The 143661-nt window shown below is 50.0% G+C and overlaps 2 protein-coding genes across 4 annotated transcripts in view; both read right to left on the reverse strand.

The window, feature by feature from the left end:
- Positions 1 to 5174: 5174 nt before the first annotated feature.
- JADE2 (jade family PHD finger 2) lies at positions 5175 to 85096 on the reverse strand. Of its 3 annotated transcripts, XM_086470758.1 has the most exons (14): positions 85018 to 85096; positions 81998 to 82127; positions 77970 to 78027; positions 74950 to 75035; positions 62480 to 62637; positions 41809 to 41978; positions 30347 to 30558; positions 26217 to 26384; positions 25561 to 25677; positions 19006 to 19467; positions 13638 to 13755; positions 9116 to 9244; positions 7794 to 7796; positions 5175 to 6641 (listed from the first exon to the last, which is right to left on the reverse strand). In XM_086470758.1, the coding sequence occupies exons 3-14, from the start codon at positions 78025 to 78027 to the stop codon at positions 5767 to 5769; spliced, it is 2556 nt and encodes an 851-aa protein (XP_086326884.1). In that variant the 5' UTR covers positions 81998 to 82127; positions 85018 to 85096; the 3' UTR covers positions 5175 to 5766. The 3 variants fall into 3 exon arrangements, with proteins under 3 accessions (XP_086326884.1, XP_086326882.1, XP_086326883.1); XM_086470756.1 differs by lacking the exon at positions 7794 to 7796; XM_086470757.1 differs by lacking the exons at positions 7794 to 7796; positions 81998 to 82127.
- Positions 85097 to 136767: 51671 nt separating this feature from the next.
- The window catches only part of UBE2B (ubiquitin conjugating enzyme E2 B), an 8270-nt gene continuing 1376 nt past the window's right edge, over positions 136768 to 143661 (reverse strand). The window contains exons 2-6 of the mRNA XM_086470893.1: positions 141315 to 141395; positions 140591 to 140616; positions 139444 to 139533; positions 137992 to 138080; positions 136768 to 137219 (exon numbers count right to left, since the gene is read on the reverse strand). Of these exons, the coding sequence (XP_086327019.1) occupies positions 137091 to 137219; positions 137992 to 138080; positions 139444 to 139533; positions 140591 to 140616; positions 141315 to 141395 (415 nt within the window). The 3' untranslated portion in view covers positions 136768 to 137090. The remainder of the gene's footprint in view (positions 137220 to 137991; positions 138081 to 139443; positions 139534 to 140590; positions 140617 to 141314; positions 141396 to 143661) is intronic.

Consider the following 143661-nt stretch of genomic DNA (forward strand, 5'->3'; position numbering starts at 1 on the left):
AGAGACTCTCATGGCTGGTGGCTCAGCAACTGGTGCTGGTGGCTCTCCCCTGGTGATAGTGATGGGCAGCAGGGGCGATGCCTGGGTGTGGGTACCCAGGGTTTGGGTTCTGTCCGTGTGGAGCTCCCTGCAGCACTTTGCTCCTGCAAGAGCCAGCTGGCGGTTTAGAAGGTGTTTGCTGAAACAGAAGGATGCCAGAAATAAGGAGCTTGGTGGGTTGGTTTCGTTGTCATCTCAGTTACTGTCTCTCCTGTGAAATGGGCTCTCTGTGAAAGGAGGGGACATACAGAGGTGACGTAGTCCTTTTAGCTGCCCAACATTTTCTTCTCGCTTCCTTTACTTCCCGGCATTTGGGTTCCATTTCCCTTGCCCATTCCCACGATACATCTAGCCAGACCACCCCAGCCACCTCTGGTCTAAGACAGGTGCCAGAGGCAGGGGTGCATCTTCCCAGCAATTTGGCTACCTCTCTCTTCCAGGAGGCTCAGATACTTTGGAGACAAAATCATTCCCGGTTTGTAAGGACATACAACCCCATGTTCCCCAGCATCTCACCGCCAAGGCCTGGCTGGGCTGTGCATCACCCTGCCTTGGACATTTTGGGAGTATCCCAGGGCCAGCGGCATCGTCAGGGCTTGAGGGGTAAATCAGGGGAGTCAAACCAGAAGGGGTCTTCTCAAACCAGGAGCACAGCGGGCTGGCCTCGCCCCCTGCTTTATGAAATCAAACTCTTTCATTTAAAATCTCCATGCCTAGAACAGGTGAAAAACTTGTAACAGAAGACAACTCTTGAACCAGCTTTGGACAGACGGGTTCATGCATGACGCTGCGGGCATCATGCCTGCACTGTGGGACTCTGTGGAGTGGCCAGGAGATCGAGTTCATCACTGGGGTGCCCTGAGAGCTGCGAGCAGTAACACAGCCCACTAATAAAAGCCTTAGTTCTCAATAAACTGATCCTTTGCCTTTTCATTTAAGAGTGAAATAGAAGGCCATGGTAGTTTAAAGGTGGATTTCGTTCTCTTCTTCCCCCTGCTCCATGAAGACCCATCTCAGATTGATGTTTTAGTGCTGTCTTCACCAAGCACTTTGATTTCCCCGATTAATCACTTTGGTAATAAATCGAACAAAATATGTCTATTAAATATCTCCTTTTCCTTCAGCAGCTTGGGCACTTGGTCAATTTTACAGCAAAAAAAAAAAAGTAGCGTGCCAGGAAATGCCAGAAAGATGTGAGGAAAGACCTGCTGGCCAGCCATCCCGTGATGACTGCCCGGATGAAGTGGCCACATGCTGAGTCCTTGACTTGCAGGGGGGTTCCTGGCACCCAGCCCCAGTGCCCAGCTTGAGTATTTGCTGCACCAAGATAACACCTTTGGCTGTGGTCTCCAAGCCATCACACGCACAGGGAGACGCAGATCCCATTCAAGCAAGTTTTTCAAGCTGTCTGGATGAGCCTTGCCTCTCCCACCACGCTCAGCAGGTGGAGATGCGATGGAGGGTCAGCCCCGCCAGCCACCACCCACATGGGCAGGGTAACGTGCAGCATCTTACAAACAGCAACACATTGCCGTAGTAGTAGTTTGGATTTCACAGTTTGCTTTTGCTCCTGTGAACAGCAAATACAACAGCGTGCTTCCCCGCCTGCTACGTCGGCTCCCTGTGCAAAAGGCTGCTCCTCCAAACCTCCCGTCTCACAGCGGGGCTTCTCCTCCGTGTTTTGCTCCAAGTCTGCAAAACAAGACGTCAATCTCCACGAGAAAGGTTACCTTGAAAGTTAATTCAAGGTAACCACAAGTATCTTGAAGAAACTTCCAGGCAAACTTGTGAGCACCCTCTTGCTTGGACTTCCTCCCCTCCAGCCGTGACAAAAGTCTCCAGCCAAGGGCTCGCTCAGCTCTGGCGAAGGAAATGCAACTGGAAACGCAATGGAAATGTGGAAATTCACAGCCAGTGGTTGCATCAGCAGGGCTGTACCAGCTCCGCATCCCCACGCACAGCTGCAGCCCCTGGGATGCTCCCAACGGGCTTGCTGGTCCCCAGGTAAATTCGCTCTGTGTGACCCTGCTCACTACGCCGACACGGAGGTACACAGAAAACACTGCTTTATTGACTGCATTTGCCAACACATTGAGGAATGCAAAGGGATTTTTTTTCATAAGCAATGGGCCATGGTCCCAATGTGTATTAAAGCATACACTGAATCTAAACAGGATGAAAATAATGGCAGACAGAGCTATTCCAAGGCAACACAAATAGCATGCATAATACAGTCTCACACAGAACGAGTTTGATAACATTATATTGCTTTAAGGATTAACTAACATGGAAAATGTACAAAAAGGAGAAATAGGTTTTTGCATTAATGAAAAATACATTTTTTCTCTACAAAGGAATTTCTAATACAAGAAAATAAATATTGCAACATAAGCCAAAAATAATTTAAAATTGCTCTTTTCAATATATTTTCAATATTTCTCTTTTATATTAACAAATGGCACATCACGTTCTTTGAAACAAAGAAAACAGAAGGGTTTCTCCTCCTGCGACATTCATATCGTTTCCTGTAACTGATGTGAAGTGGGTCTGTTTTGGATGTGGAATGGCGCAAACTGCGGGGGGAACGGCCTTAAAGAACAACCAAACCTCACGCCCTGCCCTGCAGCAGCATCGTCCCGCTGCCAGCTCTCGCCTCATGGCTCCGTTCTGCACCCGGCTTTGGGACGAGCGCCGTGGGACAGCAGGCATCCAAACCACATCAAATAGGTGCAAGCCAAAAAAAATTTTAAAAAGAAAAATAAAATTAAAATATGGATGTGGGGAAACTGGAATCGGAGCCGTCATCATGAAAGTCCCGCAGCCATCGGGGCGGGGGCTGGTGTTGGGGCTGTGCTCCACGATCAGGGCATGATACTGTTTGCATCCTCAACTTCAACGGCTGCTGCTTCTCCAAGGAAACGGGTGCTCTTACAGTGCAAATGTCGATTCCTGCAGTTTATACATCTTAAAAGACATTTCTCTACTAAAATAAACCCTTTTATTATTTTCTTTCTATTAATTTCAAAATACATTTACAGTAACATCAAAAATATTTCCCTTGTGCACTCTCTCTCCTGAACGCCGGCTTCCCCTGCCCCAAGGATGCACCAGAGCTGCGGTCCAGCCCTCGCTCAGCCCCGTGGCTCGCAAGAGCCCCATTTCTCTTCTCTATTCCCCCAACTCCACTCTTCTCCCCTGGTTTCACGTGCCCCACCAGCGCCCCTTTAACTTTCCCCACCTAAACGCCATCTCCCGATGACAAAAGACTGATTTTCTGGGAGTGTTTCAAACTCTTTTATTGCCTGGTGCTGGTGGCGCCGGGTTGGTTGTTCTTTAAAGTCTCCCCCTTTTTGCTTTCCTGTACTGAGAAGACAAGTAGTGCAGAAGCTGATGAATGGAGCTGTGTACAGTGAAATTTGTGGATTGCTTTTTTTAACCATAATTGAGTGAAGCACACGGAAGCAAGATTCATTAAAAGGCAGCATATTGATTATTGTTATGACTCTTATACTAGGATACTGTAGCTAAAGCTAGCAAGCCTGATAAGATAAACTAAGTCCTATTTACTGTATTTAACATTATCTGAACATACTGAGCCTTAATTAATGAGCAGTTTTTCATTTCCAACCTCAATGGATTATGCTAATTTATAACAAAGGTGGTTCCCATTTTGCTGATTTTCTGTTTTTGTGGTTTTGTTTGTTGTTTTTTTTTTTTTTTCCCTGCTAATAACTTGTGTAACATTTTTCCCATCTGAGGAAGATTCCTCCCCAGGCATGGTCAGTCTCAGCCGGGTTAGTGTTGGGCTTAGCCAGGGCTGGGTGCAGGCACTCGGCATCCGACCCAAAGCCCCCGCCGCTCGCCATGCCTGGGATGAGTTAGGCTGTCATTGCTCATCTTTGCTGCAATTTTATCAATAATAAGGACTTTGGAAAGCTGATAAAGATGATCTACTCTAAAACATCAATTGAAGGAGTCTCAGAGTTTCAAAAGAAAGCTCACAGTGAAATGAGCAAAAAGCATCGGAAATCAAAACGGCAGGATGCGGTCTCGGAGCAGCAGCATCCCTCGGAGCAAGCTTGGAACCTAACGCCGCAGCAGTGTGTTATGAGTGTGTCTTTAGTCCTTTGTTGCTAAATAACTTCCAATTTTTTCGTAATGACAAGTTTCCGGTTTCTGGCTGTGCTGCTTGACTGTTCAAAATATTCTTTGGCATCCACAAAATCATTTGACTGATTGGTTTGACAATTGCAAGGTTTTTTTGTTTAGTGATGGGTTTAACCGGTTGCAGAAGTGTCCCAGGTTTGGTTTTTTTTTTTTCAGTTTTTTTTTTTTAAACATTTTTTATTTTTAAAAAACAACAACAACAAAAGTTTCAGTGAATTCCTTTTTTTTTTTGTTCCCTGAGCTCACACTGGGGTCACTCCAATAAAACACGTAGCACGACTTAACTGTGACCTTTGAAGCCAAAACCGAAGTAATGGTGCAATTAAGTGCAAACATGGAAATTCGCCTGACTTGTAGGTAACATGGGCTTTTAAATAACATTTAAGGCTTATTGGGGACATTTTATGCATTAAATTATTGTAATATTTATAATGTCAGCTTCTGTGAATCACCCTCCCACAACGAGTCAACAGCTTGTAACCAGGATTTAAGGAATAAAAAAAACCCAAAACCCAAAGGATGGGGAGGAATAAATTCACCATTTCTACTGTAGCGTTTAGTAGGAGAACAAAACGGTGAAGGCAAGCGTTTCCATTTCCCCTCGGTGACGGCACGATTGGCCTCGGGGCCGAGCATTTTGTTGTGCAAAGGGGATTTAAAACGTGCCGCCCCGGCACGGTGGGACCACAGCAGCCATCGGGGAGAAGCACGGGCAGAAAAACTTCGCTCAACCTCCCGGGTTAACCCAACTCCGAATCCCCATGGTGTTTTTAAAGGATACTTTTCTCCCCCATCCTGCCCCACATTTCCATTTCCCCGCTTGCCAACAGCTGATCCATTCACCTGAGTAAATCACTTCAGTTTTTCAAACGACCTCAATGGGGTTGACTCACGGGACAGGGACAGGGAGAAATTTTGCATCCTGGCCCCTGGACGGACCCCGGCCAGATGGGAAGGTGAAGGGAAAAATAATGACCGAGGTTTTTTTTTTTTTTCCCTAAAAATAGAAATGTAACATTGCTCTCTTCCACCCCAAGCGCTTTCCTCCAACAAGCTTTTTGTGCTTTAGTCATCGTTTATTTTAGTATCACTTATTTTGCTTCCTTATATATGTGCGCACCGGCAGGTATTGCCCCTCCCGCAGCTGGCTGCTACCGTACCCTCCGCTCGCTCCCTGCTCTGGGGGCAACCGTCCTGGGCAGAAACCTGCCCCTCGTTAAATAATGCCCATTAATTAAACTTTCATCCCTGCAGAAAGTACGGGTACCGGCACCCTCCACCCCTTGGCACCCTCGGCATCGGTCCCGCCGGGCGCTGGCTCGCGTTCCTGGGAAGTGGGGTCTGGCAGGGAGCCGGGGAGGGACCACTACTGTCACGGTCATCGATGTCAGTGAAGCTGAAGCTGTATCTCAGGCGTATAGAGAAGAGAAAGACAACAGTGCCAAATTTCCAACTATATACACATATTAAAAATCCCCCTTGCTATGATACCAGGCAGAAATTGGACATGGCAGTTGGAACTGGGTTGAGGCCTCGTTGAGCCGGCGTGGTGGGGAGGAGTTAGGATGCTAGGATGCTCATCCTGACGATGTCCTCGCCGGCCGCCTCCAGCTGGCCCCGCTGCGCCCTGCCGCCGCGGGACTCCCCGTCCGAGTCGCTCATCTCTGCGTCGGAGAAGTAGCCGTCCGTCTCGGCATCGAAACGACGCAAGGGAGCTCCGCCGGCGCCGTCGGGTTTGGGGGGCTGCGACCTCCGAGTCCCTCGGCTCTCCTTTGGTAATTTGAACCGCACGACGGTTTTGGGGCTACCTATGGAGTCAGGCACTTTGGCCGCGGGGCTGGGCTCTGGCTGAGCACAGCGCGGCGTCTCCTCCTCCTCCTCCTCCTCCTCCTCCTCCTCCTTGCTGACGCAGCCCCTCGCCCCGGCTGGGGGGTGAGGCTCGCCGGCTTTCGGGAGAGAGCCCTTCTTAGCCGCCTTTTTCGCCTCGCCTGGCCCTTTGCGGTCGGTGGGAAGCTTCGCCGTCCCTTTCTCCGACTTGCTCGGTCTGGAATCGGGAGCGAAGGGCTTTGTGGCATCATCTGACAAGTCGCTGGCGTTGTTAGTCCAGGGCTCCGAGTTCTCTGGGTGGCTCCCACCCACGGCGGGGGGGCTGCTCCTGGGCAGCTTTTTCTTAGTGTTCGTTCTCGTTTTGCTTTTCACTTTCTTAGTGGCCTCGCTCTGCTTGAATGGGGACCGGAGGGAATGGTCCATCATGAAGCTCAGCAAGGTCTCCTCGTCCTGGAGGAGCTCCTCGGAGAGGCCGGGGGTGCTGTCCTCGTGGTGGGCGTTGTTGAGGGACCACTCGCTCATCGCCATGTTCTCAGCGGTGATGTGGACCGACTGTGCCAACCAGCTGTTGAAGAAGGTCCCGTCGATGGGGAAGGAGGTTGACAAGCCTGGAAAAAAACAGAAGTGGGAGATTGCCTTAGAAGCCAGGAACAGCCACGCTGCCCTTTGACACCGCCACCAACTTCACCGAAACTCCCCAGCACTGGAGAAACACTCAAAAGGTCAACCATAACGCACCACATCAGGACACAGAAGAGGGTTTACACCAGCACTAATGCTGAATTGGGGGTTCCAACCTGAGTGGTCCCCCACATCCACCGCTCCACGAACCTCCCCGAATCCAAACGGAGCATCGTTCTGCAGTGAAGATGCCAAGCCCCAGCCCACCCCAGCATGGGTGGAAAATACATTCCCATGCAAAAGTGGCAGACAAATAATTCGGGTGTAAGCCTAAAAATTTGATGATTGGTGTCCAGGTGAGGGGTGACAGGTTCCCCAGGGAGCAGCTGCCGCTGGGCCACCACGTGCTGCCAAAACCCCAGACACCACCCGAGCCAGGTGGTCGCTGGGGTGATGGGACCGGTGCTACACCTGCCTGCAAAGGCAGGGAGGGTGGGAGGAAGATCTGAGAACATCTCCGAATACCTGAGATGTGTGAAAACTGAAGAAGAGGAGCAGAGACGAGAGGCTGGAATGGAAAAAGCTGAAAAACTTCCTCATAATTATCTCTGAGAGCAAGAGCGAGCATTGCGGGCTGGGGTGGATCTAACCAGCAGCGGGAAAGGCGCACACCTGCACAAGCACACGCAGTTTTAATTCCCGTAACAGAAACTCACGGGTTCAACATCAAAGCTGGTTTAGTGGATGGAGGGAAAATTAGGTTTGATTTCAGGTAAGAGCTTTGCTTTTAAAGCAGACAGTCTAGCCACAGACAAGGGAAAGAGCAGTGGCACGGGTAGGGTGACTCTCATCTGCAATGTTTGCTGGTCCCGATGACAGCTTCACATCACCCTCGCCTGCGAGCAGCGACCCGGGATGTGACCCCGCACCTCCACGCTGCCTGGAGGAGTGCCCACCGCAGCAGGGGGCAAACCAAACACCCTGGGCAATGCCAGGGCTGCTCAAGGGTGGCACTGGGAGCGGCCGGTCAGGTCAGATCCCCCCCCTCCTCGGAGGCGACACTGTCAAGGTGACAGCCCTGCACATCCCAGCAGGTCAGCACGGTTCTTCTGGAGAAGACAGCCCCCCCACCTTGGCACCAGCTCAATGCAGGAGAGGGGAAGCAGGAGCAGGGATGACCTTAGGGCACCATGTGGTACCCAGGCGCCGAACAGCCCAAGGTGTTGCCTGCAAAGGCACTGCCAAGCTCACCTTCCCCCAACCCTTCCCTGACGAGCACAGCCCCAGGTGATGCTTCAAGCCCATAACACAATCCAGGAGGTTACAAGACCCTGGTGAAGCTCTGGGTTGGCCACCTGGTTTCCCAGGCTCGCAGCAGTGCAGTTTTTCTCAGGAGATGCCTCAGCCTTCCATCATGTGATGGAATTTGCCCCAGAAAACCCAGTTTCTTTAACACAGAACAGCGCAGAGACAGGATGAGCCCAAAGGGGCTCCTGCCTAAATCCCAACAGCTTTCAGACGAACAGAAAGCAGCAGAGCCAGGGTGAGCGATGGGCAAAGCAAAGCAAGCCAGGGTGGTCCAGACCCCCAGACCGCCCACAGAAACTCCCTGTACCCTCAGGAGGGTTTTACAGCAGCCCCAGACTTTCCAAGAGCCCCATGGGACCAGTGAACCCCCTGAGCTGAGCACGTATGACCTCATCACCTCCTCTGCATGCTGACGGAGGTGATGGCACTGGAGGAAGTCGAACAAAAACCCAATTCCGTGTAAAAACCATATGCAGTCGTCAAAGGTCTTGCCAAGAAAGACCATGTTTGTCTTTTTACTCCCCCCCCCCCCCCCCCATGCTGCTGAGCGGTGGGGGGGTTGTAGCCGATGGGGAAGAGCTGGAGGTGGTGAAGCACTCGCAGAACCAGCCTCCATCTCCTCGCCCCCCCCCAAGCAAATTCAAGAGACCTGCCTGCCTCCTGGATGCTCTAGGACTGCCGGCACAACCAGCGCGACCGTGCAGTCCTGGACAGTATAGACCATGAAAATGCACAGCCCGTGTGCTGTCCTCACCGCCGGTGCACAGCACAGAGATACGGGGGATTAGCCCTACTGTGGGGTGGGTAAGTCTGATTTTATCACCAAAAAGCGGAATCACGCTTCAGCAGCACATCGCAGGTTTTGTAACACACTCTTCCCAATCCAGGCACAAGCCCTGGGGCTGTGTGTGGGGGGAGGATTTTACACCCCTGCCCCACCAGGGACCACGTCTCTGACGTGGTCTCTCCCGTAGGACCTCACTAAGTCAGGCTGATGCCCACAGTGGAGATGGAAGAAGCTCCCACGGCCTCGGGTATAACTCCACTGTGTATGTGCAGGAGGGATCAGGGGCTAGGACTCTTAACCCTGCTCCCCAAAACAGGGAGCCTCCAGCAGCACGGGTCAACTCTGCGCCCATAAAATCAGACTTACCCAGTTGTCCCAATACAGTTTCGTTGACTGATTTCCTTTTCTCTTTCTTCTCGGGACTATTTTTTCTACCATCTCTTCCTTTCCTTCTTGGGTCACTTTTCTTACCCTTTGTCTTCTTCCCAGTTTGTTCTGGCATTTTTTAGAAAAAAAGGAAAACTCCGTGTGAGACGAGGCATCAGGGATGCTGCGATGAGCAAGTTCCCCCAGGGCACACCCCTGTAGCAGAAACCTGGACCAGACCTACAAACAACTCCAAGCCAGAGCGAGAACAGCGGCCACTTTTTGGCCAACTCTAGGCTGAGAAAAGCCAAATCTCATAGGTTATATAAAAAAGAGGTTTGGGCCTTGGGACATGAACTTAGTGTGGCCACAGGAGCAGTCCCACTGAAGGCAGGGGACTCGCTGGAGACTCTGCAGCCAAAGTGCCCTCCTGGACCAGGGCTTTGGGGTGAGCAGCAGAAGGGAGCAACCCCAAACCCTGTGCAGATGCCCTTCAGGAGACATGGGGACCTCCAAACCCGGCCAGTGTGTCACAAGACAAGAGCATCTCCTGGAGGGATTCATCTGCAAAGCTGGTTTGACAGCAATGGTACTGTCAGCATTTTAAAGCAGACCTTGATCTGATTTGACCTTTCAGTGATAGTAACTGCTTGCACTCACGCTGTGCAGGGGTGAAAAAACCCCAAACCTCTAAGACTTAAGCAGTGTATTGAGCATAAGTAAACAGAGTAGGGAAGATGACCAGCATTGCCTATGGAAAGCCAGGGATACAACTCTTAGCTATGTAGACATTCAGCTAAAAATCAGTATTTCCTAAATGGCTTTGAATTACTGCATTTATTTACTATTTACTTGGATAAACAGGACAAATACCCTATAAAAGTATGACTTGTAGTGCCAAGCAAAACACTTCCAACAGTTTTTACTTACTCTGTTAAGTCATTCTCCCACAGAAGCCCGTGATAAAACTTCTACTAAGAAACAAACTTGTTTATAGTGTTGGCCAGCAGCAGACCTGCAAACAGCCTCAGCAGAGAGGCCACGGACTGGATGGGTCAGAGGGAATAACGTCTGCTCTCCCCTTGCTGCGGCAGTGGAAATGTACCGGGTGAGCAGGGAAGGGAATTTGCATCACACCTGCCCGAGTCTGGATTAGCAGAGGATTTACAGCCCCAGGGTTGCCAAGCCAGGAACCCTCCTGACCAGAGGACTCAAAGAAAGAAAGAAAAGCAAAAGCAAAATTGGTATTTGCTACATTCCTGCCAAATAACTGGAGAAAGGCAGACACATTTTTCACTTCGCTTACAAACCAAAAATCTAACTTTGTTTAGACAGCACAATGGGGCTAAAGAGAAACCCGAGCAGTACTTTTTGAAGAGGAACCTGTCAAAATAGCAGCCGTGCTTCAAAGCCAGACAAGTGTTTACTTTCCACTCCATGCAAGAAAAATACAGGGGAGAGAGGTGGGTTCATTTTACAGGGGCAGTTCTCGCTAACTTCATTAAAAATCTCCTGCTTAAATGATCATCTGTCAGCGGGAAAAATAATCCCCTCCAGTTCTGAGTTTTATGTGGGAGCCATTCAAAAAAAAAACATTGTGCCAAAACCATCTTTGGAATAACCTCAACAGATTTGGGTCAACGACTACCGTAACAGCAGTTAAAAACTGGCCTCATCTCCAGGCAAAGTAATGGGGATGCTACAGGAACCATCTCCCCCCGCTTTCAAACCAGTCAGCACTTCGTAATGATGGAAAATGCACCAGTTACCCACAGCTTTGGTCCCACTGGGTGCTGAGTACCTTTAGCTCCAAGTATTGTCAACTGGCATGGAGGAGGCGTAGCACATGGGTGTTGGGAGCACTGGTAGGACTGGGGTCTATAATGGTGCATGTTTGGGATGGGACTGGGATGGGACAGTTAGGAGCCGAAGCAGAAACTAAGCACAAAACTGCTTCTGCAGCTCTGCCATGCGATGCCACGCACGAGCACGGCTGGGCAGCTGCCGCGGGAAGGGCAGCGGGAGGCTCAGCCCCCCTGTGATCTCCTTCCCACTGACCACCCCTCCCCATCGGCCACATTGGGCAGGACCTGGAGATCAGCGCGGGTTATATCCTGCCCCGGCGAGGAGGTACGTACTGACGCTGTGCTCTTGCCTGCCCTATGACTGTCACAGCTAACTGGGCCATCCTCTTTTCCCACATTTGGGATCACAATGTATGGCCTGATGCTACGTCCTGGCAAGGGAGATCCTCCCAAGCTTGGGAGAACCTACACACCGATGCTGAAAGGCGCTTGGGTCCCTAACGTCCCCCTGACATGAGAAGGACCCAGGTGCCCAAACGACCCGGAGATCCCAGGACCAAACTCCTGTACCTGGGCCCTTTTCCCAGCAGCAGCAGTGACTTGCGGGAGCCAGGTCCTGGAGGCAGCATGGAGGCAGCAGCTCCTGCCCAGGCTCAACCAACAAGCCCATCCCAGGAGAGATGAGCAGCTCAGCTCTCAGTCCAGAGCAGAAAACGAACTGGCGAACGTCAACCATGTGGGGCAGGAGAGCAGAACCCTCGCACCAAAACATGACGCAATCCCACAGCCTGCACACCCATCGCCGCCTGAGTCACCCTCTCACCATGGGTTCATCTCTGATCACTCATCTTTAGGCAGAACAAACATCACAGCCGTGCTTTCCTCCCTCCCCGAGTACACTCGTAACACGTTCAGGAAGGGCAACTGCACAGCGCCAGCACTCAGCGCCACTGACAGCCCCGAACCGTGAGCAGCAGAGCCCCAACACAGCTCCCCCTCGCTGGTTGGCATCCACACCCCGCTGGAGAGGGTCCCAGCTCACCCACCCCAGCCCTCCTCAGGAGGAGCTGCCACCTCCCACCCCATCGCTGTATCAGAGAGAGGGTTGGGCATGCACCAGAGGTCAGACTCCCCAAGGCATTTCGGGGAATGCAGGTCCCCGAGGGCACTTCCAGCTGTTTAACACCCCATTTGCAAGGGAAGTGAGCTCAAAAAGCCTCCCTGGCAGACTACCCTATGCCTGTCTCCTTCTGAGAGCTGCAAAACCTAAACTGGGTCTGCCCAGCTGAACTGAAGAGCATCACGAGGTTCCCTGTGATCCCCTCAAAACCCCCAGAGCCTGGCAGCAACAGCGCATGGCATCTGCCTTCAGGATCTGAGTTTGTTGCTCGCCTGTTATCCACCTGTTATTCCTGAGCTGGGCCTCCCACCTTGCCGCCCCAGCCAGCAGCATCACTGCTGGGAGTACCACCCGGCACAAATTTCCTGGGAATGGCTCTTGGGATGCGCAACGTGGGGTCTCCAGTTGGTGGGAACAGCCAGGAACACCACTTTGTGTGTGCCCAGGCTGGTGATCCCTAGCGCTGGTTCAGCGAGGACATATGGAGCAACACACTGATCTGTGTGTCACAGTGTCACTGATCCGTGTCACAGGGACTGAGATTTACAGGACACCCATCTCCCTGTAGCACACCCTGGGGTCCTGGCCACCCCTGCCCTGCATTGCCGCCTGGTTCTGGCCATCAAGAGGAATTTGCACAGGCTCTGAGTCACAAACATCTCAGCATACACATTTCTCAGCCTCCAAAACTTTAGTCAAAGGAAACTTTTGTCAAGGAAAGCTCAGCCCAGACGGTTCCTGAAGAAACCCCAACCATGTGATGGCTTCAAAAGCAACTCCAAAGCCACAAACACAACAACGGTCGGAAAAGCCTGCCAAAGTGCCAGATGCTGCTGCTGGAAAAACTGTTCTGCAGCCATGGGGTTTGGTCTGCCCTGCCACCAAAAGGAAAGGAGGAGGGAGCAGGAGCTGTGGGCTCTGTCACCGCTTGTGCAAAAGAAAAAAAAAATAGGGCAAAAGGAAACCAACTTTATTTCAGCTTCTTAATAAAAGCTGCCAGAGGCTTTGCATGCAGTAGCGTGACGCTCTCCACTAACAGGTATGTGGAGCAGAGACCTGCAGCTGACCAGAGCTAAAGGAGCTGGTCTCTAGAAGCAACAGACACCCCACCAGTAGCTTACCCTTCGATTCCTCACAGAGCCAAAGGCATCTGCAAGGAGCCCAAAGCGAGGGCTGCTGACCCCTGCCAGGAGCCAGCTGCCATGGATCAGCCCCAATGTCAGCAGCCCCGTGCCCAGGATTTGCCATCTCCTCCCAAACAGCTTCATCTCCACGAAAGTCACCAAAACACTCCCTTAGCACCACCACCTAACCGAACGCTTGGTCTTTCTGACTGATTCCCGTCAAGAGGAGGATGGAGAGGGATCTGTGAAAACAAGGAGCTCCGACACAAGGGTATGGCTTTATTGTGTGTTTCTGAACAAAACTGGAGATGGGCAAAAAGTCAACACGTGAACCGTGCTTAAATAACACTGCAGGGGAGGGGGCAGCTCTGGTTTTGTTGGGGTTGGGGGCTGAGGCTTGGGCACGAGTCTTTGGCTTCAGAGGATGGCAGGGACAGCATCTGTGAGAACAAGCTCTGGTAAGCGGTACTGACCTGGGTAAAGATCTTTCTCAATAAGCTTCATCTGGAGGTGGAAGATCTGCTCCTGGAGTTTACAAATGGTGTGTTTCATTTTCTCCCGTTTCGTCACCATGTAACAGAGATTTCTAACCTACAGAAACACAAGAAACAATGTCCGTTTTAGGCAGGGTCGAAGGGGGTCCCCTTAAGCTGTGTCGCTGCTTCTGCCACCCAGGGCAATCCCCGCTCCCCGGGATTCGGTCCTCTTCATCTCACCATCATCTGTACTGCACCAAAACTCCTACCAGGGCTCTTTGGATGCACCAGGACTAGAGGTGAGGGCTCTTGATCCAACCTGTGCAACATATACATGGGAAAAACCATGTAGTATATGATTTGAAGCCTAAATGTCTCTGTTTTGGTTCCGACAGCCAGGACAACCGTGAGGGGCAAGGAGGGCTGGCTGGCTCCTCCAGCACATGCACTGGGCATACAAAAGCTGTCAGGAAGCACGGTATCTCCAGAGATATGGCTTTGCTATTCCAGCAGCACATCTCTCCTGCAGCACGACGTCTCCCTGCAAAGCCCTGCAGACACCTGCCAGCGTGCCAAACCAGAGCTGCCACCTCAGAAACCCCAACCACGGCTCCACCAGCCTCCATCCCGGCACAAGGGACCGCTCGGCCACCACCGCTCCCAGCGTTTCGGGCAGCAGCAAGCTGGGACCATCCTGCCCGGGGCGCTGAGGCACCCCCATATCCAAAGCCCTCCCCACACAGGGGGCCATATAGGATGCTGCATGTAGGGGACTCTCTCTCTCCTGTCTTCTTCTGAACATAAACAATAAGCAAGTTAATCTTTATCTTTTCCCATCAAAGGCCTGAACACACAGGCAGGGTTTGCCCTTTGGCATCAGTGCTTCTGAGGGCACAAATTTAGCCTGAACAACACAGCACAAAGGGAGTCAAACGGGGCCGAGCACGCTGCTAATCTGCTCCGATTAGTCAGGATTAACTTTCAGTACTTGTTGCAGCACATCCTTGAATTCCGCTGTTGACACACGTCAGCGCACAAAGTGACCACGATGCACAAAATGGGAACAGAGCCAGGAGAAACAGGTAAATTATTTTGTGATCTTACCCAGGTGCGGCAATGGTGCGGCCACACGGGCTGTTTTAATCTCCTGTTAACTGTTCATAGGCCTAATGGAGAAGTTAATGTTTCTAAAGGACTTGGAAGGTCTCAGAAGGGAAGCTGCTGTAGAAGGAGCATTGTAATACAGTTACGCAAAGACCCAGAGGACACTCGGAGCCCCAAGCATCTGAGCATCACGCTGAGCCCCCAGCCCAGCAGCTGCACCAAGCACATGCCCTGGTCACACTTGACACAGAAACCTGCGCCACAAAATGCCAAATGCTCAGAAATACCTTGGTGCCCGGGTCGATATGCCAGTTCTCATCCACAAACTGGCAGGAAGGGAGAGACCCTCTTCCTGCAGCCAGTGCAGGGAAGGGGCACAGTGGGGATGAAGCTGCAGGTATGAGGCTACTGATCTGCTGGAACGTCAGAGCCTTACAAAACCTCCTGTTGCCTTAAAGCAAATGCCAGGACAGAGCATAGAAAAGACCACAAAATATCCAGGTGATGCTGACCCAGATCAGCGGCCGGTGCGGCTCCCCTGCCCCAAATCTGCCCCCTCTGCGCGGTTACTTCCGCTTGCTCCACATCTACTGGTGCCTTTTATCCCAGTTCAAGAAATTTTATGAACCAAGCAGGAAGCCCTAAATGCAAACAGCAAAGCACAAGACATAAATGCTCGCATGAGCTAGCGCAGCCATGGTTAAACCCTGCTCCTCACACGGGGTTGCTGATAAAACACCCCCAGCAGCCTGAAACGACCGAGCTACCGTGTGATACCCGCTGGCATCTGCCTGCTGATGAATTTCTGTGCCATGCTTTTTGCCAGCCCTGTGTAAAGGTGGCTGGAGAGCTGGGCTCTGTCACCATGGCTGCGGCGGGCATCACGGCTTGCGGAGCAAACGGAGGGTTTCGGCTGCGAAGCAGAAAATGCTAATGGCAGCTAACAGGATTTGACAGCGTTTACTCAGCCTCCTGATGCTGCAGAAGAGCAAAACGGCCTGTTGTAAGCTAAGGAGGAGGTGGTCTGAACAGAGGCAGTAACGTGCATGGGTATGTCCACGCTCACATGTGACCCTGACGTCTCAAATTCCTCCCCCTCTTTGGCCTCAAACGCCTCTCTGCAGAGGAAGGCTGGTGTATCTCCAGGCTTGGGGGGCTGTCCCTACGGGGTCAGGAGTTGTTGTGCCTCTCACAGTGACAGAGCAAGCTGGGGTGTCATCCCACGCTTACCTAACGTCTGCCACCAAAGGCTGTGAAGGCAGCAGGGTGACCGTGGCCATCCCCCAATGGCATCTGTCTTAGCTAAGGACAATCTGGAAACACCTAGGAATACAGGAGAAAAAGCTGCTCTTTTTTTTTTTCTTAATTCCCTAGCTGTAAATATAAAGCAGCGAGCTATATGCTGTATATTTTACCACGCTCTCTTTTTTTTTTGTTCTGGATTGGAGAAAACATCAAACTAAAATTTCTTTATGAGGAAAACAACTGCCTCTGGCAACCTGCATCTCAAAGTGTTTGGCGGTATCTCTTCTCTGTGATTTGATATTCCTGGAAGAAAACATTACTCGTGCTCTGCTTAGAGACTGCTGGTATTTACACACACTTGCACAGCTAAACACTACCCAGTGCTGCTTCCTCAAGCCAAGCTTAGATGGTGGTACGAAAGCCTGGGAACTATAGCTTTTTGTTAAAGCTAATTTAAACAACCAGTCCTTGGAAAAATGTTAAAAAAAAAAATAGGCAAAGAGGGTTTAAAAAGGCCTAAAATAAAATGGGGAGACTGTAGTAGGATTCCCAGTCAATAGTTTGAATTTGCTGACACTGTGAAGTGCAGAAATGACAGTGGTTAGGAGCTGGCAGAGGGAAACGCCATTACCCTGGCTGTCCCCACATCATCTGCCCTGCTGCTTCTGCCTCCCCAACTCTTGGACCCAGACACCATTATCAGGCCCCAAATCACCACCATTCCTGCCCGATTAACTGCTGAAAACGCTAAAATAGCAACACAATGCCCCGGGGACACCCTCTGAAAGCCAACCCTGCAGGCTGCTCTTCTCTGACCCCTATTTGATGTGGTGCTTCACTAGTTCCAAGTGAAATGGGGTGGCTGTGAGCAGAGCTGACAGACAGGATCAGATACCTGGGGTGTGCTGGCAGCAATGGGATTTAAACCCCTATCACCCATCTGAGCACTGGACTTTGATCCAGCCGGTGTTTATTGTTCCCCCTCTTTGGAAGAAGAGCAAACAAACAGCTTGTCCAGGGCCAGGCAGAGAAAGCTGGCAGGGAGTTGCTAAGCAGAGGCTGAACGCCGATGGGGAATGACCCCACGAAGCTTGGAGGCAACTCTGGAAAATGAGAAATCTGGTAAAATGTATAGTTTTGACACAAAGAAATCAAAGAGAACTGCCCTGCCATGTCTCTGAATTAGGCAGCTCCTGAAGCACAGCATGGTACCCAGAGATGCACAGTGGTTCAGGGCAGCTGGGGAAGTCAAGCTGGGAGCAAGTGGAAGCAGAGGGAGGTGGAGCAGCCTGGTTTAGATTTACAATATAGAGAGGCAGATGAGGAGAAGAAAGTGAGTTGAACTTATCACCCTTGGATCTGGCAGCTGCAGCCTGTTGCCTACAGCTTGGTGCTGGAGATCCTGAATGGTGGCACCAGCCCAGCCCAACACAGAGATGGAAACAACGGCAGGAGCACAAGAGGGACAGACTGGCAGAGTGATGGCAATGATGTACGCAGGGACGAAGGCCGATAGGGCCACAGGAAAGACACCAATAACTTGAAATCCAGTTGCTTTTACACAGAAGGCTCTCAGGCTCCCAAGACCCACATGGGGTAGTGCAGTGAGGGACCAGGGCGGGCTAGTCCAGAGCTGAAACCCCACCTGGACACGAACCCAGTGCTCACCCACATCACCTTTCTCCCCATGGGTTAAATTACGCCGCAGACCCACAGCAGCTTAGAGAGAGGGTCCAGGGATACGCAGGGGCAGCATCACCACCACCTTGGCCTCCCAGGGAGCAGCATGTCCCCTGCAGCACCCTCTGCCCCCCTGCTCAGGGCACCACCTCGAGTGGGTGAAAGCAACGCTGTTCTCCTGCTTTCTTCCTTCTTTGCCTGCCCCCAGAGATGCACTGAGCCCTTTCGTGGCTTTGCACCCCGGGTGGGCTGTCAGGAGGGGACCCAAGCAGGAGCCATGGACCATGGATTCACCCCTCTGGCAGGAGCAGGAGAGGGGGGACCAGGCAGGACTTGAGTTTTAAGCAGAGAAGGAAAAGGTGCTTGGCCCCTGTGTGCCAGACTGGCTCCCATTGCTGCCCCATGCTGTGCCCATCCCCAGCAGTGGCACTACTGCACCCGTTCCCCTCCCTCGACCGCTCTCTGCCACCTCACTCTGGGTGCCGTGCTTCTTCCCCTGTGCTTCTTCCCCTCGCTGCTTCTCACCTTCCCCGCTCCTCCTCCTCTCCAGCCTGCCTCTGCCCCATCCCTGCTCCTTCCCTCCGTGCAGCCGTGACAGCCAAACCCGCAGGCAGGCAGTGTGCTGCGGCACTGAGCACAGCCCGGCTGAGCTCTGGCACCGCTTTGGCACTGCTGCTCCACCGATGCTTGCTCTCCCCCCCCCAGAAAGCTGCCGTGGAGGCGGCTGCTCCCTCCCCTGTGCATGGATGCCCTGCGCCACGGGGAGCTGCGGGCGCCTGCATCCTCCAGCTGCAGCCTCCGGCACGGCTCTGTCTCCACCGGCGGCTCCCGAAGGAGCCGACCCACTTTCGGCAGCTGCGGCAGGGCAGGGAATGCCCAGTCCCCCCGGCCCTGCTGCTGCCTCCTGCCATTCACCCGTCTTTGATGTTGAATGGAAGCTAATAACGAAGTGCTCCTGTGCCTGGCTGCTGGAGAGCGTCTGAGCGGCAGCACAGGATCATTTTGTGGTTTGAGACTATTAAGACAGAGTGGATATAAGATGCAGCATCATCTGCCTCCCATCCACCCGGCCCCACCGAGACACCTCTTCCCACAGACATTTGCTCTTTTGAACCCTGGCTGAGACTGCCACTAACTTATTTCATCAGTGCCAGTGCTTTGACAGTGATGACACACGTCTTCTCAATAACACTTTAGACAAAGGGACACAACTATTAGGGGAGGTGAACTTAGTCAAGGGGGAACAGGGCTTGTGCTGTCTATAGGCGCCAGCACACATTAAAGCAGCCCTGATGGAACATATGGGCACACCACTGAAGGAAAAACTGTTACTCACCCTCTCCAGGTCTTGCCTGAGGTGCATGAAGAGCTTTAAGCGTCGGTAGAGAACGTCCTGTTCTTGCTGGGCCAAGTTGTCGACTTCATCTGTTTTTGGTGTCAGCAGTGGTTTGTTGGAATTTGCTTTCCTCTTCAGCTTCCAGTACTGGTAGACAAAATCCACCAGCGATTCGCTTAAGTCAAGGTTCTCTGCCACCTCTGAAGGCTTCACGAGTTCATAGAAGTCCTCCTCCAGCTGCTGGAGCTTCTGCTTCCGCAGCGTGACCTTCTCCAAGTCCAGCTGGGCTTGGTCAGGCTCTGTCCGTGCCTCCTCAGGCAACTTGGTGGCACCGGTGCTGTGCTCAAGGCAGAAGGACTTGAACTTCACTTCGTCGTTGTCTGCCAGAATAGTCCGCATGTCAAGGTTGTGGTCGAAGGCGCAGGTGACATGGAACGCGGTGACGCAGGCGGGCATGGAACACTGCAGGGAGAAGGACAGAGCTTACGGCCAGGGCAAAGCACCATCGGTGGGGGGAACGCTTCTCAACACAATGGGACCACAAGTGCTTACCACAAACCCAGTGACACCCATCTGAGTGTCAACACCTTCCATGAAGTGATGGAGGCTCCACTACAGGTACCCCTTATGGAGCAACACCTGTATGGCCCAAGTCTTACAAGTCCGTGAGCCAGACACCATAGACCCACGTGGAAGAAACTCAGGGTTCGCTAGATATCTGAGAGCACCTCCCCACCTTATCTGCTTTATTCCTTCTCTGTGATGGGCCCTGCTCATCCTTCACCTTACCACAAACAGGGGCTTCCAGTGGTCCTTCCAACAAGACATGTCAACAGCCATAGACAACAGCACGGGCCAACGGGATGCTCAAAGACTGTCAATGGATTTCTCCTGATGGAGAAATTTTCATCTGTATTTCACCCTTAAACCACTCCGCTCTGTTACCACATCTGAAGCTAACACGCCATTTTTACTGAAAACATACAGAAGACACCAAGGTTTATGAGTGAACGCGCTACTGCAGAAGCAGCCAATGCTCCCTGAGCATGATGCCTTTCTCCTCTGGAAATCACGCAGCCTCTAATTGGCCCCATTAAAAAAGAAAAAAAAAAAAAGGCAACTCAGCATATACAGAGCAAAACATCACGAAACGAACTTTTTAGAACTAGTCCAAGCGGCTAGACTGTTGTCAGACTTTTATCAGACTAATTTTTTAACAATTTCCCTAACTTACCTCACGTTTCAACTGCCTTGGACCCCCCAGGCAACAAACCTCAGCCTGGTTTCCTACAGAGGAACCTCCCCCAGCCAGAGCTGTGCCCGTGTCCATGTCAGCACCTTCTCCCTCCTACTCATTAACTGGTTTTTAATGGCTCCGTGTCAGGTAATTATTTCAACCATAACCCATAAGAAATCAGTCTATTCCAGCTGCTAATGACCAGTTAAACTGCAATAATGAGACATTTTAAGTGGGCTATTACTGCAGGCACAGTATTTCAGCGTTTATAGAAGAATTGTTCTTGCAGGGGATGAAGATGCAGTTGTGGCCTGAAGGACCAGGTGGAGGCATGTGAAATTTCCTGGAGGTTGATGATAAATGATTCGGGATGTTGTACAGTTCTACTGGGGCTCGGCTGCACTTTCATTCTCAATAAGGAAAAAAAAAAAAAAATTCTGGTAGTAGCTGAGGAACAGAAATTTTACACCTTTTATCTTCATACCATCAGCCCTGAACTCCTGCCCAGTCACCCAGCGTGTGAACTTTTGACATTGCTGCTTTTAGATATTTTCCCTTGACTTTGTTGATGAATCTGCTGGTGCTCATGAAAGTGAGAGACTCAGGCAGCTGCCAGGGCCAAGAAAAGCGTAGGCAAGCGGTGTCCAAGTCCTCCACTTCCAGGGCTCTCCAGGCCCTGCTCCAAAGCCTCTGAAATCAGCGGGAATCGCTGGATGCAGCCCTGCCATGGCCAAGCCCCGGCTGCAGGCAGCAATGCTGGGCACTAACTCCTGCAGGCACCAAACGCAAGCGGATTATGAACTCCTACCCCCCGCTTACCCTGTTTAAATATGGCCATTTGGTCCCAATTTCAGCCTGAAATTGCTCGTGAAAAATAGATGATAGCTTGCAAAAATCAGCTCCCTCTGCTACGCAGCCAGTGCTTGCATGGAGCCTGGCATTGTGTGGGACCCGTTGGTGCTCCCCGCACCAGTCCAGTGCACCCACTGCAGTGGTGGGCAGCGGGTGCCTGCCCTGCTCATCCCGTGGGACAAGCCCAGTTGCAGCTTCCCATGTGCTGAAGCACCGGCTCCGCTCTTGGGTATTTATTTTTGGTAAGGAAGGAGGGACAGAGGGAGCCCAGCCTGACTTGTAGCGTCCAGATTTATCTGGAGCGGTCAGTATATCACACACTGGCTTTTAAAGCGCTGGTGCTCACTCCTGCAGCCACGGAGCGAGCACTGACACAAGGAGATGCAAGGCTGTTTGACCGAGTCACCCTTCGTCACTTTAATGGCACTTTCAGGTATGAGGCTTTTGCCAGCTGGAAGTTCCCACGATTGAGCTTTCTTCTCTGGTAGCCAAGATGGCAATGGCACTGCATGGAGCTACAGAGCTCCTCATGTCCTCCTGATGTACCAATGTACTCCTGATATACTCCATCCTCGCTGTTTTGGCGTAACAGCTGGGAGTGCTTCAAACTGCAGCATCCTTTTGTGCTGTTATGCACATAATATCTACAGTAGAGACAGTGGACACTGAGAACTCCCCACCATCAGTGAACTATGGGAGCTAAGGAAAGCCACGCAGCCATGTCCCCTCCCTCCTGTTTCTGCCACCAGTGCTAGTAAAGGCATTAGCAATACGGCCGTGGCTTCTGCCAGGACAACGTCCTGCTAGCGGGAACGACCATTGCTCCACCTTAGGAATAAAGCAAAGCGAATGACACCCGTCCTGGATCCCTCCTCTGACAGATGGCAAGCAGCACTTGTCAGAAACTGCGCCCAAAATGCAAATAGAAAATAATTAGGCAGCTTGGCTGACAGGGCAACAAAGCAAGGTACCTGGTTGGCCATGGCTACCCAAGGACCTTGCATAAACTGACAATAAAAACATATTGATCCATCGCAGAATAGCGCTGGAACGAAGTCACTCTTCACAGGAGGGAGGGATCTGCCACGCAGAATCAACCAGGCTTAAAAGACTGGCGCAGTCCCCAAGTCTGCTTCGTTATCGATCGTGCTTTGTTATCTTACAGCACCTCTCATTCACGGATCTCAGCATACTTTGCTTATCCAGGCAAATCCAGTCCCAAACACAATTCTGAGAGACAGGGTGAAAACCACACCAGAGATTAACATGGACCGTTAATTAGTCCTCAAACCACTCTTACTGGGAAGCAAGAGAGGGATGATTTTATTTGCCAAGGAAACTCAAACAGAAGTTTACCAGCTTACAATGGTGCTCTGCCGCAGTTTAGGGCTGGAGGGGAAGGAAGCGGCTCCTCCAACAGACCTGCAAGGGGAACTCAGGAAGGAAAAATTAATTACCGGTGCTGAACTCCAGCCAAGCCATCAGCCACAACAATTCTGCATCCTTACAAAAACTACCATGTGATTTTTAGGGACCACAGATGGTCTGGATCCTGGTAGCGCTCCTCAGCCGAAATAGGCAATTTCAGCATCGCAGACATCCTTGGAGGACGCGGGGCTGAGGCAGAGGATGGCGTGGGGGCTGCACGGTGCACACACCCTGCCCTTCCTCTGATGTCAAGCTGTATGTTTTCAGGGCTACAGGCACAACTGGAAGACAGTTCTGGGAACCACCACACCAGTTATCCCAATGGATGGGGACCAGTGGCACAAGCAGCTCAAGGGGAGCGGGCAGCGGCGGGCAGAGGAGCTGTAATGAACGAGTGAGTGGTGGAGATACTTCCCAGGGCTTTTTCTCCAAAACAAAAAGAAAGCTGGAAGATGATGACAGCAAAAGATCGTGCCCTTTGGAGAAGCCCTCCAGCAACTAACAGAGATCTAGCATTTTGTGCTGTGTTGAAAGGCCTTGGTGAGCAATTTCAGTGGCTCTGACAAGCGAAGAGGGAGTTGGGTCCCAGGCAAGTGTGGTCAGGACTTGGGCTCTGCCACAGCCTGGCTCCTGGCGTTCTCTTTTCCATCTCAGAGATGCAAACGAGAAAATTCCTGCTGGATACTGAGCTCTCCTTGGCATCTCTTGATGTCTGACCACAAGAACCACAACGAAGTCATGACTTCCCCTTAACAGGAGCCGGGGAAAGGGTGCCTCCAAGGCTGCATCCCCGCCCAGCGTCCGGGAGCTCTGGCTCGACTGTGGCCACACTGAGTTACACTGAGTTCACAGCTCTGTACCAGAAAGCAAGGGAAGTAATTACGTGCAAGCAGCAAGGTCAGAGGCATGGAGAGCAGTGGGGAGCCCCTCCTCAGGCTCTTTTTGGTGGTCAAGTTTGGATGAGGAAAAATACCTCAACGCAGAGGTGCCTATAAAAAATTATCTCACGTCAGTCTCCATCAATGTGGGGGAGGCAGGTGTTTTCTTAAGCTGCCGTGCTGCCTCCGAGCATCCCCATGTTCCTCTGGGATGAGAGTCTTCCACTCCTCCAGCTTGCTGTCCGGATTTCGTGTCTGGTTTTGGCAAAGCCCAGTTCCAAGGGGCCACTTGGAAAAGCCCCTCCTGGAAGCAACACCCTTCCTTTCCCAGACCTGCCCTACCTGGAGCACCCGATCCCCACTGCCAAGGATAAAAGCTCAGTGCTTTAACAGAAAACAACCTCCTCCTTTCAGAGCTGGGTCATAAACCCGAAACGCTGACAAAGGTAGTTAGATTACACCTGTATAAACAGGCACTAATCAAAAATATGCTCCATAAACATCAACTTTCAAAACAGAGCTCTGTACCGCTGATGAGTACAGAGTGTGTTTATTTATCTGTGGGTGAACTTGTTGATTTACCCCATAAATCCTTAAATAAAGACACTGCCTGCTTTTTTTTTTTCCCTTCTCTCCCTTTTCCTTGAAGCAAAACCATCCCGAGGAGCGTGCTGGGGTGGCCTCAGCAAATGCTCCGCTGACAATCTTGTGAAGACTTAAAAACTGCGAGCTGCTGGCACATGAGACAATAAAGCTCCTGTTCCATCTCAGGTGACCTTTAATGCAAATCCATTCAGTCCCCAGGATCTCACAGCCCCCATGCCATGCCGGCACTAAGAGGATGATGCCTCAGAGAAGCTGAATTCTTTTTGATGCTGCCAAGCCTGTTTGCCTCCTTCCCTGCCCTTCCGTTCTTTGAAAGCAGTTGCTGTTATGACACAGTATCTCCATCTGGCAGGGTGAATAAGCAGATCCACCCAGAGCCATCAAAAAAAGAAGTGAGTCAACGCTTGAGATTTAAAGAAGTATTGTGAGATTTCATTTCAAGCTAAGGGGATTGCTTTTAAATAACTCCCTTTAAGGTATTAAACCCAAGGCGGCAGCACAAACACAGCGGAGCCTGCAGACCTCCTATTCCTATCGCCCTCCCACAACCAGCCAACTACTCTGGTCCCCCACAGCCACTGCTGCATACACCGGCCTCCCAGGTGCAGCTCCCGTTGCCATACAGGAGCTGATCTGTCAGGATGGGTACACATCCCAAACTTTTTCCCAATTTTTCAAAGCTATTCCATCCCGTCCTGCACACCAAGACTGCTTCCAAGCCTGGTCTGCCCAGGAAAGCAACAGGCACTGGCACTGTAGAGCAGCAGATCCCGCAGCCCGTCCCCAGGGACCACCGGGACATTGCACTGGCCGAGCTGGGGGAATCACTGGATGCAGCAAGGCTCCCCAAATGCTCTCACACCAAATATGCTGCATTTTGGATGGGAGCTTCTGCTCTTTGTTCCCCAGAAAGAGAAATCGTGGCCCGGGAAGCTTTGTCCCACTTCTGGAATAGGAAAGCCCGGAGTGTCCTGCTTTCAGTCTGAAATGAGCATGTCTCGCCCCCTCTTTAGCACGCTGCTGCTGCGGGGAGAGCAGGCAATCAGATGTCTGCAACGGTTTGCTTAGGTGTGGAGAAAATGTGGGAATGTAATACACAATAAATACCCTGTTTCCCAGCCAGCAGGCTAGTGAGGACTACCTAATCCCGGAGTTCCCTGTTATCCTTCCCAGCCAACCCCCGCTGGTTTGTGAAATACTTGGGCTATGTATCTCCTGAGTAGCTCCCTTTTCTGGCAGCTACGCCAAGCCTTTCTGCTGGAGGTTCCCAATTTCAACCAAGGTCATTTGCAGCCCTGGTAATTACTGTCACTACAGCAACATCGCTGTGTTATGCAAAGAAAGTTAATCTAGATTCCTAGCACTCAACACATTAAATGATTGCAAACAACATCTGATGATGTCTGATGGGTGCTCGTGCTCCCTGTTGTTAGGTTTACTCAGAGCAGGAATAAGCCTCGGGCAGATCACGTCCTCCAACATCTCAAGAACCTCCAGTGGCTGTTACAGACACAACCCCAGAGCTCTGAGATTCTTCGGTGACAAGTTACATACCTGAATACATGTCCCAGTGCACTCCTTGCAGAGGCTGCAGGACAATGCCCATCTGCTTGCTGGGATATGTGAGATCTTTGTAATGGGTTCCATTTTTTCAGGACATCCAATGCTAACCTGGCCACGAAACAGAAGACAAGTTATAAATACTGGCTACCATGCCAAATTTCCTACAGGGGGATGTCTGCGGCAGTCTGAATGAGGGATGGATTTTTTATTTGTTATTTTTAAGGGTCACTTGTAATTTGGAAAAAAAAAAAAACAAAACAAATCCCCAAAACCAGAAACTAATCTGGATGAAATGGAAGGGAAAATTTATGTCGATGTTTCCTCTGAACTAATGCCTCATCTGGATATTGCTGTGCATCTCAGACAGGCACATGAAATTAGCTGTAGCCTGCCCAGAGGTCTTGTGAATGCCTCCCACCCCTGTGCCCTTGCACCCCACCTCTGCGTCCTCCCTTAACAGGGCGCCCCTCGGCTGCTAATTAAACACACAGCCCGACGACCAACCGGCACCGCGACGCTGACCTTGGCACAGCCTGATGCACCAAACCGGACTTGCTATTTAAAGCATTAATGAACATCCTGGGCTGAGACTTGAAACAAGGCCCACAGCCACCCATGTGACAAGAGGAGGCTGGAAAACACCTTACTTCAGGTATCCATAAGGCACAGCTAACGTGGACCCATTTCGTCCCGCTCCGGGTGGGCTTCAGCGCTCCCCCTCTCTTCGGGCACAGTAGACACTTTGGCTGAACCCCGAGGGCACAGGTCCGGCACAGCCAGCTCCCGATGGGGACCTTCAGGATGCCGTAGCACGCCTGCGCAGACACGACGGAGGTTTGTTAGCCCCAGCAGCCCAGGAAGAGCAGACCTCCTCCTCCACTCCCACCTGTTCCACTACCAGTGGCTTATCACCATCACATCTGGGCATCCTAATAAACGGCAGACATAGAACAGCTCCGCAGTCACAGACGGTGGGGTTAAGTTCCTCCTTCCTTGCTACCTTCCCTGTTTTCACATGGCTACGCATGCCAAATCAGTATGACCTGGGTTTTAATTAAAAGCTAGGTATAAAAATGTGCTGCGTATCACGCCAAGCATCCGCCTGGCTCCAGGTCAAGGATGGACAACCAGGCTGCTCCATCAGAGCCCCCACCACGAGCACCATTGCGGTGCAGACACCTGCTCGCTCATCTCCTGCCCGTTCCTGAACAGCTCCCAGACCCACGAGGACTCAAGAGAAGTAAGAAACGCCACGCGGAGAAAACGGAGGTAGCTGAGGGCTGGAAAGCTGCAACCCCATGATTGAGAAAGACGGCCACACTGGTTACACACCCAACACGGCCTAAAGGGGAAGCGAAAAATAACTATGGAAAGTTCAAAAGGGGAAACTGATAGTCATGAATATAAATCAGAAGGGAGGAACCATACAGGACAATAAATCTAAAGGAGGCAAGGACAAGTCCACGGCCAAGAGTGTGAGAACTAAAGGACTCAGGTCACCCATGGAGCTCCCCGACCTGCTGCGCTATTCCCTGACCTGCTGCGATAGTGCAGGACACAGAGAAGCCAGAGCCCTTCATAAACATTTCTCTTCCATACTTGGGGAAGAGCCAAATGATAAGCTGTATCACATAATGATGATGATAAAATACTTTCCACTTCAGCCGTAACTTACGACTGTATTAAACAGCTACTACTAAAACTAGACAGTTTTTAACAGCAGGTCCCGCTAACTTGCACTTACAGGGATTTCAGAGACTGGCAGACAACTGCCTTGGGCGCTAACGCGGGGCTGTGTCACTATTTTAAGCGAGGCAATGTAATTAATTCTGGATCTGGCTGCTCTGACATCCCTCCAGAAGGCAAGTGGGCAGCGCTGATAAGGACCCCCAGCGCTGTTGGCTGTAAATTGAGCCCAGACATTTGTCAACTCCACTTCTTGAAGCTTACCCCAAAAAAGAACAGCTTGTCATCCTGCCGTTGCAGGTCACTGTCACTGGCGGTGACAGTGCTGCAGGTGGGGACAGGGGCAGAGGGGGCACGCAGAGATCTGCAAGCGTGGGAAAAGCGTATCCTCAATCTTTACTGGCCAAGAACAGACTGTAACACGGCTTTAGGTTGCTCTAAAGCACAAATTGCCTTCGATAGTGATTTCCAAGGGGACAAAGCCACTTCACGAATAGATTATTTGGATAATAAGGAATTAAGGGAGGTAATATTATTGCTGCGAGTCTACATGGTTCAGAGAGACTTAACTGTGTGTTTCACAGTGCCTCCAAATCTGACAGATAAATCATTTCTGTAACAGAAATAATAAAATTTATAAAACATGTGATTTAGTATCAGACAAAAATCAGCCTGGTATATACTACCAGGAGAATAAACTGGCAGACTGATCTCAAAATCCTGGGGAAAACAGGAATTATGACCAGGTGCCCGTCTCTAGCAGAATTTTGGCTCTCGGTTATTTATTCCTAGAGGTTTCAGAGCAGCTGAAGGTGCAATTCTGCTCCTAGCAGCAAGTATGACAGGGCCTCTGTCCCAGACAAGAAGCAGCTCTGGAAATGCAATGGGTTATCAGCTAAACACGCTCTCCCAGTCCAGCACCAGGCAGAAGGTGCTCCAAGAACACAGAGCCAGAGTAATGCTGAGTAGGAGCAGAGCAGCTATTTTTATCGCTCTGCCTGTCACGGGCTCAACGTCACCGAGAAGGGGACGCTGAAAAAATGGGGAGGATGCTGAACCACAGAAAGGCTTGGTGTGGTCTGTGTAACAGAGGGAGGGCTCGGCTGTGCCCTCACACCAGGGAACGGGAATTTGGTAACGACAGGATCAGTGTGGTGGCTGGAAGCTGGAGGTGGATCATTCCCGTGCTAACCAGACGTGTGACACTGCCATCGTGAGAGCGATGAACCACAATGACGTAGCAGTGGGATTCGGCGGGGGGGGGGGGGGAGATCCCTCCTTGCTGAAAATTTTAAAGTGAGGATTGCATGTGCTTTCTAAAAGCTACGCTTCATAGGAATTAATTAATAGCAAACCTCATGGCTTGTGTTATGCAGATGGAATGATTACAACGATCCCTCCCGGCACCATAACCCACCAACACTGTGCCTGAGCACAATGCTGCCCGCTGGGCTGCAGGAGGACGAGGCATGGCTCCGGCCTTGTCCTGCGGGACCCCCGTTACCCTCTGCCGCTGCCCCAATATGCCAAGCCTGTGACATCGGCACCTGGATGCCGGCAGGGAAGCATCGTCCCCAGCGGGCTTTGGATGTGGAGCTGGCAGAGGCACAGGGCAGGCTGGATCAGAAACAGGACGCCCCGTAACACCCCGCGCTGTGGCTCTGGCTTAGGGTGTAAATCAGGGCAGAAATTAAATCGCAGGCGGCTCACGGGCTGGACTCTGCTCCCTGAAAACAACAGAAAATCTCCCTTTTTCTTTCAACAGCCTTGAAATCCAGCCTGCTGTGTCCTCTTCTGCAGCACCGTTCTGCTCCCAGCACTGGGGCCGCTGCCGAAAGCGGAGCCCACGGGGTGCCACGGGCCGTGGTGGGCACAGCCGGGCTCTGCACGTCCCCACGGCAGCCCTGCGCACGCTGGCCGCCTTCGCCCGAGCCCCTGCCTGCTGGTGCGTCAGCTCATGGCCTGACGTTGCCACTTGGGCTTGCTGAAAAAAAACCCAAAAACCCAGAAAAAACCCTCCAAACCCAACCCTAAATCATCCTGATATTTTGTGGAATCTGATTCACTGATGGAAACCATTCAAAACACCCACCTCCCACAACTATAGATATCTCCAATGCTCTCCCACCTCCAGGAAGCACTGATGGAAAAGCTGCCCAAAAGATGAGCAAATGGCTCTCTTCAGAGGGAAAAACACAAAACCCTTCACAGAGAGGGTGAAGCGCAGGAGCTGCCGCTGCCATCCCAGCAACGCACGGCGCTTCCCTTCAAAGCACGACCAGCAAAACCTCCCTGGGCCCACCCGGACCCAGGACACCCTCAAACAGCTGCCTTCTCCTTGTCAAGGTTTCCCCAAATGCAGGAGCCCACAGACCCCTCCCCCAGCCAGGGCCTGAAGCATTTGCATTCAATTCTAAAAATAAAATTATTTTCCTCCAGGCAGCAAAATAAAATTAAATCCTACTCTCACACAGCAGGGAAGCTGGGACAGAAACCCTGTGAAACCCACGCTAGTGGAGCTGGAAGGTCCTACCATCCCCATATACCGCTGTGGAGGACCCTGGAGGTCCGTGCAAGCCCAACCCTCCAGCAAGTGCAGGGGGAGCGCAGTGGTGCAGAGCTGCATCCCTCCCAGCCCATCAGTCAGTCCCGCACACAGCACTGGTCACCTCTGGGTGCTCAAGAGCCCGCTGCAGTTTAATAAAGAAAAATGGGGTAAAGAAAGAATAAGCACATTAATGGAAGAGGAAGCATAAAATAAAACGTCACAGAGACCAGAGAATAAGGAGGAGGGGGCAACGCAGGCTTGCAAGATGCAGTTCCCAACCGCTGGTTCTGTATTTCTGTGGGCACTTCTGGAGGGTTGGGGCTAAGAAAGTGAGAAAAGCGCATTTGCCGTTCGCCAGCTAAGCCAAGACCCCATCTGTTACCTTTGTTCCACTGGAGACGCACTGGGAATCCATCAGAAAAGCTCAACAGGGGTCCAGAGCAGCTCAGGGCAAGGGGGATGGCAGGAATGGGAGGAACACAGAGGAGAATATAGGAGCCCACAGCCAAAACCCGCCGCTCCCCCTGTATGGCGGGGGCTCACCTGGTGCACGCAGACGTTGCACTTGTCGCAGAACACCATCTCGTTGCCGTCCTCCCCCTCCGGCGAGCGGCAGACGTCGCACACCACGTCCTCGTCGTACTCGATGCCCAAGCCCTCCTCCGTTTCGATGGCGATGTTCATGTTCTCGTAGCACATGGTTTCCAACTCCTCCAGCACTCGCTCCAGGGTGATCTCGTCCAGCTCGGGCTTCTCTGCAAGGCAGAAGGCAGAGGAGGACACTGATGCAGCTCCGGCGTGGGAGCCCACCTGCCTTTGGGGAGCGTTTTGCAACGGGCTGAGCATTTTAGATCGCAACTCGAGAGGCAAATCCACGGCAGTGGTAAGAGCGGTGGTTCAGAAAACGGCTGCTTCTAACTCGGGATGCAGTTTATGTTTCATAGACAGTAACAAAATATTGCTGCTGGCTGAGAGGAAAGAAACCCATTCAGTTGAAGCAATGCGGATAATTAGGTCTGACAGTTTAAATGTTCAAGGAGACAAGTTTTGCAAAGATGCTTTCTGCAGCGAGGGCTCAGACAAGCTTTGGCAACACGAAGTCAATGCTTTAATTGTTAAGACTGAAAATTGACCCTTTTAAGGCCAATTAAATGGAACTGTAAAACTGAAGCTGAAGGCTGAAATTGAGGACAAATGAGAGTTTTTTTTTTCCTGGTTGGGTTTAGAGGAACCAGAAGGTCAGACCTGGGCAGGGGTGGGCTCAGATCCGCTGCGTTGTCTTTTATTCCCTCTGTACCAGGATCTTTAGTGGAAAGAAGTGGCAAAGGTGCTTTATCAGAGGTTTCTCCAAAGTCACAATGAGGAATACAAAGGCAATAACTAGCAGAACTATTTCATACAACTACTTCATCACCAGGGAAGGCACAGAGACAGCGATGGATACCAACAGGATGCAATAAAAAACATTTAAACTTTGCATTTCATTTGCATATATTATCCATGACGATGGCCAGGATGCCTCAGAAAGCACCAGACAGCGCAGGACCCTGACCCATGCTGCTGTCCACCTTTCTTGTTGCAAGGCAACACAAGAAAACACCTCATTTATGAGCAGAGAAGGGGAAAAAAAGGCTTGAGGAAGTACTAATATGAAGCAGTTATTAATTAAATGCTCAGAAAGAAATTTGCCATCCTGGGCATCTCTTGAGCCATGGTGTGATGTCCCTGTCCCAGGTTGAGCTCTGGGGCCCCGAGAGGCCCCCGGGGCTGGGGAGGGACAGAACCACAGGGGTCCTGGGCAGTGCTCTCAGCACCTCCAGCAGGATGGGGCTGGCAGGGGCTGCGCCTTCCCCCGACGGCCACGGACCGGCTGAAAAAACTCTGTCAAGGGGGAAACCAACCCGTAGGCGAACTCAGCAAGCAAACACACCATTGTCTGCCTTTTTAAGCTCTTCCCCAACGTTTCGCATTGGCACGGTTTCCCTTGGCTTGACAAGTCTCTGCAAACATCTAGCCTGGCATTTTACATGTCTATGTCGAGTCTGAGATACCATCTAAGCCAGACAACACTGTTCCCTATCACAGCCCTTTCAAGTGCTCGGGCTGCGGTGCCGCAACACGCCGAGGGACCTGCCGATACCTGTTTTATGACGGAGCAGCCTCGGCGATGGGTGCGGGATCTCTGCTGAGCCCCAGGCTGGCATGGGCTGCCCGGGGGCTGCTGGGCTCAGCGATGTGAAGCATCCTGCGCTGGCACGGTGGCCCGAGCCAGAGCCGCTGGCTTGCTCTTGGCATCGTGCCGGTCGGATGCCACAAGGCAGGGAGTGGGTTACAGGCAAAGCCACAGCATTATTTTTGCCTGAACGGTGTCCCTTTGTAAACACACCACCCGAGTTGCACTTTGGAGAGCCACAAGCCGTGACTTTATGTGAGCGTAAAGTCCTCCTCCTCCCCTAGAGGAGAGCCACAAAAATGATCAGAGGACTGGAGCGCCTCTCCTACGGGGACAGGCTGAGAGAGTCGGGGATGTTCAGCCTGGAGAAGAGAAGGCTCCGGGGAGACCTTCCAGTACTTAAAGGGGACCTACAGGAAAGGTGGGAGCAATCTTTTTAGCACAGCCTGTTGCAATAGGGCAAGGAGTAATGGTTTTAAACTAAAAGAGGGTAGATTTAGACTAGACAGACATTTTTTACAATGAGCACAGGCTGCCCAGAGAGGTGGCAGAAGCCCCATTCCCGGGAACATTTGAGGTCAGGTTGGACGGGGCTCTGAGCAATCTGATCCAGATAAAGATGTCCCTGCTCACTGCAGGGGGATTGGACTGGATGGCCTTTAAAAGTCCTTTCCAACCCAAACTATTCTATAATTCTAAACAAGCCCAGCAAAGAATATACTCCTCTTGGTCAGTGTTTCAAGCCCACATCTGTGACTACAATCCCAGATACTAGAGTGTCAGCCTGGAGTTACTCCCTTTCTCCCAACGTTTCAGGCTCTGCTCTCCCTGCTTTTCTGGAAAGCAAAATGATCATTACAAGTGTTCCTGATGCTTTTCCCCATGCACCTTCTAGAGCCACCCTGTGCTCAGGGGAGAGGGCAGGGAGAGAGCAGGCAGCTGCAGGCAGTGCCAGGAAGGAAAGGGAGGGGGGTTTCCACAGGAATCACGACCCTGACCTGCCCGCAGGGTCGGGATCACACTGGCATCACCACCGTTCCCGTTTCACCTCGAGTGGAAAGAACCATCTCCAATCCCATCCCATCTCCTGCATTTTCCATCCACGGCGATGCCCTGGCATCACCAGCTTCACCCTGGGAGGAAAGTCCCCACCAACCCCAAAACTCTCGCGTCGGAGCGAGACCAGCTACGTGCAATGTAGTTGTCCCGTTACACCAAAAAATATAGACCTCTCCCTCCCGCACGCGCACGAGCGTGCGCTCTCACATTCCATTTAGATGTAATTACATTAGGAATTCGTTTGCCAAGCGCCATTCAGAATACCTCGGAGCTTATTGAATTGACAATTGCACTTGATGGGGATGAAGCGATTAATCGTTTATGAAACACTAAACAATGGGGCCTGGGGGTGAAGTGCTTTTTCCATTTGTGCTCCATTTATCTCCTTCTGCATCATATAAAGTTTGTGCTATTAAACTCCATTCATAAAATTGTCATCTTTCTGGCTGCAAAAATGCTATCTGTATTGACTGTGGCCGGCTAAATAGCAAAATCAAAAAAAATACTCCACCGAAACACTTCCTGTGTACATATGCAAGTGACACCACTATTGTCCCTGGGGAAGGAAAAGCAAAGACCCAGATACTGATCTTGGCTACAATGAACAATCCAGTGATGTCCAGGGGGTAAGTCACGTTTGAGACCATCACCAGCGCCATGGACTCTACCTGCTGACCAAAAGAAAGGTATTTTTGCTTGGTTAAGGTACGTCAGTCTTGTATAAAAGGTGGGGGAGAAAACAAAGATTTTCTGAGCCTCTGCAGAGAAGGGCAGTGTAGCTGCAAACTCCTTCATAGTTTTTGTCTGCAGGGACATAGGTAGAAGTGAGAATTCAATCTCACGCCCATATAATCACCGGCAATTTGGAGCCATGGTCAAAACACAAACACAGGAGTAAAAGGCTCCATGTCCCATCACCCTTTCCAGGAGGCCACCCGTACCCTCTCCCCCATTAACACCAAGTGTGTTAACGATGACCGGTTTTGATGGGACACCCCAGACATCACCCCGTGGTGGGAAGGACTGTCACCACCGCATCCCAGCCGGAGAAAAACTATCCTCTCTAGGCCCAGAGCACGACGCTGGTTGGCAGCATGCACCCAGCCACAGGAAGCATCACCCAAAGGAGAAGCGGGACTTTGCTTTGGAAATGGAGGAGGAGAAGAGACACCAGACGATGATGCACCACAGGAGGTCTCCAGATCTGATCCAGGAAGGGAAAATGTGTAGGAACCTGACCTTTCGTTTGAACTTGGCTCCCGGCAGAAAACTCTTCCCTGTATCTCTGCCGTCTGGGTCTGCTACGATCCCTGCAGCTGCCCAGCATCCCTGTTATCCCTGAGGGGCTCCCGAGGGGCCCAGCCAAGGCCCCATGTACCCCAGCTCCCCCAGACATCGGAGCACCTGCCCGTATGGCACCTGAAACACAGCACTTAAATATTTTATCCCAAGGGAGCTGGGATCACTGGGCTGGCATCAAAGCCGAAGAGTCGGGTCTGGGAGAACCACCAGGCACATTCCTTTACACAACGCCGCTCTCCGTTACAATTATTTCTGTAATATCGTGATTTATGTGGCATGAAGGAGCAATATTCTTCTGCTAAACGAATTGTCAGCTATTCCTTGTTGCGGTGTGAACAACTCACTGCACGGGGAGAAAAAAAGTAGCTGGAGAGCCACCTTTCACAAAACGGAGACCTATTTCTGACTAAACTGTGCTCCACTAAAATCAATTTACTGAAACAATAAATCCTTTTACCCTGTGGAAGATACCTGGAGATAAAACAGCTCATGAGCAGTCATCAGGACTGCAGGCTGTGCCATCAGCTAATTCACAAGCTATAAACCTTGGAGTCTGCTCTTCAGTAAAGATATACATAAACAAGCAAAATTATTTGGCTTCTTTTTCTAAGGAAAAAAAAAAAAAAGGAAAGCACTTGCAAGATGACTTGTCTTGCAAGTCTTGTCTCTTAGTATCTTTGAAAAAGAGAGCGAAGGGACGCCAGCTCTCTGATGGTACAGGGGTGTTCACCTATGGCACAGGGACCAGGGGCTCCTGAGATCGTTCCAGCTCACTGTCCCACCAGCTTGCTCTGGTGAGTCACTTCAAACCTGCCTGCTTCAGCTTCTGTCTCTGCAAGCTGAGCTGAGGACCCTTCCCCCCCCGGAGGATGGGAGAATGAAAGGAATCCAAAGATAAAAAGCACTGGCTAGATGCTAAAACTGAGTTTAGGCACCACGGTGCAGAAGGACATTGTGGGAGAAGCACACTTTGCCCAGAGCAGCTGTGGCTGCCCCCTCCCTGGCAGTGCTCAAGGCCAGGCTGGATGGGGCTGGGAGCAACCTGGTCTGGTGGAAAGTGTTCCTGCCCATGGCAGGGGGTTGGAACTGGATGATCTTTTAAGGTCCCTTCCAACCCAAACCAGTCTGTGATTTGCCTCTGAATTAGGCTGGGAGCTGAGCACCCATGGGCTCAAGGCACTTGTGGGGACACCAGCAACCCCTGCCCCAGGCTGGGGCATCCCGTGTCCTGTCCCAAACATCCTTTGCAAAGGTCATGGGGATAAGGGACAACCACCCAAACACCTCACCAGACTACCTGGGACTCTAACTGACCACTTGCAGGCACGCAACGCTGGGGAGATGCAGCAATTGTACATTAACCTTTGATCAATGTTTTTTATAAACAGACCCTTAACGTGAAGCGTGAGCGACAAAACCAACAGCGACATGCAACCTGCGCGAGCTGAGCATCCTCAGTGAAACTTCTAGACATTTTGTTACAAACACAGCCTGCTAATGCACTTAAAAGATTTACAGGAACCAATTATCACCCTTTCTGCCACCCACTGACATCAATTATTGCTCAAATTTAAGACGATGACAAAATGTTTTAGAAGCCGCTCTGTAAGCTGCCGTCTCTCTCCAGCGATGCGCGGCACTGGCAGAGCTGTCCTGGAGCATTTCTGATGAAAGCCTCCTCACCCCACCCAGCAGCAAAACTTGGACTGTTACTGGAGACTACTGCAATTACTGTGACGCATTTACGGAAACAGCAAAACAACGACTTGACAGAAAAACTGATTGGGCTGAAAATATGGAGGTAAAAAGTCTAAGGCTTCTCCCGGTGATTTCCAGCCCTGCTAATCTATACATTATCATGGCTTTCCCACCACATCTGTTTCTGTAAGGAGTTAAATAAGCTTAGCTTTCCCTTCCAGAGGCTCACGGTGTTTTCACCTCTGCCAACAACTTAAGGAACTGCCACCTGAAAATACTTCTGGATTTCCTTGCTTAAAGACAAGCTTAAAAGCTGAGACTACTTTCACACAAAATTAGCCTGGGTTATTTAGGCCTGAATTCTTCTTCTTCTTCCTCCTCCCTGCCTTCCCTTCAGCCGCCCCGTGCTTTGGCACCCCGGCAAACCACCATGTCTCACCTGTTCTCACTCTGGCAGGGGCACCAGACGTCCCAGTGATACCAACGGCGTTAAACCCGATCAATGGCAGTGTAACTGAGAACAGCTTCCAGCCCTAAATCTGTTCCCAAGATACTTCTACACTGTACATCGGTACCTCTATTAAATACATCTCTTGCTTGCAATATACCATCAAGCAGTGGAAGATTTGCTGGTTCATCTACCCAGGCACCAAAAAGATTCGCTGCTGAAATGATCACTTGTGCAACGAGCTTATGGTCTCGGCAGAGAACAAAGATTTCAGGCTGTGCATGGATGTTTGTTGTGGGCTGCAGCACAGACAGCTGTTATAAAACAGCTCCAAACTGTCAGGATTTCTTCAAAACAAGAAAAAAAAATCCAAACAGACACGGAATTATTAATGGGCTAAGCTTTCCCAAACGATGAGAGGCAAGCAGGGTGAGCCTGGGTGCGGGGGCATGGGTGCAAGGGCCATTGCTGCGAGATGTGGGCTGGCGGGGGGAGACACTTGAAAGGGAGAAGCTGGGCTGGTGGTTAAAGCAAATGGATCCCACTAAAATAAGGAGAGACCTCTGCACATCATCACGCCAGCCAGGGCTGGGGAGCATCCCTGGGGGGGTGGCGGCAGCCCCTGGATCCCCTGCATCAGGGAGGCAGTGGTCCCCGTCACAGGTCTCCCTCTGGCCGGCTGCACCAGCGGGGAATGGGGCTGTGCCTCTGCCACCACAACACAGTGGGGAACTGCACACAAAGTTGTTAAAATAATGGAAGAACTTCAAATGACAGATATCGGGGTGGCCCTGCACAGCGGATGGAGCCTGGCCCTGGTGATGGGCACCCGCGGGTGGGTGGCAGCCACCCGGGGACAGGCTCTGCCCAGGGAATGCCAACGTGCTGCCTCGGGGGCAGGGGGTGGGGGGGGGAAGGGGCTCCCCAAATCCCAAAAGGACACAGTGGGATGGGGATAGCTTCGGACAGGGACTCCCGGCGCTGCCAGGGAGGGAAGCAGCCGCTCTCCGAGGCGTACAGTTAATGGCAGCCTCTGCTCCATTGAGCACATCTTCCCCGCGGTTACTCCACCGCCTTCAGTTTATTCCACATCTACTTGACCAAGCTCACCTCCGCCGAGGGAGGTATCATCTCATTAGTACACAGACATATCTCAAGTATGCAGTGATGAATTCCCCCCGGAGCTTCAAAAGCAATACATGCGACCTTTGCATGTTCCTGCCATAAAATACCAGGAACACCTCCAGCTCCCAAGACAGAAGCTGTGGTGGGCATATGTGAGCAGCATACACCATATGGATTAAGTCAAGGGAATACTTAGAAACTTCGACTCTGCCTTCAGCAAAATTGATTCCGGCAACATTTTTAGCAATTTCTTGAGGATTTTCTGTGTGTTTATGAAGTGCTGATCACCACAAAGGGATCTTTCAGCCTTGGTCTTTGAAGTCTCTCTAGCCCCGCTCCTACAATACTTCGGATTTAGTGGCGATCACAAAATATGGCATAAAAAGTTAATATAAAAACAAAGACTTAAGGCACGGCTCCTCTCTAAAAGGAAAGGCTTGTGCTGCCTGGAGTGGCACATAGATAAATCCGGTTCAGGGTTTCATTCAGACTCCTTCAGACCCACTTCTTTTACTATCTCATATTGTAGCAGCCACAAATAAAACATTTAGGCATGCTTAAATATTGATTTAATCTCTAGCACACACAAGTTCTTTAAATGGTACACTTCTACCAAGTACAGTAACAGCTACTGAGGCATCTTACTAGGGGGGGTTAAAACTATTTAAAGCTTTTTACGTGTCAACTTTTGCTTTTCGGAGCAATTCCACCTAATTGGGAGAGAGGCCGGCAGAGTGCAGAGCGCTGGAGCTATCTGGAGGTTTATCTGATCTCAGTGATAAAATTCCATCCCTGGGGTGACCTAAAAAGGACTGGAAAAGGCATGTGCTATGTGGATCAATGCTGCACTAACGGCAAAGCGAGATGGATGATCTCATAGGTGTTTTCCAGCTCTCCTCCCCATGGCTCCTCAAGAACCAGTCAGAGATCGGGCTCCTTCGTTGTCATTAAATATTTTGGGAATGACACATTGTGCCTGTGAACTGCCCAGTGACAACAGCTCAGCTAAACACCCAGGAGGAATTTAAACTTCTGCCTATCTCTTGACGCTGGGAGATAACTCCTGACTCCTCTGAATAGGAGGAGCGGCTGCAATTCTCCAGTTAAGTCATGTTAATGATCTCAGAGATTAGCAAAGCTGGTTTGGAAATCTCAGTATGTCATTAATGTCAAGGGCTTCCGGGAGAAAGCGCTATTTATGGACTGCCTTCAGACCAACCTAGGCAGGCAGCAATCTTCGGCGTCGGGTGGTGAAGGGCACCCAAATCCCACCCCCGCTGCATGGCTTCTCCCATATGGGAAGCAGAGGGAGCAGAGCCTCAGCTCCAGCACAGCCCAGAAGGTGAGCAGCCACAGATTTCCTGCAACAGCGTTCCTCTCTAAGCACCCAAACCCCATCACTTCCACAGGCGGGAAAATGCACCCCCTCCCCAAAAAGAAGCCCGAGCAGCCTTGATGCCCCACTGCCACTGGGGTCCAGCCCCCGGGGCAGCCCCAGGCACGGCTGGTGTGGGTGACGGGACTGTGGTCCTGCAGCCGGGAGTGCCAGCACCCGTCCCGCTCCCTACCTGCCAGACGCCCAGCTCCTGTGGTGCCGGGGATGGGTTATAAATCAATGCCACATGTTTTTCCCTTTCAAGTCACTGGAAAAAATGCACTAGCCCTCGCACTGCTACAGAAGTCAGGAGGGCTGGGGGATGGGGTGAGATACCAGAATCCTTCGGGCTGAAGCCATATCCGCAGTGGATTTCACATGCCAAATGCTGGTTTGCAAAGCTACTCTCTCCCCAGCATATTTAAGGCTCACCCAGTAATTACAGTGCTCTTTCAGCAACAGCAATGGGCTGGAGAATCAGCTGATGGACAATGAGGTGCTCTGCATTACCACTGCTGAAATCCCCTGGGTTTGTTATCACCATCTATCGTTGGTAATGGCAGGGGCTTCGCCGGAGACCGTGGTCCCAACACCTCCCTAAGGACCATCCTTGAAAAAGCTGACTGGCTGATAAACAACAACCAGCCAGAGGAAGCAAAACACAGCTTGCTCAAAACTGCACAGAGGGTCAGTGGCAAAGCATCGCCTCAGTCCCGACATCAGGGTCCGGCCGTGCTCCTGGGGATGCTGCGATGCCAGCCCACCCAAGGCGCCTGCAAGGAGTGGGGCTACCAGGGGCATAGGGCTGTGACCATGGCCAAGCTCCCCTCTTCAATCCAACACGGGCCGCTGGCGAAGCCGCCTCTCTGCCCCAACACGCTCAGGTTTGGCACACGCCAGCCCCAAGGTGATGTGCTGCTCGCAGCCGTGGGGGACAGCCAGCTCCCGTCCGGCCTGGGGCAGGGGCATCCCTGCCCCGATGGCATCCGTCTCATCTCAACCATCCAGTTACCCGTCAGCATGGGAGCTCCACATCTGAAAGCCATTTAAGACATTGCATTTGTAATCTAATACTTTGAAGAAATAATAAAGTGAGCCAAATTTAACCCAGCCGAGCTGGAGAAGCCAAATCTCTGCCCGCTGCCTTTCTACAGATTTATGCAACGCATACAAGGGGGAAGTGGGAATAGAGACAACCCTTCTCTGAAGCCCAGAGACACCTCTGACGGCCACCCAGCTGTGGAGACAGCGAGGGAAATGCAGAGGAGACACAGTGAAAGCACAGGGGAGTCAGCAGGACGACCCGTGTGGTACGAGCTGGTTTCTTGATGCAGTAACAGCAGCTGTGCAGTGTTAGGGAGGGTGGATCCTCTGCAAGGTAACTCAGCAGGACCGAGCCACTTGGTTTTGCCCAGGAGCACACTCTGCTCTGCCCAAGGACTTGACTGTAGCTGCCAGTATCTCAGAACCTGGGTGTGCTAATGACAGAGCTGAGGCTGCTAATCCAGGACCAGCTAATGAGGGCAAAGCTGACTGCAATTTGCTCCACACCACCAAGATAACAGCAAACCCAATATAAAGGATACATGTAATAGATAATCAGCCAAACGCTAAAAGCAGCCTCTACAACTTCCTCAAGGTCCCAGAGAACATGGTAACAAAATTTTTATTGTAAACCATGAGTACATCAGAAGAACAGAGATCTTCTGCAACCAAGATCAGCCAATGTGGTGGCCAACTTCTGAGCTCATTTATGCTCCGTGCAAGCTTGCTGAACTAAATCTAACTGCAATTGCTACTGAACCTTGCTGCAGCTCTTAGCCAGCAGGCTGTGAGACTCAGCACAATCTTCCTGTCCAGCAGTGCACAATCCCATCTGCTCAAACACCTGATAACATACTTTGTCCCACCCTTGAAAGACCTTTGCAAGGGGGAAGCAATGCTTCATGTAGGCACGCTTCAGCTTTCACTGACCTCACAAGGTGAATGTTTTATTGTGTTGTTATTCTTACCTGCACAGCAGCAGCCGCACCACAGCAACCCTTCCCTAACAAGGACTGGAAAATCCCTCCACAGTCTGGCAGGACTGCACAGCCACGTGTCTGTGCCAACAAATCTGCCCAGCAGACCATGCTAAGCAGTAGTGCCAATGGTCAAATTCCAAGTCCAGGAACTTGCACTCAACCGAAATGCACTAATGGGTTTTAAAAATGTGCAGTGATCTAACAGCAGCGATGCAGGCAACGTTATGCCGTGATATTTACAGACACCTGGGAAAGGAGAGACAACCCAGGACCAGTATTTCTGAGAATTACATGTTTTGACTAGGAAATCCTCTTTTCTCTGACTCCATCTGCCCAGTTGGCTACAGTTGGAGAAATGCTGGAGAAATACTTTCATGTCTGCCAGTCAAAGGAAGAGGAGACAGGCTCAACACACCCATCCTGACCAACACCTTCTCCTGCGTACAGATGCTGCAGGGATCAGTACGGGAGATGACGATGACAGTCATGCAATCAGAGCACGGTCATGAGTGATCTGGATCTATCAGTTCTTCTGCAAATCAGACCCGTGCTCCACGGGCCACGCTGCACTGTTCCTGCCATCAGCTGGTTTGCCCCGTTCTTCTTGCACCATGTCCCAAAACCTCTATGTAAGAAGCACCGAGATACACTCAAGATCCTGCGCTGCAGCAATCCACATGGTCTCTTCTGGAGAGCCTCAGCAGCTTTCTTCAAGGCTTTTTGTTCCACATGATTACTTAGGAAGCCTGAATGCCCACTCTGGAATGTGCAGGCAAGGAGAAAAACAACAGCAATACTCACCCATCTCCTTGAGCTCCATATTAACAAGTTCCAACCAGCAAGCATCAAGCTCGTCCAGGTCATAGCGGCTCATTCCTTGCAAGTAAGTCCTCGTAGCTTCCGAAATCTCGGAGCCAGGTGGGCTGCTTGGTGAAACCTGTGAAGGCGAGTTCTCCAGTTGGGGTATGATCCTGGAAGAAAAGAAGGAGAGGCTGAGAAAGAGCTACAACTCACAGAAGCATCCCATTTCTTGCCATGGAGGGTGCGACCATGCCATGTACAAACCTGACTCTTAAGAATGAAAGCAGGCCCAGCAAAATCAAAGGTGTTTTCTGTGCTCGGTGTTGTCTCCTGTGCCTCACGAGCTCTGAGGACCACAACTTGTACACAAGCACCCTCCCAGAGACTGCTGGTCTGGGCACCTTATGTGATGGTTTGAGTTGGGATGCACCAAAACAAGCTGATTTTCAGAAAATGCCAAAAATGCCTGGCTGCCAGCTCCCTTTCCCGAACCTCAAACCTGGAGTTTGTGCTCTTCTCAGTGCCCCAGAGAAAAGCAGCACGAGGAGGCAGCAGCGCAGTGCCATGGCTCCAGCATCACGCCTGCCAGTGAGGGCCAGCCCACATCCCGCCGCGGCATGGCTCCGGCTCCCACTGGGCTGGCTTCCTACACTAAAACCGGTACCAGCGCCACACGCAGGCTTTACCACCGTATCTCATTCTTCCTAAACACCCACTGATGCTTTTCATTATGAACCAGCCCGCGCCCTGCACAGCTCCACGCTGCAGAGCAGCCCCAGGGAAGCACCGAGAGGGCGGCTCTGCGCTGGGCTCTCTGTGGGAACATGCCTGCTCTTCAAGAGTTCTCCAATTCCCCCTTGCATCATAAGAAATTAAGCCATTTTTCCACTTTGCGTGGCTCCTTTCTTCCTCCTCGCCTTACATTACCACCAGCCTGGTGGCAGCAGCCTCCTACGTGCTGTGATTCCGAGTCAAACAACTCGACCTACAGCTACAGCTGCCGGCACAGCCTCATGTTGCTCCCCCTGATGTTAGGGAGTCGTTTCTCCCCACGGGGGCTTGCAGAGAGGCTCACACAGGAATATCTTATCAGGGGAAATACAGCCCATTTGGGAGAAAAACACCGTCCTGCCTGTGAAACTGGGAAATCTGATGTGGAAAGCACATGCAAGCACAGGGGTTGTTCCAAGTAGTGACGCTGCTGCCCGGAACCAGTGGTCCTGCTGGCGAGAGGGAACCGTGGCACCAACCCATCCCTGCTCCATGGCTGTGAAGCAGCATCCCACCCCCCCCGAAAAGGCAGGACAGGGGGGCAGACAGGGCTAAGGCAAGGGCTTCTGCTCACCACCCTGCCACCTCAGCCATGGGGTTGACACTGCCATGTGCTCTGCGCCCTGTGAATACGAGACTCTTTGCCCAATGGATGAATTTAAGTGCAGTGCTCTGTCCTAGTTACGTTTGGAATCAAGAGCTCAGCCAGCGCCCTCTCCCCGCTGTGCCCTGCCTGAAGTGCTCGGCGGGAGCAGAGGCGTCTGTTGAGCCTCTCCAGAGGTCTCCAAGGGCTGGAGGAAGCCTCAGCTCTGGCAATGCTTCTCCTCTCGCCCAGCCCAGGACCTGACTGCAGGAAAGATGAGTTTGGTGACCAGAAGTCACCCAGCTTTGCTTGCTGCCCTCTCCCTGATGATGTGGGCAGTCTGGGCCAGGCTCTCCATTTCCAGCCCCATTGCACCAGTTGACTGATGGGCTCAGGCTGAGAGTCAGTCCCAGCATGGGTCTGTGGCAACTCTCCTTTACCTACAGCAATAGTTTTCCCATTCATCTACAAAAATTAACTCTTTCCATGAGCAAAATGAGGTCCAATGGATACGATGGTCCAAATACTGATAGCAACAGCAGCTCCTCCAGTCATGAACCCCTAAGAAGCAACTACTGCAGATTCACTGGGGCGCAACAGAGATCGAATCCTGGTCCTGGGCTGCTCAGATGAGATGCCTGACCCACTCTGTGCAGGAATCCACTCCCCAGAGCATAGTTTGCAGGCAGAGTGACCCCTGATTTAAAACACCCTCACGCCAAGCCCCTGTGACCGAGCTGCTGCCCGCCCCGGCAGGATGTTTTCAGCGCGCCACAGACTTTAGTGCCGCATTCACACCGTGCTGGGCAGCACTTTGGCAGGCCTGGCCATGGAGAACACCCCACGGTGGTCTGCGAGTTTTGTTCTGAGCACTGTCTAATCACAACCCCAGGGATGGGGAGAGGAGCTGCCTCATCTGCTGCGAACTCCCTGCATGGAAAGCGAACAGGCGCTGGCTGTCAGCTCTTCTGCCTTTTCTTGGCAACTCTGCGGCAACATGCATGACACTTGCCATGCACACGTCAACAGTGTCGCGCGTAATGACATGCAAGCAGAGGACGAGCTGGAAATGAAAAGCAGCCTGTGGTGCCAGCTGACAGATCTCCGCGAAGTTGGGAGCCGGAGCTCGCTGCAGTTATTTGCACAGCTCACGTTTCCTCCCCGAAATACCGCCTCCCCGCACAACTGTCAACACAGAAAGACACTGCAAAGAAACAAACAAGCAAACAGCGACCCGCTGCAGCACGCCATCCCCTTCCCAGCAGCTTCTCTGCCTTGCAACGCCTGAGGATTCAGCCCTGCTCTCGCACCAGCACCAGCTGGGAAGCCTGTTCGCCCCTGCAAGACTTTCATCTGCCTTCCGTCCTGATATGTAAGTTAACATCAGAGCATCGAGTGCCTCGTGCTCTGTGGTGTGTCTGGGGCAAAGCCACCGTGTCCATCACATAACCAGCCGAATTTTGGTATCAGATGCTCTAAGCTCTGTAAGCGCCGAGGGAAGAAGCTTGTGCACAGCTGCCCCTGGGAATGGGACCCTACCTGCCTTGCCCAAGGTCAGGAAGGAAATCTGTGGCAGAACAGGAAAATGAACCTGGAGTTTCTCTGCACCCAGACACATAGTTCAGCTGCTGTCCTCCGCAGTCACAACCACTGGAGACACTTCCAGAGCAGCAGAAGCAATAATTTGATTGCTCGGAGAGGGAAACATCAAGAAAGGGGCTCTTTTTGCCTCTTCTGCCTTACTTTCCCCACCAGGAAATTGGAAATAAAGATGTGCCCCAATGCCCTGAGGACATTTCCAAATTTCAGTTCAGGATCTGAAAATAACCCCATGAAAAGACAGCACTCTCAGTCCCCAATTTTAAAACAAGCTCACTGTAATCTAGGACAGGGCTTGGGGATTCCATAACGTCTGTAGTTAACGCAGACAGCAGTAGTAACACGGAAACTGGGCATGCGCTGGTCAGGCTTCAGGACTCTCATCCACGAAGCTCCCAACCCCCTAAAATATACATGAGTCGCTGGTGCAACGTGTGCTGGCCCAAGAAGGACAGAACCTCTCCATCCCACAAGCCCAGGTCCAGCTCAGCTCGGCAAAGCGCCAGCCCCTGGTGGCTCAGCAGGCAGGCTGGGCACAGTGCTCTTACAGGAGAAAGCTCAAAGCTGTTGAGAAAAAAAAAAAAAAAATCCTCTGACCGCAATGAATGGAATGAGCTGCCTGAGCAGGCACGGGGACGGCGCCCTAAGCCTTCGCTAAGCCGAGTTACACAAGCTGCTCGCCCAAGAGCCGGCTGCAACAGGTGAGAGTGACGCTGGGCCAGCCGGGGATGCTCGGGGCAGCGCGGGAAAGGAGCTGCGATTTTTAGCTTGGCATAAAAGTGCAAAGATTAATGCTGTGTACATATCAAAGGAGCGGCTTGAACAGGTCATTTACTGTATTGACAACCACCTAAACACACTTAGTCTGATAAGGGTGCTGAGGGTGACCGGAGAAATCTCTTTGGGTTATCTACAGATACGACACCGCCTGCCAAGAGCCGAGCTGCCACATTCCCGGTGCTGTTGGCATGCAGGACACGGCCCCCACCCAAGCCCAGGCCAGTCAGCCCCGATGTGGGCGCGCAGCCTTTGCCTCCTGGAAAAGGATTTTTGCTGAACCTGATGCTCAGAGATGGGAAACAAGTGACTCTCCCCGGTCATGCAGCCACCCACTGAATGCTACCAAACCCCCCAAAACCTGGATGTGTGTTCAGACTCCCAGGTCCTGGCTCTGGACAGACCCTGGTGATGCAGAGATCACAGGGAGCTTCAGGGGGTCACTGAAGGCAACAGCACCACCAGCACAAACTCGAGGTTCAGTCCTTCCTAACACCGTGCCGTCAGACCGAGTTTGCTTTGGTTGAACAGGAGCTGGAGTTTACAGAGCGACTCTTTGCTTCTCACCACGTCACTGATGATGAAGATGAAGTTAATTAAGATACAGAGATCTAACAGCGTGCTCCACAGGCTTGCTGGCGCTCAGCTAAGAGGTTTGGAACATGCCAACGCAGCAATGGCAGGTGCCTCCCCACCCCATATCGGGGAGGGTCGATCCAGTGCTGCAGCACTCGGCTACCGCAGCACCACGCCGCCTGCACAGCTCCCACCTCACTGCAGTTTGCTTCCGTTACTAGTTATCAGTCCTGTAAGCAGTAAGTATTAATGTGAAATGTCTCTTCTTCAGAGAACCACTAAGCTTTACTTTTGGAGCTCCCCCTTCACAGGGAGGACCCCGTGCCCCTGCACCCATCTGGCGGCATGGGCTGGCATCCCCTGGAGCTAATTCAGTCCTGGGGATACTGGGGGCACGTTCATGCCATATTCTCGCCATTTCAAATATCAGCAAATGAAGACGGTCAGAAATGAAGAAACTGCACAAAGAAGGCACCTGGTGGAGAACTAACCCCAAGCCCATTGTCCATAACCAAAGGAAAAGATGAAAAACAAAACACATCCCAAATGGTCCACAGCCCAACGAGCCCCTTGTCATGAAACCTCTGAGGCCAACACAGCCACGCAGGAGGGAAGTGCATCAGCCAGAGCCTCCCCAGGCAATGCCTGTGCTGGGGGGATGCTGTGCCCCTCAGTTCTAGGAAGACAAACGCTGCCATACCCACCGATTATGCACACCCAGTGACGGCCAGACCCTGTGAGGCTGTAACCTGACATCAGGTCCCTAATCAGAAAGCAAACCTGCAGGTTTGGATCAGCTCCTCTTACCCTAGTTTGCTACAGACATGAATTTTATGACCTTAGCGTAGCTAAGCCTGATTTGCAGGACACGGCGAGATGAGATGAGACTCCAGTGCCAGGTCTGCTCCTCCACAGGGACAGCAGTGCCTTTCGTCGGGACACTTTGCCCTGTCTAGTGGCTTTGAGCTGTGACTCGAGCGGTGCCAATACGTGCTGCCCAACAGCACCTTGGAAATAACAGCAAAATTATGTTTTTATACAGCGAGCAGCTCGGACAACCCTACAAAGCCCCGCTGGAAGCCTGGTCCAGACCAAACCCCTGACCCAGACGAAGCGCTTAGTTAAATATGAAGCTTTCATGGTTCACGAATGATTCAGCAGAACACCCGAGGCTGTGCCTGCTCATGGACTATCCCTCCCGCCCCAAGGGGTGCAGGAGGCTGCCAGATGCTGGGGCTCACATGGGACACCCTGAGCCCCTGGGAAGACCAAGCAGGACACAACACCCGGAGGTGGGGAGCCTCCTGTCAAACCCTGGTAAAATCATGATCCTAAAAAGCAGCCCGTTCCTCCCTGACACATGCTAACATACCTGCAAAGAGCTTCTCGGTGTTCAGATACAAAGATCAAAGACTGCAGAGACAGTTGCCTTGGGCTAGGAGAAACAGTGGAAGGAAGAGACTCTACAATTTAATACAAGACAGCAATCCTCTGGAAAAACCCACAGCCTGATTTACAGCCATACAGAAAACAGACCACACTGTGCACCCCTCCTCATTTACAGTAACATCCAAGAAAACCAGAGCCCAGAAAGGGGTAAGCTTTGTGCTGCCCGCACACACTGCAGTGGAGATGCAGCTCGAAAAAGGGAAGAAACCACTGAGGCCGCCCTCGCCAGCATCTCCTGCCCATCTCCTGCTGGGCTCCGAGAGCTGGGGCTGGCAGGGACATCATCAAGACTTTGCTTTCGTGCAGGAAGGGGGCTTAATCCCTTTAGAAACATTCACGTTTCCAAACAGCTGCTCAGTGGAAAAAGAAAAACCGAGGCTGGGTGATGAGGATGTCTGCACACACACCACCAACTCACACAAACTTGCAGTGAATTTTGCATCATGTACTAATATTTTTCACGTCCCAGGTTCAGGCTTCGGTGATCCCACAGGAATCAACCCTTCCTTCTTATTTCTAGTCCTCTTTTCTATTTTTCCTCTCCTATTCCAGCCTCAGGTGTGGCGGGGAAGATGCAGGATTTCCTACCTGCTTCAGGGTGGCAAGCCACCACCCGTAGGGCAGGACGTGGGTGGTAAGGGATGCCCACCGTCGTTGCCACAGCCATGGTGGGCAGAAGGTGCCTGGAGGAGTCGGGCAATACACAGGTACGTGCTCATGGAGATGGTTTACCACAGATTGGTGAAAATACCCGTTCCTCACTCCCGGTGAGAGACAGCGGCGCGGCCGTGCTGTGTCCTAGCATCCGCCTCAGCTTGGGAGAATGCCCGCAGCCCCTCCTGCTGATGGCACCAACGCAGCCACCCAGGCACTCCATTGATTTTTTTTCCTTTCTCGGAGAGAAAGCAAGAGTCAAGCTCTTAATTACTTCAATTACCAGTTTTCCCATGTTCCTTTATCCGTATTGAAGGCTTTCTGTTGGCTTGTTTAGAAAATTTCCTCCTTTTTCAAAAAGCAGAAGTAGTGAGATAAACACCAAAAGCAGTGCTAGGAAATTCATTACTGGGGCATTTGTGAGGCTGAGATCTCATCAGCCCAGCTCGTTTGTACTAACCTGCCGTCTCCATCAGGGCCAACTCCTGCACAATCGGATCTCCACAGCACAAGAGGAATTTCATGTGTCTTCAAGGGGTTTTCCTGTTCCCCCGGGGTTTTGATGCTTTAGTTATTCATCCCTAGACTCTGTTCAAAGAGGGCGAGACACGCTCAGCCCCAGGCTGTAGCAGCCCTGGCATGTTCCAAATAAATGGTGACGGGACACACGAGCATCCCTGCAACCACAGATTCTGCGCAGGGCAGGACCAACCAACCCAACCAAACTGGGTCTGCAGGAAAAGCAAGAATGTGCTCCAAAAATGCCCCAAACCACCTCTCTCAACCTAAGCTAGAGCAAGAGTCTTTAGTAGCAAGTAATGGGTTATGAAGCACATGGACAAGGCAAGATCCCGAGCTTCCAAGGCTCTGTGATGTGCAGAGGGTGTTAAATGAAGGGAAAACATCACACATGACCCTGGGTTCGGGATGGAAAACATCATGAAGCCAGGGTGACCCATACCCCAACGGAGAATGTCTCAAATGAACCAAACTGGGCAGGTGGCAGTGCAGAAATAATGCCAAAGCAGGAACTGAAAACAAACGGCATGGCCTGAAGGTTCATTAGTACAATGTAAGTGCATCACAGAGAATCATCACCCTGTTACAGCAACACAAGGATTTTCTTCATCTCAACAAATGCCTTAAAAGAAATCCAAGCAGAAACCTCTTGGCTAGACCCTGAAGTTTTACTCAGGTAAAAAGCCTGCTTCTACTAAAAGCAAAAAAAGAAAACACTACACTGCTGAAGGGCACAGCAAGCACCAGGCTCCCCAGATGACGCTGTTCTTGCAGAAAAAACACAGTCCTGGGCAACAGCTTCTTGGGGGGTGTCACCAAGCATCTCAGAGAGGCGAGGTGCCCTGGCCCTCCACCCTGTGAGAGCTCTTCAACGCCATCCCCACAACCCCCCCCTCGAGTGACCTCCAAAGCCCTGCTCATCCCTCCAGCCCCTACAGAGGATGCGGCACCGGGAAGGGCTGGACCGGACCGGCTCCGCAGCGGCACAGCAGCTTTACCTGCGCCATCACGGAGCACCCAAATGCAGCAGACCCACAACCACGAGATTAAGTCACTTCTCACTGATCCAGAGCAAGTGGCTGGTGAGTTTGGTTGCCCTCCTTAAGCCAGAGCACTCCAGCAAGGTGGCTTCCCATTAGCACGTCAACGACGGGGACAAGGGCAGTGCTGTACCACGCACCACCGAGATGACTCATTTTCTAAGCAGGGCTCTGCTGGTGGGACCACACGCTTTCCCATCCCAGCTACCAGCACTGGTATTTGCTGGGGACGTGCCACCACTGAGATGCTGCGGCTGTCTCTGCACCGCCACAGCAAAGCATCACGGAGGCAAAGCCTCCACCAAGCGCTGAACCATTTGCAGAAGCTCAGTTACGCTGGAGAAACATTTACTCCTTTATTTATCCAGCCAGCCAGAGACACAGCATTTAAAAAAAAAAATCTGTATCAATCAAGGGCTCATTTAAACGAATGGCTGAAAATTGGGATCAGCCTGAAAAGCACAACAAACCTGAGGCCATTAGTCTGAAAGTGGGTCTCAAGGGCACTTCAGGAAAAGGAGTAAGTGGACCCCAACACTCTCGAGGATCACATCTATCCCTGGAGAAGATTATGCAGCAATAAAATATACTCAGCGAATTCCCATGGTTAATCATCTCTGTAAACTGAATGCTTCACTTGGCTGAAGGAAGGCGGCATTTTTTTCTGTATGCTCCCTTTTAATATACTAGATAGAAACAATTAATCCTGTGTAGTGTTTCTCTTCTGAAAACACTTAATTTTATTACAATGAAGGCTTTAGTCACTCATCTTTTCTTTACCTACGTTCCAGTCTAAGTTAGTCTTGTCCAGTGTCTATAAATAAATCAGTTTAGGAAAGTCAGTGGAAAGATAACTCTGCCAGCAACCTTCAGTGGAAGCTGATACTGTTCTTACCGCCAGCTCCGCTCGCGGGGGAATTCTCCTGCGGCACACGATGACTTTAAAAAGGCAATTTGAAGAGATGATTTTCATTTTCTGTTTATTAAAATAGTATCTAGCAGGTCATTCGGACCAGATGCCCAATCTTCTTATGAACTTAAGCTAATACGTTTTATAGACGCTACTGCTCTTTGACAGCAGAGCAGAATTTAAGATGTTAGAAGAAGAGCCTGGTGGCATAAGGGTGAGGGATGGGGTTTGCAGATGGTGGTGGATGGTCACAGCAATGAGCTACAACTCACAAACAAGATTTTGCGACCCTCAGCGTACCCAGGCCCACATCCACCAACTATGCTACGCCTACTTATTCCACTTTTATGGCTTCTATTAACGTCTGTAAAACCATGAGCCAAAAACTATACTCTCAAAGCTGGGTTCAAAGAGGAAAGGGAATGTCAAGAAGATATTAAATGGGTTAGGTTTTAAATTTAACTGGCCTGATGTTTAGACTTGCATGCAAGCTGGCTGGACCAGCCGGATGAGCCTAAAAGCATCTTCAGGATCCAGGTGCTAACGGGCGCCTATGCACTTCACCACTCCCCTCCTCGACTGAAGATGCTCCAGGTAACATCAGGAGCACCCCAGTCACCAGCGCAGGGTGCTTGAGAGCTCAGAGCCCTGCGGGCATCCTGCAGTCACCCCTGGCACAAGCTCCTGGCAGGAGACCTGAAACCAGAGATCCTGCACCCTGCTGGGGGGAACACTTGTACCTGGCCTCTGCCAATGCGTCCTCCTGCGTGATGGAGCAGAGGAAGGGCTGGAGGCGGCTGGTCCTGGGGAGGAGAGCAGCGACACAGTGCATCTCCACAGGCCACTGTCATCAAACCCTTTTATTTTAAAACAAACAAGAACATCAACAGAATTAAAGCCCCGTTTTTAGCTGGCAGCGACGGGACCGCTTTGTGCAGGAAAGTAAGAATTTGCAGTATCTCCTTATCGGCTGTTGGAGCCAAAATCCCACAAGATTTGGCAGCAGCCTCTGCAAATCCACAAAAATTCATACGTACACAACAGAGCGGCCACGGGTGCAGGGCTCAGCCCGGGGGTCAAAGGTCGGTCCAGGAAGGGGAACCTGTGGTGGCTGTCCAGTCTTGTGGCATAGTGTGCCACCCCGCTTTGTGCCATTCGTAGGCTTTCCTTGTGTCAGGGGCTGTAACATGAACATTTCTAGCAAAAAAAAAAAGTTGATGGAGGCAATATAACATCAATCCTTCCCATGCACACCCGTGGTCGAGCAAGCATCCCGGTGCAACCGCACGGTTCACCACCACCGCTGCTGATGTGGGTGATGGACAGCTGGGCTGGCACCACCCTCTGGTATAACCTAAACTTCCAGCAAACTGCTTGTCCCAAAAGCCTATGCAGGTGGTAAACACTTGGTTCAGCTCTAAAGCTCCCGTTTGGCTTCTCACTGCTGTTCTGGGAGAACAAAGCAGCTGGATTTGGCCCCGGGAGGATCCACCAAGCTCCTGTAACAGGAGCACCCGTGCCCAAAAGGCACCCCCTGACTGTGCAGAAAGCGGTGGCCAACACTCAGCCCCGTGAAGGTTCCTTTGTGTTACCCAAGTGGCACTCAGGACACTCAGGAAGGGGTTAACACTGCTTGCAGCAGTGTCCTGCCCTCCGGGTACCAGCAGCCAGTGAGTGTGGCTACAGGTGACGTAATGCTGGGTTGGCTGCTCAGGCTGCACACCCCATCCCTCCTGCACACCCCATCCCTCCTGCGCTGGAGATGTGGCAGGGACCCCAGCATCCTCTGCCAGGCAGGGACTAGCCCAAGTCAGCGCAGCTCGGCTGCACCCACCATCCCTTTAGCTGTTGTTTTTCCCAGCTGAACCCCGGACACTCAGCGTAGATCCAGTGAATAGCAGAAACCATCACTATCAGCTTTTAAAACATCCTCAGGGATCGGGAGCATACAGCGACCGGCGCCACGCAGCTTCGCAGGGCACAGCCCCAGCACAGCCTCGCTACCCACGGCTCCTGGCACCGGGCACACACCTCGGCTGGGAAACTCCTTTTGGCTCTGGAACCATCCGAGGTCTCGCTGTTTGGGTTTGGAAATCCCCCTGTGACAATGCCATTTCTGTGCAAAATGTTAAGGACGGGGTAAGGTGGCCCCTAAGTTTAAGATTATCGGCAGGTTCTGGATGTTTCACAGAAATGCAGCTGAAGCTCCAAATTGTAATTAACAGGTGCAATAAGAAAAAATGCTCCATTTTCCCCTCTCCATCTAAAATCTCCTCCAGTAACAGCCTGTAACCAGAGTGGGTCCTTCCAGGCCTCTGGAATAATGTAATCCTCTAAGGAGAAAGTGATTCACTCTTCTTTGATGTGATAAAAAGAGGAAAACAAGTGAACAGGAGGCACTAAACAGCCATCTTGTTAAACGAGACAGCCTTTCCAATTTTGTTCCTGAGCTGTTTATCACCATATAAAAAGCCTGATACTCAGCAGACTAGATAAAGACCAGAGTGTTGATGTCCCTGTCTTTCTCACGTTTATACTCCAGCCTAAATCTCACCGAGATTTAGCTCAGCAAATGAATTATTGAAGTCTCAACTCTGATTCAGTGCCCAGAAAAACATTTCCACATAGACCGGAGAAGGGACCTGGTAAAGAAGCGTTCAGGTGCAGCGTTGGGAAGTTGCAGAGTGGAGGAGAGGATGGGCACCATTTCACAGCGGGGTTCATCTGCACAACTTCTGTGCAGAAGAAAACCACGGCTGCACGGGCAGACAGCAACGGCCAGGCAGCGGTTTGCTGGTGGGCTGGCTGGAACAACAAAACGCAGATGTTTTTTCTGGTTGACTAGACAAAAGCAGCGTCTGGGCTGAGAGCAAAATACACAGATAATTTAGGATGCTGTGCAAGGATCTGCTTCGTATTCCTTTCCCTCTTTTCTCCCTGTGCCATTCAGCCTTAACAGCAGCATCAAAGGCAGCAGGAGGGGGCTCTGACCCGCTGCTGGGAGGAGGCACAGCCTGCGCTGCTCTTCTGGCTCCGAAACCCAGCAAAACTCAGTGGCCCCGGACCCCAGGGCGGCTGCAAAGGATGCTCAAGCAGCATCTGCTCCCTGTGGGTGAGCAGGGCAGAACCACCTCCAGCACCCATGGGTGCTGCTCTCTTCCTTCTCCCAGCACATCACTGACCTCCCTTCAGGGACCCACGTCACATGCCAACCTTCTCCAAACCGAGCCAGCAGGCTGCTACTATTCTGCTCGTTTCCATTTAAGCAATATATATCTAGAATTGCTACTAGGGAAGCCAGGGACACTTGAGTGTATGTTTTCTGGATATAAAAAGACAAAAAATGTTGCTTCTTCATGTAACTTAAGCCAAGCTACTAACATTAAAGCATCTGGAATTAATTATCTCAGCCAGATAATGTTTCCAGTATTATTTCAATAAGGGAAACAGCTCCACTTGTGTTTGTATCCACCTACCAACGGGTAGCAGAGACAGAAGCTGCGGGCGATGGCAGCAGCTCTGCACCTGCCATGCTCTGAGTGGGGGCTGCGGGCGCCAGTCGCAGCAGATCAGGAATTGGCCCAATCCCCCTCCCGCCAACCCTGCTGCTAACGGAGCTGAGCATTGTAAAGCTCCAAGTGCAGACGGGGGCACAAAGATGACTATTCCTGGGATCAGCACGGTGCCATCGCACGGGTCTCCTTGCAGAAAACCAGCCCAATGAAAGCAAAGCTTTGAGGAATTTGAAAAGGCAGCACCCAGCCTTTTTTTTAATGTGTTTTGAATCACTGCACTAACGCTGAACCCTGAAACACATGAGAACGGTTTTGAAGCTGAGTCACTGGAAGCAGCACACAGCCCATCCCACAAAACCAGGAGGGATCTGTCTGCCTCTTGCACCATCCGTGTACCGCTACGCAGCTACTCTCGCTTTGGTGCATCTTCCAGATCTTCAAGTGCACTGAAAAAAAACACCCACCAGCTCTTCTCCACCTCACCAAGGTCCCGGGAACACGGTTAAGCTCGCTTTCCAGCAACGCAGGCTTCACCTACATTCAACACGATTATCCACAGCAGCACCAAGAACCGAGCAGCCATCCCTGCTGCTGGGCTGTCCTGGTGCTCCCACCGCTCTGAAAAGCATTTAAGAGTAATAGTTTCTTGTATTGTTCAGTGGGGACACAAAGTGCACTAAATCTCTAAGAGGTGATTTAATTACTGCTGCGGATGCAAGCAGCAGCAATCAGACCTGCTGGGTTTGCCCAGCTACACACTAAATCCGCGGTTCCGGATGGAGAGCGGAGGTGATGGAGCGAGACGTGGAGGCTCCTGAGGCTGTACCAAACCGGAGTCTGTCCCAAGAGCTGAAAACCTCATTACTGAGTAGCAGGAAATCCAGCCCGCTCGTTCTATACATTTACTGCTGAAAGACACTTGACTTTCTGTGTGCTTGATCCACTATAAACCACAGGCATCCACCGGGAGGATTAGCAAACATTCAAAATAAAAGTCGAAGTGGCTCGATATTGGTTAAGAACAGGCTGGATTAACACGTTTCCCGTGGCAAACCAATAAAGGTGAGGACTTGCTGAAAGCCCACACGGAAACTTGTCAAGCAGAATGTAAACCAGAAATGATTCCAAGTAACAGACAGAGTAAATCAGGCTCATTTCTTTGCAAAGCAGCCACAGGCACTGGGCACGAAGTAACAACCCTCTACAGCGCCGACACCCTCATTTGCACTGCCCAGACCCTCTGAACCACAGAAGCGCTGCTGCTGGAGGCGGTTCACCCCATCCTAAACCAGACATCTGACAGACCGGCAGGACAGACCACCCTGCTGCCAACAACCCGTCCCTCCCTGCTGCTCGCGGGGACAAGGGCTGCCTGAGCAGATCCAACGGGAAACCTCAGTTTCCCAGCAGCAGAGTTGCAGAGGGAACTCACTGATGTTACACCGCGGGCGTTTTTTTTTGCTGTCCTGGATCAGCGCCACTGGCCACCCCGTCCTCGCCGCAGCTGGGTGTCACCCTGGGGGTCCCCAGGAGCGTGCAGGCAGCGAGCTTTCCTCTCCCCATGCTCCCATGTCCCAGGGCTTGTGATCTAAACGTTTAGGCCTCGGGCGGTTGGGATTTTTATTTCTTTTGATCAGAGTAGAGTCTCAGATCTTGAAAGGGAAGCGTACATGGATTTCTGAAGCATATCAGAATCCAGGCATATTTAAGGACAGGCAGCCACAGAATGGGGATAACTGACCCAAGAAATAGCCCTTTGTAAAATCGCCAGTGTGCCATCTGCAAGCCCCAAACTCACACGTTTTTCATGATGAGCTGATGGGAAGAAAAAAAAAAAAGGAAAGGGAGAAAAAAAAAAAAAGAGAAAAAGGATCATGTTAAAAAAAAAAAAAAAAGCTCTGCTCCAAAAGATACACAAACTGCTGCAGAATCCTGCCTGCCCCTTCTGCAGCAAAGCCCAAGGGAAGCTGCTGATGAGTCAACAGCCAGCCTGCGTCGCCGACCGAGGAAAGGAAGTCCAATCTCAACACTCGAGAACAAAGTGTGCTGGTTCATACAGTACATGCTGAGAAAGAAGCCTCGGGAAGCTCTCCCTGGGCTGGGAGCTGTGCTGCTGCAAGGATACAGCCTGGCCACCATCCAGGGCTCCCGCTGGACGCGGAGGAAGAGGGAGAGGTGAAGTCCAGGCATTGCTGGGATGTCTGCATTGTGCTGCCGGACCAGCCCGGCTGCAGCTCCTCAGCACTACCACCGCGGCAGAGATTGCTCCCGGCATTCTGCTCTCCCTTTGCTGGAACGGCTCGCTCCCTGTGCTGGGTGTTGTGGATGCAGCATCCAGCCCCGCTGGGATGAGCCACGGTGTCTGCTCACCAGGAGCAGAAGGGAGGAAGGGCAGGGATGTGCTCCAGTCCTACACTCCCTACTGGTGCACCAGTTAATTCCCCTCCCCGCCCCAGTACACTCATCTCCAACACTGCCCCTCGTCAGCAAACCCGCTCTGCATGCCTCCTCTTGCTGCCTGTTGCAATGATGCCGGTTATCGTAAAACCACAAACATCAACACCCCTGCCAACAACTCCGCACCCTCTCAAAGAGCTGCTGGACCTCCTGGAGATGTTGGGGCAACATCTTACGGGATGGAGTCCCCTAAAAAGCAACAGAGCTTGAAGGAGATGAATGCCAGGCAGCTCCACAACATGATCCGGGCACAGCCAGCCCCACACCTGCATTGGCAAGGAGCTGCTTTACCTGCGTGTGTGGCCGTTGGAGGAGAAAGGCCAGAGGGGACCCAAGGGAGGAGGACAGGACGGTGACACGAACACCACGCCGACGTGGCAGACGGGCGTTTGCACTGGTGCCGCTGCCATCGCCGAGCTGGTACTCACAGAGGTTGTGCCTTCCTGTTGCCACAGCACTTGCTGTTTTCTGTTAAAACAGGGCCACAGCAACGATGCAAGTACAGATCTGCAGCGCCAAGAATATCTGGGAAGCCTGCCAGCAAGAAGCAGCCTTCCTGCTCGTCCTCCCGCTGTGTGCAAATTCACAGGAAACAGAATCTACAGCACATACTAATGTGGCTTAATGCGAGATCCAAGAGCCACCTCTAGATCCTGCCTGCATCCCTGTCAGCCTGAGGAAGGAGCCGCATGCCAAAAATGTTAAATCATTAAATAAAGGAGGAATTAAAACCTGCACAGGTGCATAAAACGTAGGTGCTGCTGCTTTACGGAGTGATGCTCTCTGCTGAGCGAACTCAACGTGCTGCCGTGCACGGGTGGGTCCCGACACACCCTGCTCTGCAAAAAGGGCTTCACAGCCTCCTACAAGGACCCACGGCAAACCAGCAAGGCCCACCTTCCTCTTGGGTGTGTCATGGCGTGACGCTGGGAAGACAAAGCTCAAGCTTCTCTTTCCCATTTACAACAGGAGCGGTACCCACAGCCCCGATGCTCTGAAACTGTTGTGGTAACTCTTCCTGTTACTTTAACTTGCTTAATCCTTAAACTCAAGCTGTGCTGAGATGGTCCAACATGGCAGCCAGCACCCAACTGCACCCCCAGACCAGACCGGGACCTGTACTGACTCTACCACTGACTCGTGGTGGAAATCTCCACGCCTCAGTTTACCCAATTGTTCACAGAGGGGCTGTAAGGCTCATTTCTGGTTCTGGAAATCCAGTGGGGATCCTTCAGCTATGGGCTCTACCAGTCGTGGGATGCACCGTCATCACTGGGATGTAATGTCATCACCACCCACATCCCAGGGCGGGTGACCCGGAGATGCGGAGGCAGAGGATGCCAGCCTGCCGCTCCCTGCCTGTCCGGAGGGAAACTCGCCTCGACTCCTCATGCCCCTGCCCTGATCTGACTCCAAGCAGCTTTTCTTGCCACGCTGGAGCCCTTCAAGCTTTGGGCCATTCCGAGGTGTGTTACTGTACAAAATAAAACCCTTTTCAGTAGCGATGAGCCAGAAACGATTGCGAGGAAGCAACAGCTAATCTCCCGCGCTGCCTGACAACCCTGGCATGCCGGTGGCCATCGGCAGCATCCGTGCCTCCCGGGACACTGAACCAAAAGATGCCGCACCTCTTCCCCCACTGCTTTCCTCGCAACTGCACTGCGATTTGTGCTAACCTAGAAAGGGCCCTCGGGTTTAAGGTGGCTCTTAGTGGAGGCATTTTGAGGCGGCTGCTTTCTGGGGAAAGCATTCCTTAAAATACAGCTCTTTCCTTCTGTCTCACCCCCAGCTTTTGACATTTCAGAGCTGCAGGAAAAATAAAATGTTTCAAAAATCTAATTTTCAGCTTTGGAGGCACAAAACCTAGAGGCAGGGTGCGGGGAGGAAGAGCTGGTTTCCAAGCGCCCAGGCGGGAGATGAAAAGAGCAGCAGCGGCTGCGTACAAGGCACCTTTTGGAGGGCGAGATCCATCTCTGGAGTGGGAAGCGACTCTCACACCCTCCGCAGCAAAAATCCGCTCGCTGCCCATCGCTCAGCCCACCAACCAGACCCCTGGGGTCACAGGATGACGGGCTGAGTATTATTTTGCAGGCAGTGCTTGCCCGCTCTCCGGGCTCTCGGGGCTCTAGTGGCTTCTCCCCCTCCTCCCAGTCTCCCTCTAGGAATTTCACATGGAAATGGCTGTCAGGAGTGACAACATTAGGACTGGATTACCACAGGCATCCATCCCCTGCTGCTGCAAACCTAAGGGCAGGATACTCTGTCACACTCTTGTGTTACACCTCTGAGAAAAAGCAAGATGCTGCCCTGACAGCGAGGAAGAGCAGTGGCTGCTGGGCTCCAAAATTTCCCAGTCTACAAATAAATGAGCGCAGGGATTTTTTTTTCAGCAGAGGAAGGAATTCAGATTGCCCGTATCCGACACAGAGAGGATCCGTTGGGTTTATGTGAAATTTGTGGTTTGAGCAGTGAAAAAGGGAAGTTTGGAAGCAAAGGGGGAAACTGATGCAGAGCTCGTGGGGCAGCGGCCGCAGGGCAGTAGCGAAAGCAGCAGCTCAGGTGGGACCAGCGAGGTACCCGCTCACTGCTGCCACAATGGAGACGGGGGCAAATTAAAGCAATTAAATTAGGGAGCTAATGGAGTTGTGAGGCCTTTTAAGGCTGCTCTCTTTAGGCAGATGAAATATAGTCATCTCCTGTGAAAAAACACTTGACATTTCTCCAAAGGAGGGCACGCTGCAAGAGGGAATTGTCTAACACTGGAGATACAAAAGGGACTGCGCTCTTCATCCGTCCCTGGCAGTCTAAACACTGCTCTCTCCACCTCCGACTCTCACATCGGTGACCCGAGTGGGAAAACATGGAGGGGAGGGATGCTACTGGAGGGAGAACTGCTCAGGAGGAGCACTCCCACCTTGGCTGTGCCTTCTGGCGTGCGTGTGGAGGGATGCTGTCCTGATTAAAAAAAAATCTGGCAGTGTCACCACTTGTCCCCCTGGGATGTGCATCACAGCCACAAACCAGGTGCAACCATTAATGCTGCTGTAAAATGAGCTCTTCATTCCACTCACATCACGCTAGTGAAGGCAAAATATCCTGAACAGGCTCCAGGCTGAGGACAAAGCCCTTCAGGCCATGCTTGCTGTCTTGCCAGCAAAGAGAGGTTGTTCGGGCAGATGAGACACAGTGCAGGACAGACAGATGGAGGGAAGACCTCCAAGGAAGCCAAGGCTGTGGGGAAGCAGCACGATCCCACAGCAGCATAGGAGGAGCAGCCTGGGCTGAGCAGGGCACGTCGCAACCCAGAGGGGCTGCGGAAATCCACCTGGGATTAGCCGAGAGTGATGGAGCCACTAACGAGTATCTTTGAGAGGTCACAGAGAACGGGTCAGACTTCAGAAGACCAGAACTTGACACACATTTGTCTGCCTTTAAAAATAAAACTCCGGGAAAACCACTGAAACACATAAATAAGCAAACCATATGAAGGCACGCAGAAAATAACATGGGACAAGAACCATCCGACATGGGTTGGGACCTCTGCAGTGGGTGGGTAGGAGAGGAGCAGATGGGACCCATCTTGATTTAGCAAGGCTTCAATGCTGCCCATCAGGAGATGCTCCCTGGCGTCCGTGGGCTGTGCTTAGACCTCTGCGGGGCCAGGCTTCCTCGCGCAGGCACTGGGTACGCTTGCTCAGGCTGCAGAGTCTAACTCCAACGAAGTGGAAGTCGCAAGCTCTTTGGAGAGCAAGTCTTGAACACCAAATGGCGTTGAGGAATTGTGGAACTATTGCAAGAGGCAATTCATCAAGGACTCGGAAATAGCACCAAGCTTGACGATAATCAAATGAGTAAAATAACCCCAAGAATGAGGAAATTCCCCACAGGAGGATCTGATGGTGGAAGCGAAACCCAAGCTCAAGGCGAGTGGGCAGCACCAGAATGTGGTGGGGTGTCTGATGTCCCCTCCGAAGTCCGTGGGAATGTCCCTGTGGTGACATGGGGAAAACCCAGGGAAGCCTGGAAGATGGCGACAAAAACATTCACAACTCCAGAAAACACGACCTTTGATGGAAACTTAAAATGAATGGATGCGTTGAGTCTAGAGGACAGAGGACTGAGGGGACGTGAAAGCAGCCCCCAAAATTGGGAAAGATATCAGGAAAGGGCTGGTGTCAGAGCAGGAAAGGGTGGGACAGGGATCTGGGGGGGACGACCTGCACCAGCCGCTGCTTTAAGAGCACCCCTGTGTGGGAACAGGCGACAGAGCTGCCCCGGGGAACCCCGAAAACAAAGGGGCAAAGCAGAGGGGCACGTCTGCAGCCTGCCCCGCGCCCCGGCAGCCCCCAGCTCAGACGTCTGGGATGCAAAACCCCCCTCAACGGAACGCCGGGAAGCAGTGCCCGTGGGCAGCCCGCTGTGCCGGCTGCCTTTACATGGGCACCGCCAGCCCCAGCAGCGCCGAGCTATCACTTTTCAGCTGGAAATAGAACCGGCGTGAGCCCTCAGCTGGGGAGCAGAGCGCTTGCGAGGCCAGACTGCGGTTAGCTATCAAAGACAACTAAAAAAAAAGATATTCCACACACAAGGGGTTTTTTTTTTCCCTTCTCTCCTTTTTTTTTTTTTCCCAAGGATTAAATCAACTCAGCAGCCCCCTTTACAACTTCCCTTTTGATGTCTTCAGACTCATTAAAAGTTTCATTTCTTTCTCTGTTTTCCCCGGGGGAGGAAGGGGAGCGTACACAAAAGTTTACTTCAGAAGCGGGGTCGGCAGCTGCAGCAGCAGCTGCTGTGGCTGTGGGACGAGCGGAGCCTCCGTGCCTTGCCCGAATCCCTCGGCAAAACGCGTCCTCCCGCAGCCGCCCCGCTCCCACACTCGGTCCCAGCATCACACCAGCACGATGCTTTCGCAGGATGCACACCCAAGGTCACACACCACCATGCGAGCTGCAAAGCTCCTGCAAACCCTGAGAGCTTTTGGATCCAACCCTGCCAGTTTTTGGGTCCAACCCTGCGAGTTTTTGGGTCCAACCCTGCGAGTTTTAGGGTCGTACGCTGTGAGTTTTGGGGTCTTTTCCCAACCTGCCCCGCTCCCCCCAACAGCAGCACCAGCCTTTCTCCCACGGCTCCAGCCATCACCCTGGGACGATTCCCCACACACAGCAAACAGGCAGCAGCTCCCCCACGTTTCTTTTTTGCCTGAGCAGCTGTTTAAGCGTCTATTTTAAAACTCAGTCCCCTATTTTAAAATAGCTAATGAGACACCGATCTAGGCCAACAAACGTCATCTCTACAAGGTCTGGGAGATGCCTGTCTATTCACTGGGCTCCTTTTCCCAAGCCCCCAGTCTCAGCATGCCCATCACGTTTCCAATACGCACAAACAGCTTACATGGTAAAGAGGGAAGCTTTTAATTTAAGGGACAACTCCTGCACCCCTACCAGCAGTACAGCCACGTGTTTCTAGACAGAGAAGCATCAACCAGCCAAGCCGAGGCTGACCTTCTGGGTGGTTTTCTGTTGGTATTTTTTTATCCTCCCTTTAATTTTATCAGATCTTGTTAAAATTCCCCGAACAAGAGCAAACGAGGACCTGGTCTGTCTTGGCACAGCTCCTCGCTGCCACCCGAGAAAAGCTGGGCACGCACAAGAGGGACTTTCAGCGGTCCCATGGCAGGGTGCGGCGGGAGGTCCCCGTGCATCCCCGTGCAAGCCCGGCGTCCTGTGCATCCCCTTTACGTGCTCCCCGAGATGGTGTGCACCCTGCCAGGCAGCGGGGACCCTGTAGAGGGGACCTGGCAGAGGGCACCCCGCTCGCTTACCTGACCACAGGCTCGGGGATGGCCTCGGCGCTCGCCGGCACCTGGACGCCCTTCTCCCACTCCTGCCTCCAGGGATCGGCCAGGACGTAGTACTCGTCGGGGCTCAGCTGGAAGGAGTCGGGGATCTTCATGGCTGTTATCAGATCCGTACGGAAAACCTGCACCAGAAAGGAAAAAAAAACATCCAGCAGGCAGGGTGAAGGGGTCTGGCAGAGGCTGGGTGAGCACACACCCCAGGAGGGTGCCCTGGGGAATGGGTCCCCAAGAGACAGCGCGGCGGGTCCTTGTGTCCCCAACGGAACGGCTTCGGGATGTTGCTTTATGTCAGCCCTGGGGTGAGGTTTGGGCAGGATTTGGGGAGAACAACGTGCGCAGGCAGGGACTCCCCTGCTTGGCCAGGCAGCACCAAGAGCCCAAGACCCCAGGGTTGCAACCCCTCCGAGGTCCCCTAGCCCAGGCAGACGTGAAATCCAGCCGCAGGGTGCAAGCTCAGCCGAGACATGGACCGAAAATTACTATTAAACCAAGGAAATGATGGCCTTTCTCTTAGGGGATCAATGTTTTAACATTGCCACACGAATATCTACTCCAAACTCCAAGGGACGGACAGCAACCGGGCTTCTCCACGTTCAGCCTTAGTCGGGGAAATGATATTCTTGACATAAACGAAGCTGTGGGAAACACAGAGTCACCTCATCGCCCCGAGCACCTTTGTGTCCCCATCATGTCACCTCCCCTGCCCTGAGCGGGGACAGCCAAAAGCAGAAGGTACCCATCAGGGCTCGACTGCTTCAGTGGTGATTGCACATCGAGAAGCAAAAGGCAAAATAAAGCCAGGCTGGATTATGATACAGCTGGAAAATATCCAACCACAAGGTGCCTCCTTACACATCCACAGCCAAACCTACGGAGATTTTTTCCTGACCCAATAAACCTCCTGTGAGACTGACACTGGAGCCCTCTTCTACGAAAACCCTCCAGCCTCTTGGACAGCGAACGGGCTTGTTCTCCATCTCACTTCTGGCCCTGCAGAGTCTTCCCCCCACATACTACCATGAAAAACTCATTCCAAAAAAATCCCTTACAGTAAATAAGGTTTTCCTTCCAGAGGGTTGCCTGACAGCAACGACTCGAGCAATCCTGCCTCTTGCAGCATAAAAATAAATTGTAAATGAAAATGGATGATTTCTCCTCACTACCATCTGCTATTAGCTGAAATAATAACCAACGGTGCCAGCAATCATGCCTGGACACCACCTCGCTCTATCCACTCTATCCCTGCTACTTCTGCGGGGCCAGGATGGATCAGGTGTTTTCTTCAGACACTGTTTAATGTGTTTGCAGAGTCTATTCTCCAAACAAGTATTGCTTTGTCAGAACTACAATAAATGATACAATATGGTTTTACACTTTTGATACAAAGATAACGTGCTTTGGAGAGTATTTGGGAAACCAAACCAGCTGAGATGCAGGAAACTAGGCATTAACTAAGACCACGGAGACTAGTATTTAGGTCAGTTTGTTTAATCCTCAGAGTCTCAGCTGCTAACCCAATTAGAGTTAAATACAAAACATAAACAACCTTTTCTATGTTGGGACCTCTCTGAATTTTACTGGTACCTTCCTCTCGATGCATCTGCTTGGAGATGTTTTTGACTACATCTCTATAAACCTGATTTGAGTCAGCCAGACGCAGTCTCAGCACATCCTTCAACAAACATAATTAACAGCCTACATATTACAGTCAGAATTAGGCTCGGTTTGAGAAAGCTCAGGTTCCTTTAAGTCTGTATGTGCTACAAACGCATAGTTATGGACGCCACAGTAACCTTTTAATACGCTGCCAATGTGAGAAATTTTTAAAAAAGTAGTAATATTAAGATAGATGCTAATTGAACATGAGAAGGATTATATGAAATATCACAGTCCTTCCAGGGCCACACATCTGCATATCAAAACAAGCAAAGTAACCCCACTGTAGCTCATTTTCTAAAATACAGTGTAGAAATTCACCCCGTTCTTGTCACCCCTGCATTGCCACAGTCACAACTTGGGCAAACAGTATCTCTGTCACCCAGTTTCGGTGCCCACCTCCAACGAGGACAACGCACCCGAGCGAGCCTCCCCACCTCAGACCTCTCTGCTTGGTTGGACAAGATGCTCCCCGACACCCGGACCACGTGTGGTCGAAGGCAGCATCGGGGGCCAGTGCCACCCCCCTGCTCCGGCCACCAGCACTGGGGCAGGACTCTTGGAGTGCTCCTACGCCGCTCCATTTGCAAAACTGTTACAGAAAATGCTGTCTTGGAGACACTCACCCTCGGATTCACGGGCAAAGCCAGGTAGAGCTGGTTTCCAAACGTGCTGGGCACCCAAAAGTTTCAAAACTCCCCAGACTGGACACCGCTGACATGTAAACATCCTCCACTTCCCCCGCTGCCAACTCAGTCGCCTCCTGAGGACACCCCCTTCAATGCCACGGGGGTGCAGGAGCATGGCATTGCTCTTCCACGGCACGCAAACATACACAGCTCCTCCAGCAACCCGCCTGGCACGCTCGCGCTCCCGCCGCAGGGCGCACGCAGGAGCAGCGATGGGGGACGTGGGACTGGCTTTTCCAGGTCAAACAACCCTCAGGAGGGTCCAGCCACGTCGTTAACCTGCCCCAAGAGGTCTCCCTGCTCCCCATCCTCCACAGCAGTGCCCTTCCCAGAGCGTGACCCCAACCAAAGATCCCCACTTGCTTTTGCAAAGGCAGGGCCAGGTGACAGCCTGAGCGGTGACGGGCCCCATCGCTTCAAGGTAACGCCGGGGCTGGGCAGCCAGGGCAGATTTATATCAAAGCCTGGCCCACCACCTTCCTCTTGCCAGTGAAGAGGGAGATGGAGGCAGCCCGGGGAGGAGCTGGCAGCACCGCTGGGGAGACCCCCAGCGCTGCCATCCACGAGTAGGAAATATAACAGCTCCATCCAATACTTGGAAACTAAACACATTTTGCCTCACTTATAGCTATTAGATAATTTCTTTAGTGCTCTCGGCCGTTTGCTGGCGTCGTGGCTTCGGCGGTCCAGGCGCCCCAGCAGCATGAACCAGCAGGACCAGCCTCGTCGATGCTTTGTGACATCCTCAGCAGATGCAAAACCCGCCGGCAAACGGCCCCACGCACCTCGCAGCCTCCACCTTGGAAAACACAGCAATGGGAGCAGCCCTCGGCATCACTGCTCCCCTCTGCGTGGTGTGGATCCCAGGCTCGTGTTTTCATGCATTAAGTTTTCCCCAAATTCATCCCTTCTGGCTTTTCAGCTCACATCGGCGTAGAAGCCTAGTTTTAATTTTAAGCCAAATAAGCACGATTGTATCTATTTCCCTGAAGATGATAAGGCACATCGCAGGCTGGATTTGCAATCTCACTACTTCATTTATTTAGTCCTTCTTGGAAAACAGATAAGCTCGCCCGTCCAAAGGCAGCATGCACGCCCACACTTTATCACAGCGATGCCTCTGTCTTTTCATGAAGAACTGGAAATGCTCAAATTATTAACTATCACAGCAGAACACTTTAGAAATGATAGAACGGCACGGAAATTGTAAAGGAAAGCAGATCAGTTGTCTGGAAATCTCCCAACAGCTAATACGCTCAAATTGTAATCTAAATGTCTTTTTGTTTTGAATTGTCTGGGATTAGGGTTGGGAAAAGACTCAATTATTCTACTCAAACTCTTCTGAATTATTTATGAAAACCAAATAAAGGATAAATTGGGCACTGATGAACCGAGGACCTGGCGGTGAAGAGAAAGTTGGGTACCAGAAAACAAGCAATTTTCCCTCAATAGGAGTGTTTACTGTTTCTCCCCGGCCGCAGGAGCTGACAAATTGTCTCCGAGGCCAGGCTGCCCCGCTCCCCGCTGCCCCCGCCACCGCCGCAGCCCTGGCCGGGCTCCATCCTCCCCTTCCAGGCCGGCAGCAGGATCCAGTTTATTGCCTATCGATCTGCCGGCAACGGGGAAGGCCAAACCACGACGTTCCCTTTATTACCTCTGCTTGCTCGGGAACCTCAGGCAGGTTTCAGCGATGCTCTGAGACGCATCGCACCGATGCCCAGGAGCCAGCCTCGCCCTTCGCTACCGTCGGCTTTAAAGATGGGGAGAAAGAACATGAAATTGCAAAATCCCAAGATATTTTTGCCTTTGTACCTCCAAGCAAGAGATGGGGTTGGCATTTTTGTGCCGCCTCAGACCCCAGATAGAAGAAAGGCACGTGGAGAAAACCTCCCTCTTGGTCCCTGCTGATCCCACAGCCACATGGGTGAGCAAAGGAGAGTGTTTCCCAGCAGAGCAGGGTGAGGAAAAGGCAAAAAGAAGGAAGGTGCCCAACGTTCTCCCAGGAGCTGCAGCAGGGAGGCGAATCCAGCAGCTCCTGCCAGGGGCTGGACCTCTTGCTCCCCATCACCAGCCCTGAGCACCCATGGCAGGACCCCCGCTGCACACCACCACCAGTCTCGCTGCACCCACCACCGCCTTCCCACACTGCCTACAGAGCAACAGACTAGAACACCCAAAATGCAGGCATCTGTGGATATTACAGAGATGGATAAAGAATAAGAATTGATAAAAATACTCCTGAAGATACCCTTCCTCAGCACAAGTGCACCCAACCAGGCAGCAGCAGCAAACCATCACGTACTGTAGGAAAGCAGCCATCGATGCAGCAGCTTCGATCACCTCCTCTGCTACCGCCGTTCCCAAAGCAGCCCATCGGTCCCACGGCTTCCCTGCCAGCTTTCCCTGCTCACATCCATGTCGCTCATACAGGAGGCGGCAGGTTAATTCCCAGTGTGATCACATCGACCTCACATCACGGACCAGGTTCTACCAGAGCAGCCCAAGTAGGGTGCTGACCTCCCCCCAGCAGCTCAGGCCACCAACTCAGAGGTCCTCCTGCTCCAGCAGTCCCACCAGCCACGTGGAGAAGCTGTCCGATCACACACACAGTCTTGTTCAGACCTTTTTGTGCAGGAAACCACTTCCAGGCAATTATTTCTCCCTGGACCAAAGAACTGCAGGGCAGTCACAGGCTCAAGCTCACCCCTCCTGCCCCAGCACCACCACTGCCAGCCACAGCCTGGTCCTGTGGATGCAACCGCTCTGGGTTGGCTTAGTTTCCAAGGTCTACAAGCCTTTAAGTTACCCTTGGCACTCACAGCTCACTGGCCAGGCAAGGCTGTATTCCTGATCTCTGCTATTTCCCCATCTTTCAGACCACCAGTTTGCAGTGTAGGACTGCCTGCCTCTCCAGGACAGCTGGTCCCCATGGTCCAGGAACATGAAAAGCCACTGGGACACCAAAGCATCGCATTCCCCAATGATACATGAGTATTTTTTGTTATCTCTGTAACGTGCTGTTGTGAAGCAAAAGCTGTATCGATTTTATCTCTCTCAAAAAAAAAAAAACCATCCCCGAGTTAATGAAATATAACGTTAAATATAACATCTTGCAATTTTCACATCCTAATGCTTTACTTGGATCTAGCCTGGTGTGGGAAGGATGCTCCTGTGGTTATGGCAGAGACCTGCAAGGCAGCGGTTGGATTCAGCTCCTCCCTGAGCCACAAGCACCTCGTGCATCGGCTGCTCCACCTTGCAGAGGACCTGCTGCTTCACCCACCAGACCCAGCCAGTCCCTGCACCCCGAGACGGCTGCAAGGCACCTCCAGGACCAGCATCAATTTGTCCAACTCCCGGACAACCTCAGAGACAAACACCTACCCCTGGGAGGAGATGCCACAGCACATGGTGCCTCGCCGTGCCGGGAAGGGTGATGGGCATGCCACGAGGCATCGGAAATGCTGCGCTCCCATCCTTCCCTTGGCAAAGGACTCCCAGGTTGTGCCGCTCTGCAGCACCATTCCTCCTTCTCTGTTTCCCCCCGCAACCAACCAGCCCCTCTCCAAGCCTCTCCACCACCTTTCTCTGCAATCCTCGTATCGATTTCCAGGTTCTCTGACTCACTCACAAACCCCTCTAATAAAGTGGTCCCGCAATCTCACCACCATTCAGCTCCCACTTTACGCGCTCTGTCAAGCACTCGGCTTTTCAAGTGACCGTACCGTAGGTCTGAGCCTGCCAATTATCCCCTTAGCCCCAAATACCAACCCCAAACCACCAAATTCAGATATGGTAGCGACTTTCTGCTCGTACGAAACCAGCTCCTGGGCGAGAGCCAAAAAGCTGTATCTGTTTTGGGCTTTAAATCAAAATGGGAAAAAAACCCAAACCAACAACAACCTTGTCTATCGCTGGTTTTAATTAGCTTTTTAAACAGCAGCCAGCGTAGGGACTGTCGTGCAGGATCCAGCACAGACGATCGCACCCGGCGAGGCGGCACGGCCTCGGCATCACCCGACACGGGTACACAGCCGGGGCTGCCGGCTCCAGGCGCCTGCTGCAAACCAGCCCGGGTGAGAACCGGCTCCAAAGGGGCCAGGGGCGGCTCAGCCAAAGACAGATGGGCTCCAGCAGGTCGGATTCCCAGGCATGAGGCTTTCCGAGCCAGCAGGAATTGTGTTACACATTTTCCCCTGTATCTGCACCCAGCTGACCTTGGAGCTTTTAGATGTTGCTCTCGGGGCAGAGGGACAAGCTCCGTCCTTGCTCCCAGTCCTGGGATGGGATGCAATTTTGTTTATATGCAAAAACATCTGGATCCCTGAAAAGTTTTAGTACAAGAAAACAACTTTCCAAAGCACTCCACACTGCAAAGCACTGGTATAAAACGTAAGAGAAATGAAGCCCATCGTTCAACACCAAGAGCATGATGGAAAGAGCAACACACTCACTAGGGAGAGGGTGAACAGGAGAGGTGGGAAGGGACTGGCCACAGCCTGCATCCGAAATCTCACACCTGAATCTGTTCCCTCCTGTAACCCAACAAATCTGCAACCCTGCCCCGACGCCCTCACACCCCCAGCAGTGATGCAAGATCTTCCATGAACGACCTCTCCGTGGAGAGCACGGGCGGCGTGGCGCTCCGAGCCCGGCTCTGAGGGACGGGCAGGGCACCGCCCAAGGGATGCAGGAGCGCTTTTCGACACCGAGAGAACAGGTTTTCTTTAGCTTTTGGTTCAACACACTTTTTTTTCCTCTGACTGCCATCCTGGCAGCCGTGTCCCAGGCACCCACCCCGGCCATAACCCCCTTCCTCCATCCACACCAGGACCAGGGGAGTCTCCGTCTGCCTTGTCTGCAGGGCTCCCTCCTCATTTCCAGCCAGCGCTATTAGCCCTTCACTCTCTCAAGCATAAAATTGTTTGTTGTAGCTCATGAGTCACAAGGATTTTTAGAGAAAGAGAAAACAACGGGAACAATGGGAGTCCTGGGAATAGTTTTTGGTTGTACAAACTGTCTTCGTTTCAGCCTGAGCCGGCACCTCGGCGGGTGCAGCCCTCGGCTGCCCAGCCACGCTCTCCTCTGGCTTCCCCAGCTCTCTCCTCCTGCCGTTCTATCGCATTTTTCCAGCCTTTTCTGATACGAGATGAGTGGCGATATTCAGTAGCAAGGCTCCAAAACACGGCAATGCCTGGTGTGCGTTTGTTAGCAGCGATATTATCTGTCTGTGGGGGAAAAAATACTTATTCTCGTGTTCATTTGGGAGCCAGCCTGCTATCTCTTCATCTAGTCTTGTTCCTCTCGAAATGCTGAATGTTAAAGATTCAATGAACAACAGAATTTAAAAGAGGAACAAGAAGCATTTTTGTCTGGCCCTTCTCAACATTCAGAAGACAATGGTATTAATCTGTTATCCCCACGCCGGCTTGGGAAAAGTGACAAAGCCACTGCAGTCAAATCTTTCAACAGAGACAGATTTTTCTCCTCGTACAGCCAGTAAAAGCATGTCCAGTCTTGCTTGGCCACACTCATAAAAGCCCTTCTTCAAGCATGGAGAGCGCAGAGACCAAATTCACATTGCACTTGGCCATTATATACCTATCGCAGGGAAAAAAACAGGACTTAATGCACTAAAAATTACATTTTAGAAGGGAAACGATGACGATGTTTGTTAAAAGGGTTAAATCCTTGTAAAGAGATATAAAAAGATGTCTTTCAAAACGCGGAAGTAATATCTAAACAAGGCAAGCAGAAACTAATGTAAATTGTATAAATTAGTTGTTTGCCCTTAGTCCTGAACCCTGCCTGCAGCTGTGGTCCCCTCATCTCCAGAAGGTCCAGACCAAAGGAGAAGGGTGATGGGGACGGCCGGTGAGATGAGCAGTGCCTGCAGAGGAGAGCTGAGACTGCGCAGGGCTCTTCAGCTTAGAACAGGGAAGGCTGGAGGGGGGTCAGGCAGGCGGTTTGCACAAAAAAACAGGGTTTTTTTTCCCCCACAATATATTCCAGCAGTGCAACTCACTGCAGGGTTGTGCTTTGGATCTCCAGTACTTCAGGAGCTAATGACTAACACACCGGCTATGGCAGGGACTCACGAGGCAGCATCCGAGGGAGTCCCCAGGCCACTGATGGCTGGGAGCTGGCAGATAGAACCGGCGACTATCATTACACACTTGCCTTGTTCTTATATTCTCTCCTCAGACACTGACAACTGTTCCCTGTCAGAAACAGGAGAGAGGGCTTGATGACTGCAGTCTAACCAGCGAGGCTTGCGCTCCTATCCCCAGCAGCCCTATAGCCAGGGGCAGGATTGCACTAATGCGCCACTAAAAGAAGCAGAAATCCATACTTCAGGCACATCTTATTCCCTGCCGCAGATTCAGCATCCAAGACAAGGAGGACTTGAGCGAGCATCCCCCTTCCTCCAGCTCCTGAGGCGGGGAGCATGACCAGCATCTCCTCGCAGCACTCCTCAGCCGGAGATGGGTACCAAGTCACCACACTCTGTTTGAGGCCAGGTTCAGAGACAAACGAGCTCTAATGAGATTAATTAAAATGACCAGATTGGTGGACTGCTATCACTGCAGATGCCGCTGCCCATGTCCATCCTCTGCCTACGGGCAAAGGCAGGGCAGGACAGCCACAGATTCATGCCCGTGCCCATCGGCATCACACCGGGGCTCTGCCCCGAGGTCTCTGCTGCCCAGGCGTGGGGCAGGGGAGGACGATTGTCACCTCTGCAAGGGAGCCAGCCCAGATGGAGGCCTGGTGCCTGGGACACGTCAGGAAAGAGCCCAGGCAGAGCCCTGTGACAGGCACAGATAAATATAATCACCCTCCCTGGCAATGGCCCCCTTCGCGGATGTTTACAAACAGCTCAGTACTTTTCCATGTTAAGAAGCTTGTTTTTCCAGATGCCTTGTATCGGGTGGTTTTTAATGTGTATAGTTAATCCCTTCTCACAGAGTCTTTCATAATAAACATTACCCCCTGACCTGGCTAATAACTATGCAACACTAATGCTTTTGATTTTTTTATCTCCTTCTCAGGTTGTCAGGGGGAATGCAGCCGGCAGCTCGCAGCGAAACGGGGACATGACTTTGAAAGTGGCAGGAGAGCTTGGTGGTTCCCCACGCTCACAAACCCCACCCTGCTCCCCCAGCTCATCCTCCAGCATTGCTGCCCCCCGGGATGTGCCCGGACCCTCTGCACCCGGGCAGCAGCTCAGCTCTTGATAAAGCTACAAGCCACGTGTAAATCTGGAGTCTGAGTTACTGTTTAAAAAGGCTTGTCCAGCCCCAAAACGTCTGGGGCAGGCTGTCCGGGGGGGGTTCAACATCTGATAACACATTCACCATGCTCTGTTACCCTCGTGGGCTTTCCATCCTCAATGGGACAGCAAAGAGAAAGGTACCTCACTATTACATGTGAAGCAGTTTGACAGTGGTGTGGTTTATGTTTGACGCTTCATGGGACTTGCTCCAGTGGGACACAACGCCCATCCCAGTCTGTGGCTGAAATCCTCCAGGGCTCCTGCGAGAAATCCCCCAGGACGTGCCAAACCCTGCAGCGTTTCACAGACGGTGGTCAGCGGATCCCACACATGGACCAGATGGGTTCCCGGGTGCTCACAGTAAGAGCAGAAGTTGTGGAAAAGTTTGGAAGGTGCTGTCATAGAGGAAATCCATAAACCAGTACTCACTAGAGTGACCCCCAAACTACCAGGTCTTGGACCCACTCCGCAGGACAATCCTATGTCCAACCCCAGGGACACACTCTCCTGACTCCTGGGGTTCACCTGGAGCTGGATTCAAGCAGACCCAGATGCCAGTGGCTGCGGGGCAGATGCTGGGTAAGGGGAGTAAAGCTGAGATCTGGACCGTTCCCGCCTGCTCAGGTTCCCACCACGCTTTTGTAAAAGACGGTTTGTCAGCTTGAGCATCCTGGCCAAACTCCAACTCGAGTAATCACACATCGCCTCCCCAAATCCCTCTGGAGTTTCAGTCCAGATACGCCACTGGGGTTCGCTTTCTGTCCCAACTGTTGCTAAGCTGGGCACTGTTAAGCTTTTGCTCCACTTTATTTGTTCCAGAGCTACATTTCACTGAGAACCATCCTCGGCGCGTAACTGAGCACGAAGCAGAGGGAAGAGCCTGGTCTCTGCAGGCCCCACATCTGACGTCTCCCCTGGTGCCGTGGACTAAGATTTGGTTTTCAGTCCAGCTGTTGTAGAGCAGCAAAACTTGGATCCGGCTCTGACCATCCTTCATAAAGTGCAGCAGCATTTTCACTTGGGAGTCTTGGACTTATATCCAGTAACTTCATTAGCGGCCAGGGAAACTCCTAGCTGGCTGATAAAGATAATTTGTACTAAAGACAAAAAGCATGTCTGTACCAGCAATGCAGAAAGGGATCTCCCAGCACAGGCTCTTTTGGAGGAGGATTCTACTGGACAGCAGCAGAGTGGCACATATGACACCGTCGGTGATGCCTGAGTCACATCCTTCTGCATCTAACCGGGTCTAACGCCGGGCATCTCCACAGGACTCCTGAAGGCACCTATATGGCTCATCTGATGCCTTTACAGACACATCATGGGCAGTTATTTCAGAGAGGAGGTAACGGTGTCCCAGGAGGAGGAGACGCCCTAAATGCTTCACTTTTTCAATGGGGGATTCAGCTCACAGAATACACCCCCTCACCCATTTCGAGAGACACATCTACAAGCAAAAAACGACATTACCAGCCCTAACACACAACTTTCCGACAGCCTTGTCAGCAGCCAGCGACATCTGCACCTCTGGGTCTTTGCTCTCTGGAGTGTTTCCAATTACCTCAGCTGGTAATAACAGCTTTTCAGCCCCTCTCTTTACCCAGGGCACAAACAACTTGGACTTTTTAAGTCTCTGTCCACCGCCAACACATTACAGACATCAATGTAAATCTGTCAGAGTGGTAACAACTAAGTGCAGCTGTAATTCAGGGAGTGACCACAGGAAAACCTCAAAATACCTACTCAGCTTGACGCAAAAGGCGGATGTTAGAGAGGTTTGTGCTTACCGGGCCACAGCCTCAGGAGAGGTGCAACGTGGGGGCTTGGGAAGGAGTTTACAGCCTGCGAGCAGGCGTTAGCCATGCCTGCTCCACCTGCTTCTAAACTTAGCTCTGTTTGACTCTGGACCCCAGTCCAGAGGAAAGGGAATGTGAGAACAATGTCCCTCTGGCTTTGCTCAGGCTGCTCATGAAACGAAGATGACCAGCCCTAAACACTGCAGTTGCTACAACAGCAGCTCGTGCCTAGTATAGTTTCCACATCCAGTGGAAATGCATCCAAGGTACGCAAGGGAAAACAAGGCACAGCATCGTCCCTTCCAGCACGGTCCTTGGGAAACAGCTCCTCCCGACCCAGTCCCAGATTGGGCAGGGGCAACGTGGGCAATGCCCTCCGGGGTGGGCAGCGCTGCCCGTACCAGCTCGGAGTGAGGGAAAACCCTGCAGCGAGGTCAGACACCAATGGCCCCACCTTAATGCCCTTGAGCCCCGTGACAGGAGGAAACCAACACAACATGATCTGCAACTCAGCTGTGCTGTCTCTCATTTCATGGCTCTCTGCACCTCCCACTTATTCCCGGGGAGGAGTCTCCACGCCACCGAGCCACCCTCCCTTGGCACCAGTGCTATGACCTGGGCCATTAACACAAGGGCATCCAGGCACACACCCAAACCAGGGAACCTCGGCATGGAGCCACCCTGATACTGTAGGACCTCCCAATCCCACCAAACTCAACCTCTCCCCACTTGCATCAACAGGGATGGAGTGGGCATGAGAACTTCTCACCCTTCCTGAGAGATGCCCACCGAGTACCCCCATCTGCTCCCTCCCAGCAGAGCTGAGCATGAAGCTGAGGGTGGCACTGCCAGTGGAAGCTGTGGCTCTGCAGGACGGGCTCTGGCTTCTTGGAAGATGCCCTCTCTTGGCACCCACCACCCACAGCCAGCCGTGGGCATGCCTGTTGCTGCCACATCTGGGCAAGCACAGCCCTGGGGCAAAACTCTGCTTTGGCAAAAGCCTAGAAGCCCGCATACCTCAGAGGGCTTCTTCTCCTTCTGCCGCGACCAGGTGGATTTGGTATTCGGAATTTTGGAGCATCTGGAGGTGGACGTGTTGTGACCTGCAACGAGGCAACAGAGACAGGTTACCTGGAAAAGCAACAGGTTTTTTCCCTATCTTTGTCACCAGCCCCGCTGCCACTACTACAGCCTCAACCGACACTTTGGGTCAATGCTAAGAGGCAGTAACACCCTGAAATGGCACGATTTTTGTGTGCATCACCAAAACAGATCAACATCACTTTCCTGCTGCTATAGATGATGAAATTTAAAAACACTGTTTTCCAATGCAGACATCAGAAATGAGAAACCCAAAGTCATGAGTAAGAACAACTTCTAAGAGGGAATCTATTTGGATCAGGAATTAAGGAGGTTAAGACCAACGATTTTCTAACAAGGATGCTTAAAGTCAAGCATCCGAACTGCCCAAGGACTTCAGACCCCGTGGTCAAAAATACTGACTGAACTGGGTAAAACCCCTCTGCCCATGCCAGGACTAACAATTCCCATGGCTGCGTGCAGTTCAGCATCTAGTGGGAACCATACCACAGGACACATCAAGTGAACGCCCTTTATTTACACTTTTCAGCAGTGAGAGAGCATTTACTCTGGCATTTGGGATTACGTTACTCTGGGGCTATCACCAATGGACTCCCATCATCCTGACTGGAGCAGTATGAGCACCACCACCACCCCCCCACAAGGCAAGGGCAGCTAAAGCCTGAAATGTGCTGGGACCATTATGTTACTAATCTTTACTTCCAACCCGTATGTGTTATTATCACTGAAAAAAAAAAAAAGCATTTGGTAATAATAAACTAATTCTTGGAATCTTTTTATAATAACGATGACAGTTGGGTCTTCTGTGTAGCAGGACCCCTCCAGATTCCACTATATGTTTTCGCAGGGGTGCAACAAATTAACTATCGATAGGCCTATTTAACACTGATTTTAACCTTGGATGGCCAAATAGGGGGAAACAACACTGTGCACATAAGCAGCTGCCAAACACGATGGAGCCACGCACGCAAGGACTTCAGGAGCGGCTCTGGCCAGGAGCCGAGCTGGCATGAGGGACCAGGGCCGCGCCGGGTGCGGTACTACTGCCGTGGGAAACGTCTCCCCCTCCACCACCTCAGGCAGTTGAGTCCCTCATGAGCCCAGATAAATCTCACATGCCGAGTTTTGCTCGCAGGGGAAGAGGCACTAGTCCACCTTGCACTCCCTACTCGATAAACCCACTTTCTCGTGCTTCATAAAATGATCTGCTGGCATCAGCCGTTCCCAAAGGACAGCTGTTTTTCTGACTGCGGTGGCAGGCTAGATGTCATTAAAGCAGCTTCCACAAAAATGCATTTTTTTTTTACCATTTCAGCACGTAGCAGGACTGCGTAGGCAAAGCCCACGGTAAAGCCCCTATGCCGCAGCCGCCGGGAAATGTCGCTTTACCCGGCGAGCTGCTCAAGGCATTGCAGCAGCAGCTCCACTGTTCATACCGAGAGATCGAGCCACTCATTTCCACCTTGCCCCCTCTTCTCAAGCTACAACGTGGTGCTACAACTATGCAGACGGAGATAACATGCCACTACCATCTTTCCCTGGTGGAGGCATAAAAAAGGTCATCACTTTGTTTACAATTATCCTGCAGGACAGCATTTGTCAACAGCTTAGATATCACCTGCAGCATAAATATCCCAGCCCAACAGAGATAAGGCCATGTTGTTTAATACCGTGATTAAAGATGCCTCACCCCCGAAAGGCAGAGCAGCCAGCTAGTGCAGCTCGGCTCGGTAAGCCGCTGAGCATCTGGGGATTAGGAGACGGGAAGTTTGGAGCATGGCTTCCAAAACAAACCCCTTTCTGAGATAGAGATGTTTTATTGTGAGAGAAGCGGGCGGTGCTGACAGAGCCTGAAACGCTTTCCGTAGGCACGGCTCAGCCCCCCCCCCCCCCCCGACCCCCCCCAGCAGGAGGGGGGGTTCCCTCCGGCAGCCGAACAGCAGGTTCCCGTCGGCAGTAGTGGTGCAAACTCCGCTCACGCTGACAATTTTTTTGGCTAAAGCTGTGGGAACGGCAGCCAAACCCAGCAAGATCAGCCTTTCCATAACCCCCTGTAATCTCCCCATCATCCTGTTAGGAAAAGGCCCAGAAGTTTAGTGTCTTTAGCAAAGTCCCTTTCGTTCTCGGATATCCAGCAGCCAGATCCTGTAAAGTGTGGAGAGCAAATTCCCAGCACGGCCCAGATGAAATTACTGTGACATTCGTAAGAAACCAAGAGCAACTAGTAGAAAACTCCGGAGCCCAGACAAGGGATTAGACTAGTGCCTGGAGGGTACTGAACACTGAGGCACTGCGGTATGTCTGCAGTGGGTGAAACCCTGGAATAAGTGGGAGAGGAAAGCGCTCTATTTATAGCCAAAATTCAGCACATTTGCACATGTTTATTGTTGAGCACATGGTTCTGTGCTTTCCTGAATGAGGATGAAGTGAGGTAGATGTTGAAAAGCAAGCGTGGGCTTGCAAGCTTTGCTGGCTTGAGCCTGATCCCTTTTCCCACATCACTCTTCAGCTTGCAAGAAGGGAACAAGGCGGCACCGGTTCTACCCTGACTCCAGTAAAAACTTCCCTTTCCCCCAGTACAACTCAATCAAGAGCTAACTAGTCTCAGGCTGCAGCTCCCAGGAAAGGACAACTCGTCTACAAAGGGTGGTTGCTTCGTTAGCAGATTTGCAATCAGCAGCTCTCCCTTGCCCAGACTCCTTGCAGGAGGGAGACACTCTCATCAGTTAAGAGGAGCCACAGCCGGGGCGTTTAAATTGGTATCAGCTTGTTGCTGCATTTCTGACAAACCCAGCCCAGCGCACCATTCATTGTGCAGAGACTTCCCAGTAAATGCAGTTTCCTCCACGCTTTGCAAAGTAATTATTCAAGCGTTTTCCCTGCTGGAGGTGAATCGCTTAGTTATCTCGTTCAAAGCCTTGAATTAAAGGTCTTACTGTCAGTGGTGTCTGAGTTATCACTGCTGATCGAGTACTTGCGTCGTTTTTCTTCCATCTGTAACAAAAGAAATTGAACATCACACTTAATGCCCAGGAAACTCATCTCAGCACCAAATCACTGTTATCTCTGCATATCTCCACACCCTGTTATCCCCAGCACCAGCCAGTACTTACCCTCAGGAAGGACAACTACCCAGGGGCTCAAAAAAGAAATGAAGAAAACAATCCTCATAGGGCTTTTTAAAAAAACTTTAAGGGTGTTCATGTCTCTCTACCAGCTTTCCCTGCTCCCAAGAGGTAGAGTGAGTACACTTTGATTGCTCAGCCCTATGCGGGATTCACAACCAGATGTGCAGAGGCCCTCCCTCTGCAAGAGCACTGCCACCAGAGGATGTCCCACCATGGAAGATGTCCCACCACAGAGGATGTCCCACCATGAAGGAGGCCCCACCACAGAAGATGTCCCACCACGGAGGAGGATGCCTCACCACGGAGGATGTCCCACCACAGAGGAGGCCCCACCACAGAAGATGTCCCATCACGCAGGAGGCCCCACCATGGACGATGTCCTACCATGGAGGAGGCCCCACCACGGAGGAGGCCCCATCACAGACTGTGGCGTTGCTGGAAGCGACAAAAGATGTCCCATGAACCACCTGTCCAGGCTGCAAATCTGAGAAGTGCACAGGCAGAAGAATGGAAACTCTGTGCACTCTCAGTATGTCTGCAGGGGGAAGTCCAAGCATCCCGGAGCTGAAGAGGACCCCGGCGCGCAATGAGCCTGGGGTTTTACCCTCTGACTCATCTGCCCACTCGGTATCTACTTCTTTTAAGACTTCTGGTGTATCTCCCGCACAGCCTGAAGCACGCTTCCCATCACCCAGAGCTGTTCTGCCCACTCTGGCACAGCCGTACAGCCCCCCACCAGCACCACTGGCCCCACAGCTCCCGGTGGGGTGAGCAAGTGGCTTCTGCACAGCTGCTGTGGCTTCTCCATCCTCTCAGAGACAAAACCACAGCAGCGGGTACCACTGCATCGATGAGGAGGACAGGAGACCCATATCAAGCTCAGCTGCTGATGTGCTTTGTGACTTTGAACAAGCCACAGAACCGCCTGAAATCAGCAGGTTCTCCTGAACTTGCCCCTCAGGAACCCAGCACGCAGAGCTGAAAGCCAAGTACCTGTACCAGTACGTGCTTAACAAAAAATCGGAAAGTAAAAAAAAAAAAAAGATTTTCACTTTTGAAGACCCCAGTTTACCCAAGTGGCTGGTGGCTGATCACTGCGGACCCCAGCACAGGCCTTGGGGAGCTCTGGATGGAAAGGGCTACCCATGGACCAGACAACTATTCAACAGGCTGTGAGCTAATACACCCGCAGAGAATACGGTTCATCTCATGGAAATCTTCCCGGCACTTTCTGAGACACTTTGTAAGAATCCAAGGTTGTTTACGTGGCATATACACCACTGCATCCGCAAATGTAAGCGGGGATGATAATAAAACACTGGGTTTGTGTGGTTTGGTGGCAGCAGGTGCCAGCAGCACACAGACTGGACAGCGGGCTAGAGCGTGCCATTTCCCCCCAAACAACAGGAAAAGTTCCACATAAGCATATAAAACCCTTGCAACGCCTGTATTTTACAATATATGTGCTGTGTTTTATCACACCGTTATAAGGGATAATACTACAAAGTATCATAAACATTTTAACTCTCGGTGTTGCAGTAAGGCATTGCCCTGTCAAAACACAATTTAAAACTCTCCTGGAGAATATGGCAATATCAATACTTTCCCCCAGTGATTCAAGGGGAAACAGATGTTATTAAACCAGCCTTGTTCCAAGGAGCCATTAGATTTTGCTTGGGGAAAATCATACTGAAGACAGCTCTAACTGCAGTTTACTTACTTTTAGTGGAAATTCTACCTGAACCTTTTAAACTGGTTCCTACTGGTCTGAAGCAGCAAACAGCCTTTTGAAGCACAAAGCTGGAGCGATGCTTTTATTGATTCTGGAGTTCCTAGTCACGAAGATTAAATAAACCAAAGCCAACAGGGAAAAGAAACACCTGAGCTGAAGCAAAGGAATGCTACTGATACCCAGAGGGATTTCCAGCATTTCCCATCTTCGCCTTTACAGCAAGACACTGACATAGCTCTCCTTCCAAGGGAGGGAAAAAAGGTGCATGATTAATGCACAGCACAGATGTCAGGATGCTGGGACTGGTCTTGGCTCTGATATGTAGGTGAGAAGACGCACTGATTGTCCCTCTAACTGAGCTTGGTCCCTGCACCCTGCTCCTGTCCTACACCTACCTACACACACGCTTCAACGCGCTCACTACACAACAGCAGGAATTTATACCCACACTCAGAAGTGGTTCCCACTGCAGGTAAAAACAGTGGCTCTACCTCAGGAAATCATTTTTCCGCTGTTTGGCAGGATCCAAGGCAGCATCCTCCGAACCGAACCGCATTACGTCGCTCTGACGGGAATTCCGGCTTGAGCAAAGGACAAACATCCCTGAACACGGCGGCACCGAGAGGCGACCAGGGTAGGGGATGGCACCCAACAGCCCACAGGTACTGGGGTGCCTAAAGGGAGTGCAATTTGAGGCCAAAACCACCAGGCTCAGCCAGCCCCTTTCAGACAATGGTTCACTTCCAGGCAGCGGTAAGAAGATGCTGGTTTCTGAAGGACTCATCTTGAGCAGCCCACCAGTAGTAGTAACCAGCATGGTACTTAACAGAGGAATTTACTGTAGAAGAAGGGTAATTGGGCCATTTCCCCATCTGGAGCACAGGGTTATAAAGTCTGATGGTGGCTGGGTGAGCCACTGGCTCCCGACACCCCTCCGGCTTCCAGCACGGGGGGACCCCTCGCCCACATCCCTCACCCCTCAGCCTGGACAAGCCTCGCACGGAGCAAGCTCTCGGGAGCTATTCCGTTAGTGTCCTACCAAGCAATTTAAAGTCTCCACAAAATACGGTCTCTGCTCCAAAATTAATCTTTTGTTTACATTAAAAGCTAATTTCACCTTTAACTGACCCATTCCCCGCATGGCATCATTATTAAAGTCATAATCAAATACCAAAAAAATTTGTAATACTTTGAAAAGGTCACCGTTAGGTCAAACTTGGCCCAAAATCGAGCTTTTACAGAGCCAGAAACCAAGAGAAAGGTTTCTATGTATGCTTGCTTAAAAAATTCAAACAGAAACAGATGTGGGTTTCTTTTATAAACAAATGAACATCCCCCTGAAGTGTCTGCAACTCAAATCCGCAGGCACAGCCCTGCGCTAGCGCCTGCAAACCCGAAAACGGAATTGCTTGCAAACTAACACATGTTCAGCATTGCCTTTGTTCAAGCTGAGAAAGGCAGATAAATGCTAAACCAAGGAAGATGATGGCCCTTCATCAGCCTAAACAAATGTAAATCACTAGGGCCTCGGACAAATTAGCTGCAGGACTGGCGGTAAAATTGAGATGATGGCCTCAGGTCCTGCCTCACAGCAGGGGGAGGGCTGAAGAGGAGCTTTTGGAGATGCAATTTTGCCCGGCCCATGCAACCCGGGCGAAGAGAAAGCAGCAGTAACTCTTTCGCACACAGAGATGCAGATGCTGAGCTCCTGTCCCACCTGCTGCCATTCCCACTACACCAAAACGCCTCAGCCAGCCTCCAGCCAGCAAACAACTCCTCCTCCTCTGTGGACCCCTCCACCACCCCTGGGCTCTGGGCAACCGGCTGATGTTTTCCAGCTCCCTGCAAACTCTGCTGTGCATCAAGTCCAGGGGGGATTTGGGGTAATCGGAGCACCCTTGGATGCTTCTCGGGGCATGGCAGCACCCTGGGTGGGGGCTGTTTGGGAGGATGAGCCATGCTGGACTGTGGCAAGCCAACTATAGAGAAATGCATACATGCCTGCGCTCGCTGCTTCCGCAGGGAAGAGGCACAGAAACCTGCATAAGTTGCAGTAAAAAAAAAAAATCAAAACAAACAAAAAAAAGTATTATTTGGTCATCACCTCTTCCCGGCGCTCATCCACATGTGAAGGGATGCGCCGCGCTTGGTCCCCCTGCGCCGTCACCTCTGACGCCGTGACAGTTGAACACCACCGGCTGAATTATGTGCTCTGTTTGTGAGCTGCAATGAGACTGCAGAAAAAAACCACTTCCCTGTTTGTTCTTCCAGCCCAGAAATAGGAACACAAACAGAAGAGAGTGCCCCCAGCGGCATGCACACCGCTCCGGCCAGCCCGGACCCCCGCTCGCAGGGACCCCCCCTCGCTCCCAGGGACCCTGTCCCGGTGACGGGGATGGAGTCGAGGGGCTGCTCTCCATGCGTTAACTATTTCTTTGCTCTGTCTAGGAATACCAGACAGTTGTTAGAAAGTACAAGAAGAAGGGTGGAGGGCTGGAAGATCGCAGCCTTTATACCCCAGGAGGGTTGTCCTCGTCGCGTTTGCCTTTTCTCATTAATAATTTTGGAGCCAAGCGATGCTGAGAGAGCAGCAGCATCCCCCGACGCAGGCACAGCCCCAAGTTCACACTTAACAGAAGAACAAACTTTTCAAGCGAAGGATGCGCATCGCCTGTGCCCACAGAACGTCGGGAAACCTTAGTGCACTGCCCTTCCATCCCAGGGGAAGCCGCCCTGCTCTGTTCCCAACCTCCCCGCTCACCCTGCAAAGTGTAAATCCAGAAAGGCACGATCCTGGTACCCATTTTTGGGGCAGTGGGAGCCTGCCCCTGCCAGCCGGGGCTCGCCTGCCCCTCTGCCTCCTCCACAGCCTGCTGTCAGCTCCAACCCAACCGCCCAGGTGAAGAGAGAGCCATTCCTCCTCTCCTCCACAGCAACTCTGCTTGCTGTCTTGGCTCCCTGGGGCAAAATTTAATCTCATTTAAATTTAAACCAAAACAAGCCCTCGTTTACTTCCTGTGCTTTGCTTTCTTCCACATCTACAAGGGGATTTTCTTCTTTTTCTTTACTACTCACAACTTTGCTTGCCTCTTCTGACTTGCTACCCTCTAATTACCCATTTTTTCTCCAGCAAGCCCAGACAGAGCACAGGTAATCAGAAAGGTTACTGCGGGCACTCGGGGCCACCCCTGCCTTGGGGCAGGAGGGAGCAGGCAGGGACACAGGGCACAGCTCCTCGCCCGCCGTCGGCTGCCCCATCCTGCAGGTCTCTCTGAGCATCCGCAACTCAGAGGGGAATCAACAGGAGCTACGGGCACTCCGATCTTCGCACCGAACACCCAGCCAAAGGGAAAGACCAGACCTTACGTCAAACACCTTCGTTTGAGGACCACCTACCCACCAACTTTCACAACTTGGCGTCAAACGCTTAATAGCAGCCACCAATACTTCAAATGAATTGCATCTCCCTGCCTACAGACCTAACGTGTACCCTCCCCATCCCTTGCTCCAAGTCTTCATTTTTGGACATCAGCCTCAATTTTCCTAGGAAAAACAAATTTAACCTTTGATTTAACCTTTCTGCAAGCTATTTTTCCTTCTATCTCAAGCTTATTTTAACCTCAGTAGCTAATAAATGCTTAAAGGTCAAACACCATTCCTAACAGCCGGGCTCCTTACCCCTGGGAGAAAGGCTGAGATCACTCTTCCCCCCCCCCCCCAGGCAAAATCCCCTCTTAGAAAGGTCCCAGCGGTAGGAGGGTCTAGGCTCAAACCCGTAAGTAAACAATTTTCACTGTGGGTGCTGAGAGAAGGAGCTGGGAATTTTCCCCAGGAATGCCATCCTTCCCTTCCCACTCCAAAACCACTCAGGATGCACAGGTACGGAGGGAAAGATATAGATGGGGGGGGGGCGTGTGTGTTTCCCCCCTAATCGCACCCGATGTTGACAATTCATCCCCCCCCCTCCCCCCCACCTTTGCACCGCGTCCCAACTTCCAGCTCGCTGCCTCCATCCACGGGAGCGGAGCAGCCGAGGGGGGGGGGGGGGGGGGCGGGGGGGTGTCAAGGCGGCAGGTAAAGCGCTCCCAGCCCCGCATCCCAAAAGCCAAGCGGTTGCCCCTCCATGGCAGGTGGGGAAGGGGCAGGATACGCCGCGGGGGAGGGTGCGGGAGCCGCTGCCTTCCCCTGGAGAACGGAGAGACCCCCGGGGGAGGGGGGCAGGTGGCCGGCGAGGCGGGATCGGGGGATGGGGGGGGGAGAAGCCTCCCCGCGGGACCACCGGCGAGGCGGGGGATGTTTTAGGGCCCGGGTGATGCAGGAGGGAGCGGGGGGGGGGGGGCGACCGCCCCCCTGGCCCGGCAGCCCGGGGAGCCAGTGGCGCGGTGCAGCCGGTGGGGAGGGGGGGCGGGAAGGCGGCGGGGAAAGCCCCGAGGCGCGGCGGCCGGGAGCGGTGAAGAGGAGGGAGGGAGGAAGGAGGGAGGGAGGAAGGAGGGAGGGAGGGCAGGCGGGAGCCGGCAGCCGCCACGCCCCCGGGCACCGCCATCCCGGCCCCGCGCAGCTTTCCGCGCCCGCGCAACCCCCGCCGCTCCCCGGCCCCAAAGCCGCCTTTCCCCACCCCACCCCCCCCAGCCCCCAAGCGGCAGCGCTGCTCGGCCGCGGAACCCGCCGAGTCGTTCGTCCGTCTGTGCGTCCGTCCGTCCGTCCGGTTCCCCCCCCCCGCCCCGGTACCGCACATCGCCCCGGGGAGCCGCGGTGCGCGCCCCCCTCCTCCCCCCGGCGGGCAGGGCGCGCAGCAGCCTCTGCCGCAGTCATTAATTTGGAAAATAAAAAAAAAAAGGCGAAGCGGCGAGGCGAGCCTTGAAAAGTTCTTGTTTACATCCCCGCTGCCTCCCTCCTACACTTTAAAACAAGAGTGACCAACATGCGCAATCCACCCCTGGAAAATGCTGCACATCCCCCGGCTGCGGGGGGGGGGGGGGGGGGGGGGGGGAGGGAAGGGGGGGAAATAAATAAATAAAAAATAATAATTAAAAAAAAATACAAGCAAAGCAGGGGGAGCTGCAAAATAACCCTCCGCTGCAAAATAAGCCCCGTTCCCGACGCCAGCCCCGCCGAGCCTTTTACCTTTGCCAGGAGAGTGTCCTCCAAGAGTTGAGGCTGTCTCTCGGGTTACGGGCGGGGAGGAGGCGGGGGGCGGGGGATGCTCCCGCAGTCCCCGGCCGGGAGAGCCCCCGTCGCCGGCTCAATCCGGTGTCATTGCCGGGGCCGCGCCGGCCGGGCCCTCCTCAGGAGCTCCCGCCCGGTAACTCCATGGATGCGGCCCCGTTTCCCCAGCCGAGATGGCCGCTCCGCGGCGGCCGGGCGAGCCCTCCCCGCCTGTTTCTCTTTCTTTTTTTTTTTTTTCTCTTTTTTTTTTTTTTTTTTTTACCCCGCACTTCCTCAGGCTCTCCTCGCCCCGCCGCCGCTCGGGCTCCGGCAGGGAGGCGGGGAAGCGACTTTCGGAGCGGGGGACGGATAATGGTGGCGGCTCTTCCACCGCCACCACCCCCCCACCTTTACAAACACACACCCCCCTCCTCGTGCTGCCCCAAATCTTCAATTTCTTTCCCTCCTGCGCTTTCGCCCTTCCCCAGGCGCAGCGGTAGGGCCAGGTGCGGGCAGCGCCGGTCCCATCCCGGGGCCGCGGTGCCGCCGCCCGCCCCGCTCCTCACCCCCCCGCCGGCCGCCGGGGCCCCATGGCGCTGCCCGGAGCCCCAGCGCCGCACAGCCCCGGGGCCGCTCGCCCCGCAGGCGTCCCGCCGGCCGCGCTGGCCCTGCACACACTCACACTCACACACTCACACACACTCACACTCTTTCCCTCCTCCCCCACACACCCACACCCCCCCCCCCCCCCAGCCCGGCCCGCTCCGCTCCCCCTGGCCGCGCTGCGCACAGGCGTACACGGGGCCGCTTCTGCAACCTTAAGAAAAAAAAAAAAAAAAAAAGGCAGCTTATACTTAAAAAAAAAAAAAAAAACCCTTTTGGCGCCATATTAATGACGTACTTAAAATTTGCCATTTCTCCTGCGTCAAAAAGACGGTTCTTGCCCATCGCGGAGCGGGCGGGGACCGCGGTGCGGAGCCGCTCCTCCGCGCATACACACACACACATGCACACAGGCACATACACACACACCCCCCGCGTAGCAAACTTCCGCGGCCGCGGGGCGTGGGAATTGCCGCGAAAGGCCGCGGTGGCTCCGCGCTGTTCCGCGGGCCGCGCCGGCACACGCGGTCGCCCGCGGAGGGGCGAGTTGGGGCGGCTGGGTTGGGGATGCGGCTAAAGGAGCAAAGCCCCGGGGGGGGGGGGGTAGGGGGGATGTACCACCACTACCACTCCCCCACCCCCCCCAAACTTCGCAGAGTTCCCGCGGAGAGGAGCGGAGCAGCGCGGCTGCGCCCGGGTGAGCCCGCCGTGTGCTCCCCAAATGGCTGCTTTGGGCTCTGTGTGGCTCTGGGCTGCCTGTGGGCAGCGTTTTCCCGGGATTAAAGCCAGCAACAGTGCGGCTGTCGAGATAAAACCACGTTTTATAAATAATAATAAATAATGGGATGGAGCGGTCTGTACGATGCGCATCTTTCCAAACTCCTGGAGGCCCTACAGCAAAACAAATTGCAGAAGTTGGCTTGTGCTGTTTTAAACCGTTGCTGCAGAAGATTAAAATTCAGGTTAAAGACAGTCTTTTAATCAGTCTGCCATCATCTCTTAAATTCAGCTCTAAGACTGTGAGTTACCTGGTTAAAAACCCTTGGGACCAGAGCTGGAACCACCACAGCTCAGGTACTCAGATGCTCCCCACCGTGTGCATCCCTGTCCTGGCTCCTTATAATTTGCCAAACTTGAATGAATTAGCCTGCAACTTTCTGCTTTGGCAGCCTGCACTGGACATTTTCTGAACGCTTCAAATCCTTTGGAACTTCCCAGGGTGAAAGCAGAGGGGGAGAGGAGCATTGCTTTGGTCATTTTTGGACTTGCAGTGATTTTTTGGATTGTAACTGGAAATTTGGTCTTGAAATTTGGCATGAGGCAGCCTTTTATGGTCTTTTAGATAAACCCACCCAAATTAGTCATGTTATTGGGCTTTGAAGAAGAGCGGTTCATAATACATGGCAAAAAAAGATGCCTGATTCCGTCTGCTGAAATCTCCCAAGATGCTGCTCTTGGGACACCTGCAGCCCCAGTGTTTGGAGCCTGCTCAGCAGCCCCCCAGGGAACGGAAACCTTCAGCCCCGGTTAAAAAAAGCCTTTCCTGGTAGTACCGGAGCGGTGGGACTCGTGAGCACGGCCCCTTTCTGTCGCTCCCCGCCAGCCCCGGGTACCTCGGCGGGCGCTGGTCCCGCTGCTCTGGCACCCAGCAGCACTCACTGCCAGGACTTCACCTCTGGATCCCACCACACAGGGATGTTTTGAAGGTCACTGTTACCCGGCCAGAATGTCAGAAATGTCTAAAGTGAGGCATTTCGTACCAATTTGTGGAGGCTTTCTTGTGCACGCTTATCCTAGTGCAGTTCTTAATTACAACTGCCACAATCTGTTTGTCGTATGACACCTGCGTGCCACCGACCTGCTCCGTAAGTCAAAAAGGAAACAAATTCTGGCCAGATCCTCCTCTTATCTGCAGAACCAAAACCTGCCCGTGGAACAAGGCAAGGGCTGCCAGACGAGGACGAGATAAAATTCTCCCACAGGAGAGGATCCTCTCCTTGCCCTTGCCACAGGCTTTGTGACACCAACAAAGTCATTAAGCCGAACTTTTGGGTGCTGACGGTTGTATTCCCACATGGCGGGTGTGTAGCTTGAAACCTTTCGCCTGAATTGCTGACATCCATCTTAGTACAGCTGGAAGCAGTGGGTGCTGTGCTTGCATGTATGAAGTGCTGTTTCGTGTTAAATGCTCTGAAAAAGCAGACATTACGCTTCTCGGATGGAGTACCCTGAATTAGTCAAAACTGACCTTAAATCCATCCGTGTGTCACCCTGACCCATCTTCATAACGGTTGTTTGGGGAGGATTAATGAAGGTGCTGAAGCACTGGTGCAGCGTAGTGGAAAGTACCGTAGAAAAAGCCACGAGGATATTAATAATTCTGTCTTCGGGGGAACTTGCCAACGTCCCTGCTCCGGTCCTGCACAGCACGCTACAGCCTTATCACCATTCTGGCCGTTTCTTCAGGATTTTGGTAGCCAAAACCTCTAGGGGAGGTCACAGCATGTCAAAATCTGGGTACGTGGGGCAGTTCCTCAGCACGGATGGGTTGCGCACAGCAGGTCCGCAGCATCCCTAGACGCAGCCTCACTGCATTTTTGCTGCCCAGAAGCTGAGCACCTTGTTCTGCTTTGAAAACTGCACACGGGGATATTGGAGTGGGATTTTTCTATCGCTGCGAAAGCCAAAAGTGGTCAGACATGTGAATAATGTGCTGAGCTAAGGCCTAGGATGATGTGCTGACAATAGGAACAAGCCAGCAGTGCTGAGCCCCTCGCTGACCATCTCATGCCCTGCACGCTGTAGGGGCGCAGAAGAAAAAGAGCATCCAAACATGCAATTCAAATCTTGTTCTGCTTCAACAAAAGGGTGTAGATGAAGTTGCACTGACAACAAGAATTCGGACATTTCTGCAGTTTGAGGACTTTCCTGGGCAGCGGCGATCGCACGCTGAACAGATTTTTGGCTACCATGTATGCACAGTTAAGCCAAAGTTGTATACAAATGCGTATATGTAACGCAGACATATAAAATACACAGAGATTACACCTGATGGGTGGTTCTACGATGTATATGATATGTATGATCCTCAGTTTACATAGTATGACATTTATGTAACACTTACGAAGAGCTCTGACAGGGTGTTGTCAGCTGGCATTTGCTAAGAGAAGAAATAAATCTAATAATAAAAACAAAAAAAGCCTTTTGGAAGAAATAATACTGCACAAATCCTCTAAAAGGACAGAATTATCTACACAACAAAGGCTCGGCTGATTGATGCTAAAATAAGCGGTTATGCAACAAGTAAGAAATACGATCTCCAGGGAAGAAATGAGCAATATTTTCCTTTCATCTTCATTCACCGGTGCTTATTTTTGCAAACCTAAAAGAAAAATATAGGCAACCTCTCGACGATGAGCACCTAAGTAAAATTAACAGACGGTTTTAAGTGAAGGACGGAGTTTTTATGAGTTTTGTGTGAGTTCTGCAGAGCTAAATCCCATCACTAAACATGAGTCCCCCTGAAGTTCTGCAGAGTTGTTGCTTCCCCCGCCCGCACCTCGGGGCTGCCACCACGCTCTGGGGGGAGCACAGTGGTGGCACGACAAGGTGAGGATACGCTGATTTTAGGGGTGAATTGGCTCACCCTAGAGCTACGATTACAAAACTGTTCAAGGGACTTCAGGAGAACAAGCGTATAAAATTGTTCATCTCCCAACACTTGGGTTTAATAAAACTCCTCAACGAGACTTGAGACCAGTGGCAAGCTCGGTGCAGACAGGTCTCAGGGGAGGGGAAGAGGAAAACCCAGTTGCCTTGTTGGTATCAAATTTGATCGCTGTGGTGCATTGGCAGCAGGCACAGGGACAGGACAGGTCCAAGGGACCGTGAGCAGTCCCCTAATATAATGAAAATCCAGTGTCATTTTTGAAGATCTCTAGAAACAACCTGTTTCCTGGTGTTAGCCAGTGAGAAGCCGGGAGGAAAGCTCAGCTCCCTGCTGCGATACCCCCCCGGCCCGATGCTGGGCACTGGAGGACCACCACAGGGCAGGGAGATGCTCTGGTGACAGAGAGCTCGTGGAGATCCCCAGAAGCACCACACAATGCGAAAACACTGCAGGAGTTGTGTGGCTGCTAATTTACTGCCTTGGCTATCCTCTTTGGAGGCCTCTGGTAGCCAGGAGTCATCAGAATAGCCCCACGGCTACTGTAATTTCTGTCAAGGACCAGAGCAGTTGTTTCGGGAGGGGAACACAAAGATGATTAAAATCTTGCTGCATCCATATCCCGGGTAGGGTCGTCCAATATCCCAGCTATCATTGGGATATTTAGTTTATATTCAAATATGTGTTGATTTGGAGAGTCGTAAGCAGATGCAGCAGAAGGAAAAAGAACAAGCTCTGTTCTAAATTACAGTAATAATCACTCCCACCTTCGAGAGTGAACTACTACAGAAAGATCAAGGGAGAGATGGCTGCTGTGGTCATTATATAAACTAATCCCTTTTCTTTCTCATTCATTTTGCATCATTCTTTTCCTCTCTGAGGCTAGGGAAAAATACTATACTTAGAGGAGAAGAAAATTTGATTTGGCAGATCAGTGGATAGTGAGATTTTGTTTGCAGTCTCAATTACCTTCACTAGCTAGAAATTTAGTTTCAAAATAAACTGTAAACAAACAAACAAAAAATAGATATAGCATTACAAATGTCCATCCCTTGATGGATAGCTCAAAAATTCTCTATGTTTTGGCAACAGCTGCTTTAATATCTTTCAAAGACATGGCAGCCTCTCTCTGTCTGAAGGGATTACCTTTAAGGAATGCATCCGTAAGTGGTTTTTGTGCAAAGATGCTCACGTTCTTGTGGGGTTTGTGCACTGAATTTTTTCAGCCAAATCTCGAAATCCTTTTTTTTTTTTTTTTTTTTTCCCCATTGGTTTCTCTGGTTTCTCTAAGTTCCCTTGTACTGCAGAGTGAAGCTAATCCAGCACACATTTCCTGCAGTCCCCAGGCTGGAAGGACTGGGGCTTTCAAAGGGCCCTTGAGGGTAGGTTTGGGGAAATAAGGCCCACCAGCGGTCAGCTGAACAGTGGTCAGCGCTGCTCCTGCGACAGGAGACCTGTTGTAGCTTCTCAGGCTTTCGGCGGACCCCTGGGCACCGCGGCAGACTCCCCTGCAACACGCTGCCCCACTTTCCTTCCTTTGCTCCCTTTTTGGTGGTGTTTCAGACTTTCCACGTTCGATGCAGCGATGGGATAACACGGCTCCTTGGATGGGTCAGAATTTCACGTGAAGACGTTTGCTACAGGCAAACTCTGCAGTTCTAGGTGATGGGCAATGAAAACAGAAGTCGATTTAGAATCGTTCCGTTGGAAGGGACCTACAAGGATCATCCAGTCCAGCTGCCTCAGGACCTCCTCTCTCCCTTGTGAAAGGCCATCCCAAAGGCAGGACATGCCATTGCAAAGCCTTGTCCTGCCCATTCCCGCTCTGCAACCCCGGGAAGGATCCACCTGGGTGTAAAAGCGGTCGTGTTTCACCCCTGCGCAGGCCGATGGAGTTTTCCCATTCCCTTGGGAGGGAGGTTAACAGCCGGGTGCCTGCGGGTGTCTTCCTACCTGCAGATCCCGCCGCAATGACTCTCCCAAAAGAGACATTAAAGATCTGAGTCACAACTCAATGCGCCATTGGAGTGAACGGTACATATGCTAAACAATACATGCATCGAGCCTGCATTAATCCACATTTTATATGGATTCCCTCTAGACATTCGGGTTATAACCAAGTTGGCTATTTCCCTGTATTTCTCTGGAGTTGGAGGGTGTGAAAAAGACATTTCCATTTCATTGACTAAGTTCCCAGGGGGAGAGTTTATGAAAGTGCAAGTGCATAATTTACTGCCTGACAGGATAAAGATGGTATCTGGTTTTTAAAAAATAGTGTACCCTGAAAAACAAAATTGCTAGAACAGACATTCGTTTTCCCTAAGTACCATATTTTAGAAGCATTTAATTTAGTTTAGAAGCACTGTTAAAAATATATGCATTGTAAATTGCAGCTGTATAACACGATATTTATCAGATAATGTCACTGAATAGTCTCCTGTTGCAATATAAATGCCAAGGCATTTATAGAAAATAAATGTTGAGGTAGAGAGCTTTCTTTTCAAAGTGGAAAACCATTATCTCATCCAAAAGTCATAAATAAAATTATGAGCGTTTGCTTACAGGGTTGGTTTTAATCATAGGGGAGGTTGACACGGACTCTCCGTCGCCTCAGCGATGTCCCCAGGCAGCAAACAGCCTGGATGCAGCAAGGATAGAGGGAGGGACACAGCACTGGGGCTGGTGACGACGGTTCAGAAAGACCTAAGAGCAGCCAGAAGGACAAATCAGCTGCTACTGCATTTGAGGAGAAGAGACAAAGATGGAAAGGGAGGGATTTCTCGACATTTGGAACTTCACACAGTATTTATTGCAAGAAAATTCATCAGATGTGAATAAAGCCAGGGCCTGATACACTATACCACAATACCAGCTTTTGAAAAGGGTGCCTGAAAGCTGGCTCTGGAAGGCACGTCTGGTCCCATAAATGCATGATCTGGTTTTCAGAGGATGGAGCACTTGGCAGTTCCCATCGATTTCTTCAGGGTTTGGATCAAGTTGTGCGTGTGCAGCACTATTTATTAGCATGTCGTACCATGGGCTGTGAGAGAGGGATGGTAAATAAGATTTTGGATCCAAGATCTTCTGCTTCTCTGGAATTTGAAGGTGTTGATCTGGGCTTTTTGTCTCCTGTGAGGATGGGACTAAGATGAGGCTCAAGCTGCCGTTCACGCAGGTGGACAAAGTGCTTTGCTGAGCAAGCTGCTTGCCACGTAGTCAGCTGGCTCCCACCTCACGTGCTTTTTTTGCACCACAAGGCCATTTGCTGCCATTGCCAAGACTGGAAAACACTGCTGTGACGTGACCAGGACCCACCACGTGAGCTGCCTCTCCGTTGCTGCTGAAGCATGGTTGCTGGAGGCACAAGGCTCGTTGCAACACGGGAGGAGCAGACACGGAGCACCCACTGCTTCTGGAGCAATCCTGCTAATTTAATTTCAATTATTCTGGGTTTGACATAGCCGGGTAATCCACATTTTATGGGATTTGTAATTTTCAGACCATTTTTAGGCTGTGTAGGTAGGAGCAAAGTCTGCCTGTAAATTCAAGCAAGCTGCAGCCGTAACGTTTATGTCATGGTGTCTATAAAGCCAGAACAGCCACCCTGCAGTCCATGGGCGTGCAGTCATCAGTGCCAGGGTGGAGCAAGTGAGGGAATCTCGATTATGGTCACAAATCAGACACTCTTCTGGTTAATGGTGGGAGCCAGAGTGGGTTTACCACCCTCATATGCCTCCAGGAGCAGCCACTGAATCTGCCTTAGCAGAAAGCTTGAGCACCGTTCTTCTGCAAGAAGGCATGGGATTCCTGCAGCCCTCTCCTGGCTTCGTGAATTTATCCTTTTGCAGTTCTGCTCCTCTTTTAGCCACTTCTCGGATGGCTTGTGTGGTGTATTGCCTGCTCCTGCCTCCCTCTCTGTTCTCCCTCTGCTACCCACTGCGTTTTTCTTTGGACAATCCAGTCCACTGATCCTCTTCAATGATCATATTCGCATCAAATTGCTGGTTATCTGCCTTTCCACCCTCGCTCACGTCTCTCCACTGCAGAGCGTGCTTCAGTCTGCCCCGTAACGTCATACCCCAGGCAGCACAGTCAAAACAGAGACCAGATGGGCCAAACTGAGCCGAACCCCTCGTTCTTCTCACCCAGCTTCCTCCATCCGATCCCCTGGTCAGAGGAGCAACGCATGCCTGGCACAGCTCGACTGATACGTTGTCAAAAGCACTTTATACAACAAACGGTATGATGAATGGCAGAAATACATGTCTAAAATAACTTTCAGGTACAAGAAGTGGCTGGCTGGCTGAATGGATGGACGGACAGCTGATTCCCTGGCTCGTCAGCCAAGGAGGGGAAGTGTAACACGACAGGACAGGTTTCTAGGCCACATTCAGAAGAAAACACCTCAGTGCTGGTAGCTCCTGACAGAGGGGATCCCACACTGAGCGCTGCCCTGCTGCGAGCACGGAGGACCTTGAGGTTGTGCACCATGTTTGTAAAATATGACAGCAACAAGAGCATGAAAACTTGCTAAATTATTGAGTCTATTGTCTCCTAGGATGGGATTACAGCCCTTCCACAGAGGATGTACCAGCTATTGATTGGAACTTACCTTTGCCCTTTGAAAACAGGCCGCTCTTAACTAGCACTGCCAGGCTGCTGAGCAGCCCCACATCCATCTGAGCCGTTTTCTGGTGAGCTCCACGGATGACAGACAACCGTTGAAGCAATGATTCCTGCATGCCAGGACTTTAACACATTGTATATGCAACGCATACCCCCTTTATAGTGGTTATAATCTTCAAATCAATCGTACCTGGCAGCGGAAGTTTAACATTAATGACTTTCTTATTACGGATGGAAAAACCTTTCAGAGCTAATGAGCAGAAACAAGACTGCTTAGCTTCTACCAGAGGAGGTGACTCCACGGTCATGACCAACCCTTGGAGCAGAGCTGTAGTGATGCTTGCTTTAGCACAGCAAATCTGGCCACGCTGCCTCTACCTTTGGAGCCCAGAGCTCAGCGAGGGCTTTAAGGATCTCAGCTCATGCCCACCGAACAGCAGGGAGGAGACAGTTACCCATCACGCAGCCGTAGACCCAGATACATCCTCCTTCCCTGCAACACGAGCTGGGACTGCGGTCCCAGGGGAAGCCTTGCTCTCCCCAGCCAGGGACAGCTGCCGAGGTGTGAAAGTGGGGGGTCTGGTTTAATTTTATCTTGTCAGCTAGGAGAAAACAGGACCCAGCGAGTTACACGTTTAATTTCCAAGCTGGTCCCGCAGGGCAGAAGGAGCGGGTGAGGCAGGGAGGGTGTGCACCCTGGCCCAAGCGCGCACAGCGTTGTGCGGTGCCCAGGGGTGGTGGCATCTGCCCTGGCATACCTTGGGGAGCAGCACACCGCAAGCCTGGCTGCTGGAGGGAAAATAAACAAATACAGTGAGTCACAAAGGCAAGCGGCATATGACGGGGACAGGTACTTATGCAAATAGACTGTTAACACCCAGCCAGACAGAGCTGATAAGCCTCCTAGGCCAGCTGGAGGCTTCTTCATCCTGCTGGGGGGAGGAGGAGGAGGAGGAGAGCTTTAGGGTAACAATAGAAAACCAAAAAGCAAGAGCAAGGCTGCTCTGGGAAGGTTGCACAGGGCTGCCCGGCTTCATGCCGTGCCATGCCAGGGTGTCGCTGTGCCGCTCGGCACGGGCGGCCACGCTCTGCTCTGCTTCCAGAAGCATCTTCCCGTGCCGGCGCGGGTTGGCGTGTGCCGTGGTGCCATCGCCGGGACCTCCTGGGGGTGGTGGGTGCCTGCCAGCACGCATCTCCCTGTGTGCCCCCGAGGAAAGCAGCCACACAGCAAAGTTTCTCAGATTTGTGAGCCTGCAGCGCAGGGGGGGCAGGGGAGCTGCCTTTCCCCAGTCTTGTACTGTCCCCATAACTCCCCCCCCACCCCCCGCCCCGCCCCATCTCTGCTGCCCAACCCCCTCCAGGAGCATCAATGAGAGGCAAATTATCCTTCTGCAATGCTGCTGGGGATCCCCCAGGAAGCTTCCTATCTGGCCTGGCTGCTGATAATCAGATAGAGGGGGTTTAAAATAATCAAGCCTAAGCAGCTGAAATCCAAACTGGAATAGGTAATGGGGTCAGAAAACAAACGCTGCAGCCAGGGCACAGCTGGAGGGGCTGCAGGGCCCAAAGGAGAGGGCACCACACACCCTCAGGGCAGCCTGACCCAGGAGCTATAGTGCTTCTCCAGGATGCTGCCCAAAAAAACCAGTGTCTCCCAAGCCCTGTGCTTTTCTGGCACTGGGAAACTGCGTGAAAGACCCCACGTGTTTCACATGGAACCCCAAAAGCTGAGCAGCTCCTTCCCCCCCCCCCCATTGCATCCATCACCACAAGCCTGAGACATAGAAGAAAGGATTTTGCTGCCCCAGAGCTCCATCAGTCTCCAGGGCTCCAGTCCCAGCGGCTCAGGGGATGCAGGACACCTCCCTATAACATCACCAGTCCCCTGGTCCCCCAGCCCGTGCTGGCTTCGCTGACACCCCCACCTGCCTTACCCATGGGCAGGGAAGAGGGGACAGGAGCACCAAGGAAAGGGGGGGGGGGGGGGGAATCGCTCTGTCTAAGGAATATTTGTCTCACCCACCGCTCAGATTTCCAGCTCCTGTTAATGACGTAGTGCTCTGATGGTGAGAAGCCAAAGTTTGCCCTTCCTGTGGTATTCCCTTAGGAAAAAAATATTACTGCAATGTAAAACTGAAAATTGAAACAGGCTGGTGATTCACCAGAGAAAACGCCTCTCCCTTTTCCCTATTCAGTGAGGCAGAGATGAATGTTGTGAGGTTTGAAAGAAAAACTGAAAAAGCCTTTAATTAATCCCCAGAGGCTAAACTATGCCAGATATGGACAGGATTTCTCCTCTGCCTCCTTTTTGGAGCAAGAACATGCTGCTGTCTTCCTGCTGCAGCTCTTTCCAGGGGATTCTCCGGTCCCCAGAGGAAGATCCAAAGCATTTTCCAAAACTTTTGGTTTTGGTGAGAGGGTGGCTGCCGGGGAAGCGTCCCTGCTGTCCCAGGACAGTGAGGGGACCAGGAGCCCCTTCTGGCATTTCGCAGATGGGTGCAGACTTTTGGAAGCTCCTACCTGCTGGGAGGAAACTTTCTGAGTTCAAGGTCAGGTTTGTTTGTCCTCCGTCCTGACAGACACAAACTGTTATGCAATATTCAGGAAGTCACTTTTATCAGACTCGATTCAATTTATAAGATTAAGAACATGGAAAAACAAATACTAGTGCTGGATGGAAAGTGCTGGCACTAGCCAGGCCAGCGCTTTGTTTGGACAAGGATTGTTAATAGGGTATCTCTTATTTCCACAAGTCAGTAGGGGCAGGACACAAAATGTGCTGCTTTTTATAGGGGGCTGGTGATGATGAGAAAAATTAACCCTTGCTTAGAGAGAGCAGAAACTGTAGCAAAGTTGGGGGGGGTTGGGGGGGTTTTGGGGGGCTTGGGTTTGGGTTTTTTTGAGAGCATCTTCCACAGTTGCTACTGCAGCTCCTGCAGAAACAGCTCCAGCTTGGGAAGCATCCCATGATGGAAAGCCAGGGCTCGTCCCCAGCAGAAGGCAGAGGGCTACAGCTGCCTTGTGAGGAGTACCTGTGCTGGCCAGATGTGCTTGGCTGAGGCTAACTTCGTGCCAGGCAGGAGCGTGGCAGCAATACGGGTTAAAGGCTTCGCTCACTAAAAACCTGACTTGCAAAGGAACAGGTAAAATATGGAGCACACGCAGTTTTCACAGGGATCCACAGTGGTTGGCACAGCCAGACGACCTCATTCAGAAAATGCACTGGAGAAAAGAAATCCTAACTCACAGAGGGAAAACGGTACCAAGGGAGATCCAGGCTGGCCCTACAGCTGATCTGCAAGTCCTGAAGTCTTTAAAGAAGAGAAGCACCAGGAACTACAACAGAGGAGCATCGATCATTTGTCCCACGCCAGAGACCACGTCAGCCAGAAAACCTATCTGCCTCCTTGACACTTTTTCCAACCCAGGTCCTTACAGAGTTTCAATGATCGCCGCTATTGAGACTGGTTCAGACCAGTGCTTTCTGTTGATACAGGAAAAAAAATTGGAAATGTAGTTTCCAGCACTGGAACCATGTATTGGAATGGAATGGAATCAGTACCATGTATATAGGTATTGCACACAGAGGAAGTTAAAATGCAGAAATAAGGAGCTATGGAGTTTGATAATAGCTAAGGTAGAACCGGAGGCTTGAAAGAATATTAGCAATAGCAGATTTGCAAGTTCAGCTACGGGAACGACCACAAAAATCTAAGCACATCCTATATATCTTCCTTTTATTGACCGCTTTGTGGGGAGCTGCATTTCTTGTTGAAGTTGGGAGCTCCAGACTGCACTCTGTGTTGATTCTGATTATAGAGTGGCAGTAATTAAACCTCTGGAGCATTAAGTTACCATTTTAACCAAATGCCTGCATTTTATCTTGATGGGAAATTGAGAGCGAGATTCAGATTTTTCAGAGTAAATAAAAACTGTTGGCTGTTTCACACATAATCCATTTCCTCAGCTTATATATGAGAAAATCCCCTGTACGGTTTCTCCTTCTCTCTTGCAAACACTCCTTGAGGAAGCTCAGCAGCAGCACTGCCAGCTTCTGCACACTGTTCAGCCGGTAAAATAATCATTATAATCGTAACGTGGCTCCTTAATAACACTCTTAATCCAGGGACAGGCATCCTTATCTCCACGTAAGAAAACCGAAACACACAGAGTTTTTCTCCAGTTATCAATGGCCAAGGCCAAAGTCAGGAGTAACCCAGCACCCAGGTCCACAGTCTGTCCATCAGCTGGCTCTAGAGACACGATCTTACCTACAAACAGATAGGCAAGGTGCAAATCTGGTTTATTCTTAGACTCAGTTCTGTGATGACAACCACAGGTCTGCATCGCCGCACACCTGTAGCTGAGGAATTGGGCAAATACAGCCATTTCGGGTCACACAGGTACAGGCTAGCCAGCTCATGGTTTTTATTTTCACTGTGTACCACCCTGAGCCCACTTGCAGCAGCGAGCTAAACAGGCAAATCCCCTCAATCCACTATTTTGTTGCAATTAACAGCAATATATTGCTGAAGTAAGATTGAGATACGCAGCAGTGCTAGCAGAAGGCTGCAAGGCTGCAGCACGCGCGCTGGCTCCGGTTTGTGCAGGCAGTGGCGTTAAGGGCTTGGGGAGATCAGTTATTCTGATAATAAAACAGTTGCTTGTGCAGACGATTGGGCTCAGTCGCTTTCAAAGCACAGCCGTTGCCACAAAGGCTTTCATCCTCTGCTTTCGGAGTAAAGTGCATCCTCCCTGCCCAGAGCAGCAACAGGTTTACCGCAAAAATACTTGCAGTATTTGATGTCTGCAGAGGCAGGTATTACTCACCCAGTTGCTTTGCATGCAAACGCGCTATCATCACTGGGATGGCAGGGTGAGGAGTCTGAACGGAGGGCTGCTGCAGATGCCCGTCCTTGTGTGTCATCCCAGGGCAAAGACAAGACCGGCCATAGGGCTCGTTTGGGGCCGTGTTTCTCAGCAGATAGTCTTCCAGCAGATCTGCAGGTTGACTTGCCACAGGAGAGCATCAGGAGCTGCGTGATTTGGTGGGTACCGGAGCCTGAGGCTGCATCACTTCACCTTCATTGTCATCCAGCCATCTGTTGAGCGGGAATAATGTCCGTCACAGCACACAGGGTACATGCACGGAGACTCCTGTGAGGCCTTGGGAGAGCTCCTGGGAGCACAGCTGCCTTGCAGAGAGCTGTCAGGAGACATCTGGAGCGCACAGACCCGCTCCCTCGCCAGCAGGCGTCAGCTGGGCCACAAGAGCCCAGATGTGATCTGGAGTGTTGCCTCCTGGAGATCCTCCCCAGCAGAGTGACACTAGCAGCACTGCTCCTCGCCATCCCACCCCATCCGCAGCTCAGGAACTCCTCCTGGAAACCCAAGGAAACTCAGAGCTGAAGTTGCAATGAAGGTTTCTCCAGAGAGAAATGCAATTTTTGCTGGGGTGGTTGAGAACTAAAATAGAGTAGGATGGCTTCAAGTTGAGAAGGATCACAAAGGAGTCACTTATTTTGAAGAAATCAGTGTTTGCTCTTGAAAGAGTATGAATTGTAGTATTATTCATATCTAATAAAGGAAATGCGAACTAAAGGAAGCATTGCTACTGATGTCCCCGGATCCAGGATTCACACTGTCTTTCCATCATACCATACCAGGATGGATGCTTTCCAAGTCTGATATAAATCCCTCACCCATATACAACTGTTCTACACCCTGTTTTTATATTCCAACATGAACAAACCAAAAAAAAAAAAAAAAAACCCACTATAATTTTTTTTTCCGATCAAGCAAATTACAGAAAACAAATCTACTTCTTAACGTTTCTAGATGTAAATACTTGGGGCAGGAAAAAGAAATAGCTGATTGTCTTCTGCATTTGACAGGACAAATATAAAAGTATCTTCTTTGAAAGACTCATCTAGGCATTATTCTGCATTCTGGCATTAAGGGAACTGTTACTTGATTGCGTCTTTTCTCAGGAATGAGTAAACTGGTCTGGTGGTTTGGAAAAATATAAGTAAGCATCTATTTTTTAATTATTTTTCTTTTTTCCACAGACCACTGACATTTTTTATTTGAGTGATGGCCAGAGTTAGAAAGGATAAACCACCAGAAGACAACATTTTCTCAGAGCATTTTTCTGCTATGAACTTCTGGAAACAGCAAATGAAACCTTTTTTGCACAAAGTTGGTGTCAGACAATGAAGAATCCAGCTGCCTGAATGGCCAGGATACCACCCGCAGTCATCTACGCTTTGTGATGCTGGGTGAGTTACCAGAATCAGCAATGATGTAAAAATAAAGATCCATTAATCAAAAAAATAAGTAACTCAAAGACTGCAACAGCTCTGTGGAAGAGCTCTGCTTCCCACCCCTCCTGGTAAGCCAGGTGTAGGCAGTTTGCTGCCATCCTCCCTCTTTTCCCCCTTTTCCTTCTCGCCCAGGTGATACCCCAGTCCTCCCACTCACTGAGACCCACAGTCTCATCCACCATGTGCATAGACTGGATTTCTTTGGAATCCTGTCTCAAGCTTTCTCTTTTTAACATCTCTAAAGCCTTTTTCTTAAAAAAAAAAAAAAACCCCACATATTGTCCTCCAAGCCTCCCTCCTCTCTTACATCAGTTATTGCAATCTTCAGTTTTAGCAGCTGCCCTCAAGACCACAGCAATTCGCTCCACAATCCTACTGGTCTTTCGTTTACATAATTTACAGGCTTCTTGCCTTCTCCTCTTTATTCCTATTACCTTTCCACATCTCCTCTTACCTCGCTGAACCAATAACCTACCTAGCCAGCCCATAACCTTTGCCCTGCCAGCCTCCGTAATCCCTCTGTCAGCTTCTTCCCTAAGCGCAAACTCGCTTTCTGCCCAGCTTTCTTTTAAGCCTGGGAAAACCTTCCCGATAAAATCTGAGCAGCCACTCCTCCCTCCTCCTTCAAAACTATCCTTACACCTCACTTCTGCCAAAAACCCTACCAAACCCAACCTGGGCTATGGCTGGGCAACTGGTGAACTAAGATTTTTCTTTCCTCCTTTCCTTGCTCCCTACCTCTGCTCTCAGCTAAGCATTAGCCAAACCAAATCACATGACCAAACAGGGTCCTTGCCTTATGTATATTCATTTTTTGGTATGGTTTATCCCTGTGGTTATTAGTGCCTGCAGAACATCAGATCCTCAGGGCAGGGATTGCCTTTTCTTTTTTATTTGTGCTGTTGCAAAGCACCTAGCACAGCCATGGCTCAATTCCCTGTACATACTCCCAAAATACAAACACGCACCGATAACAGCGCCTTCCCTGGAGAAGAGGTACGTCACAGCAGGGAACCACCAGTCAACTGCAGCTGGCACTGGCACAGAATGGGAGGATGAAGAGACACCAGACTAACTGGACAAAAGTAGGAGAGCACAGAGTGCTGAAACTGGTGATATCAGGTGTGGGAGCAAGTGACCACCAACAAGCTCCTGGATTTCTGTGCTCCAGCCCATCACAAAGCTTTCAGAGAGAAGCGTCCCGGCTTCCCAATACTTAAAACAAACTTTGTTTTCAGCAAAACCCAGTGCTTTCAGCCTGCACTTCCAAACCAAACCCATACTAGGACAGCTAAAATGTCAGCGCTAATTAAGAGGAGGAAGCTGTGTGTAAACCAGCCAAGAGGTGCATCTGCCACCGCAGAGCAAGCACCCATTGCCTACAACCCTCTCCAAGAGCCGGCGCGCACAGCCCGTCATCCCCTAGCAGCAGAGAGCTGGCTGGCAGGTTGGTCAACCCTGAATTATATACTGGAGGGCTAACTTCCCTTGTGGTTGCAAAAAAAGAAAGGCTTTAAAAATATGATTTTCAATAATACCCAGGGGTGTATTTAAGGAAGAGCTAGCCAAATTCCACCCTGCTTGCTGGAACACTGTTGGGCTCCAGTGGGGTTGCACAGCAGATAAGAGAGCATGGTGTTTGGACAATTAGTTTTAACCATCATTATGTAATATTGATGTCATATTGACTACACATATATATATTCTGGCATAGTGACTGAAATTACATTGATTTATTAAGTTGATAGCGTGCGCTGGTGCCAAGCTACCAGGTAATTGATCAGCTGCCTGGGCTGGACTTCAACATGGAATTTCCAGCACAATTTGACTGATCAGCAATACCATAATTGGTTGCAAATGTCCTTCCTTCTATTTGTTTTGTTAAGTGGCTTTTTCATTAACGCAGCAGAGCCAAGTAAATAAATATGACTTTACTATTGGACTGAAAGCAGAGAATAGTTGAGAACTGGACACGCACTGTGGGATATTGTCAAGCCAGCACTCATTTTTTTTATACAATCTCCTTTTTGCTGCATTGAGGGCCCTGGTTGCTTCAGAAGAGATATCCTTTTAGCAGAAGGGACTTGGCCAACGCTATGCTCAGTAAAACACAAATTTATTGAAGTTGTGCCCCCAAATGCCCCAGGTCAAGAGGTTTATTACTAGGCCAAGCCTTGATGTCTCTACTTAGACTATGGTCCTCAGATGCTAAGAGAAAAAAACCAACTCAAGTCTCTGGGAAGAGGGTCTCTGCTCAAGGGCAGCACTCAGGCATCTGAATGAGCTGGCAAACTCTTAAGGGGGCACAGAAGCTTTAAGAGAGGTGGCACCTCCTTCCCCCAACCCACTCCAATACCAAAACTGAAGGTGAACCAGGTGGTGGGTCCAATCTCCAGAGCCTCAGCCCAGCCCAGATCTGCTGCTGCAGCACGCTCAGTCCTGCGCTTTTACAGCGCCACATGGGCTGAGCCTTGCTATCTTAAAGACAAAAAAGTGTCAGAGATAGTCAGAGGCCAAGTAAGTTGCAAAGTTCCTGAAAACGTTGACTCAAGCATTGCATCTGTGAGCAAGTGCAGTTGTTTGAACGGGAGAAGGGTAGAAGTGCGCCGCTGTCGCACCAGTTATCCCAGAAAATAGCTCTGCATCACAACACTGCTTCTGGTTTCTAACAGATATATAAAACATATTTTTGTGGGTGCGTGATTCCTCAGTACATGCTTTTTAATGCTCTTTGCATCTCTTATTTTACCCTATTCTATCAATGTCAGCCCATTTCTGGCTGTATTCTAAACATTCGTAACCATGTTAGACCAGAGGATGAATAGTGGTATCTGGTGGCTTCACAGCAATGAAACGTTATTACAGACCTTTCACACTGAGTCACCACAACGTGTTATAGGAGCTAAGGCAATAAAAAAAATAATCTCAAAAAGAATAAAGGCATTGAGTCAGGAGAGAAGAACTAATCCATTATTTTCAACTATTTTCAGCAGTTAAGGACTTTATACCTTCAATATTTTCCATCCAATGGACTCCACCAAATAGAGCCATTGTTTTTCCCCTGTTAGCTCCCTGAAAATATCTGACAATGGCTTACTCCAGTGTGAATAAAATTAAAGACTAAGATGTGTGTTCTTTGAACTATCCCACTTAAATCTCCAGGATACCAGCATGTTGCTAACAGGCACAGTTCATTAGCTGATTCTTAAACCTGTCCACAAAAGAAATTGGGATGGATATGTTGAATGCTGCGGGGGGGGTTAAGCTTTTTCTGTTGCAGGCTTCGAAGGGCTCTGGACAGCTGCTACACAGACCTGCAGGCCTGCCTGGGGCACAAGCCCCACAGCAGCAGCACTGGGAATAATGCAGTTTGACTGAAGAAATGGCAGACAAGGCATCACTCCCTATCCATTCAGGGCACATGTGGCACAGGGCTGAGGTTTGGGATTTCATATACGCTTTATAAAGAGCTTAGCATAGTCATTACTCAGCGAATAACCAAAAGAAACAGGTTTGGAATTGGTTTGTTCAGACAGTTGTAAATTAGTAGCATTTACTATGCCCTGGTGCATGTACAACCCAGGAAAAAACACCCTTCTTGTAAGGGCCTGTCCTGCAACTTCTGCTCAGAGCGTTTGCTCTTGTGAGTGGGGTCACAGAAACCATCACGATTATTAACGTGGTTCAGCAGCAGGCACCTCCCCCTGTATTTAGTTTTGAAAGTGCTCTTCCAGTGCCTGGACCATGCTGGACCCCCACCTGCCTCCCATCCCATCCCATCCTGGCTGCCCAGCAGCTCCTTCCCACATCGCTGACCACTTCTGTCCCTTCAAACCGCTGCTTCTGAAACCCAAATCCCGACTTCACAACCTCCCCAAGATCTAGGGCAGCGCTCCCAGCAAAGCGCACAGCAAACCAGAAGATGGCTTTTCATGCAAAGCCCCAAAAATCAATCTGCCCCAAGCGATTGAGGGGGTGCAGTAACTGAGCCTTGGATTTTTTCACCCCTAGCTCTTCGTGGGGAAGGAGGTCATGTCGGTTTGCAACAGGTTCCAGAAGTCAGGCACGAGGGGGAAAGGCACACTGGCTTTCAATGACCTGTCAAGGGCAGCGGCTGCTTCTTGGCAGGAGCCTCTGCTGAAGCACCAGAGAGCATCTCTCCCACTCCCAGCACAGCAGTAGTGCCAGTGACTAAGCAGTTTCTATAAATCAAGCTGCAGCAGAGTTCAGAAGACTAATAATAATCTGAAGATGTAAAATAATAATAATATGGTGGGTTTAATGTTAAGAAGGTCACAGATAAGTGTAATAGGCATTCTGATGCTGAGACTTGTAGCTTGGTTTCGAATAATTTTAGCACTCTATTTGATGTCTAGTCTTAGGGCATTAGAAACTGGAATTAAACAGTGCAATTAAAACACAGCAAAGCTGTAATCTGATTTTCTACTTCCAGCCTCGCTGCTTCACCTTTTCCTCCGAGCCCTTCGTCTCACAGGCTAAAAGGACTTGCCATCACCTGTGGGGGGTTTGGTACCAGTTTGCCTGACAAGGCTTCAGCAGTGCTCCTGCTCCCCAGCCTGCTCTCTTTAGCAGCTGAGGCCACCACAGCAGCTGGATGTTCATGGGGTGGCTGCGAACTAGCAGCATTGGGGTTCGGGCGTCCTCCCCAGTACCGTAAACATCCGAGGCTTTTGCCCAAAGCATCCAAAATACCTGACAGTGCCTCTGCAGCTGGCACAGGACAAGCCTTGCTTATTCCATTTACCATAACTGTCTCATTATTACTGTGTTTACATTGGTACAACTTAATCCAACTAATTACCGCCACGAACTGCAGCACATTAAGGCCCTGGCTAGAAAGGACTATTGTGCTGCACTAAATATAATCCTTCTTAAAACATCCCGTGTTTGTACCTACCAATTTCCCCAAGATTACATCTGTGTAGCACATCGACACCGAAGGCTTTGCAGACCTTTGATGTACATGTGCTGCAGCGAACGCCTCCAAAGCAGGCACAGCTTTGCACTGCCGGCTCTTCTGGGGCAGGAACAGTTTGTTACATGTATGGTCAGTACCGAGCAGTACCAGACACCATGGCTGGAAGTAATAGACATTCCCACAGCAAGACGAATGAAAACCTTATGAAATGCCATCTCCATATTGCTGTTTTAGCAGGAGAAGCCATTTTCCTGGCGTTCCCAACCCAATCTCCAGTGCGGCATGGTTCAGGAAGAGGCAAGCTCTCCTTCTCCCCAAAGCTGAAGGATCAGCTCTGGATGTTTGCCCGGGAGGCTGGCGACCAGGGCCAAACACCCTGCTGATCCAGCTCAGCCCAGTGCTGCTCACGTCAGCCAAAGCTGTTCCTGATGGCACAACAAAGCAGGTGCTTTGGCGATGCCCAAGCTTCGCGATGGCCCGCTGCGCAGAAGCAAAGGAAAGGCAGTGTCTCTGGATGCATGAAAACATCCCACAGCAGCAGCATCTCCATCAGTTTTAGCAGCTTAGGGAAGGATCCCTGTATCAACACCAGCCCTTCAGCCCCACTGTCACCCTTTACTGCTTGCACACACCGCGTACCCCAAAGCCATTCCACCAGTAGGGAAGAATAATGAAGAATTTAATTCACACATCACAGCATAACGTGTCACCACCGTGTTACCTCGCAAAACAACAGCATGTTGATCAAGCGTCCAAATCTTCCAGCCCCTACAGCAAATAACACGTTACGCTCCTGTCACATAGTCAAAGGCCTGAAACTTGAACTGGTGTTACTGGGGAGGTCAGGAAAAAGATCATCCCTTAGAGCAAAGCCACCCTGATAGCAAGCCAGGATAAAAAGGATTAAGTTTGAAAACAAGACTTACTGATTCTGATACTGCTGAGCTCCAAGGAGCCTGGGACCATTTGCATCCCGAAGGAACCATTTTCATCCCACAGCCTCAGGTTTTGCTTAACTCTGGTTTGAATCAGCATTGCACCCCGCAACAGCACGGCAACGTTCAGGTGTGCATTGAGTCCTTGGTGCAAGAAATAATTTTATTGGAAGATAATCCAGCTTAATGCCTCCTTGGTGTGGTGGTTAACTGTTGCCACACATGATCTGTGGATGGGGAAACCGAGGCACAGAAAGAGAGCACTGCATTTGGTAGCTGGGAGCTCGGCCCAGTGGGAAGAGCCTCGCTGCTCCATCGCACAGTCCTGCATGCCCACACAGCTCCCCGGGGAGCCCTGCACCCCACTTCTGCCCTGGCTTCACAGGAGCCTGGCTCTTCTGCAGCTCAGCTGCTGATTGAGACCAAGCAGAGCTGTAAGAATTAGTCAAGCCCTCCACCTCCTGTTAATCCCCTGCTCTGCCAGGAAGAACACCACCATTATTTAAGCACCTAAAATCCAGCCTGATTTTCAGAAGTCTTGGATGTCTGCATTGAGTCTGGAGACATCTGAGGATCCTCAGAACTGCTGAAAATCAGGGCGCTATTCTTGAATCAATATTTCTCTTAATAATATATAATCTTAAGCAAACAGAATAGCAGAAGTCCACTACCTGATGTTATAAACTTACACGAAGGTGTTGTTATAGTCAAGGAATTGCAGTGAGTTGTAGGAAATCTGGCAGAAATCACTTAATTTGTGTGCCCTATTTCCACATCTGTGAAATGGGGATAACAAGACATCATTTTGCAAGGTGCTGAGCCTCTAAGAGTTATTATGGGAGCTGCAGAAGTTGCTATAAATACCCGAAGAATGAGGGCATTCGGTGTTACACTAATAGAATACAAAGTCTACAAAAGCCTTTGCATTTTAGGGATGAAGGCTTGAGATAACTACAGGAAGCTGAAAAAAATCCTCCCAGACCTTCGTCCACAGCCGCTGATGTTCCCCTGCAGACCGGGGCACGCTGATACAGCGGGAAGGCAGTGTTGATTCTTTGGAGCGATGGGGATCTAAGAGCCTTCAGGCTGGTGACTGGTTGAACTTAACTTTCACAGCGAGGAGGTTGTAGTTTCAAAAGTAAGCAGCAGGGCTTTTGAGCTCCCTTCCAAGTTCAAATTAGGCCAGGTTTGGAGGGACTGCAGACCATTTTGCCACTCCTGGCCTGGTCTCTTGGCTTTCTGCTGAAGTCAGGCTACGTCACACCCCCATCACATCACCCAAATGGTACAAGGAGGCTTTAGAAGAAATCTGTCCCAGGCTTCCCACACCAGCTGAGCACCTTTTCTCTACAGCAAAAAGGTGCTCAGCTCCTGCAGAACCTCCTGTGCCTTGGACTTACAGAGACTCTCCTGCAAGACCCGGCACATGCAGATGTAGACAAAACAAATGCATGAATTTTAAGGAGAAGGGAGGAGAAAGACCTGCCCCTGCACAGGTGGTGCAGCAAAGCTTGTCTGGAACCATGAACCTCCCTTTAGGTTAAAGAGTCTGTTTCTGTGGGCAGCCACAGCTGGCAAGTCTCTGCAGCACAGCCCTAAGCCAGCAAAGCAGGAAAAAGCAGACTGAGACAGCAGCACAGCTCCACCCCTGGTTGTACTTCCACCCCTGAAGGAGTGGTCTTCAGCCTCTCCAGCTTTGCAAACCCCCAGTATTTCCCCTAAGGGGCTGCAGTAGGTTTGCTTTCCTTAGTTACTCTTCCCAGACCCTTGGAAGGAGCCCACGGACACCTCTCCACTTACAAGTGAAAAATTTCTCTGGAGGAGTCTCAAGACTCCGGGAGATCTCTGAGGATCAAAAGGCATTTTGAAGGGCTAATCCTCTTTCTCCTCCAGGGCAATCACCATCCCTGTGTGGGTTAATTTAGCAAGAAGGCAGCAAAGGAACTTTGTATAGGGTTTGGGTTTTTCCCCATGCTGTGCTGGTGGCTGTGATGAGAGGTAAGGAAGAAAGAAGTGGGGAAAGCTGTCAATAATCCCATCTCGCTGCTATTACCATCATCTGTCCTGTGTATCATGTTGGCAGCAAAAGCGAGGTGCCTCAGGTAGAAAAATACCATGAAAAGTATTTTGCTACCCCCGACCTTGTCAAACAATATTTGTTCCTGGTGAGATGTTTCATTTCTCCAGTTCAGCTGTCTTCAGAACAAATGGCTCTACGCCTTCCGCTGGGTGTTTCTGCAGGTTAAAAATTGACTGAACACACGGATTTCATGAGCCCTCTGGAGCTGTAGCAGCTTTATCAAAGCTGCGATCAAAAGTATTTATTGAGCCGTATGTGTGGGAGATGAAGATGAATTGTGAGTCTCTACCCATTAACTGCAGAGTCTGCCTGACCATCCAACACGGGCTTCTGCACATGCCAGGCCAGAGGGGCTGGAGAAATGAATATATTCAAATAGAGCAGCCGTGGTTAAACCATGCTGGATGAGGCCAATTTCCCACTATCCCAGCAGAGCTGCTGCCCAGCTCCCATTCACATGGGAAAAGTTCAGCAGAAGGGAATGAGAGCTCAGGCCACTGGGCAGAACTGCTTTAGACTGGTGAAAGTCAAGGGCCTCAAAGAATGAAAGCAGTATATGCCATCATGCACCTAAAACCCAAGCAAACCTCTAAACTACAATTGTCAACATTCAGCCTCCCGTAAAAAAATGATGAATTTAATTATCCACAGTAATATATTCACATAAATAGAAAAATTTCTGGTCTCTAACGCATTAGAACCTGAATAAAGTACATGCTGCAGCAATAACCTCTGTAAATGAGGCTTGCAGGTTTGTTGGGAGCATGTTCTTACATGTTACAAAGTGGTACATTTAACTTTGAGTGTCCCCCTTTAGTTAATTTTTAGCTATTTGATCGTTCTTCTGTCTGCTCTTTACAGGCAAGAGAAATAAATACTCATATTGACTATATATTTTGTACTTACTAAAAAATATTAATTTTAATTAACTATTTAGAAAGTTGTGGGTTTGTTTGTTGGTTGTTTTGGTTTTTTAAAGGTACTTAGACTTTGAAGACATCCTAGTGGGATTTTTTTATAAGTGTCTCAGCCTCTCCAGTCAAGTGACACACTCAAGTTCCCCACCTGTAATATTTTACACCTGATATTTTACCTGGAACCAGAGCAATATCCACTCTGGTACATACTCCAAACCTCTAGTTTGGCCATGGCCTCAGCCCTTCTGGGAACACACTCCGCCCTTTTCCCCCTCCTGTTTGTCCCAGATCACAACAACAGAAGGGACATTTAGGCAGCAGACCCAGCTGTGCACAGTGACTCTGGTTGTGCCGTCACACCTATGCTGCATTTTTCAGAGGCATTGAGTGCTGGAGCCACTGGAAAGATACATTAAAGATTTCTATGTCATTCCTCTGGGCTTAATTCTTATTAATTTTAGCATATTACTATATAAAGGATGATTTAACTGTAATATTGATTAATTAATGGTCAATTTGTGTTCATTAAGGTGAAGTGGCAAACTCAAAACTGATAAAATGTGCCGTTAGATTTGCTAGAACAAGTCATGGATGCTCCTAAATCAGCAACAGTCAAGGAGAGATCAGATTCCTACGTGGGTAAGTATATCCAGAGCCACAGCCTGAGCAAAGATCGAGGTTTAAGCCAGTCCATAGCATTAGAACAACATCTTCGAGGGGGGGGAATCAAGGGGAACAGACTTCTGTGCATGTGCCTGCCACCACATCTCTCACATCCTCTTCTGCAGTGCCTGGAGCTGGCTGCTGCTGGGGGCAGGGCGAGGGAGCCAGCTGGACCACAGCGTGGTACAGTTTGAGACCTTATATACTTGACAAAAGCCAATCTTAATCACATGCCTAAAGTTAGGAAAGAACCATCTTTTAGACCTTGACTGAGGAGCTATTTAGTTACATCAGAGCTAAAAAATGGCCTCAGTAAGAGTCCCAGCTTTACCCTCTCCTGCACTTGGGAAGAACTGAGAGCGGGGAGGATGCAAGGGGCAGCCTCACACTCTGTAATGGAGCAAATCAAGAGTTTGGATCTAAAAGCTTCCAGACTCCAGGGAACTTCAGGTCCAAATCTGCACTTTCCAGCTTTACACTTCACCCTTCTTTGTGGTATCTCATTTCACTTGGCACTGCTGCCCTGTTTTTCAAGAAGCAGACGTGGAAACCTACTGGTTTTGGTTCTAATGTTCTGGGAAATAGTTCAGAAACCTGGAATTTGACTGAGCCTCATGTCTAAGCTCCACTGAACACTTCAAGCCCCACTGTTAGTATTTTATCATTAAAGTTTCACCCAGTTCTCATCTTAAAGCCATGGATTCAAGCCTCACCCCTAACCAATCGCTTATCACAGTGCAGTATGGCCCTCTCTTTGAGCTGTCTCTCCTCTAAAGAAACATCAATTTCTACCCATTTACAGAAACTGCCAGCTTATTGTTACAAACCCAAAGCAGAATCAGCCACATCTGGCTACAGCTCCAGCATCCTGGTTAAAACACTTCTCAAAGCCTGTGTGGGGCTCAGGGAGGCTTTGAGACCACCGCAGCTGCTCCTGGCCAGCAGCAGGACACTGGCCCAAAATTGCCCCATTTCCAACCCAGCCCTTTCTCATGCACCTTGAATAAGGCTCCAGCTATGCCAAATCCTCCAGCAGTCTATTTAAGTGCATTTTTAAACTCCTAGCACATGCATGTTTCCTCTTATTTCATCAAAGACTTGAATTTCTTTTTGGTGACATAATTTGTCAACACATGCAGTTCATAACAGAAAAAAGGTTGATCAAAGAATAGCAGGTAACTCTTATTTACTGCGTGATAGCAAGCTAAATTGCTGCTATAGCTTTGTATTAGCAGATCCGCATTTAGTGCTTTTATCAGCATTTCAGCTGCAACATGCTCTTCAACTTCAGACAGACAATTTAATAACCAGAAAGGGGGTGTGCGTGTGTTCCCCCCCTCTGACAGATGAAGCTCGTGCCAACATTTCGATGCAGAAAGTGTTACTTACCGCTCGTGATTAACCCCAGATAAAATACAGGGTTTGTACCAAGTGCAGGAAGACGGGGAGCAGTGCACGGCTGTCCAACAACAAGACATTGGTGCAGGGCTGTGGGTGCTTGCTGTGGGCTCCTCTACTTGCAAAGGAGAAGAAATGGTTGAAAATACAAAAGCAAGCCGTGGAAGGCAGTGGCTGTTGAAATTTCAGCTTTGCATTCCCAATCTGCGCTAAGCCCTCTGTTAGCTGGATTCATCACTTCGGTTACCAGAAGAAAACCGTGTCATTTCCAGCCCACGTTTACCTGTCCTGTGGGCCCTCCCTCAGATGCCAACTCCCACCGCAGGCACAGCTGCGGCTGGACATCCCCATCCCGGGAACACGCGCGTGTCCGGGAAGTCTCCGCACTTTCTCACCGAGGTGTCTCCTCCTCCCCTGTGCATGCAGGGAGGTGGCTCAGTGCTCTCCATACGTACAGCTCTGCCTGCACTGAGAAGCACTTTGCAATTCCTTCTTGTCAGGGCAGGGGAATGGGCTGAAGCAGGGCATGGTGTATGTGTGCCGTAAGGCATCTACCCCTTCCCGTGCTCTGTATGGGCCTTCCAGAGCTGCAGGGGTAGAGCTCAATACAGACTAACACTTACAGCCTTCCTTAAGAAAATACCAGACATTAAAACACTGTTTTGCAGACATTAACTCCATCTCACTTCCAAGTAACACCAACATCCCCGGGTTTTGGTCTCAATTTGGGTGCCAGTGGGTCAGACAGTATCTTCCACACTGATAACCTGGACATACAGTGCCTATGTTTTTAATCATTCCTATGACATATGATTGTAATTTTTTTTTTTCTGAAGAATTCATAATTACCTTAGGAGTGCAGAGCTCTGGAGTGACATGGTGGCCCAGTGTCAGCTGGAGACTGTGGGCTCGTCTGAGCACCCCACTTGAACAGCCCATTGCCCTCCTCCACACAAAAAGCTGCATGTCGCTCTCCACATTGCGTTAGTAAACCTAATCTATCTGCCCCACAAAAGTAGGTATTTCATTTTTCAGCTACAAGGCAGCCCTGGACACCACCATATCCCCAGCACAAGCTCCCAGTCCTGGGAAAGAGTCCCATTCTATTGAATTCTTTAATCCCTGTCATGAGTCATCTTACCAAACTTAATTTAAACCAAACAGATTTAAGGTTTAAAAGTCTTTCCAAGGCCAAGGAGGCAGGAGCCCAGCTGCTAACACACTCAGCAGAGCCCTCAGTACCTGAGCAAGGGGAGCAGAGCAGACCCACAGATCACGCCCAGCTTCAACACATGGTCCTTCAAGTTCATGGGGACAGGGCAGGTCTGGGGACAAGGCACAGAAAGAGCGCACAGGTCAAGGTCAGATCCAGCAATTCACAGGCAGGTCCATCACAACATCAGGACTCTTATCAATGCAGAAGGTCCATGGATCGGGGTGTGACCAAGGGGGGGCTGTATCCAGCACAGGCCTGGCTGTAGCTGAGCTGGAGACCAGCACCCCTCTGAGAGAGCTCAGGGAGGGACTGAGGGTCTTAGGTTGAGCTTAAATGGACTCCTGGGCCCAGCTGAGGCTGCTCAGGGTCATGAGTGCCCTCACCTGACACTGGAGCCCGCTGCAGTGGAAAGACTTGCTTTCCTCAAGAGTAAAGTACGTATGGCAGTACCTACACCTGTATCTATACTATGCTTCAACTCAAACTAAACCCAGCCGTGTCAGGATTAGCAACGTATCAAAAGGCTCTGCTTCTCATTTTCTACATGAGCTGTAAATAATGCCTGACAGTTAAGGTACCTGTGAAGGAAACACACGCGAGATGAGGCCACCTCCTCGCTGATGGCTACATCAAAGGCAAAGCTGCTTCCTTCAAAGGCAGACAGAAGACTTTTTTTTTCTGGAGAAATCCACACCCCAACTCCTAAGCATATGTGAAAGGGAGGGTTTTTCAACTTGTGACTTAAGTGACTTGAAACAAATCAGATGTTGAACCATATGGGTTTGGGGCTTTTAGAGACTGTAAACTTTTTTCATTACAGATAAAGCTGATGGTGATGCAGCTGCGTGCTCCAGAGCTGCAGGCCAGGAGGGCTGAAGATAGATGGGTGGAGTCAGGCAGAGGGTGATGCTGTAAGAATATAGAGGGTGATAAAATTGTGAAAGGTGATTATGTGTTGCTGTGTCTAGCATGACAGCAGCTTCACGGACATCACACAAGGGCTGAAGGACAAAATTTGCACCACTGAGAGGCACGTTTCTGGCTGAACAGCAGACTGAGGGTAATACCTGAGCTCTACAGAAGACAACAAACTGATCTTGCTCTTGGCTTTAGTTCAGCTGGGCAGGCCAGGCAGGTTAGAGGCCTCAGACCGCACATCACATCTAGTACAAGCGCCCGTTAGTCACTCTGCACAAGTCCAGAGGGATGTCTTTTGACTTACAAGCTGTGTATTGGTCATCTCTCTCTCTGCTTACCTCTGATTTTTTCTACCATGCCCATCTTTGCTCCCCTATAGTATCACATCAAGCTTATTTCAAAAACAAGGTGATTGTCCATTCTCCACAGTCCCACTCATTTTCCATTCTGTATTTCCAGGAGTCTTGGTTAGGTAGGTTTGTAAGAGGGCAGTCGAGAAATAAAGACTTCCAAAAAAAAAAAAAAGAAAAAAAAAAAGAAAAAAAGGCCTCTGTGTAGCCTTACCTAAGCTGGCAGCTTCAATGGAGTGGTAACATAACCTAAGAGAACGTGAAAAAGGTTTGAAGTGGGAGTGTGGCTTATCACAAGCCAAATATTGATGCTGCAGTAGAATAAAACTATCAGCACCAAGCAACTTCTCAAAGAGGCAGAAGGAGATGTTGCTTTCATTCTATCTAGAATAAAAGCAAAGAATCTTTCTGCACTGTAAAATAATGTCCATATTTTCACCAGAGACTACCTCCCTACTAACTGTAGAGAAACTTCATGTTCTCAAATCGTCATAAAGCAGAATAAAAAGCGAGTGCTGTAACTAAGCATGACCCCAAGTTTGCTGTTAAGGCAAGAAATGTCCATGATGAGTGTTACAACACTGCTGACGTGCATGGGTAACGAAGCAGGAGTGAGACTTTCCACAGTTTTCTGGGAAGTGTAAAGGGACATAATCCAACAGACCAACATCTTCGTTCTCGTAAGTACAACCCCACTTACATCATACCCAAATACATAAAATATTCTGTTCAAAATACCACACTTTCAGCTGCTTAAGGAGCAACAGAGGCAAATAAAAACTGTCTCTAAGTTGCAGTCTTCTGCTGCACTTTGCATGAATTCTCTTCGCTGCCTTTCCAATGAGCGCGGTGGAGACCTGCTCGTTAATCCCCATCAGCTCTACCAGCCTCACTGAGTTACGGTGAAGGTCTCAATTACGTGTCACACTGAAACTACCACATCAGGACATTCAACAAAGAAGTTAGACATAAGAAAGGCTGTGCTGTAAATATTTGAAGAAGTACAAGGTGAGAGTATAGTTAATGGCATACTTTGGTAGTAGATCATCCTACAGTCTACATTATTTTGCCAGCAGAATAATGTTTCATAACTGCGACAAATAAACCCGACCCTTTTGATAAAAGGAAGGGGCCGTGTGTTACAAACCGACTACACTTACAATCCATACTCAAATTGCCAAAATTTGGATAATTGCTCACAGTGTCTTACAGAGAGAAGATACGAATGCAGGGTTTGAACTTGAATGCTTTAGCCCCATCAATTAATATTGTGTTACCAGCCTTGCGAAGAAATTAACTCGTTTTTAACATCCTGACCTCAGCTGAGCCAGGAAAGAATGGCTGAGGCAGCCACCTCTTCTGACATACGCCTTATCTGCAGCCAAGCCAGCTACCTTAAATCCTCAGCTATCGTCTCACCTGTAGAGATAAACTGAATTCCCAGATATTCACTTAGGGGATTCATCTTCCTCAACGTCACCTGTCCAGGTGCTCGTTGGCCAACAGCCGCTGCAGAAGAAGAGAGCCCAGACCAGCCCGCCCCTCGGAGACACCCAGCTTAAGAGGGAATGAACCGTCCTCTGGATGTGCCCGCACCGGGCTCCATCTCAGGTGAGATGACCTCCACCTGGGAATTCTCTGAGAGCACCTAAAAATGAAAGGGTCCCGGGATTTCTTTCCTCTCACCAAAGAATTTCTCCATCTGCTTTGTAGCACATCGCAAACCAGCCGCCCTCTGCAGCAGAAGGCATGGCGTCTCGGTGATGCTGTCCTTCCTGACCACACGGGGATGAAAATTACCATATGATGATGAAATATGATTACATATGTAATATAATGTCTTTGTTTCCTTCCATTAACTCCTTTCTCCCAGACAGATGAATGGTTAAACCCAAAGGTGGTGATCGCCGAGGGCGGTCGCCTCCTCAGTTCCACAGGAACAGTTGTGCTGTGCTCTCCAGGAAAGTTTATTAAATGCAAAGTCTCTGATTCAACCCCGCTCGCAGGACTGAGCCCAGCGAGTCTGTTGGGGGAAAGGCTGAAGCATGGGCAGCTGCCTGCAACAAGGTCTTGTCATCCAGGCAGCAGGACCGGGCAGGGAAGAGGATACGGGGCAAGGCTGTCCTGGCAGGGAAATGTGCTGACTCAGCACCCACCAGCTGCTGACGAGACCACGGCGAAGTGAAGGCGAGGAGCAGCAGGAACCTTTGGAGAGGGTGCTCTGCTTGTAGGTGTTCGGGTCGGTATTTCTACAAGGCTGAGTTGCATGGGGAAAATGAGACCTTAACGTTGCTCTTCCCTAGTGAGTCTGCAGTGGGAAGACGTCTTACTCCGCACACCTTTCCCCGTGTTCACTGACGGTAAAGACACAAACACCCCATCACCTAAGAGGGGATGTAAGTCCCCGTCACCCTAGAGGGGATGTCAGTCCCTATATTAGATCTTGAGAGGTATGAAGAAGCTTGCCCTGGTTGAGACAATGCTGTTTTCGGACCGCCTGTTACACACCCTTCACAAATTCTTATGTTTATCCTCAGTTTTATACATTATATTGCACCATTAAACTTAAAACCATCTTTTAAATTGGTAAATATTAGATTTTCGTTTTCCTCTAAATTATTTTTAAAAGAAATTATAAAAAGGGAAATCCTACAAGAGAGAAAAAGCAAAATATCGCCAGTGTCAAAAGCCTTACTGAAGTCAATACATTGGACATCTATTGTTTTTTCTTCTATCCACATGGCCTGCTACTCTTTAAAGTGAAATTAGAGTACTTTGACATGATTTGTTCTTGACGAATCTGTATGGGCTATTGCTTATCTTCTTCTTATTTTCCAGGTATGTGATTATTTGCTCCAGCATTCTTCTGGATTTTGACGGTAAGCTGACTGTTGTACAATTCTCCTGCTCTTTTTCCTCTCACCTCTCCCACCTTTTAAAGATAAGCAATACCTCAGTCTCCTGGTATCACCCCAGCCCGTCCATGAATTCAGAGATACCATTAATAGTTCTGAGATTACTAAAGCCAGTTCTTCAAGTATCGCAGGATTAAGTCAGCCCCAGCCAATTTTAAAACTTCTGACTTATCTAAGTATTCTTTAACCTGGTTTTCCCCTAATCTATGGTGAAATATTTTTTTTTGTTAGTATTAATTGAGCTAAACGCTTAGTCACCGTTTACTTGTTACTGAAGACTGGTGAAAAAAAGCATTAATTCTTCTTATTTTCATTGATCAGAAGCTTTTCCCCTCTACAAAGTACTGGATAAATCTTTCATTTGCTCTTCCTCCTGTTATTAATGGGCTTAAGAATTCTTGTTATCCCTGATGTCTTTTGCTAGCTGCATTTGGTTTTCTACCTTTTCCATTTTGACTTTTCCCTTATGTCTTTGAGCTATTCCTTTATGATCATCTTCAGTAATCTTACAAATTATAGTTCTTTCCTCTGATGTCGATAAAGAATTTATGATTTAGGAAATCAATTGCATTTCCTGTACTCTCTTTGCACTAGGATAGTGCAATTCTGCCTTTTCTCTCCAACGAAAATCTGTCAGTTCTCTGAGTTTACTGAAATCAGGCATTTTGAAGGCCAGTCTCCCTTTCCAAGGACGATGAATACCATTGTCTCATTAGCAGTGCCACCAAACTGTCTTCTAACTTCATATTTCCAGCTCCTGAAAGGATAAGACACCCAAGAGCCTCCGACTCTTCCTCATCTTCCATATCCACAAATTGTCTAGAAGTCTTGGAGGAGGCTCTTACAGGGGTTGGTGGCATCCTTGAACAGCCTCAGCCTCCTCTGACTGTTGCTTTGGTCTTGGGATGATTCCTCTATCACTGACAAAAGGCATCAACCATCTGACCCTCCTGACTCTGCAGCAAACTCAGAGTTTACCGTGTTTGATGGGTGAGCAGCTCATTCTCCTCGTTAATTCACTCCATTATTAATAAACCTTTTCTCCCTAGTTTTTCAGCCCTTCTCTACATTGCTGTGGGTCATCTACACTGCAGTGTCCTTGATTAATGTTTTTTTTCTTCTGATGTTGGCAAGTGGGAACCTAAAGTTGGGGGGGGCGGGTGGTGTTTTTGTTTTTTGTTTGGATTTTGGTTGGCTGATTTTTGGTTTTGGGTTAGTGTTTTGGTTTTTTTTGGTAGTATCAGCTTAATTTCCAGAAACCAGCTCATGAAACTGTCTTGGCCATGGGAGTCAGAACTCTCCTGGCAATATCACCCAAGGAGCCGTGCAGGTGTATGGCCGTGCTGTGGGGCTTACGAAGCCACAGAGGCAGGCAGACGTGGCCACGCAGCACTTTGCATTGCTTTGCAGCTGGGGCTGCTCAAGCAGCCTGTGGTACGAGATAAGAGTTTCCAGACTGCCCTATCTGCCGAACTGGCTAAGGCTTGTAGAAAGTGTTTGTGTTGCCAGAAGTCAGTCTGAATTTGCAGCTCCCTGGCTATTCATCATTTTTTCCAAGGGTCATGAAGAAGATATCATTGAACTGGCAGTGCTGATCCTAGGATGCATCAGGGATTTCACTGTACCAGGAACTCAGCTATAATTCTGCTTTACACATCTGGAGCAATGGAAATAGCCTCAATCGAGCCTATAAACTAGATCAGGATGACATTTTGTGCCAGTTCTGTGTATCGCAGAGGATACGCATGCACTGAAAAGTCTTAAATCATTTCTGAGCTGCAACATAAAATCAATCCATTTAAATACGTTGTTTAAGAGTAAAAGGTTCACTGAAAACTGCTTTCTACTTTCAGGAGTAGAGACTCAATGGTGTGCATAGATAGATCCTCCACAAAGTTTCTTCCCATAGGTTTGGTTTGAGATGGTTCTGTATCAAAGTTGAGAGTGGCCAGTTCCCCTCGCTGCATCGTTTTCTAGAGGCTTATGTCAGCAGCAGGTTTCGGTCAGGCTAAAGATCAAAGGCTTTGATCTCCATTCATCTCAACTTAACTAACAGGAAGCCACATCTGGAGAATTTATCTAATTCTACAAGCTATAAATATGTATGGCTTTGGTACTACGGAATGAATCAAAAGCCTGAAACGGAATACATGCACTAACCTGCCAAGATGTTGGATTGCAGACTGCAGGAACCGATGAAATATCTTTTGATGCCCATCTCTGTGTGCAAGTAAACCGCTTGGTGTTTGAGCTCTTTACCTGTGTTTAAAGTGAACTCAGTACCGAGGGCACAAGCCTTCCAGAGTCCTTAAGTCAGTTATTGCTAAGCAAATACAGGTTTCCTACAGCGGAACAACCCAGAGCCTTTCCTGTCAGGCTTTTGAGTCGGTTCACTCTGAAGACAGGGGCCGCAGTATAAAACTGGGATCTAGGTCTGGGTTTGGGTCCTGAATTCTTCATTCTCAAAATCTGGATCAGCTTACATGTCTGGATCCCATCTCTGATTTTTTCCCATTTACTCCAAATCAGCCATAAAGAGCACCGAGTTTAATCTAATCAGGCAGCACTTTTAAAATATGCAATCAGGCTCCAGTGGTGACTACCTGCTCTAGCCTCCTAAATGCAACTCATTTGTGCGCAGAAACGCCGAGACAATCGGAACTGCTGATTAGCTGAATACGCCACTCGTGGGGTTATTTTTAAGCTTGTGTACTTTTGCTGCAGGTTTTTCAAGAGCATGTAGTTGCTTTATTTGAGGGCTGTACCAGAAAGCTAGTGGCGTATCTACAGCTGAAGGACGCGTTCGCAGATTGATGGCCAAAGCCTACGCTGGGAAATGGATGGGCTGGCAGATACATTGATTGGGAACCAGTCCCAAAATTTCTGAAGACAGACTGGAAAAATGAGTAATGAGGATCACCCAAAAGATACTCCCAAAACAAAGAAGCAAACAAACAAGCATCGTGCTCTACACCCGCCTGTGCTGCTGCCTGTCGCTTCTGGCTCTTGCAGGGCACTATTGCTAACGAATCTCCGCGTGGCCTTCACCTGCCAGACCCAAGATCCAACCACAGAAAAGTAAAGCTCGGAAAAAGACTTTTCGTTGTAGTTATCGCTGTCAATGTATTCATTTAAAGCTTCTTTTCCACAAGAAGGGGGGAAATAACTGTAATGAAACACAAATACTGAGGAGCAGACCAGGATGGCTCTCTGTTTCCAAGCAACACAGACACTCTGATCATGACTATTATGATTTCACCTTTTAAAGAATCTCCTGTCTACGGCTAATTTTACATCACGGGCTCTATTAATATTAGTTAAATCTACAACTCGTGTGTGATGTAGCTAAGACCTACAGCTTCGAGGCAAAACCCAGAAAAGTTACAAGGTTGTGACAGGCATGAAGGTTGTAACGAAGTCAGAGGAAGAACTCCTCCCTCCCGATTCCCTCGTCTTCAGGACCAAACCTAAACCTGCCTCCTCTCCAGCAGCTAGGCCGGCTGCTGCTGCTCTTGTTTTCCCAAGGAGCGTTTAAGGCTCCCTAGCTTCTCGTAGCACCCGTGACCCAGCACCAATAACCACCCGAAGCTGAGCAGCGTTTCCAAACCAGAAGAAACGTAGGAAACAGTATAATGCCATAAACCCAGCACAAAGAATCGTGTCTGGTAGACAGTCCCATCCTACTTTTAAGCTTCTCCATGATTTCTAGAGCAATTCCAGAGCCAGATTGACCAGATTAATTTACAAAGCAAACCACTTTTCCTCCTCTTTTCAGAGGACACTTGAGGAAAAGTTTGTTTCACTGTTTTTATCCCTGCCAAATACTTGCTACAGGCTGTGAACAGGTCCCTTTCCTTTGGTGTATCTCCTGGCACACCCAGAAGAAGAAGAAGGTGTTTCTCAAGAGGGAAAACCAAAAAGGACTTAGAGTCATGCTTACTCATGAGAAGACCAGCCTCCTGGGAAAATACCTCCTTACTTTGCCATATTTAAAGCAGGATACTTGCAGATCTCTAATTGGTATTCTGTTGACTCAGTATTTTTCTTGCCTGTTCACACCCATCACTGGGTAATGGAAATTTGATTACTGATGGTTTGCACCACAAGAAAATAAATTTAATGCTTTTGAATGGTATGCTTACATGGAGTCTGTCCATACCACTTTTTTCATTATCTGGCTTAGAGTAATTAATTATTATTAAGCCTTGTGTGCTGAGTTTGGGCAACCACTTTGAGCAGAAGTGAATTCTGGACAGTGAAAAGCACATTTCAAATCTGGTCTCTGGGGTTTATTTCACCAGGTTTTTGCACGCTTGGCTGACCAAGCCTGCAGTATGAAAACCCAGGGGCAACACAGAAAGTTTAGCTTTACACTGGTTTTGAAAAAATAAAATAAATCTAATACTCTAAAATTTGTCCCAAGGTTGCAAAGAAGAGAGTACTTTATTTGTATTGGATGTTTAGCAATTAGTAACGAACAGCAACTGCAGAATCATTCCAGCAGTGGTGGTTAAACACCCTGTACAAGGGAAAGTAAACATGATGAAAAGACTGCAACAATATAGGTACCTCCCTAAATATACTTCCTTTACAGGATAGAGTCACCAGACCGAAGACAAAAAAACCCACAAGGCGGCCAGAACTAAAGAAAACTGGTCAATGTGTGTGGATGCGCTAGTGAACAGGGTCACCCAACCAGCCATGCTCCAGCCTGGGTGTGTAAATCCCCACTGTAAACCCAGAGGGTAAAGGAAAACCATCCTCTGACTGTATATATCCTGAAAGTCAGCTTTTATAGACATCCCTGTATTGGTGTCTTAGTGATGTGTGACGGGCCTGACACAAAGCACCATGAGAGCTGCGCGTGGCTTCGCTGGTCCCTGCACGAGGAAGAAAAGGTTGACTTGGTGTTTAATCCATGCCTGTAGGATGTAGATGTCAGCTGAGCTGTGTGAAAGAGCTGTCTTTGTCTCCCATCCAGGGCTTCACTCAAGGTCACTTTGCTGTTTTGTGGGAGACCCAATGCTCCTGATAAAGTGCCTTTCTAACGTCCACAAAAAGCCCTGTCTGGGACTAATCCCCAGGGAGAGGGTGGTGGCAGCTTGTCCCTCATCGTGAGGAGACAAGAAGTTTAGTCACAAAACCACCTGAGAACTGTGGAGCCACGGTCACCCACCTTCTTCATGTAAGGAGTTTGTGTTAGAGAGGGCAAACTCTGTGGCTGTGGGATGGCCCTGATGGACACGGCGAGGTCAGTGTCCTGGCTCCTGCATCCCAGGAATATCTCCCACCCGAGGTGCCTGCACTGCCTGATGGGACTGATGGGACTTCAGCTCATGCTGGGGCATCTCCTGGTCAGCTCTGGCTGAGCACACAGGCAGCACGCAAGGGGACATGTGTTGCACCCACTCCCTGCTGACAGTCGTTAAGTCTTACGCTGCTCATCAGTTGCAAATGGCCAAAGGAGGCATCTGCTCTTGGGACATTCTCCTCCTGGCTTCACGCAGTTGCTTCTCCTGTCTGCTCTGGTGTCTGTGCCTATTACAAGCCACGCCTGGCCAGCGTGACACACCAGGCAAAGGGATTCTGGCAGAATTTAGAAGCTCTGAAGTGGGGTCAGTGGCGTTTATTTGTGTGTGCTTACATACAGGAAGAAACACAGGAACTGCACATCACATCATGGTTCATTCCTTGAGCAGCTCTGCAGTCCATGAGCACTGAGATGCTGCTCCCAGCAAGTGGAAAATCCTGGCAGTGGTGACACTTTAAGTGCCTTTTTTATTTAGTATTTAAAGATCACTTTTCCTTTTGCACAGGTTAGTACCCTCGATACCCCTCCAATCAATACCGGAGGGCTTACGACCTGCATAAAACCAAGGAGCTGCTGTGAACGGGTCTCTGCAGACACCAACCATGGTATCTGTGTATGGCCTCTGGTATTGCTGCTTGGGAATGAGACTCTGCATTCCAGCTGCTATAAGACTGCTGGATACTCCAAACCATCCTCACTTGAGCTCCACACTTGAGGGTACTTTGCTTTATAGTTTAACCCTTGAGAAATAATGCCTGTGCCAGCGCACAGGGCTCTCAGAGGAATGGCTAAAAGGATCACAAGGCATTTACTCACCCACAGCCCGAGCGTACACACAGATTTAAGTGGCATATTAAATATCTTTAGGCAATTCCAAGCCCTTCAGAACCCACACCATCCCTTGGCTTCTGCTTTAAGTTTGTCGCATGCCTTCTGGGCTCCCTGGTCGCAGGTTGCTTTACGATTCCTGCCCGCAACATATTTGTACCACTCCTCCCACCACCAGATAACGTCCTCTCTTCGCAGCACTTAAATACACATCTGCCTTTCTGCTGGGGGGTTGCCGTTGCCGTCGGTCACTTGCAGAGACCAGATTTCCTCTGGCTTTGGCCCAGGTCAGCGTCCTCTCTCCTTCCAGCAGATTACTACCATAAATGACCCCGGGTTGCTCCTCTCATGACTCTTTAAGCTCAGGCGTGAAGCAGGCAACATAAATTTTGAAACAAACCTCTGAGTCTTTATATGGTGAGGCATTAAATAATACAGCAGCTTCATGAATTCAGGCAGCATTTCTGAGTTTGATACAGTTGAAATGTCCTAAACCTCCACTTTATATTTCCACGCCTTGATGCCATAGGAGGCTGATGACTCTCCAAGGGCTTTGCTGCAGAAGAAATTTGTACTGCTGCAGAACTTAACATGGATCCATAAACCAATAGAGTTCGACTGGAGCGAGGCCTGCGCGAACACTGATTTCCATATAAAGTAGATTATTATGGGTTAGTCAAACGTGTTCCCAACCAAACCAGGAAAAAATGGTATTACTTGTATTGATTTAAATTTAGAGATTAGTTGTAGTGAGATGGCTTTCTCCTGGGGATGATCTCTGCGATGTGTCGGTGAGGACAGCAGGGCGAGACGCCAGCACAGGGAGCTCCGTCTCTGGCTGGAGAGTAATTCTCTGCTGTTCCTGCAGCACCGTACCTTGTGCTCAAAACGTTGGTCCTCTCCCTGGTACATGGCTGCACGGTTGGTGTGAACGTGCTCACACTGCACCCTAACACCGGTCTTTAAAAAATACAGTGGTTTTACCTTCGCCTTATACACCTCACCCTGACTTCTGATGGGATGTAGCATCGGAAAGAAAAAAAATTGTACGAATGGTGTTCAGTTGTTACATGGATGGAGCAGAGAAGTAGCTACTCTTTTGCTAATTTCAGCGATTTTTTCATTAATTGATGTCTATCAGATTCAGAATCCTTCAGATTCATAGACAGAAGTAATTTTAAAAGCTCAAGGTACTGTAAAAAGCAGAAGGTCTATGCTTTTACAGAATCACACAGCATACAAGTGACTTTGCTGCAGTAAAAAACTCTGAGTTGTCATATTGTACTACAGAAAAAAACACCCAGGATCCAGGTAGGGGCTAACACGAAGAACGGCGGGTGAGGAGATCCCGATTTGAACGGGTTTGCCTGGTTATTGCAGTGCCCTGTTGAGTAGCAGCGCGAGGAGCACCCGCCCTGCTCCCTGCGCTTGTTGGGAGTCTCGGCGCTGTGATTAACAGCACTTCACGGCACTTCTGTGGAGCGCTCGGCAAAGTTTTCAGACAGAATAAGTCACAGAATTAGACACATTACCATAATTATGCACGCGTATGACGATGCATTTTTATTAATTGAGTAGCCAACCAGGAAAATTTCAGTCCTAATAATAAGACTTAATGCGTTTAGGCAAAGTATGACTTCAAGAATGACCTGAAAATACTTCTCAGAAAGGTGCTGTCACCTGGTGTTGACACCTGCAGAGAAGACATTTGCACGAAGCAGAGGAATTGGGAGGATGGACCCATCAAGGTGAGCCACGGGGAAGCCCTTTCCCCCGGGACCAGAGTGGGAACAAATGGAAATAATTATTCTGGAGAGCAAGTAACTGAAACTCCTGTTAGAAGGACTGTTTTAGCCATAAGCTAGTGAAGAGATGAAAAACTGCCATCAGAATGAAAAGTGCTAGAAGCAGCAGAAACGCATGCAACTGAAAGGTTAGCAATTGGGTAGGAAAAAGGAGAAAAAAGCCCTGCAGAATCTTCACTCTCAGCAAAAATTTAAGGAAAAACCCGACAGACTCTGTTTAAAGAAATTGTTCACAGCGATTTTCTTTACTCCCAAGTTATAGCATGCGGGTGCTCATTCCAGCTGAAAAAGGGAGCCTTTTTGCTGATGCAGAACACATCTTCCTAGTTCATTTTCAGTACAATGCACAGAGAATTAGGTGCACAATTCCTGGTAACAAGAATGGAGATTGCACACGTCTCCTTCCTTCCTGCGCATCGCGGAATAAATAACCGGGAGTGTGGGGCAGGGAACGCCAGCCAGAAAGCTCCTGCTGCGGTTGTCAGGAGTCAGAGGGCTGTGGGTAAAAATCTATCCTAAAACAGAGGAAATATTTCTCTGCTATAGCAAGTCCTCCTATCTACCATTTACAAGACCGATGACCAGCCTCAATATGCAGCAGCTGAATACAAATCAGGCTGCTCGCTCTGCGCTGTGCAGAACCATCAAAAATAAATGCCTGAATTTTACCTTCTCGGGAAATAATGTAAACATCAGCACAATCACACGTCTTGCTTCCCGTATAATCTCAATCAGGGCGCGATTCACCTCTGACGGGCTTTTGTAAATATGTGACTGACCTTTTTAAGCACGTGACATGGACTTCAGCGAGGCTTCACGGGCTTCGATACCTGCCTGATCCTCCTTCCGTGCTCACGGAGCTCATCAGGATTTAAGAGCATGCAGACTCCCAGAGCCGGGCTCTATGCACTCAATTCAGCATCTATGAAACAAGCATGACATTGATCCTTGACTTTGATGGACACAGGGGTCTAAGCCAGAGCAGTAGCAGAGCTCCATTCAGTCACTTTGGGAGAGAAATGTGGTTTCTCTCGCAGCAGAAAATATCTTCTGAGGAAAAGTTTTATGACAAAACTTTCGGGCAACTTGTAGGATTATAAGGTCTGTTGGTTTATAGCTTCTTCTAATTGGGTATTTTAGCAAGAAAAGGGGGTATATCTCTCTGACTGAACGTGCTGGACACCTCTCTGGCACTGGGGCTAGCTAGCACAGGGTGGCTAGCGTCTGTATTATTAAAGCCTTCCCCTCTTCAGAGCAGAGGCATGTCCAAACCACATACGGAAAACAGGCCAAACTGGCCCTTAAGCCCTATCTAGGACAGGAACGGTCTGGGGAAGTGCTGACCCCAGCCCAAACCACGCTAGGAGAGCTAACAGCGGGCAGCAGAGGCGATGGCACCGTTCCGTCTCCTGGCATGGCTGCAGCCCAACTGCACGGGATGAAGCTGCTGGAGGAGCTTGCACCTTCCCAGCAGCACCTCCTCATCCCCGCAGCCCCACGTCGCCCTGCACAGACGGCTCCTTGGGTGCACGCCCCGGTACATTTTCAGCTGTCGATCTCACCGCCGAGCCCCACGTTCAGATTTCCCCCCAGAGGGCTGGTTTCGCGCCAGCTGCAGCGGGCAGGTTTCTCGCACGGCCACCTTTCAGCTACGGCCCTTGGCCTCGTTTTACTGAGGTCTCCAAGTAACGATCGTGAGGCTTCTAACGGGCAGTCTGAGCTCTGGAGTCCCCCTTTGGTGTTTTAGGAGATAGCTAAACCACGACACCCTTCTACCAAACAGCTGAAACAAACACCATTTCTTTGGTTTTAATTCAAGCTGATCGTGATGCAACTGGGTTTTGTAATCTCTTATGAAGAGGTTACCGTGTGTAAATCCTATAACTCCAGTTTCCAGAACTGGTTGACAAGAAAGAGGATCTTCCAGGAAAGAGACTGGGCCAAATTAATTCCTGAATTACACTCTATAATAATGAGAGGAGCCTGCTCTTGGTGTAAAGGACACATGGTGTCATTTCATCCTTTCTCTGTAAAAAACAAACACACTCACTGAGGAATGGAAAGATAAAATTCAGCAGTGTCTGTATTGCTAAAGTGTGCCATATTCCAGGCTCTCATCAAAAGCTGCTTCTGTGGCCTGTCCACGTGTTCATACAATCAGGGCACTCTGAGACCATGCCAGCCACAAACTGGGTTTCGCTTCCAGCTCCGACGAGGAATCGTTTTCACAGCGAACCAAAGAGTGGCTCTGCCTGGAGTTCCTGCCTCTGAGCCTCCTCGTGCATCTATAAATAGCAAACCATCAGCTCACCTCCTCTGAGCTCATCACACGCTCCCTTCCTTCACCGCCTGCCTGTTTGTTGAAGCTGTCACCGCGGCTCAGATCTCCCCTATCAGATTCCCTGCGCAGGGAGATTCCCCATACATCATACGGCATCGTGAAGCTATTAAGCTACTTGGGTTTATATCACCTAAGCTGCTTAAGTTCCTATCACCAGCAGTGATATGCGTTGAAGAACCTGACATCTGAAGCAACGTAATTACAATTTTAGGTCTCAGAGCTTCGAACCACTTAACAGAGAGGGTCTGCATCACTTTGACGACAACACTGAGTGAAAATAAAGTGCCAAAATCCCAGGCAAATGCCATACACAGAAACAGTGACAAACATAAAGCTATGACCATGTAGGACTGCCACATTTCACTGATCCTCTTGCAAAATTCCCTACAATCCGAGCTGCTGGGCATCAGTCTCTTTCCATTACATCCGGTGCCCTGCTCAACAAAAATATTGTTATTTACACTGTAAAACTAAATGCTGTGTTATTCTTGGCTTAAAAAAAAACCCACACTGATGAAGAAAGATGTTCCTCATTGTAATAGACTGTTAATTTTCAGATTTTTTTTATAATTGCTGAACTGACTGTAACTTCAACACCAATCCAATCTAGCTTTCAAACTCCAATAATGGTATTACTCATATATTCATCAAAGCACAGGATTGTTTGCACTAGAAATCTCCAGATAACCTGCTTACTCAGTGAGGCTGGAGATAGCTGTCAGGCCCTAATATTTCATTTCCTGAATAAATGTTTCATAGACTCCATACTCTGACTGTGGAAAGAGTAAAATATTCTTTTGATCATTCGTTTGAAATATTTTCTTCGTCCTTTAAAAATGAATGTAAACCAGGATGCAGTCAGCAGTAAGACAATTAAGTTGGATAAACCGATACACAGAGATTTAATGACACTTTGTATTCTTTAAAGAGATGCAAAAGCAAAGAGTCTCGCTCTTCTGCATACACCTGACCTCTATTTTGCCAGGTTTAGGGACAAAATGCCCCTGAAGATGCTGCCCAAACTTCCCATTCCCAGCTAGCCTTGATGCCATGGCTAGCTGGCACATACCACACACCCAATGTCTGTGCAGTCCCACCCTTGAGACCCAGGGCAGATGTGAGGATCTGTACCCGCACGTGCCCAGCATTTCACCAACTAATATTGCCTTCAGGCCTGCCCTGCCTGTACCGAGTTCAGAAACCAGAAGTCTTGTGATTGACCCCAAGGAGCTCTTTCTCATAAAATAAAAATACTAGAAAATTCTGTATTTGTTAATTTGGCCCATACAGGAATGTCGTGACATTAATACCCACAAAACTGCAAGGCAGGCATAATTACAGGGGTTGAGAGTCCATCCTCCTCTAAGTGGATGTGCACCAGTGGAGCTAGAGAGCTAGCGTGAGAGCTAGGCTGCTTTTCGTGTTGACCCTCCATAACCCTCACCTGCTTGGTAAGCAAACACTAAGAACAAGACCAAGCAGCAATTTAACTTGCAGTACCTTAGAATACTCTGAAGAATCCTTTTAGAAATACAGAACTGCAGAAAACCAGAGGTGGTGGTCACCTGTCTGTGAAAACCATATTGTTTCTGGAGCCGAAAGGCACACACCGAGGACAGCTGGGCTTCTTCCCTCAGGCGTGCACAACTCTGCAATTATGTGTTTTATGAAACGTGAGTTGCCAAACATATCTATTTATTTATTACAACATTTGATGGCTGATTAGCAACAGCGAGCCCACCAGCTTTCTTGGTGGTAATTACCATTTTGTTATTTTCCTTCCTTCTCTGCCTGACTGTGGCCCCTGTCACCCCCTGCCTTAACACTTGGGCTGAAAGCCCTTTGGCATGAAGACAACACCCCGGTTTTGTGTGTGTAGAGCCCACAGCATGTGTAGAGCCCACTCATGAGTCTGAGACACTATAATAATTCAAAGACTGATACACCAACAGAATCCAGTGCCATACACTCAGAACCTGTTTCCACTCTGCTTTAAAACACCAATAAATAAGAATTTTACTCGCTGCTTATTTTGTTAGGTATTTTTATCAAGGGAGCCAGTCGCAACAAGTAGAACCTTGAGCTGGTTAAAGCTTATTTCAAGTGAATTTAAAATAATGCACTCACTCTCTAGACTTATATATCTTTACAAAGAAAATGGCAAGCAATCCAGAACATTCAAAGCGTAACGACATTCAGATGTGTCTAGACATAAATAGCAACTTCTAAACCAAGAATTTGCCTCTGGAGTCTTTTCAGTAGGCCCTCAAATAGAAAATATTTAAAAGGAGACCATGATAGCATAATTTCTCTTTGTTTGAGGGAAGGATGGAGTGAATGTGTCATAAGGCACTACGAAAGAACAAGAGAAATCTCAGTGAGCCAAAATGAAAGGACTTCATTATAGACAAAATCCTCGCTGCATTTAAATCAATCATAAATCTGTTGACTTCAGTAGCCAAGGATTTCATGACACAGCTTCAACCAAAAACAATTTTCAGCACCATATTGTACAATTTGAGGCCTCGATTTTCTCTTTTTCTGTACATTACTAAGGATCTTCATACACAAGAGCTGCAGGATCTGGCCACACGCCTATCGCAGAGCCCAGGCAGAGCCTCCACTCGAAGCTGTGGCTGAAGCAGAGCTCACCAGGGGCTTCCAACAACCCCTTGAGCAATATCCCAAACTTCCAGAATGGAAAAATTCTTTCTAAATGGTGAGTATAGTTGGGATTTCTTTGTTTATCAGTAAATCACTGGAATTTCAGTGCTAACAAGTTAGCGTTTTAACAAATTGACAGTAAAGAATGCCCTTAAGAACAGCCGGCACACATCCTGCGATAGGGAGGCACTAACACTACCTGCTCACAGCATCCAGCTATGCCACCACTGACCTCTCCCAAGCAGGTGTGGGAGACTGAAACACTCTCCTCACATCCCAGTTTCTGGGGAAAAACACCAGCAACGAGTGAAACAAGGAGAGCTCTGCCTTTGCCTCGTGAGTTATCGCGCCGTAACCACACCCCCCCCTTATCTACACACACAGCAGGCTTGAAGCAGATGAATTGCAGTGCAAAGACCTGTAATTTCTCCTGGTTTATTTCTTTATACAGAGGAGCAAGCACACAAACAAAACCGGGAACAACAATTTGAGTTCTCCAGTCTACCCCTTTTCCTGCTTAATAAAGGGTATGCTTTGCTACCACTTAATTCAATGGAAAAATTCCTTTAGGTCTCCATGGGAACAGCATTGGGTCTATAATACTTAACTATAAGTACCAAATTCTATAAGCTCTGGCTGAAACTTTTTAGTGTCCTTTTAAAGATCTCTGCGGATAAAGAACTTCAGGCTCTGGAGTCAATAAAGTCAATGAAGCAGCTTTCACAGGCATCAAAACTTCACTTTCAAACTTTTCTACAAAATAGTTACTGGAATTTGGGGAAAGCGAGCACAAAGAAAACACTGTAATAACTAACACAATGACCCTTTCAACAAGGAGAGCGAGCAGCCTTTTTAATGAAATTGGACTTCACGTACGTTTGGACCAGACAGTGAAAGGCAATCTCTCACCAGCACATCACAAGGCCAATAATGTGTAAACAGATAATAGCAAGAGCTGCGTGGTTCATAATTAATTCAAAAGAGATGGCATTTCTGCCTTCTTCCCGCTTCTGGTCAGTCACTGAAGACAATTTGCCTCTCAGTCTGTGTGAAGTACCGTATTGCAGAACTAAATCCTTCTATTCCCACCACGACAGCAATAACGTGAAGTGATACAAGTGACAGCATTTACACTTACTGGACATTGCACTTGTGTGGCATTCTGGACAAAACCCTGAAACTTCTCTTCACATCCAAATGAACTTCAAAATTACCAGAAATATGAGCAATAAACGAATGGGGATGATAATAATAGTGTTATTAATAATCCGACATTGAGACCAAGCAGTTCAAAGTTCAACTCAGCTTTGAAAACAACGTGGATGCGTTCACTGGTTTGTGAGCAAAGGTTTATCCAGGCTAAAATCAAACGTGGGTCTCAGTTGCTTGGGATGACCTTCCTGTGACCAGCGAGTTCCCTGATGCGTGTGTCCGTGGGGGCCCCGTCATGCCCGAGCTGCAGGGTGCGGAGGTGTCGCCGTGCCAGGGCTGCCATGTCCTGCCCCGCTCAGCCGCTGGTATGTGTACCCAACGGGCAGCTGTCAAAACGATTCGGCCTAGAAATGAATCAGACACGGCAGTTAATGACCCAAATTGAAAAACAAGGAAAGAAACACAAGATCTTTTTAGCTACACGGGCTGAGGGCGGATCAGCCTGCGCTACAGGTGGAGGCCCGGGGAGGTGAAGCCAACCCACCTCCGATGCTAACGGCCTCCGCAGCGCGGTGGCTCATAAATCAGTCAGCACCATCGTGCCATAGTACTGCCTTTATACTGCAGACTGACCCAGCCCTGGCACACATTGAAGGGCAGAGATAATTTATTTTATGACATCACTGAATTCCTGATTAAAACATTCACGTACTGGGATTTTAAAACGCACTTTCTTTTACTAACGTTTTTGCTAGCTCAGAAAACCCCACGCTACGACCACATCATAAAGAAAAAGGCTTCATTTTGGGTGCTGAACAACACACACTGTTTAAGAGCGGCGTGTTTACTTTCTGGCAGGATCCAGCTTTCACACAGCCCAGCTCAGAAATACGACTCTACACAAGCGTTAGGAATGGAGCCACGCAGTCATGGAGGCTGGAACGTTACCATTAGTGGGACAGTACCAAATACAGAAGGTATCCTCTCTTAAGAATCTTTATTTCCAGCGCAGAAACATGGGAGAATGACGAGAAACCTTCAGGGAATACTGCAATTTCCATAGCTTGTGATGCTAATTACAGTCATTATCAGAGACTCTACAAGTTCTGTGTGTTTTTTGTTCTCTGCTCACGGAAGCTGGGATATGAGATGAACTCAAGGTACAATAACAATGCTAAGCAAAAAAACCCCAAACACTAAACCCCATTTATTTTCAACACTACTACCTAATTATTTAAAGTTTCAATAATAATCTTCTCGAAAAGCCCTCTCCTCTCCTGTGTACATTCACACACATAATCTAAGGTATGTTCTTCTCTAAAATGACGTCTATCCTTCCAATTCACAGCAAAAGCAGAGCAGCACAGGGGTTTTAATGGGGTCTATTCTTTGATTCTACCTATTTTATTTTTTTTTTAGATTTAGGTCCTTTTTCCTTTGCTTTTCCATTCTGCTTTTAATATGAAGAGATTTCTAGAGATTAACTGTGACGAAGCCTCATGTTCAACAAAACGCATACAATAACACACAATTCTTCTTTGGTCTCCTAGTTAGTGGACTGGTTTTATCCCAAAAGCTTCCACAACACAAAGAGAATGCCTCCTAAATCACTCACCACTCTGGCTACACGGTGTTCGTATGGCCCAAGCACCCAAGCGAGGGTTTACCACCGTGCCCAGGGCGACATCTGGGTTTACACCCTCTGCAGAAGTCAGGAGCCCTGAGAAGGACCCGTAAGCCCCCGCCAGCACGGGCAGCAGGACTCACACCTGCCTGGAGCTGGGCAGTGGGACACGGGCGTGGAGGAGAGTGCCTTCAATCCTGCGCTTCCCTGGTCCACGTGGAGCAAAGCCAGTGTGTTCGAAACACAGGAGGAGGAGGAGGCACCACCTCTGTGCACTTACACAGCAGTCAGAGTCCTGACTTTATTCCCTGCCTGAAGAATTTTGCAGCTCGAGCTCTTCCTTTCCAGGAGAATACTCCAATGTACTCTGCTGAAGCTCTCCCGTTAGAAAGATTAATGATATCAGGGAGAGAAGGACAGGTAATTGTTTTATCCAGTGACTTAAACAACAAATTAAACAGAGTGCTGGAGCTGGGGCTGCCTGCTCTCTGGAGTCTCTGGCCACTCACTCCCTGCTCGCAGCCCAGTCAGGCTCTCGTGCTTTCCTGCGCTGTGGAGCCCCATCAAAAGGAGAGGTGGAGAACACCGCCTTGCCAACGCACACATTACAGCAGATTGTCTGTTGATGACATCTTTCCTCTTCCAAAAAACCAATTCTAAACAAATAAGGCACAGTATTTGCCTGGGACAGCTTCCACAAACAGTGAAATGCTCAAATGGAAACACTAGGTAGGGAAGTCTGGCCAGATAAGGAGGCTCTTCCTCTGCGTTTTTATGTACACCAACGGCTGTTCTCACACAGTCTTGACGTGTTAAACACGAAGTATTTAACTATCCGTCTGTGTTATCCCACCTATTTTATTTTGAATAACTGAATGCCACTGTAGTGATCAGGGTTTCTTCCTTTTTTCCTGTGAATTTTTTACTAGGGACCTCCTAATCTCTAAATATTTAAAGCTTTGTTTGTTTGACACACGAATTAATTGACTATTAATACAAAACCTCCCACAAAGAAGTGACAGATAAACCACCTCAAGCTTTAATTTCTCAACTCCGCACAGCCTAAGGCTCCGATTCTGCAATTACACACATTTATCTGTACCACGGTGAAGAATCCCAATGGGACGACTCGCACGAGTGAAGTTAATCACATTTGTGAAGATCTGAGTCCCGTCGTTTTGGCTTGGGACTGTATTTGGATGAGACACCTTCAGGGAACCAAGATCTGAAGGAAGCAGCACCAGCAGTGCCGTGTTTGATGCTTCTCATGTGCACTGTTGGTGCCATAAACCTGACGGCGAAGGTGTTCTCGTACTGGAAACTCAGGTTGGGGGATCCCTGCGAATGGCTCACGCCCGCGGCCCTGCCACCGGCCTCCTCCTAACCCCCACAGAACTCCTGCAGGTCTGGGTGTCTCCGTCCGTGCAGCTGTCAAATCAGGTGACTGACATGCATGTACAGCACAAGAGCACTGTTATGAATCAGTTTAAAACGTCTCCAAATTGATTTTAGATCTTTATGCGGAACCCCATGGAAAAAATGTGATTATGAACGGTTGAATATCAATGAACCAAAGCCCCTGTGAGAAGCTATAAAACCAAAATCTGCGTATTCATCAGTACTTCCTTAATTAATCCCACTGTCCTAGCAAGCTTAGTGTATTTCATTTCCTAATTAATTAAAAAAACCAAGCACCCCAGTACACCATTTAAGAAACTAACTGTACCACGAAGTTTATCATGACTACACTGTGCTCTCGTGAATCCGTACACCTCTTTTGTCCTTAAATTTCACCGGACTTGCTGTTCCTGCAGCATAAAGAGGGACATGGCAGTTATCTGCTTTTAAGCCGCCCACGACCCGCACTCCGTACCCGTTGTTTTGCCAACATAAAGTTCCCAGGACGTTTTCAGGGCGGTGTCGAGGCCATTCTCACCCTCTCCTGAAGGATGGGTGCGTTAACCTCTGCCTTGCAACACCGGGGGCCAAGAGCCTGGGTTGGCCCCGGCCCATTCCTAAGGGACACCTTCACTAGCGGCTCCTCCGAGCGCAGCCGAGGGCCGCCCAGCCCTGCCAACAGCCACGGGGCCGGCTCGCTTATCACCACCTCCCTGGGGACCTCCCGGGGCTTCCCCAGCCCGCCTCTGCAGCTCGGCCTCGCATCGCCCTGCGCCCGCAGCCGTTTGACGCCTTCCACCGCTCCCGCCCCGGGCTCGGTTGACAGGCCCGGCCAGGCCCGGGGCGGGGGCACGGCCAGGCCCGCAGGGGAGGCACGACGGGCCGCGCAGCCCCGCGGGCAGGGCCCGGCGCTCCCGCAGCACCGGCGCGGCCGCGGCCCTGAGGGGAACGCGGAGGCCGCGGGCTCGGCTCGCAGCTCCCCCTCGGCAGGGGCGCGGCTGCGCGCAACGCGCCTGCGCGGCCCCGCCCGCGCTCCTCCAGGGCAGACGAGGCGCGGGGCAGAGCGGCCGGACAGGAGGAGGCCTTCCGGTGCGTGCGGAGCCCGGCGGCGGCGGCGGCGGCGGGCGGCCCGGCGGCTGAGCAGCCGCTCCGCGCTGCAATGCTAAATCCGCAGCGGGGGAGCTCATAAATGTACGGAGAAGGCGATAAACGAGCGGCTCCGGCACCAGACCAGCTGCCAGGCGGGCAGCGTTGGCGTGAAATCCCGCCAAACTAGCCCCGCCCCGCTCACAGCATCGCCCTCGGCTGCGGCGCGGCGGGACGTTTTCCACCGGATTTGTAACTCCTCGCTCCAAATCCTGCCCCCAAACACACCCGCGTGCCTAAAACCGGTGGGTTTGCTCCGGGTTTGCAGCGCCGATCGCAAATTAAACCTCCCGCTTCAGCTACTCTCCTCAGACAGCCGCCGCCTCCATCCCAGAGACACAAAACCCTTTCCTGAGCTTCATCCGGCTGTAACCCGGCTGCTCAGGAATCATCAAATTAACGTGGACTCTAATGACGTGTCAAAAATAAACACTGCAACAGGAGGCAAAAATCAAAAACTGCCAAAGTTTAGACTAATTCTTAGGAACAGGAATCCTTTCCGTGTTAGGGACAAAACCCCCCTGCACTGATGTTACTTTAAGCTACATGACAGCGCTTTGCCAGCATGACCATAACTTCACCATAGTCAAAGGGCAAATGGGATCTTTTGGGGTTTCTGTGAGTTACTAGATGTAGATCGAAGAATTTTTAATCACAAATTCACCGACTCAAGGAAAGCAAACTGACTCACCAAGGCTCGAGTTCAGTATTATTTAGCACAAATGTTTCTAAGCCTTTGCACACTACCTACAGGTTTCTAACAACCCTTACCCAAGGTAGAACAGTGTTGCTCCACAAGCTGCTGCCACAGAGTGGTTTCTAAACTGAATCGTGCTGCTCCTGTACACTCCAAAGCCAGCTGAGGAGCAGGTGAGGTGTATGTGGCTGTTCCTGTTTCACTGTGTTAATGAGACGAACTTTCGGTAACACCACACATGAACATTTTCTCTTCTAGCTGAAATGAACTTCACTGCTTTTTGGGCAGCCCTGAGCTGTATTTTGGTACAGGATTTGGGTTTTTTTAATATATATGTCACACTGTGACAAAGGGATTACAATTCTACTGCTAGGGGGGCAAAAAAAAGGCCTAATTGCTTATTGTACTCATCCAGCCTCATTTACAGGATACAGGAAGAAATTACCACATCAACATTTACAAAATAAACCAACCCAAAACTTCTTTAAAACTGGCGCTTTAAGAGTACGTGGAACCTCTGTGATACAGACACAAGCCCTGACCACATGGTACACAGCCAAGTTTTAGAGGAACTCCGCTAAACCTGCAGGCCTGTTTTCTTCTGTTGGTTCATTCTTTCCCTACCCCCAAGGGAAACCAACGGGACACCTCCTTCATTATCTGAAGATAGCCACAACTCTATGACAGTATCAGTGTGTGAATACAGGACAGGCTCAGATGACAACATTTTACAACTTGGTAAAATACCATCTCTCTGAAAAACAAAGATTATTAGAACAGAGTATGACCAAGGCTGCCCATCAGGTCCTCTTTGCAGCTCTGCCACTGGTTTGAAGCGGGACTTTCAGCAAAACCGTTGCCTGTTTCCCCTTGCTGTTTGTGAGCTGGCAGCTACCGGTACTTCTCTTCCTTGTACAACTGAGGACACCTACAATCAAGTTAAGCTCTGGTGCAGAAGCAGAGACATCCAGTGAAGACAGTTACATCATGGATTAACTCCTCTGGTTGTAAAGTGCACGGTAGAATCAGCACGGGCCAAAAGGAAAAACGGACTAAAAATGAGCCCTTTGAAAGAGATACAGAGTGAGCAGAATGTCTTGCACTAAGGTTATGTATTTAACAGTTTTACATGAAATATTTATATATAAAAAACTTTGTTAAGTGCTTTTTCTCCAATTTAAAAATCTAAAGAATTCAAAAATAAGGCATTCGATATTTGAAAAAGTACAGATTTACAAAATGTGTATATTCTGTCATGAAAACTCCACACCAACATTATACACTTGGAAAAAAAATACAAACAGGATATATTACAAATTTATGTAGCAATAACTTAGTTCATACCATGCAATAAAAAGTACGTTAATCAAGATACACAAGCTTTTAAGTTTCCTAAACTGGAGGGCTTAATTTTGTTTGCAAATGAGTTTTGATGCAAATTCTTAGAACAGTGGCACTTGAAATTTCTGGTAGCCTGTCTATTGAGAGTTAAATTGTACATAAGGATTATGAGGACGGAGAGAAACAAAGCAGCTGTTATGAATCATTCCAACTTTGTTCGACAATCGCTGAAACTCTTTTCTCATATTCACGTTTGTTCTCCTGATAGAGCTGTGCCGCCTGACTGTTTGCTGGGCTGTTTGGATTAGGTTCGTCAAGCAGAGACTGTAAAAAAAAAAAAAAAAGGAAAACAAAACATGAGACAAACCAACACATGCCAAATCTGGGAAAAATCAACTTAAACCTGTGCCATCACGTGTTTCAGGAGGCAGACATGACTCAGAAGAGCCTAACTGAAAAAAAAACCCAGTTAAACCCACAATTACACACTGAGCCTCAAATTACGCACTGCGCTGCGCACACCTCTGGGTTCACAAACCAACCAGGTACGTGGTCATCTGGGCCAGTTACCAGTGTTGCTAACTGGTGCTAACTGGTGATTTGGTAATTACACTACTGTTGTCAGGCAGGACTAAAGAAGGGCTTAAGACGCCTCCTACGAAACTGCAGAAAAATACAAACAATCACACGGGAGAAAAGTGCACGTTTGTGCTGTGCGAGGCCATCGATACTTATTGCCAGCAAAGCAGGTTCCAGCAGGATTGTCTCCTTTGGGACTTCACAGGGCAAAGCTTCACGATGAAGGCTCGTGTTTCAAATACAAGGCAAATTTCTACATCTGATGTCCCAGCTTGACTAAACAGTTAAAAAGGAATCCAAAGCAGTAACTGTTTTCCTGATAAAAGCATATAATGGCAGTTTTGTAGCTCAAAATTACTAGTTACGTAGGTCAGCACTTAGCCTTTATTTGATCTAAAAAGCTACTGCTTGGCTCACAAGTAGCTGAAGTCCCCCCTGAGACAGATACCTGGCTACCCTCATCGCTGAGCTGTGCCTTCTGGAACAAAGTTATTTGCTAAACCAGATGCAAAGTTACCTGAATTGAAGTTAAAATAGATGAAACGTCGTACGTTGGACTCCAGCGATTCTGAAGAATATCTAAACATATGCTGCCATCCGCATAAACTGTGAACACAGAGATGTTGGTTAGAAACTCTCAGATTTATTTCATAGTTAGTTTGTTACACGCTGCTCGAGGCAGAGTTACTGTTCCAATTCAGTCTGGGCTTAAATCGAGGCTTTAGGAAAGAGAACAGCAGTTACATCTCTCCATCTTCTGTAGCTTGACACCTCGCATTGTGAAGGATATCTATTACTGGAAGTAACAGAACACTGAACAGGAAAAGAAGGAAGGTCTAAAGATTTTGGGGCAGGAACTGGGAGACTTGGTTTCTTGCTCCTCTTGTGTCACTGGCCCATGTGCACACAGAGGAGAGGCCTCCCAGCGAGCAGCCCAGCGGAACCCACCGCGCCAGCCGAGGGTCTCGCAGCCACCACGCACCAACAGCGGGATTTCCCGCCCCGTTCTCACATACTCTGCACTCCCCACGCGACGCCCCAAGGCGGAGAACAGAAAATATTGGAAAAGCGTGCCTGAAATCCTGCTTCTGCCTGGACACCCATCAGGAGCCTTAATAGAGCCCGCATGAAACAGACTCGTCACTCCAACTCTCACACCCTCGTCGTCTTGTTTGTGCCAATAAACCCCGACAAATTAGGAAAACCTTGCTGGAGGCAGGCCGGCCTGCATGCCACACGACAGGGGAGCGGTTGGACAGCACTGTCTGAAGTCACAGAGCTGAAGCCAAGGTCGGCCTCTGTTCGAGGGGAGCTCAAGCTACAAGAAATGCTCAAATGGCCTTACACTTCAACCCCTAAATTGAATCTACACCCCCCTTTGCTACCAGAGGGGCTTGGAAAAGCAAAAGGCGTGGTTTGGGTCTTCTGCATGTGAGAATAACGGGATAAAACCTATCCAGTGCTGGAGCAGGAACCGTGGCACCCTCTCTCATCGAGCTGCCCACACCACTCGGTTCGGGTCAGCCACCTCCCCTGCCACTGCGCGTTCCCACCTTCTTCCTCGCACTAGTACTGGTGAACCCAGTGAAGGGAGGGATGTGGCTGAAGTCTCACCCAACAGAAATCAACCAGTTCCCTGCTCCAGTTCCCGACTGCTGTTAAACAGAAGGGTGCAGGAATATGCAACCAGCATCGCCTCTTTGAGCCAACCTAAGTGCAGCTGCTGCTGAAAATGCTCACACGCTTTGCTGCTGAGGCTATCTATTGATTAGCAAGAGACAGAGAGCTGCTTCTTAATAGCATCATAATTCTTAATTTTTCATCGAGTACTTGCTGTCCCAGCCATCTACTTAGGAGGCTGCAATGAAGAGAGATGGAGAGCTGTTAAGCATTCAGGAGCTTTGTAGAATGCATGACCACACCATAATATTTAATGGGTATCATAGCTGAATAAAAATGATGTACTCACCATTTGGATGGAACATTTTTGATAAAAACCTAACAGTTGGAGGCTTATTTGGATATTCTTCTGAAAATTCTATTACTAGTTTAAAAGTACCTGTCCAAACAAACATAAACACAGTCAGATAACTAACAACAAAAGAACATCTCCAGGAACATTTACAACAGAAGTTATGTGCTCCATGATCAGTATGTCTTCTCACCATTAAACAAACAAACAGAGTCTGGTTTCTTGTATTTCAACTGATCAGGGAACTCTGGAACTCCTACTGAGCGACAGTAAGAAACCCAGCAGCAGCAGGTGGGTAGAAGCTTGGTGACTCACTGCATACACGGCAGAGGCAGGTAGATCCAACAGCAATTATCCCACTGCCCTCCCCCCTTTTTCTGTGTCCCACCGTGCCAGTTCCACGGACTTGGGTGACTTGAAGGTGTTTCATTAGGGCGGCACTGTGGTGCCAGCAAAGAAACACTGGAATTTCATCAGCAGCAATCTCAGCCTTTGGAGTTCACGAATGATTCACCGAAAACTTTTACCATGGATCAGTGAGCAATTTACAGTAACTCCTCCAGCCCAATGCAGAGAAAAAACCCATCTGCTGCTGATCACTGCAATAATACTGTAATTATTAAACTCATTATTCCTCATATGTCTAAGGGAGGTTCATTACACACCAACTTTCATGTTTATGTACATATTCGGTATTCCCTCCCCTTCACCCAGTTCTATATTCAGAACAATTCATGAGTTTCCACCTGTTCTTTATTAGGAGAACAGAGATGAATCAAACACGCCACAAAGATGAAACCAGAAAAGCATGCTGTCTTGTTGAGCTTAGCTATGGAGATGTGAAAACACATCTGGCAGCATCAGAGCAACTTCCCCCACTAAAAGCGCTAGTGTTTATGTACAAACAAGTCTTGCCATAAGCATCGCTTCATAGCTTTCTAACTAACCATCAGCCACTATGACAAGACACTGCTTACATCAAAATATGTATTTTTATACCAAACAAGACCTTATTCCTTCACCTGCTTGCTTAGTTGGTTCCAAACGATATACAGATAACATCTATTATTTTTTCAAAGCAGAACAACGTTAATACTGGCCATATTTATAAGGAGAAGAGAGGATATAAAAGTTAGTGGCTTACCATCTTCAAAAGGTGTCCCTTCTGGCCTGAAAGGTTTTAAAAACAAACTCCAGTTAGAAATGATCATTATCTAAACAGGCACAATAAATTTGTATCTTCTTCCTCATCCTCCCCTAGATGTAGGTAGAGGCAACAATTTAAATATCCAGAGGCAACCTCTGGAGAGCTTTGTCGTATCTAAGACACCTTCCCACAGTCAATCTGCCAGTCGGGCTATCTCCTTTATCATCAGCCCCAACAAGACATGTGCCAGCACGTGACTAGGTGGGATTTAACGAGCACATGGCTAGCAAGGGTGCCTCCGTTCTGGGAGAGGGGCCTAGGCCAGCTCCTGCTCTACAGAACCTGCACCCTCTCCTGCTGGGCATCAACCCAACACCGCCAGTACAGCCGGATTTAACGTCCGGGACATGCAGCTCTGATGTATCTTAAAGAGGAACCCCGCTTTTTCATAACCCCACTCCTACACACTCTAACCTATTTATTAAGCCATATGCAAGCTTTATTTAACAAAAAAATATGAAATTAAAAATTTTTTTTCTTTCCTGAGCATTCTGTATTACCCCTGAAAACAGATTCTTTTCCGCAACAGCACACTTGGTCATTTTTCTAAGTTGGCTGACTTTATGGATATAAATGAAGGGAATAATTGTAAAAACAGAACCCGAGTTTTGTTATATTTAGCTCTTTGATATAGACTTTTATAGCGATCAAAAACTCTTACCCAAATATAACTGCATTCCACTGCATTATATTATTCTCAGATGGTGCACCACTGACACCCACAGGAGGGTCTTCTTGCAATCTAAGAATTACAAATATAGAATTACATGCCTTATATAAATGAAATACTTCCGTCTGCGAGTATAATTTAACAGTAATATCCAGATTTTGGAAATATTTTCTCATTCCAAATCACAGGGTACACAAAGCATTACAGGCAGATTACCAGTGCTCCAACAGGGCAGCCTACAAGATGATGCACATCAGGATTTCCTCATGTGTTCCACCAACACGCTGCAACAGCCCAACAGGTCCGATTCAGTGTGCAGGGAGCAAAACACTAACTCCAAGAATAATTTAAAGCACCACGGACAGCCGGGATTTACAGTCCCACCCAGTGAACGATGAAAGAGCGATTGCTGCTGGCTGCCACAATGAAGAAGAGGACAAATCGCAGCCCCAAACAGGAGCTGAAAAGCAGCCAGTGACACACACATACTTGCTGGGACCAAGGGCGAGGGACTGTCAGTGGAGCTTTTCCTGCGCTCCCGGATCCATGTCCGTGATGTGGCTAAATTTGGTATAAGCCTGTTTTGACTGGCAAGCTGATTGCTTCAAAAGGGAGCGAGGGGAAAACCTGGGTACTGCTCTTCTTCACAGTTAAACAAATGTGTTTATCGCTAAAGTAATCATGAAAGCTTTTTACATTATTTTTAGTTCCTTAATCCTTGGACTAGGGAAAAGCACGTCACTTACTGAAAGCCACACAAACTTGGACCAGACAGAAATACACACTGCAACCAAAGAGGATCCTCTCCTTCTGCCCATCCTTCTCCATGCCGATGTTTCTGCTTAAGGATCCCCTCAGACCCTGAACCAACAAGCCCCCACCGCCTGATGAGCAATTTCCCTGATCAAACCCCTTCAGTGGCAGCTCCTACCCACTCTCAGCCTCTTGAGTTATGCAAGAGTAGAGAAAATGCAGTGCCTGCCCTTGCTTCAGAAGCAATTCTTGAGCATCAGCGTGTCGTTCGACCACATCACAGCACACTGTTAGGAGCCAGCCGCCACCGACAGCCCTGCAGACCAAGGGACAAGTCCTGACTAACCATCGGCAGGCAAAGGCCGATTTATTCAGCGCTGACCCCGGCCCGCAGCCAGGACATTCTCCTGCGTTGCAGGGCCCAAGTCGGTGATAAAACCCCGCGTGGACGTGGAGGCTGAGCCCCGGCGCTGCCCTGCAGAGACAGCCCAGACGCAGGGCTCGCTCCGCTTGCGGCTCCGACCCCCTCTGAGCTCTGTGTTTACACCCCTGCTCTCAAGCACACGCAGTTCAGACAGCTGAGTATCAACAGCACAAACCACCTACTATTTTGGTCAGGGAGAGCAGGAACGGGACCTCTTCCTCCGCGACAGCCAGGCTGCAGGGCAACAACAATGCCTGAGCATTCCGCCTGACAAAGGCACCTGAAGGGTGGCTTCGGTTTCAGGTCGGTTTGACAACTCACGTGTACCCTGCTGTTGAAGGGCCTAACTATGGAAAGGTTGTGGCAAGGACTGGAAATTAGACTGATCCACACAGGGCCTGGAAATCTTTAACAGCTAGGGAAAATGTAGTATTTGTAGCCCCTTTTGTAACAGGAAAAAAAAAAACCCAAACCCTTATTTTTTCTGTTGGCTTAGTCAAAGAAATCAGAGGAGATAGAAAATCTGTTCAACTGTTCTCTCTTCACTGTTCTTGACAATCACACTATGCAAAAGGAATTTATATTTAATAAAGTGAATCAGAGTTCACAGCTCACGATCTGCTTTTTCAGGGAGGTACAAGTAACATAAGGCTACAGAAAACTGTAACTTACGGTAGAAAAGTAAAAAAAAATACATGAAAAAGTTGCATAAGTTTTGGGGTATTAAAGTTGTCATATATTTGATAAATAACTTTTATGTGCTTTGTGTTTATTTGGTTACACTTTTCCACAGCTTTAAAGTCTTCTCTCCACCTTAAATTTCAAAATTACTAAGATTCATAAAATCATTAAAACCATGGTTGGTTGCAATCCTGAAAAATTGCTTAGTTCCTCACCCTGAAAAAATCACTGGTTCATGTAATCGGTGTAACCGAACACAATAAGAGACTGAATATCCTGTTTTGATTCGAACAGAAATCCAGCAACACCCACTTAGCAAACACCAACACCCAAACACAGCAGAAGAGGTAGGCTCCACATCTCAAAAACATCCAGCTTTTGTAGATTCACAAACCAGGCTTTTACCACTGCAGCTTTACATGCAGTCACGTAAAGCAACCACAATATGCATCAACTGTTTACTGATGTATTTTCAGGCAC

The sequence above is a fragment of the Leptosomus discolor genome, chromosome 10, assembly GCF_034619465.1.
Source record: "Leptosomus discolor isolate bLepDis1 chromosome 10, bLepDis1.hap2, whole genome shotgun sequence".
In the NCBI taxonomy this organism is placed as follows: Eukaryota; Metazoa; Chordata; class Aves; order Leptosomiformes; family Leptosomidae; genus Leptosomus; species Leptosomus discolor.

Bases quoted from the DNA above. Each gene is read 5' to 3' on its own strand.
- JADE2 (XM_086470758.1), bottom strand. From the start codon at position 78,027: ATGGAAGAAAAACGACGCAAGTACTCGATCAGCAGTGATAACTCAGAC. The intron at 30,559-41,808 runs GTGAGTATTGCT...TCTGCCTTGCAG, and splicing joins TATGGAGCTCAAGGAGATGG to AGAAGCCCGAGCTGGACGAG. The intron at 25,678-26,216 runs GTAAGGTGTTTT...TTTCGTGGCCAG, and splicing joins GTGCCTTATGGATACCTGAA to GTTAGCATTGGATGTCCTGA.